The 144179-nt window shown below is 43.8% G+C and overlaps 1 protein-coding gene across 1 annotated transcript; it reads right to left on the bottom strand.

Annotated features, from left to right (window-relative positions):
* Positions 1 to 46788: 46788 nt before the first annotated feature.
* Positions 46789 to 140873, bottom strand: VWA5B1 (von Willebrand factor A domain containing 5B1). The gene is made up of 22 exons (XM_033921149.1): positions 140735 to 140873; positions 138790 to 138951; positions 135485 to 135704; positions 133082 to 133227; positions 129919 to 130050; positions 126669 to 126793; positions 122840 to 123016; positions 113627 to 113737; positions 110403 to 110605; positions 106349 to 106463; positions 101940 to 102125; positions 95254 to 95437; positions 88505 to 88695; positions 77049 to 77280; positions 76970 to 76977; positions 70476 to 70779; positions 65794 to 65931; positions 61369 to 61497; positions 54655 to 54729; positions 52490 to 52559; positions 49621 to 49744; positions 46789 to 47745 (listed from the first exon to the last, which is right to left on the bottom strand). The coding sequence occupies exons 1-22, from the start codon at positions 140871 to 140873 to the stop codon at positions 46993 to 46995; spliced, it is 3924 nt and encodes a 1307-aa protein (XP_033777040.1). The 3' UTR covers positions 46789 to 46992.
* Between the last annotated feature and the right edge of the window lie 3306 nt (positions 140874 to 144179).

The following is a 144179-nucleotide window of genomic DNA, read 5'->3' as shown; positions in this document are numbered from 1 at the left end:
CTTTCAAATCATAAGTGCTCAAGGCTTGTGTGGTTAAGACAGAGCTTATAGGAATGGGGCAAGGACAGGGACAAAACTCACAGGGACAGGATGGGGAAATTGAGTTCCTGCGGGGACGGGGACAAATTTCTCCTTGTGTCATTCTCTAGTATAAATTTAATAGAGGTTTATTGATGTTTATAAAATGGATTTCCAGAATAAGCATTGTTGGAGCGCAAATGGTCTCAAGCACAATGATACCGGCTCCAAGGTAGGTGCACAATAAAAGTGATTGCTGTTAGCGATCCCACAAAAGCTACTGGTCTAACCATAGTTTAGCTTTTTTTTTTAATGGGCCCAGATGCTGCGCGTGTTACACATATACACACAATATCTGCCCCATTAAAAGAAAAATGCCTACTCCCTCCTGCCATGCTGACCCCCCCTTTGCTTGAGAAAAAATGGCAGGAGGGATGCCTTCTCCCTCCTGCCATGCCGACCCCCCGATGAGAAAAATGGCAGAGGGATGCCTACTCCCTCCTGCCATGCCGACACCCCCCCCTGATGAGAAAAATGGCAGAGGGATGCCTACTCCCTCCTGCCATGCCGACACCCCCCCTGATGAGAAAAATGGCAGAGGGATGCCTACTCCCTCCTGCCATGCCGACACCCCCCCCCCCGATGAGAAAAATGGCAGAGGGATGCCTACTCCCTCCTGCCTTCGTGCTCCCCCCCCTCGACTGCCAATATAGAGCACAGGAGAGAGACCTAGCTGAGCAATCAGTCTGCTGGGAAGGTAGATAGATGCCTCTTTCATTACACCACAGCTGAAATCTGCGTCTCTGAGCTGGAGCTAGAAGATTATTTTAAAAAAGATGAGCAATATTACAAGATTCCGGGGGTGGAAGGGAGAGGGGGGGGGGTGTCCACATCGCATTGTGTTTTCATAATATTTCGTGATGTTACCTAGTTTGCATTCTGTATTCTTATTTGTACCAATTCAATGTAATAAATTATAGAAGACAGCCCCTCGCCCCACAGACCTCCTTGTTAACGGGCTCAGATAGACACGGCAAGATCTTGGTTGTTATTCAGCCAGATGCTGCAGCTCAGGTACGAAGCAAATATTGAGCGATACTCACTTGGGTTGTCATGGCAACAAGATAGGACTGCACGGTCCATTAAATGCCAGGCGGTTGTATGATACCAGCAGTGCTGACAGCTATAGGATTCTGCCCTTCATGGTTTGGAATGTTGAGAACAATGGCCATTGTTAACGTTTGACGCAGAGAGACCTTGCCGACCTGCAGGAGGTGAGAAGAAGTGCCGAGGCAAGGGTGAGAGGTGCCTCTTCTCTGCTTCCCACTGCTGTGCGCGCACCCCTTCCCTACCCTGTACCTTTCTATCTCTTCGCTGGCGCGAGCAGCAACTCCGACCTGCTGCTCGCGCCAGTGAGCACGGGACCCGGATGTGATGACAGAGGGAGAGCTGATGCTGGCGTGAGCGAAGAGATAGAGGTTCAGGGAGATCAGCGAGGAGATGGAGGTACGGGGGGAGTAGGGAGTGGGCAGGAGGAGGGATGCCGGTGCCCTCACAAAGATGGTGCTCGATGCGGACCGCCTTCCTGCCCCCTCATACTAGACCACTGGTGAGAAGAACCCTGAAAAGCAGAGAAGAGATCCTTCACCATTCATGGTCTAAGGCAGTGGTCTTCACTGACTTCCCGCTTTAGTTTCTAATGAGCTGAAAGAGGCCCAAATTCTAAAAACTGTGCCATTAAGGAAGAGGCCGGTAGGCGCTCTTCCGGCACCTAAGTTAATTGTTTTGATTGACTATTAACGGCATGGTAATTGACTGCACTGTTAAAAACCAATTATAAATCAATTAAAAGAAAAAAAAAAAGTAGACGCCACAGAATCACATCTACGCAGATGCCTAGCGGTGCTGCACATCAAAAGAGGTGTGGCTATGGGCGGGATTGACGTTCGGTGTAATTCTACGCCGAAGGTATATGCTGGCGCTGTGTAGGCCTTAAAAACCCTGGCTCTACATTTCCAGCACTTACCTTCGACGCAGGCCGCCATTCTGAAAACAGCGCCGTGATCTGGGTGGCACGCGACTCACGCTGTTTTTTCAGGTGCCTGCTGAATAAGGTGCCGCTTTTAGAATTCGAGCCTCAATATCTTTCCATGTAGGGCCGTGACCTTCAAACGTCATTGGGGGAGAGGGGTGTATCCTCAAGGTTGTGAGGATTTCCAAATGCGTTCTTTTATGTCTATTGAGCAATATCTTGTCCTGCAAGCAGGCAGCTCTTCCTCCACCCACTTTCCCTTTTCTGTCTAGAGAGGAAATCAGCAGAAAAGAAAATGGGGGCCATCCCAGAAGTCTCTGGAAGGGGGGAGGGGGTCACTATTGCCCCCAGGCCTCCATTGAAGAACACTGATCTATGGGATCCCGTGTCATGAATGATTAAAGCACAACGAACCGATTTTCTCTAGCTTCATATAGACAGAGTAGAAAAACTCATCCCTTGTTCAACTTTCCTTCTGTTCAGGGCTGCAAAAGCAAAAAATTTCTAAATCACACAGCATCTCAAGCAGCTCTTCATGATAAAGAATTTTGAACCTTCCTGCTTACAGCTTATTCTTATAAACATTTCTGAACACAAATGAAGACCTATCTTTTTAAAAAAAATATTTGACTATTTAATTCATCTTATTCCATGCATTGTAACTATTAGTAATCTTTTGTAAACCGCTTTGAACTCCCAGTTAGGCGGTCAATATGTACAATGTAATGTAATGGTGTATGACAAGATGCATCTCTTTACTGCTGAGTGGTAACGTGGTTTAAGGATCATTGACTTGATAAAATACTCATAACCAGCATGCAAATATGCATAATTAAATATTCTGAATGAAGATTAGGAGGGTGGACAAATATTTTTTCATACATTTTAATGTTGGTTACAAGGTTTTAGTGGGCATGCCGATCAGTGGCGTGGCGAGGGTGGAAGGTGCCTGGAGCGGTGCCCGCTTCTTCTACGCCAATCCCCCCCACTTCTTCCGTGCCCCCATGCCACACTCGCACCTTCCCTTCCCTCCCTTGTACCTCTTTAAATCTTTGTCAGCACAAGCAGCTTCTCCGGCCTGCTTTCCCGCTGACATCACTTCCTGGCCCCGTGACCCGGAAGTGCTTTCAGAGGGTGCCAGGCCGTCGCGGGCGGCAGCCTAGAGTATTGCTTGGGCTGGCAACAATTTTAAAGAGATACAGGGGGCGGGGAAGGGAGGGTGCGAGCATGGCGGGGGGGGGGGGGCAGAGAGGTGCCAGTGCCACCACCAAGATGGCACCCGACTCGCCTTACTACACCACCGATGTTGATCATATGGAATGTTGATCATATGGAATGCGGAGGAGGATCTTTAAATCTGAGGCAATTCACTGAAACTTTCTAGACAGAGAGGAGGCAGTTATTATATAGGTTTTCCAAGGAATTTGCCCAGGTAACTGAATACATTCGTTGGGCAGAAATCTTCATTGAGTATTATTCAACAATATTATCCCCCTAATTCTATATAAGGAGCTACAAATTGTGCACGCTTGATGGCTAAAATACTAGCTCCCAGATCATCATAAACTGTTGTTATACCGTCCACCTTCTCGCTCTGCTGTGGCCTCGAAGCAAGAGTTTGATTAACCCCGCTGTGAAAGAAACAGCTGGATGTCTGGAGAGAGACTGCGCTGCTCCTCCCAACTCAGCGGATATTAAGTGACAGATGCTGTGCACGAAGGCTGCCGCCATTCATGCTGCAGAATCTGTGGCCAGAACAGTTTTTATTGCATAAAGGTGAAAAAATAGATCAGGCTAATACTGAGCTGGCAGCAGTCAGCGTGTAGACCTGGATATTCAGCGCTGGGCAATATTCGGGCGATGACACTGAGGATCTGAGTTGACGACAGGACCTGATGCAGATATGGCCGATATTTGACGTAAGAAGTCCTACTTGCCTGGTTAGCTCTGACCAGCGCTTGTATAATTCCCAGCTCTGCCCAGATTCTCCTCACGGATCTCTCAACGCTGTCCTGACAGCGACGAAACAGCAAAAAAGAACATTTCACTTAATCCTCCCTTGCCCCAGGTACAAAATAAGTACCTGCATATAGCCCTCCTCCCCTTTTATGAAGCCGCGATAGGCTGTTTTATTGCCGGCCGTGGCGCTAATAGCGCCAACGCTCATAGAATTCCTGTGAGTGTTGAATCTAATACCGCCGCGGCTTCGCCAAAGGGGGCCACAATGCATAAACCACTTTGATAGTAAGCGTTGAGATCGGGGCCGCGTCTGGAGGGCATCTGTGCATGCGAGGATGCCCTCCAGACGAGGCCCCATAGAGACGAGGTTTGTGTGGGGCTGGGGTTGGGGGGGGGGGGCAGAACGAGGCCGGGCCAGGAGCGGAATGGGGCGGGAGCCACACGCCCTCTTTATTTTTTTGAGGCGAAATTTGGGAACCCTATTGAGGCACATCGATTTAGTGAGTGTTACACTAGTTTGGCACATGTTCTCATGATGACAAAAGTAAACAGAAATTGAGAGTGGATAGACCGTACGGCCTCTCCAGTCTTCCCATCCGTCTCTATCAATAAGCTCTCCAATCCCTTACTCTCTCTTAGGGATCCTCTGTGCTTGTCCCAGGTGTTCTTGAATTTAGATACAGTCCTCATCTCCATCACCTCTCTGAAAACATAAAAAGATTTTTCTATGTATACCCCTAAATGTGTGTATTTGGAGGGTGGGGTGGGGAGGAAGAGAAAAAGGAAAATTTTAACAAGGAGATTCTAGAACATTCTGCCTCTTTCTCCACTTGTCTTCCTCCCCCTCCATCTGCTGTGCTCCACTCCTCTCTTCCCCACTTCAGAAAGAAAGGACAGTAATGCCCGGTTTCCATTTCAATCCATTCTACACGCTTTACCAGACGCTAACCCCTCGGACGGTGCGTTAGTCATGACATCTGTTCCACAGGGCTATGAGATCCTGTTCTGTGGGGGATGTTTATTAAATCACTTACAGGGTGAACCGAGATAATGACATGAGTATAATATTTTCAATTAAAGACAAAAAAAACAAAAAAAAAACTCAAAGCCCTTCGTGATCTCAGTTTATAATTTTAACTCACTGAGAAACAAAACAGCTTGTTATATAACTGGTAGGCGTATTATCTAACAATGCAACAGATGTGGTCCGTAGCTACATAAGTATTTAAGAAACTCCCTGCTGGAGAACGGTTGTAAAATTAGTGAGGGATATTTTGGGATACATTGTGGGCAAAACTCTGCATCCTGCAATACGCAGCACCCTGATTTGATGGGCAAGGTTGTGCTTGCATGTCCATGGGGAACATAAGAATTACCGCTGCTGGGTCAGACCACTGGTCCATCGTGCCCAGCAGTCCGCTCACACGACGGCCCTTAGGTCAAAGACCAGTGCCTTAACCGGGACTAGCCTTACCTGCGTACATTCTGGTTCAGCAGGAGCTTGTCTAACTTTGTCTTGAATCCCTGGAGGGTGTTTCCCCCTACAACAGCCTCTGAAAGAGCGTTCCAGTTTTCCACCACTCTCTGGGTGAAGAAGAACTTCCTTATGTTCGTACAGAATCTATCCCCTTTTAACTTTAGAGAGTGCCCTCTTGTTTCCCCTACCTTGGAGAAGGTGAACAACCTGTCTTTATCTACTTTGTCTTGAATCCCTGGAGGGTGTTTCCTCCTACAACAGCCTCTGGAAGAGCGTTCCAGTTTTCCACCACTCTCTGGGTGAAGAAGAACTTCCTTACGTTTGTACAGAATCTATCCCCTTTCAACTTTAGAGAGTGTCCTCTCGTTCTCTCTACCTTGGAGAGGGTGAACAACCTGTCTTTATCTACTAAGTCTATTCCCTTCATTATCTTGAATGTTTCGATCATGTCCCCTCTCAGTCTCCTCTTTTCAAGAAAGTAGAGGCCCAGTTTCTCTAATCTCTCACTGTACGGCAACTCCTCCAGCCCCTTAACCATTTTAGTCGCTCTTCTCTGGACCCTTTCGAGTAGTACCGTGTCCTTCTCCATGTATGGCAACCAGTGCTGGATGCAGTATTCCAGGTGGGGGCATACCATGGCCCGGAACAGCGGCATGATGACCTCCGATCTGTTTGTGATCCCCTTTCTTAATCATTCCTATCATTCTGTTCGCTCTTTTCGCTGCCACCACCTTTGAAAGCCAATCAAACAATGCACTAATCCTCACCCCCCCTCCACTTTTGTAAGGGATGGGGGTGCCATCTTGGAGAGGGCGCAAGCACACGTCCTCCTATCCACCCCCCACCCCCCACTGCCATAGCTTTTCTGCTCCCCCACCTCTGTAATGTTCCTGGCACGAGCAGCAACTCCCAACCTGCTGTTGCACCAGTGTTGGCTTTTCCTCTGACATCACTTCCTGGATCTGCACCTAGGAAGTGACATCAGAGGAAGAGCCGATGCTGGTGCGACAGCAAGTTGGGGGTTGCTGCTCGCTCCAGGAATGTTACAGAGGTACAGGGGAAGGGAAGTAGCGTGTGGGGCAGGAGGGGCAGAGAAGGAGCGTGTAGAGGTGGGGGAAGGGCAGAGACGAAGAAGGAGAGGGCCTCACTATCCCGCGCACCTCTCACCCTCGCTACACTGCTGCGAAGCTGTGTGAGGATTTTGTATCGTCCGCTATGGCGATAAAAGCTCCGACGCTAATACTGCTGCAGCCGGCGATAAAAAAAGCCCAACATGGTTTCATAAAAGGGGACCTAAGTTACTCCAATCAAAAAAGGTATTATCTATATTCTCTTTGTTTTGCTGTATTTCTTTTAATTCTCAAACGGTGAACTAACATGGCTACCACACCATTTCCCTGAAGAAAGAAGGCTCTAGAACTCAAGGTCACTGTATGAAGTAAACAATGACAAGGGACAAATTTGTCCCCGTTCCTGCAGGAACCCAATTTCCCCATCCTGTCCCCTCGAGCTTTGCCATTGTCCCTGCCCTATCCTATAGGCTCTGCCTTAACCGCACAAGCCTCGAACACTTATGATTTTAAAGCGTTTGAGGCTTGTGCAGATGAGGACGGAGCTTAGACATTGGTGGAATGAGGCATTATGACATCATAATCTGAGCTCTAGAATGTTGCTACTTAGGATTTTAAAGCGTTTGAGGCTTGTGCAGATGAGGACGGAGCTTAGACATTGGTGGAATGAGGCATTATGACATCATAATCTGAGCTCTAGAATGTTGCTACTTAGGATTTTAAAGCGTTTGAGGCTTGTGCAGATGAGGACGGAGCTTAGGCATTGGTGGAATAAGGCATTATGACATCATAACCTGAGCTCTAGAATGTTGCTGCTTAGGATTTTAAAGCGTTTGAGGCTTGTGCAGATGAGGACGGAGCTTAGGCATTGGTGGAATGAGGTATTATGACATCACAATCTCAGCTCTAGAATGTTGCTGCTTAGGATTTTAAAGCGTTTGAGGCTTGTGCAGATGAGGACGGAGCTTAGACATTGGTGGAATGAGGCATTATGACATCATAATCTGAGCTCTAGAATGTTGCTGCTTAGGATTTTAAAGCGTTTGAGGCTTGTGCAGATGAGGACGGAGCTTAGGCATTGGTGGAATGAGGTATTATGACATCACAATCTCAGCTCTAGAATGTTGCTGCTTAGGATTTTAAAGCGTTTGAGGCTTGTGCAGATGAGGACGGAGCTTAGACATTGGTGGAATGAGGCATTATGACATCATAATCTGAGCTCTAGAATGTTGCTGCTTAGGATTTTAAAGCGTTTGAGGCTTGTGCAGATGAGGACGGAGCTTAGGCATTGGTGGAATAAGGCATTATGACATCATAACCTGAGCTCTAGAATGTTGCTGCTTAGGATTTTAAAGCGTTTGAGGCTTGTGCAGATGAGGACGGAGCTTAGGCATTGGTGGAATGAGGTATTATGACATCACAATCTCAGCTCTAGAATGTTGCTGCTTAGGATTTTAAAGCGTTTGAGGCTTGTGCAGATGAGGACGGAGCTTAGACATTGGTGGAATGAGGCATTATGACATCATAATCTGAGCTCTAGAATGTTGCTGCTTAGGATTTTAAAGCGTTTGAGGCTTGTGCAGATGAGGACGGAGCTTAGACATTGGTGGAATGAGGCATTATGACATCATAATCTGAGCTCTAGAATGTTGCTGCTTAGGATTTTAAAGCGTTTGAGGCTTGTGCAGATGAGGACGGAGCTTAGGCATTGGTGGAATGAGGCATTATGACATCACAACCTGAGCTCTAGAATGTTGCTGTTTAGGATTTTAAAGTGTTTGAGGCTTGTGCAAATGAGGACGGAGCTTGCAGGAATGGGGCAGGAACAGAAAAAGAACTCTCTAGGAAAATGAGTTCCCACGGGGATAGGGAAAATTTTGTCCCCGGGCCATTCTCTAGTATGAAGTTCCAAGAAAGCAGAATTAGGAGTGGCATCAAACTAATAGTTCTTCGCAGATAGGAGAGGGTGGATGCATAGAACATCCTCCCGGTGGATGTGGTAGAGAGAGAAGCGGTGACAGAAGTCATGAAGGTGCTGCTTAAGCAGGGATGGGAAGAAGTGGGAGATAAAAACCAGACGTCAACTTTGGTTTATGCGTGCAGAATGGCACTGGATACACGAGAGGGTCCTTTGAGTCTTTGGGGCAGATTTATCAAAGGGTACAACTGAGTTGATGCACAGAAATGCTGTTAATGTGCTTGACTGTTGCTTATTTAGATTCTGTCTGTCCCAAGGTGGAGTACAAATCAGTTGTATAAGAAGAATTTCTATAAAAATAAAGCACAATTTAATATCACAAGCTCCGCATTGATCCACAGAAATACTGTTAACATATGCTCTCAATAAATCCCATTGCATGAAAATAATGGACCTGATTCTGTAAATGGCACCTTCCGCATATCATTCAAAATTAGGCAGCGAGGGTGGGAGGTGGGCTAAGGCTATGGCGGGATTGGGGGCAGGACTGGAGCGTAACGGGGTGGGGATGGGTGAAATTGGGAAGACCTGGGGCGGACCTAGAGGTCCGGATTTTCCGTTTGGAAAATCTGGTAACCCCTAATTAGGAATATATCCTTGAACTTTGACCTCCTGCGTCTCCATCTTATGGTTTAATTCTTCTGTGCCAATAATGGTTACATCATCATGCCCGGCAATATTGTACTGGTTAAAAGAAGGAACAATTCCTAGCTCATAATTCAAATTCTTATCTATTCTCTATATTGTTCTCTTTACATGAATTTACTCAAGCATTTTTTCCTGTCTGGCCTGGTGGGCTCACAATCTATCTAATGTACCTGGGAGCAATGGGGGGATTAAGTGACTGTCCCAGGGTCACAAGGAGCAGCGTGGGTTTGAACCCACAACCTCAGGGTGCTAAAGCTGTAGATTTAACCACTGCACCACTCTAGAAATCAAAATATATTAAAAGTGAGCTGAGTATAGGACAATGAAGCCATTGTGACATCACTGATAAAGTTGGCTCTTATTGATGGAATGAGGCATTATGATGTCACAATACCAGAGGCTGAAACTTTTCACACTATTTATTTATTCAGTCTTCTATATCGTTTTCCCAAGGGAGCTCAGAACGGTTTACATGAATTTATTCAGGTACTCAAGCATTTTTTTTCTGTCTGGCCTGGTGGTCTCACAATCTATCTAATGTACCTGGGGGCAATGGGGGGGATTAAGTGACATGCCCAGGGTCACAAGGAGTAGTGGGGGTTTGAACCCACAATCCCACACTGCCCCCCCCCCCCCAAAAAAAAAAATATCACTTGCAGGCTTTCTTAAGCTTGACTAAAGAGGAAGTTTTGTTTTCTCCATTTAGTTGTCCGTGGCTAAGACATATATAAAGGTGGCATCTGCTCCCTTTGGGCCACTAGTGGGCTAAGACCTGACGCAGCCTGAGCAATTTAAAATCTCTGCACATTCAACCCTTGCTGAAACCCCGCAACAGCTGGAACAGAAGCACATTAAGAATTCTTTCTGTTGGATGGAGGAAGAGAGGGAAGAAAAGCTTAAAATTTCATCTCTTTAATCCTCGTCAGTATTGCAATTTCATGATGCGCCTCTGCGTTGGCACTTTCCTCCAGGTCCAGGTGTCCTGTTGTCAATTTGGCACAGGGCCTGTCGCCATGGCAACCCTTGAGGTTCCTGAAGCCGCCAGAGAGCTGATAGACATGTTCTAAGGGTGTAAATCACGCCCCCATCCTAACCTGCTTTAGGGGGACTAAAGCTTCATTTCCACACACGTCCCTAAATAGAGACAGATTTGCTCTTTATTCTTTGTTGCAATTGCTTTCATTTCTGTTTCCCTACATCAAAGCTGAGGCCATGCACCCCTTTTAGAAGGGACCAGCTTCGTCTCATTTTGACAATTGGTTCCCTAACATTTTTTCACCTGTTGTGAATCTCTCAGGGAAGACAGGAAAAGTGTAGTTACTTACCTGTAACGTAGGTTCTCCGTGGACAGCAGGATAGTCAGCCAGAAACCTATCAGATGCCACTATCTAGGATAAGGGTTCTCAGAGAGTCGTAATGCACGTTTCAGCCTCATTAGATTCTTGATACTGTATATTGCCTTTCTATGGTACGATCAAAATAGCTTACATTTATTATCATATACAGTAAAACCTTGGTTTGCGAGCATCATTCGTTCCGAAACCATGCTTGCAATCCAAAACACTCATATATCAAAGTGAATTTACCCATAAGAAATAATGGAAACTCAGACGATTCGTTCCACAACCCAAAAAATACTGTATGTACTCGTATTGCAAGACCTCGCTCGTTTAAAGCAGTCACTACCCTCCTGCAGCGTCAGAGAAGAACCATCGGCTCAATTGTGATGATGTGATGTGTGTATACTATATGTACTTGTATTGCAAGACATTGCTTGTATATCAAGTTAAAATTGAATCAAATGTTTTGCTTGTCTTATAATCAGTGCTGCTATAGTTCCAATAAAGGGAGTTTCAGATAACTGGAGGAAAAAGCCTCAGATTGGAACCCTTCCACCACCACAATAGTGGTCCAAGGTGGTCGGCGAGCACCTCACTGGCAAAATACCTCCAGACCAGCTCCCAATGATAGTAAACTTAAAGCAGGACTGTGGTGCAAAGATAGAGGATAAATTTCCACTTATCTATTTGGTTGATCGGTACACCGACGATGGCCAGCGTTTCACATCTCTGCTGCCTCAGGGTGTATAGCAATCCGATCACACTTTAAACTGGACGCAAATCTTTTGATTCTGAGATGCGGTTTGCGTCCAGTTTAAAGTGCTTATGTTCTTATGTTCTTATGTTCTTTCTCCTAATTCTCTCTTCTGCTCTCTCCCTCTGCCTCTATCACTTTGTCTTGATAAGCTCCATTTCCAGTCATTATTCTTTCTTATTCTCTCTTTCCTTCCCTCCATTTCCTCTTCCTCTTTGGAGCTGGAGTTAGAGATATCAGGAAAGCGATCTAATAAGATCGCGCAGAGATAAAAATTGAACGAGGCCACTTCCTAAAATGGATGAATGGAGTCTAACCATTATCTCCATTAGATAGACGTCAGGATACTGTAGTGAAATGAGAAGCAGTTCTGAAAAGGTAGAAAGCCGCTTATCCCCGGATTCCTCATGGAGCACAAAACATCTTTGTTTGGCATATAAGAAATTTCTTCACCGCTCCAGCTGAGCTGATTTGCAGCAATGTACTCTTCTGACCCTGCCTTTCATCTCTGTTCCACCAAGATTGCAGACACAGAACAACTCACACAGCAAGGCTGTTGATCAGCAAAATGCATAAAGTCAATGGTGAAGGTAGCAATGTTGAACTGGATCCTCAGCCCAATAGACCCACCTAGGAACGATCCTGTTTTGTTCATGGTTAAATTGGGAGGGTACATTAGATAGATTGTGAGTCCACCAGGACAGACAGAGGAAAATGCTTGAGTATCTGAATAAATGAATATAAACCATTCTGAGCTTCTCTGGGAGAACAGTATAGAAAATTGAATAAATAAATAGTGTGAGAAGTTTCAGCCTCTGATAACCAGAGCTAATATTGTGACATAAGAAGTTGCCTTCACTGAGGCAGACCAGAGGTCCATCTCGCCCAGCGGTCCGCTCCCGCGGTGGCCCATCAGGCCCATTGCCTGAGCAGTGGTCCCTGACTATCCCTATGACCTACGTCTACTCCTATCTGTACCCCTCAATTCCTTTATCCTCTAGGAACCTATCCAAACCTTCTTTGAAGCCTTGTAACGTGCTCCGGCCTATCACAGCCTCCAGAAGCGCGTTCCATGTGTCCACCACCCTCTGGGTGAAAAAGAACTTTCTGGCATTTGTTTTAAACCTGTCCCCTTTTAATTTCTCCGAGTGCCCCCTTGTACTTGTGGTTCCCCATAATCTGAAAAATCTGTCCCTGTCTACCTTTTCTATACCCTTCAGGATCTTGAAGGTTTCTATCATGTCTCCTCTAAGTCTCCGCTTTTCCAGGGAGAACAGCCCCAGCTTTTTCAGTCTGTCAGTATATGAGAGGTTTTCCATACCCCTTATCAGTTTAGTTGCTCTTCTCTGGACTCCCTCAAGTACCGCTGTGTCCAGAAAGGGTGGTGGATCACTGGAACAAACTACCGGTGCAGGTGATCAAGGCCACTAGCGTGCTCGACTTTAAGAATAAATGGGACATCCACGTGGGATCTCTACGTGGGTCGAGCAGCACTCTGACTTAATGGGGTGGGACAGTAGAGTGGGCAGACTTGATGGGCTATAGCCCTTTTCTGCCGTCATCTTTCTATGTTTCTAACTTAATGCAAAGTGCCCGAGGTGAACCTTAGGGAAGGAAAATTCCATAAAGATCTTAAAAACACCCCCACTAGGAATCCTGAGGAAACTGCTGGTTGCTGCCACTCAGGCCTCGGCTGTCCCTTCAATGTTTACGGCCGCTTTTTCTGCCCTGTAAAGGATGAATACTGATATGGAAGTGCACATTCTTTTCAAAAATAATGACTTTTTGGCCACACATTTGAAGGCAATTAACGCCTTGAAACTCACCAAGACGTTAATGAAGAGAACGTACCCGACCTAGAGGCTATCATTAGACCTGCCAAACTGTTAAAAAGATAAAAAGAAAGGGAAAAAAAATGGAGGGAAAAATTCAGGTTGCTAGGAGCAACAGGAATTTCCAGCCAATTAATAGTTGCTGTTCTGAGTTCCTCTAGTCAATTAGATTCATGGAACTTCTGTCTGCGCGAAGTAGACAAGGCCTCTAGAGTTATCATCAGCAGATTACTGTAGTCGGAATGTTATTAAAAAATATTTGAAACTGAAAGAATAAAAGACTGACGGCTAAGGGGAGTGTGTGGCGCAGTGGTTAAAGCTACAGCCTGGGCACCCTGAGGTTGTGGGTTCAAATCCCACGCTGCTCTTCGTGACCCTGGGCAATCACCCCAGGTATATTAGACAAGATTGTGAGTTCACCAGGACAGACAGACAGGGAAAAATGCTTGAGTACCTCAATAAATTCATGTAAACGGTTTTGAGCTCCCCTAGGAGAACAGTATAGAAAATTAAATAAATAGTGTGAAAAGTTTCAGCCTCTGATAAGCAGAGCTGGGATTGTGACATCATAATGCCTCATTCCACCAATAAGAGCCAACCTCCTCAGTGATGTCACAATGGCTTCATTGTCTTATACTCAGCTCACTGTAACTACATTTTGTTTTCTAGAGTGGTGCAGTGGTTAAAGTTATAGCCTCAGCACCCTGAGGTTGTGGGTTCAAATCCCACGCTGCTCCTCGTGACCCCTGGGCAAGTCACTTAATCCCCCCCTTGCCCCAGGTATATTAGATAGATTGCATTCATGTAAAATGTAAGGAAAATGAGAGATTGGATAGTGAAGAGAGTTGAAGAAAAGGGAGAGAAAAAAAAGAAAAGAGGAAAATGCGGGAGAGCAGGAAGAGACTTAAAAAACAAGCACTGAAGAAATGAAATTAAAAAAAAAGAAGTGGGTATAAGATATGAATTAAAGAGGAGAGAGGTGTGTAGGGAAGGAAGGGAAAATAAAGAGAGAACAAATCAAAGGAAAAGAAATACCTCAAAAGGTCAAAGCATGAAAAAGATTTACTACACCAAACACTAATCCTAATCTATCTTAAACATCAACCCTGTCCCCTACTAACTCCAACTGCCACTAACCCTCATCATAACTCCACTCTGTCCCCTATAGAACCTATTCCTAATCCTCAATAATCATAAACAAATTCAATCCTAGTGCTTACTAATCTTGACCTAACCATAAATCTAGCCTTCACTTGCTAACCTTATTCCCAGCACAAATCTTCCCTGTCCTCACTAAACCTAGCCCTAACCATAAACATGGGTAACACTTACTCTGGAATTCATTGCCAGAGAATGTGGTTAAATCAGTTAGCTCAGCAGGGTTTAAAAAGGGTTTTGATAATTTCCCATAAGAGAAGTCTTGGAAAAATCCACAGCATATTCCTAGGATAAGCAACCTAAAATCTATTTTACTACTTGGTCACTATTGGATACAAGATACTAGGCTTGATGGACCTTCGGTCTCCATTCTTATTTTCAGATAATAGCCAGACACAGTCACAGTTTGGCTTCTCTTCAGTCTGCCTTCCCACAGCCCGCAAAGGTCATCCTGTTCCTTGTTGTCAGCCGAATACTTTCATGGAAGGCCGCATGGCTTTGATTTAGCAGAGAGATGATGTGGGTTTAATTAGCAGAACAGACTTTTGTACCTGCGCAGTATTTCCAGATGAAAGCCAGGCAGAGCCTGCTGCTGGGTAATTAGAATCGCAGGCCACATCTCCACCTAAACCCATAGAAACATAGAAACATAGAAATTGACGGCAGAAAAGGGCTATAGCCCATCGAGTCTGCCCATACCAATGACCCACTCCCTGATTCCCAGAGAGAAACCGCTCTAGAAGACTTCCTTGTTATTAATTCTGCTGAGAATAACGAGTGCTGTAAACAGGACAGTGAGTCACCTGCCATAACTCACAAGTAAAGTCTCACGGAACAGTTCCTTCATACTAAGGACTGAATTCATGATGCAGCTGTTCACAGCTGCCTAATGGCTGATCTTCTTCTGCACTGCTAACAGTGCACACACTTCATAATACACAAATTGCCAGTCTCTATTAGCACACGATACTCGGGCAATTCTCTGAAACTTGACCCCATACACTGGGGTAGGGTGGCCAGATTTTACCTCAGTAAAATCCGGACCCCCTAGAACCGCCCCAGGTTTGCACAGTTCCACCCATCCCTGCCCGGTTATGCCCCCCAGCTCTGCCCTAGTCCCCTCCCCCGCTGCCTGTTCGTCGGGCAGGAAGGCATCCATGCATCCCGTGACATCACCGCGTTGGATCCACACATGCGCGGATGCGATTTCTGTTCAAAAGCTGGACAAAGTGTCAGGTTTTGAAAAGCCGTCCGGACCGCCGGACATGTCCTGAAAAGGAGGACCCGTTCGGGGAAATCCGGACAACTGGCAACACTACGCTGAGGCCCTGTTTCTATGCTGCTAATGCACGTCTAATGCGGCTTAAAATGGTGTGCTGTGGGACTTGCTCAGACCATAGGCTGAACACCCTCCAGATGCAGACCTGAGGTTGGACAAACTGCTGGGTTTTGGAAATCTCGCCAGGCACTCGGATAGTCCTCTAAAATGAGGACATGTCTGATAACCCTGGGGAAAGGTAGACTTAAAGTTAAATAAGTAAGCTCAGGGGCTCTATTTTATACCCCCCCTCCTTTTTGCAAAACCGCTACGCTAAATGCTCTGCACTACTCCCGACGCTCTGTGTTAGGAGTCACTGTCCAGGGAAAAGAGGAGCGTGTGGCGCATTGGTTGAAGCTACAGCCTCACCACCCTGGGGTTGTGGGTTCAAAACCCCGCGCTGCTCCTTGTGACCCTGGGCAAGTCACTTAATCCTCCATAGCCCCAGGTACGTTAGATAGATTGTGAGGCCACCGGGACAGATAGGGAAAATGCTTGAGTACCTGATTGTAAAAACCGCTTAGATAACCTTGATAGGCGGTATATAAAATCCGAATAAAACTTGAAACTTGATCTAGGAGTCATCGCTGAGGATATGTTGAAACGCTCAGCTCAGTGTGTGGTTGGCAGTTAAGAAAGCAAATTGAAGGTTAGGAATTATCAGGAAAGGGATGGAAATAAACATGAGAACTTTATAATACCTTTGAATCACTCCTCGCTGCGACCTCACCATGAATACTGTGTACAGTTCTGGTTGCAGCATCTGAAATAAGATATAGCGGAATTAGAAAAAGGTACAGAGAAAGGCGACGAAAATGATAAAAGGGATGGGATGACTTCCCTATATGGAAAGGGTAAAGTTGCTGGGGCTCTACAGTCTGGTGAAGAGGGCTCACGGGAGATATGATAGCGGTCTATAAAATACTGAGTGAAGTGGAACAGGTAGATGCAAATTTCTTATTTATTCTTTCCAAAAATACAAAGATAGGGGGCATGTCATGAAGCAGCTAAGTAAATTAGTAGATTTAAAACAAACTGGAGAAAATATTTCTTCACTCAGTGTGTAATTAAGTTCTGGAATTTGTTGCCAGAGGATGTGGTAAAAGCAGTTAGCTTAGCAGGATTTAAAAAAAGGTTTGGCTAATTTCTTAAAAGTCCTGCTTTTCCTAGAATAAGCAGCATAAAATCTGTTTTACTCCTTGGGATCTTACCAGGTACTTGTGACCAGGGTTGGCCACTGTTGAAAACAGGATACTGGGCTTGATGGACCTTCAATCTGTCCCAATATGGCAGCTCTTATGTTATGTGCCATGCTTATCTATTTCCTAATGCTAATCCTATGTTCTCATTGGGGTTACACTTAACCCTTCTACCTGGTCATACTTTTACCCATATGAATAAATAAATCGGGGTAATCAGGGTAATTTGGGTTACCTAGGGGTTAAGTATATCTTACCTTTGTTAAATGTTAGCTGTATGAATATTATTTAATGGCCGGTGATGGATGGACATTTGCTTACAGCTCTTCTTTGTGGGCTAAGACTGACCAACTTTTTAGATATGTTATTTTAATGCTGTATTTTATAATTTTAATATACTGCCTTGTCAGGCAGTTTGCAATGTTGGGTTTTTTTAGTTTTTTTTTTAAAATAAATAAACCTGCTCCCACGCTAGGGTAATTTCTGTGCGTTTCACAACCCTCATTATATTAAAGCAGCTTTGCCTGCAAAATTTTAATTAGGTTATTTAGCTGTTAAACAAAATCAGTACATTCCTCTTTTCCCTCGTTTATGTTCTTCGTTTAAAGGGGTTGAAAGCTGCCTAGATCTTCTGGGATGGGGGAGGGCTACCCATGCAGAGATCACACTGCTATCCAGGAGATTGTCTCCTGGTTGGCGAGAAGTTATACGTGTGTGCTCGCTGCAAAGAGCTCCTAGCTCTCAGAGAACAAGTACGTTCCCTTGAGGCTAGAGTGGCAGATTTGGAGGAGCTGAGGGAGACAGAGAAGTGCATAGAGGAGACCTACAGGGATGTTGTAGAGAAGTCCCACCTCCAGTCTGGTAGCCCCTGTGTTGCCTTGGAGGAGGGAGGTCTCCTAGAAGGAGAGCATTACCCTCGTGAAGTAGGAAATAATCCTGTAGCCAGGACCTTCCCACCAGGGGATGCAATATCCTCTTGCCCCGAGGATGTGTCTCCAGGGGCTTCTGCCCAGGAGGGAAAAATTAGGACAGCAGTTGTAGTTGGTGATTCGATTATTAGGCATGTAGATAGCTGGGTGGCTGGTGGGCATGAGGATCGCCTGCCTGGTGCGATGGTGGCGAACTTAGATAGGATTTTAGACAGTTCTGGGGAGGAGTCAGCTGTCTTGGTACCTATAGGTACCAATTAGAGAATGACACGGTGACAAAATTCATCACCGTCCCTGTCCCCGCGGATAACCATGGGAAATCATCTTCATGTCATTCTTTAAGGAGAGAGGGAAGAATCAGAGTATGAATGGCCACAATCACTGACCCGGAAGCATTGCTTTGAAGAATGCTGGTGTAGAAGGACTGAGATTGAAATAGACACTGAAGAATGACAGTCTCTGGTATCCAGAGCAGATATTGTGATGTCATAATGCCTCATTCCACCAGTGCCTAAGAGCCAATCACATCAGTGATGTCACAATGGCTTCATTATCCTTGGCTCCCATAAGAATCCGAGTATGAATGGCCACAACCACTGACCCGCAAGCTTTGCTTTGAAGAATGCTGGTGTAGAAGGACTGAGGTTGAAACAGACACTACAGAATGACAGTCTCTGGTATCCAGAGCAGATATTGTGATGTCATAATGCCTCATTCCACCAGTGCCTAAGAGCCAATCACATCAGTGATGTCACAATGGCTTCATTATCCTTGGCTCCCATAAGAATCAGAGTATGAATGGCCACAACCACTGACCCGCAAGCTTTGCTTTGAAGAATGCTGGTGTAGAAGGACTGAGGTTGAAATAGATAATAGAAAATGACATGGGATTATTTCCCGCGGTTATCTGCGGGGACGGGGACGGTGATGAATTTTGTCACCGTGTCATTCTCTAATACCAATGACATAGGAAAATGTGGAAGGGAGGTTCTGGAAGTCAAATTTAGGCTCTTAAGCAGAAAGCTGAAATCCAGATCCTTCACGGTAGCATTTTCAGAAATGCACCCAGTTCCACGCGCAGGACCCAAGAGGCAGGCAGAGCTCCGAAGTCTCAATGCATGGTTGAGAGGATGGTCCAGGGATGAGGGAACTGGGCAACCTTCTGTGAAAGGGGGAGCTTGTTCCGAAAGGACAGACTCCACCTTAACCGGGATGGAACCAGGCTGCGTTTAAGAAGGAGATAGAGCAGCTTTTAAACCGAGATGTGGGGGAAAGCCCACAGTCGCCCGGGAGCAGATGGTTCGATGTGAGGTATCCTTGAAGGATACTATTGAAAGAGGATATTTAGGGAGACCCAGTAGAGAGGTTTCAATAATGGTGAAAGAAAGCCAAGAGGCTTTAAGAGGAACGCAGAGTAAAAGACTCGCATTTTCTCTGTCTTCTCAGCAGCCTGTAGTTAGACGGAAAAAAAACACAATTTGAAATGTCTGTATACAAATGCTAGAAGCCTAAAAGATAAAATAGGAGAGTTAGAGTATATAGCACTGAATGATAAGGAAAATATAATAGGCACCACAGAGACCTGGTGGAAGGAGGACAATCAATTGGACACTATATTACCTGGGTACAAATTCTATCGTAAGGACAGAGTAAAGGGTCATTCCACACCAACTTTTCAGAATGATCCCCACCTGACTGTTTCCAATTTCAATGAAACTTGGCTTAAATCTAGATCAAATTGGGGAGGGGGGAGAAATCCTATGAGCGTCAGGGCAGTTACCGCTGCTGCCGGCGCTAAAACCCATGCTATGCGTTCGTAAAAGAGGGGGGTAAATAATACACATAGATCTTGCAATTAACAATTACACGTGGTCCACACACTTCCTACAAGCGTCTGGAGGGCCTCCGAGCATGTGCGGGTGTGACGCAATGATGTCACACGCATCATCCTACCGTATAGATCCTTAATCAGGCATATTATTTTCATTCAAAGCACAGTTTGTTCTTATAGATTTATTAACAGGAATTGTGAAAAATGTGAGTCCCTTTGAAGACAGGCGACGGAACACGCATTGCCATTGGTTGTGGTAGGAGCGGATAGCGTAGCTGGTTTTAAGAAAGGTTTGGACAAGTTCCTGGAGGAAAGGTCCACAGTCTGTTATTGAGAAAGACGTGGGGGGAAGCCACTGCTTGCCCTGGATCGGAAGCATGGAATGTTGCTACTGTGGGAATTCCGCATAGAATGTTGCTACTCTTTGGGGATTCCGAATGGAATGTTGCTACTCTTTGGGGTTCTAGAATCTTTTCTTACTCTTTGGGGTTCTAGAATCTTTTGTTACTCTTTGGGATTCTGAAATGTTGCTACTCTTTGGGGTTCTAGAATCTTTTCTTACTCTTTGGGGGTTCTAGAATCTTTTGTTACTCTTTGGGATTCTGAAATGTTGCTACTCTTTGGGGTTCCGGAATCTGGCTATTCTAAGATTCTGGAATGTTGCTACTCCTTGGGTTTTGGCTAGGTACTAGGGACCTCGATTGCTATTGGACTTGATGGACCATTGGTCTGCCCCAGTAAGACTATTCTTATGTTCTTAACATTCTTCAGCCTTCCACATCCTGGGGTTCCATAAATACCTTCCTGGGCAAACTGGCGCCTGAGTTCAACTGTTGGATTTGGCGAAAAAGACTCCAGGGAGCATCGTACAAATCATTCAAACTCATGTAAGTCTACGAAGAAAAGAACATCTTTGAGTTGGATTAATTTAGATGCTAAAGAATATTACCCAGAATCCCCAGGTTTGATGGTCTCCAGTGCTCGCTTGCTTACTCTTCGGGCTCCTTTTACGAACCCACGTTAGCGGTTTAACATGTGTAATTGGGCGTGCTAATTTGCCGGCCTTGCTAGCCGCTACTTGAGGAAGCTGTAGTTTTTCGGCTAGCGCGGGGATTAGCGCGCTCTAAAAAGGTGTGTGTGATAAAGCCGTTAACGCAGCTACGTAAAAGGAGCCTTTTGTATTGTATTGCAGTGGTTCCCAAATCTGGTCCTGGCGGCACCCCGGCCTGTCAGGTTTTGAGAATACCGATGCAAAATCCTTCTCTTCTAGGTCAATAAAACCCAAATATACACTGCGGTGAATGGAAATCCCAGTGGTTGTATCATCTTACTGATCACTTTATCAATATTATTGAATTTAGGCAGCCAATTAGCAAGAAGACTTCAAGTGCTCACCCGGTGCCGGATAATAGATTACTTCTGTCCGGTCACCTCTTTCGTGAGCTATCATTAGTCGGATTTTTATTTTTTTTTGCTGCATGTGACCTTTGTCATCTACGGTTGCGAATTAAGTCTCCATGCTAGCTATCGGTACTCCTCATAAAGCGTTAAAGTTTAACGGTTACTTAGGGCTCCTTTTCCGAAGGTGCGTTAGGGTCTTAACGCGCGGAATAGCGCACGCTATAATGCCCCGCACACTAGCCGCTACCGCCTCCTCTTGAGCGGTAGTTTTTCGGGCTAATCCAGTGCGTCCGCTAAAAACGCTAGCGCCCCTTCGTAAAAGGAGCCCTTAGCTTTTTGCTAGACGCTGGTGGATGAACGGTTGGGACCTTTGTTTTACCAATATTTTCTTTTCTCATTGGAGAATCCCCGTTTCACTTCACTTGGAGCTTTGTCAGGTTTTGAGAATATCCACCATGAATATTCGTGAGAGAACTTTACATGTAGTGAAGGCTTCCGGTGCCTCCTGTGCAAAATGTCCCCGATTGCTCCTGGCACGTTCCTGTCCCACCGACTTGCATAGGGTCAACAGGGGAAGCCAGTTTGGTTTCTCAGCTTTTCTTGCCTCCTCTGTGGCTACACTGGCTGTACAAGGCTAGCTGTGGGCCTGTTGGCTGCATCCAAATCAATTATTATTCCTAGCATGCCTGCAGTTGCTGCAGAAACCATTTTGGCTGTCATGGGCCCTTCCCTCCCCCCACCCACACTCATCACCACCGTTTCTCTGTATAGAAAGGAAGAGGGACAGAGGTGGAGCAATGTGTGCTCTGGCCTTTGGTGGGTGTCCATGGCAGCCCCCCCTTCACAAATGAAGGTCGATGAGGAGGAGAGGACCTTCATCTTCCAGTGGGGGGAGGGAGGTGACTATCTCTTCGATGATGATGCCAGGATGGGGGCCCCAAGAGACTCAGCCTAGAGCCTGTGTTGTTCCTATACTATATGGGAGCTGTGCTGGCGTTAGCGTGCGCGAAATTGGCTAGCGCTCCTAAGTAATGCAAAGAGATAAATCTTCAGTCATTTTCTAAAGTGTAACAAACTTCCACAGAATCTCAGAATTAAACGACAAACAGTACTCCCCCGATATTCGCAGGGGTTCCGTTCCAATTTATCTGTTGCCCGAAGTACCGATTTATCAATCATTGGATCTGCCACCCTATTAAAATCTCCCCCTATCACAATAGGACAAGAATCTTGTTGCAAAAAGTAATTTAAAATTGTAGTAAAAAACTTTTTATCATAAGAATTAGGAGCGTATAAATTACAAAGCAAAACATTAATCCCACTAATCTTAACATTTGCTATAACGACCTTCTAGATCCACATTAATATGTATCTTTTCAACATTTAATTTTTTATGGAAAAGAAATATTACCCCTGCCTTTCTATGAAGGGCCGGTGCTTCAATATAATCACCCACCCACCAAGTAAGAAGTTTAGAATGTTCTTATGATGTCAAATGAGTCTCTTGTAAAAACACAATAGATGCATTATGTCTATTTAAGCTTTGCAAAATCTTTTTTCTTTTTAATGGAGAGGAAATACCCCCCACATTCCAAGTAATGATTTTTAAAACCATAGGAATCCTTGTACAAAAAAGATATTATAAAAATTGAAAATTAAAATCACAACAATAGATAGGAACTGTCCCAGCCACCAGTCCCCATCCATATCAAATAAAATAATATTCCAAGGTAATCCACATCCCATGTCAAATAGAAAAAGAAAATGTTTAATCAACTTCCATCCAAAACCTCTTTCCCAACCCCCCATTACCCCACATACTTTTATTATCCAAACCTTGTGAGCAGTGGTGTAATAAGGGGGACTGTGGGGGTGGGTGGTCCACCCTGGGCGCCCCTCCTCCTCTCCGCCCTCCTGCTCCTCTCCATGCCATTCTGAGCTTCCCTGGGAGAATGATATACATTTCTCCCTCCGTATTCGCTGTGATAGGGGATTAACAGATCCATGAGTACGGAGAAACTGTGAATAACATTTTCATATGTTATTCGCTGTTTTCTATTAAAAACCATCGTGAATAAGGTGAAACCGCGAATAACATGGTGGGAGACCTGGCCTGTTCCTGAAAGACGGTGAAGAAAGTGCTGGGAATTGGTGATTTTCTCTGTAAATGCATGGAATCAGCGATTTCTCTATGCAAGCTGATGTAATTGGGGGGGGGGGAGGAGGAGCCAGCGAGCTAAAAACAACAAATAATCGAAACCGCAAATGCTGAAACCGCGAATACGGAGGGAGAAGTGTAGAAAAATGAATAAAGAAATAAAACAGAGGGGGGAGCCTGATGATCAATAGTTCTTGGCCCTCCAGAGGGAGTGCGGAGATGAGCCACCAAAGCGGGACTTTACCCCTGAAAGCGGGACTGAAACAAGGCCGCTCCTTCTAGAATTACTTCTTAACTGCCTTTGCACTTCAAGAAACGCTAGGTTAAGCTCTCAAGAGTTTATGAGCGGCAGAATGCTCTATATTCCAGAAGCGTCTAATTTCCTTCTGGGCCTCACTTCCCTCCGTCTCAGAGGTAATGGAGATTTGCTAATTGGTTTTGTTTCTAATCTAACGCATTTACCCTCTTAAATGTTTTTCCGCTTTGATCATTATCAAAAACGCTGTCTAGTAACCAGAAGAAGGTGTGAGAGAAGGAGTGAGTAATCTGTTTCAGAAGGGGGGGGGGCAATCAGAGAAGAGTACAGGCATTATATTTATTTATTTATTTCATTTCATTTTGCTTTCTATCCCGTCCACCGCAAAGAGCTCTGAATGGGTTACAGTTGCCATAGTTACAGTACAACCTTTTATCCTAACTCGACACAGACTAGGGATCTAATCCAATCGGAAAATCTGGACCCCTAGACCTGCCCCCAGGCTCAACCAGTTCCACCCCATCCCTTTCCTGTAATACCCTAGCCCCGCCCCCTCTGCCTGGGCTTGTCAGGCAGGAGGAAATCCGCACATGCGTGGATTTCCTCCTGCCCGATGCGATTTGAGGAGGCTTTTCAAAACCTGGACAAAATACTGGGTTTTGAAAAGCCGTCCACACATGTCCAGGGAAATCCCGACATCTGGTAACCCTACTAATCCCAATATACATGATATACAGTTTACAGGTTAAATCTGCCAGGAAGTTTTTTTTCACCCAAAGGGTCGTGGACACTTGGAATGCGCTACCGGAGGAAGTGATCAGGCAGAGTACGGTACAAGGATTCAAACAGAGACTGGACGGATTCCTGAGGGATAAAGGGATCGTGGGATACTGAGAAAGCTAACCAGAAAATAAGTATAGAAACCCAACCAGGTCGTGCATGTGCAAGACTGGAGGGTTAGGACTTCGATGGGAAGATAGGACTCAATAGGAAACCAAGGTGGCAAGGGGGCCCCTTCTGGTGATTCAGACAGGTCGTGACCTGTTTGGGCCGCCGCGGGAGCGGACTGCTGGGCAGGATGGACCTATGGTCTGACCCGGCGGAGGCACTGCTTATGTTCTTATGTTCTTATGCCATAGATGCAGTGCAAGATTTTTTTTTCCCCTCCAATAAAATAACTTATTTATCCTGGTGTCCGTATGGCTGGAGGAGAAGGCCAAAATACCAACTTCACCCAGCCCTGCTAGAACAGAAATCTTTACTAAACTTAAACAGTTTTTTAAATTTTATTTGAGGTCTGGGAGGTTCGTAAATTTCCTAGAAGAGCTCGTAGTATGATCCGTGGAGGGGCATAATCAAAAAAAGCGTCTAAGTCCCCTTTTGGCCTAAGTCCTTAAACGTTCAACGCAGAAGCAAGGAAAGTGTCCATAACCAAACCAAACGTCCTTGTTTTGATTATGGCCTTCCTCTGCCTAAACGTCCAATCACCACTACGTCTAAAAGTACACCCACACCACGTCTACACTTTTCACCCATAATGAAACAAAAACACGCCTAGGCCACAAACGTCCAACAGAAGGGCTTTTAGGCGAAGGAGGAGCCAGTCCTTCGCCTAAAAACTGGATTCTGTAACCGGTGTCTGTCAAAAACAACACCGGTTACAGACCCCCCCCACACACACACACACACACACAACGATCCAGGCAGGAGGGTGCCCAAGCCCTTCTGCCATGTCGAACCATGACCCCCTCCCCCCCCCCGACTACATCGGGGCAAGAGGGAGCCCAAGCCCTCTTGCCCCGCCGATTAACACCAGGCCAGGAGAGAGCCCAAGCTCTCCTGACCCCGGCAACCTCCCCCCCGCCGCTACTCGAATGGGCCAGGAGGGAGCCCAAACCCTCCTGGCCCCCGCGGCCCCCCCCGCCGCTACTCGTTCGGGGCCAGGAGGGAGCCCAAACCCTCCTGGCCCCGGCGACTCCCTACCCCCACCTGCACTACATTATGGGCAGGAGGGATCCCAGGCCCTCCTGCCCTCGACGCAACCCCCCTCCCCCCAACGACCGCCCCCCCAGACCCCCCGATTGCCCCCCCCCAGCCGACCTGCGACCCCCCGGCCGATTCCATGACCCCCCCACCCCCACCCACCTTCCCCGTACCTTGTTTCAAATTGGCCGGACAGACGGGTGCCAAACCCGCCTGTCCGGCAGGCAGCCAACGACAGAATGGGGTCAGATTGGCCCAGCTGTCCCAAAGCCCCGCCCACAGGTGGGGCCTAAGGCGCCTGGGCCAATCAGAATAGGCCTGGGGGCCTGAGGCACATGGGCATAACCCGGCCCACCTCCCGCCCACTGCCCACCCTTTCCCCTCCTCTAAAAATACCTCTTTTCTCTCTGTGTGTTTAGTGGCAGGGGAAAGGCCTAAGCTGTGTTTAGATACGTCTAAAAACCAGCTTTGGTTATGAATACTTGGACGATCAGGCTTTTTGATCGTCCAAGTAGCCATTTCGGACACTTTTTAGACGTTTTTTTTTTATTATTACCCCATTAATGTTTTATATTGAGGAATAAGAAACTTTCATTACTTCTTAACACTTTGTAATATGTGTCATCTTTCATTATGGGGGTAGGGAGGGAATTTGTTTGATGATAATAATAGTTGGAATTTCTTGAATTGTATATTTATATAATTATTTTATTACATTGTTATATTTTAAAAATTTAGGGGGGATTTGAAGGGGAGGGAAAGGGGTGGGTGGGAAAGTAAAGGGGATATATATGGTATTATGAATAGGTAATATAGAAAATATATTTTGGAGAAATGATAAAATTATTTATGTAATATTTGAGCTTTGAATTTAATTGTAATGAGCATATATTGTATATTTGATTGATTTCTTCAATAAAATGTTTCAACATAAACAATTTTTGGACATTTCTGTCTTTGCTTTTCTATCATCTGTTTGTGCTTATTCTTGGTCTTCTCTTACGTTTCCTTTCTGCCTTCATGTGCCTTCTTTTTTAATGAATTCTTTACTCTCCATTTTAAATGTTGCATTTTAATAAAACCAAAGCTTGTCTTGCAGGTACATCTTGACATTAACCTTGCATCTTGTTCAGCTAGCAGAAGAGCGCCCCCTGGTGTCTGCACAATGAATGCAAGCTGCATTCTTTCCATATGTGACCTCATTAAAAGAATTGACCTGCATAAGGTGACATCAAACTCCCTAATGGCCCTGACTCGAAACTCCTGGTAATAGAGACAGTCCAATCCAGCCAGCAACATTGGCTGGCTGGACTGAACGAAGGGCAGGGTCCTTTGGGTCTAACCCTTTTCTGATCCGTTTACTCTGCTGATCTGTCCTGGAACCATACAGAGAAAAGCAAGAATTTTCTCCTTCATTGTTTTCAGCTGTGCAGAGCCTTAACAGGAGCAGACCACAAACACATCATTTTCCCTATAGAAAAATCAGACTTAAAAAAATTATAGTGCTATGAACCTCAAAGCAGTCCGTTTATTAGGATAATCACAGTAAATTTATATATTACATTACATTAATGACTTCTATTCCACTCGTACCTTGCAGTTCTAGGCAGATTACAAAGAAGCTAACTGGACATTTCCAGGGGGAGCTGAAAAGTTCTGAGCCCAACCACGAAGGGAATAACATGGAGCCATGAAACTTATAAGTTATTCCACACTTTTTGTTTCAATGAGGCAAATGCATCTAACAAATGGGCCCAAGTATAGGGAAACCAAGCCACTGTGACATCACCGATGAGGCTGGCTCTTAGGCATTGGTGGAATGAGGCATTATGACATCACAATACGAGGGGCCGCTGAAAAGTTCTCAGCCCAACCATGAAGGGCATGACGTGGAGCCATGAAACCTCCAAGTTATTCCACATATTCATCCCTAAATTCAACACACTTGGCACATCGGGTCTGAAATTTCTGTAACCCTTCCAAAAAATACTCGGATGTCTGGTCACTTGTTCTGCTCTTGAAAAGGGCAAGAGGGTACATCAAGAGCTCTAGGGGCATCGTCCATAGAAACACAAAGATAAAGACCAGTCTGCCTATCCATGCCATCCACTATCTCTTCCTCTCCCTTAGAGATCCAACGTACTTGTCCCAAGCTTTCTTGAATCCAGATACATTTTTCATCTCCATCACCCCCACCCCATAGAAAAAACTTGATTCAAGGCTTTTACCCTTGGATAGGGTTACTAGATGTCCGGATTTCCCCAGATGGCTTTTCAAAACCTGCCACTTTGTTCGGGTTTTGAAAAGCTGTGTCGGGCAGGCAGGAAGTGTGCGCATGTGTGGCCGTCACTTGATGATGTCATATGCACGCGTGTGTGTGCGTGATGTCATCAGGTAGCGTCCTTGCATGCATGGACTTCCTTCCTGCTTGACAAGAGCAGGTACGGGGGGCGGGTCTAGGGCGGGGTGGGTGGAACTAGGCAGGCCTGGAGGCGGAGCTAGGGGGGCCGGATTTTCCAAAAGGAAAATCTAGCAACTGTACTCCTGGATATCTGCAGTGTCTCAGCAACTGTTTTACCTGATATTTGCCAATCTGCCAAAATCAGATCATGGACATGGTCCACAATTTCAGGAGTTGACATTGTTTGAGGCCTCCCAGACCTTGCTGCATCTTCAGTCTCGAAATTTCCATGCTGAAACAATGTCAAAACATAGCAAAATGATGGGGGGGTGGGGGGGTGTTAATCTGCAAACTTAGGTTTACCACAGGGGTCTCAAAGTCCCTCCTTGAGGGCTGAATCCAGCCGGGTTTTCAGGATTTCCCCAATGAATATGCATGAGATCTATGTGCATGCACTGCTTTCAATGCATATTCATTGGGGAAATCCTGAAAACCCGACTGGATTGCGGCCCTCAAGGAGGGACTTTGAGATCCCTGGTTTACCATATAGCTCCAGAAAAAGCCAGTCTGAGTTTTGTTCTCCTGAAGCAGCGTGAAACAAGGCTGCCCTTGTCGAGTCTCTGGGATGGCACACTGCTGAAAGTTGGAGCGATTTTGGTCTTTGTTTCTCCGAAGTGTTGCCGCAGTGGAAAAAATTGTGTCCCGCTTTCTCATGGACTTAGCTCAAAGATCCCTGCCGGGAGAGTGACAGCTATGAGCTAAGTGACTGGGGTTTTTTTTTCCAGCAGTGTGTTTGATATATTTTCGACTATCTGAGGCCAGAAAAATTGTTTTCATATACAATGGAACGCCAAATATACGGACTAATCTCAGCAGAGGGTAGGCCGGATAATTAAAACTCTGTATGACTGGAATAATATTTTTTCTTTTGTTTTTAATAATTGTTAAAAAAAATATATATATATACTGGAAGCCTCAGCAGATATTTTCGTTGCTGAAAGAGCATGGGCAGGAGCGAGTAGGATCGCTCCTGCCCCAGCGCACCGCTAGACCACCAGGGGAACAAGGAAGTAAGGAGGATGGATAGCGACATCTGGGTTTTACTTTCATTGAAAGCAATGGAGGATATATCAATCCATCCTCTTTTTTTCTGGAACTATATGGTAACCCTATGCAAACTGATCTAAGAAATCAGACATGAAAATCAAAAGAACTTAAGAATTGACATACTAGGACAGACCGTAGGTCTTCTTCAGCCATTAAACGACCATCGCCTAGTCTGTCCACATCCTAGGACTCCCCAACTTGAATCCACTAGAAATAGTGCATTTTATTTTCTTGCTCCAGCAGCCTGGAATTACTTACCTCTCCCCCTTCACAGTGATTTATCTTTTAAAAGTTTCAAGGTAGAGCTCAAATCCTGGCTTTTTAATCAGGCTCATACCTAATACATCTCTGTCACCACCCACCAGCTCCGACAATTGTAATCTGCTCTAAATCTTCAGCTTATTCCTTCTCTCCTTCTTTCTAAGCAGCAACAAAAAAAATCTGCTCTTTTCCTTCCCTCCTCAAACCCTCCTTTTCCGTTACCCCCAGTAATTTCTTTACTGCCTTATGTTCCCATTCTCTTCCCAACTTCCTTGGCATGATTGACTTGGGTCCTATCTCTATGGGCGTTCTTTTCCTCCTTTGTTTTTAAATACGCTAATTATACACCACTGTGTTCTGCATGTCAGTGGTTAGGAATATAGAAATCTTAATTAAACTGTAAATCACGGCAAGAGGAGGGATTCAGTAAAAGGTAGGGTTACCAGATTTTCCCGAAGGAAAATCCAGACCCATGGCCACACCCCCTAGGCCCACCTAGTTCCGCCCACATCCCGCCACATCCTGCCCCAGCCCCACCCCCTTAAGCCATGCAGAGTCAGAACAAGGTCCGTTGAGCCCAGCATCCAACCAGTTCAAGACACAAGTTTCTGGAAGATCCCAAAAAGCAAATCAGATTCTTTTAGCTCATTTTCAGGGATATGTAATGGCTCTCCCAACTGTAACCGATTAATAATTTGTAAGAGACTTGTCTTCCAGGAACTTGTCCAAACTTCTTCAACCCCTCTATGCTGGTCGCTTTGATCACATCCTCCAGCAACAGATTCCATAGTGTAATTATATACAGTAATTTGAAGTGAAAAATAATAAAATAGATAACGTATCACTGGTGCTGCAAAGGATCTGCATGTTTGAAGAGAAAAAGTATTCAAAAGATGGATTCTGTTGCCTGAAAATGAAGCCTCCACCAATTAGAATACTAGGGGTTATCTGAAAAGGGTTTTGATGTAAGAGGAATCCATCATGTTTCATTGGATCCATTTTGATGTGACTATTTGAAATTCTGTTATAGTCTTAGTTGGTGTCATTTGTCATCTAGTTATATTGCATCAACTAGTTCAGTAAAACATTTTTTTAATAGAAGAGCAGTTAGAGCAAGTCTTTATTGTTGGATTCTACAAGAATGTCACAAGTCAACAAGCCTTGAATTGAATTTTTTTCTATGGGGGTGGAGGAGGTAGAGATGAAAAATCTATCTGGGACAGGTACGTTGGATCTCTAAGGAGAAGGAAGGGATAGTGGCCAGCACGGATAGGCAGACTAGATAGGCCATATGGTCTTTATCCACCTACAGAAAATAATAGTAAATATTGAACTAAGGCCTGTACTGGGCAGACTTGCACGGTCTGGGTCCGTATATGGCCGTTTGGTTGAGGATGGGATGAGGAGGGCTTCAGTGACTGGGATGGTTTAGATGAGCTGGAGTGAGCTTTGACGGAGACTTCGGTAGATGGAGCCTAAGCACAGTACCGGGCAGAACTTTGGGTTCGGACCCAGAAATAGCTAAGAAGAAGGAAAATTTAAATTAAATCAGTAATTTAAAGAGTGAGTAAGGTTGGGCAGACTGGATGGGCCATTTGTGTCTTTATCTGCCATCATCTATGTTAGTATGTTTCATGTTTCTATGTATGATGACCCTACATCTCTTTGATGTGCTCCCTTGCCCTTCCAAAAGCAGAACGAGGTCACATCATTGTCAGATGATACATCTTCTTTGGCACACCTCTTGGTATAGACACCACCATTTCAACATGATTAGGAGTGCCAGACACAATACAAACCTCTCCTCCTTAGACAGAAGGAAGGAAAGAGTCTGCTAAATATTGGGAGCGCCCAGTCCTCAGTACACTCACAGAGCTGGCTCCTATGCCCATCAGTTAACATAATTGATCATTTGTTTAAGGAGTTATTATAGCATCCAAGTCAATATTCTCAGATTACTTACTTATGTGATAACTATGTCTTGTCTTTCTTGACCCGATAACTTCCTCCTGTTCTTTTTGGTCCTCCAGCTCAAGCCTCTGCTAAGGGTACAGTGCCATGAGCTTTCGTTCGCTACTACCCAGGGTTTCCCTCCTTTCTTCCCCTCCACCCCAGGTTTTTATAATTGCCTCCTTCCCTACTTCATGTAGTGTAGCCCTTGCAGCAGTATGAGTTGATCCTGGTCTATGCTGTAGCCATCAGATGAATATATTAAACTTCAGATACTCATTTCTGCAGCCTTTTAAAGAGACGTCCTTTTTTTTTTTTAGTCCAGCTGTATAAACTTGCAAAATTTCCATAGAAATGCGATGTTGGAGAAAGGTGACAATCTTTACATTCAATGTCATTTGAAAGTAATTATGAGAACACTCCATGAAGTGTTATGTCCATATAAAATATTGTAATTTGTAATCTTAAAACGTGTCCTCGAGGTTTAAACAGCCCGTGAATTGAAATACAGGACTCTGTAGAAGTCTTCACACGTCTGCCTATTTTTCACATTATGCTGTTTAATAAAATACAAAATCAAAACACATTAAAGTAGGAATTTTTCACTGATCTACACATTATATTTTCAATCAGAAACATTTAAAAAGTAATTATGAAGAAGAAACCAAAAAGTGTTGATGGCCTGAGCCTTCATATCCTTTGCTATATCAAACCCAAATTAGTTCTCTTTTCGAAAATTGCTTTAGCAAAGCCCAGAACAAGCTGAATATACAGTAGATGATCTGTGTCCAATCACAGTTAGCAGAACTGAATAATGAAGTTATTTCTGTCATATGAAGTGAATTTGAAGCAAAGGTATAGACGTGCTGAATACAGAGGTGCCAGAAGAACTCAGGGATAAGGTTGTTCAAATGTCTAGATCGGGGGAAGACAGACAGAGGCTATAAGTAAATTTGAATGTAGAAAAATAAAGGCAGATAAAAGACCGTATAAGCTCTCTATTCTGTGCATCAATGCCATTTACGATCCCTTATTCCAAGCTTTACACCCCTACACGATCACTCAGGTCAAATGATCAACATTTATTACCCATTCTATCTTTGAAAGTTATCTGATATAGGTCTAAATCAAGTCGTTTTGAATTGGTTTATTAAATCCTTGTCACTATGATTTTATGAGGTACACTTGGATGGTGAGACATCTTCTGCAGGGAAGCCTGGATGTGGAGTTCCTCAGGGCTCCCCTATGTCACCGATACTCTTTGACATCTATAAGACCTCATTGAAAAGCTCCTGTCTCACATCAGTGGAGACCATGTTTCATATGCAGACGATATCTTTGTCCTGCTGGAGGTTGACCCTGATCTTAATAACCTGGTTTCAAATATAGATTGCTGTGTTTTCTAAGCTTCAATCGTGGGCAATGTCCATTCAAATGAAATTGAATGCCGCTAAAACGAAACTGTTATGGTTCGGTCCAAAGTCGGACACTCTTCCTGCTTCTGTCACATTGAAATCAGGTACCTTAGTACAAATCGAGTTTTCTTCTAGAGTTTTGGGCATTATCCTGGACAGATAAACTCGTGAATGAAAAAGTGCTTTTTCAAGTTTCAAGTTTAATAATAATTTGATTAATCGCTTAATCTAAATTCTAAGCGATGTACATAATAATAAAATTACAAAATAAGGGGAATAATACAATAAATAAAAAGACTAAGACTAACAAGACTATTGACAAATTTAACAAAACTAGGAACATAAGGGAGGAGATGGATGAGAGTTACAATTTGTTTAAAAGTTAAAGAAACAATTAAGGGGGATACATAAGGAGAGGGAAGATAAAAAAATTACTTCAATAAAATTGTAGAAAAAAAATAAAATTAGTTCAAAGACTAAATGACTAGTTTACAAAGGCATCTTTAAAGAGAAAGCTCTTCAGTTTACCTTTGAATTTTTCTATATTGGCTTCTTCCCTTAAATGGCTAGGGAGAGAATTCCAAGTTTGGGGGGCCGTAACTGAAAAGATCAACTGTCGTCTAGTATTAATAATTTTAAGGGAAGGAATCGTTAGCAAATGCGCATGTTGAAAAAAGTTAGATCACTACTCCATTAGGAACATTTTTCATTGTTGGTACAGTCCACTGTGCTTGCTCAGTTGGACTATTGCAATTCTGTGTATCTGGGTATCAAGCAAGGCAAATTGCAACGTCGTCAGTTGTTACAAAACACGACGGCAAAACCTATCTTTGGGAAACAAAAGTTTGATCTTGTGTCTTCTTTGCTTAGAAAGCTTCATTGGCTTCCTGTTCACTTCGGGATCCAATTTAAATGCTAAATATTATTTTCAAACTTCTTTATGGAATATTTGATCCTCTGATTCCCTTACATTGGAATGCCTATAGAACCTGCTATTTGAGGAACACACAGTACAAATTATCATTTCCCTCTTTCAAGGGAATTAAATCAGCTGGGAAACTTTGTCAGTCCTATGTTTTCAAGTTGGTAGAGATTTGGAATGGACTTCCTGGTGTTATTAGAATGATAGACCAATTGCAATTATTTCGAAAAACCTTAAAAACCCTGGTATTCTCACAATATCTAATTAGCTTACCTGAAGAACCTACTAATTGTTAACATTGCAAGATTTCCTTCTATGATAGACTAAACTAATTTTTATTATCTTTTCTTTCTCCTTATATTATGTATATTCTAGTCTCTTGACTTCTTGTAAACCGAATCGAGCTCCGACGAGAGATGACCCGGGGACATGATCGAAACGTTCAAGGTACTGAAGGGAATAGACTTAATAGATAAGAACCGCTTGTTCACCCTCTCCAAGGTAGGGAGAACGAGAGGGCACTTTCTAAAATTGAAAGGGGATAGATTCCGTACAAACGTAAGGAAGTTCTTCTTCACCCAGAGAGTGGTAGAAAACTGTCTTGAATCCCTGGAGGGTGTTTTCCCCTATGACAGACTCTGGAAGAGCGTTCCAAAGTTAGCCAAGTTCCTGCTGAACCAGAACGTTCGCAGGTAGGGCTAGTCTCAGTTAGGGCGCTGGTCTTTGACCTGGGGGCCGCCGCGTGAGCAGACTGCTGGGCACGATGGACCACTGGTCTGATCCAGCAGCGGCAATTCTTATGTTCTTATTTCTTCCCGCAAGTGTAGGGGCAGTAACCGCAAATGTGGCAGAACGGATCGTGTTGATGTGATGCATCGATGGAATGGATAGATGTTGGGTGTTAGATCTTGATCTAATGGTTGGAATGCTAGTTTAGAATCCAGTCCCATTTGTTGGGCAAGTCACATAACCCTCCAAACTTAGACTGTACAGTCCCTGGGGACAGGGAAATCTCACCATAACTCACCCTGAGCTATCACTGGAAAAGTGTGAATGACGTCAAGTCATTGCTTACATAGTTTGAGATCAGCAACTTATCCAAGTAGATGCTATCTTCAGACCAAACTAGAAAGCTTCAGAGTGATCATTTTACATTTGTTTCTGAAACATTTCTGAGATGGCTGCATTGGTTGCCTATACAGCAAAGAGTGCATTTTAAGATTCTTGCGGTTATTCACCAGGGTATTACAAGAGAGGTTTGAAATTTATCTTATCTTACTTTAATTATTGTAATATTATCTACCTCAGTATTAGAAAAATCTGTCTTCTTAGACTACAATTGGTCCAGAATACTGCTGATAAATTGATTTTCGGGAAATGTAAGTTTGATCACGTGACACCGTTGCTTCCTAATCTTCACTGGCTCCCTGTGTATTTTAGAGTTCAGTTTAAAGGTGCTTGCATCATTTTTAAAATTCTTTATGCTATTTTCACTCCCTTAGTTGCTTTATCCTGGAATCTTTATAGATTCTCTTTTTGCAAGGGGTGACCAACAACTTAAACTATCCTTTCCTTTCAGAAAAGAAATCAAAGGAGCTAAGATCTTTGGCCAATCTCTGATCTTGAAGTGTTCTCAACTTTGGAATAATCTTCCACTACTTTTAAGAAGCTGCGGCTCCCTGTCATTCTTTCGCAAGTCTTTGAAAACCATTTTGTTCACTAAGCACTTTGGAAATTAAGTTTCTTTGATATCTTCTCCCTTATAGCCCTCATTTGCTTAAGCCAGGGGTGTCCAATGTCGGTCCTCGAGGGCCGCAGTCCAGTCGGGTTTTCAGGATTTCCCCAATGAATATACATGAGGTCTATTTGCATGCACTGCTTTCATTGTATGCTAATAGATCTCATGCATATTCACTGGGGAAATCCTGAAAACCCGACTGGACTGCGGCCCTCGAGGACCGACATTGGACACCCCTGGCTTAAGCTAACCATTGTAAACCGAGTCGAGCTTTCCTGGATTGAAGTCTCGGTATATGAAGATTAGATTTACCAACCTAGAAGAAATTTGAGATCTGAAAAATACAATGAAATTGAGTCCAGAGGGCCAGATGTCAACGGTGTATGTCAGGCTTGGAGCATCAATGATGTCGGTGGCCAGGGTGAAACGTTGGCGTTCTGCGATTTTGTGCGGGGAAGATCAATTTTAAGAAAATGTAAAAAATGCAGCCTTCCCGTGTTGATGCTTCAGTAGCCTCTTCAGTTTGAAGATGTGTTAAAGAACATTTTTACTTTGAATTTAATATTCAGTGTTTTTCTGCATTTTAATCGTTGAAATGACGACTTGATAATGTTTATATAGATATTATGATTCGATAATCCTTGCTTTGATAGTGCATCATTTTTTTCCTTGGGGGGGTTGGGAAGTCTATGTTTGTCTATTGTTTGTGTAATATGTATGGAAGTAATGTGTAAACCGCATAGTCTTATGTGGTGTATAAATAAAATAAGCATTTAGGACAGGGATAGGCAGCTCCAGTCCTCGAGGGCCGGAATCCAGTCGGGTTTTCAGGATTTCCCCAATGAATAAATATTTATTAAATAACAACGGGATTTATAATTCCTATTCAATTGCTCTCATACATTAAAACATCATTTGATACACCATAGAGAGCACATTAACAATTGCAATACATATAATCATTTAAAATTTATTTCTCATATATAATTTCACCCACAACTATCACAAATTTATATAAACCACACTAGCACCATTAATAAATCACATAAATATATCTAATAACCCTTCCCCTCCAATATAATGCTACTCATTGTGAAACCGTGTAATACACAGACCCTGTAACTCTCCTGTTACTATCACTAGATGTTCAATGCTATATTCTGTAATTCGCTGTCTGTACAGTTTCTCTTCATTGTAAACCACCTAGAAGTCGCAAGATTGTGGCGGTATATAAGAATAAAGTTATTATTATTATTAAAAGTCCATATCAAACTTACACCATTGTCCATTTCAATGTCTTCAAATGCTTTTCAAACTTTTCTTTGTGCACAGTAGTTCAATTGTGAAGAGAAATGATAAATGGAGTATGAAGTAAAAACCGAGGGAAAAGAAAAGTTTGTAAAGTATTTGAAGACATTGAAATTCAGTATATGGACAATGATGCAAGTTTGATATGGACTTTTATTGGAGGGGAAGGGTTCACATATAGATATATTTATGTTATTTATCTATTTTTTTTTCCAGTTCCAGCCAGTTTTTAATTTATAACATTTTATTGAAGGAATATACATATATACAAAAATATAATACAAATTAAACTCATAACAATTATATTCATAAAAATATTTGTCAAACATATATCTATTATTCCTCCAAAATATATTTCCATAATATCTACAATAAACCTTAATACATTCTCAAGTTCAAACCCCCTTTTTCAATTCCTCAATTCCCTCCTCCGCCCATCCCTACCCCTTTTAATTATATGTAAATCTTTAATTAAAGAAATAAAATAACCCCAAAACTAAACCTCCCAAACCAAATGTGATTGATTGATTTATGTGATTTATTAATGGTGCTAGTGTGGTTTATATAAATTTGTGAGAGTTGGGGTGAAATTATATATGAGAAATCAATTTTAAATGATTATAAGTGTTGCAATTGTTCATATGCTCTCTATGGTGTATCAAACAATGAATATGCATGAGTTTTATTTGCATGCACTGCTTTCAATGCATATTCATTGGGGAAATCCAGAAAACCCGATTGGATTCCGGCCCTCAAGGACCGGAGATGACCACCCCTGATTTAGGACCTCAGGTCTTTTTTCTGTACAGCTCCCTGACATACTGTAAGCCAGTGATCTAGATGAGATGCGTAAGAGGCAATTGCCCATAATGACGGCCAATAAACGCGTCTTGGATGTCTGCGGACGCTTCTGTCCACTTGGGCTTTGGCCTCTTTGTTTATGGTGTTTCCAGAGCTATTGATGCTTTCAAACAAATCGAATCCAGTAGACCAGTGATTCCCAACCCTGTCCTGGAGGAACACCAGGCCAATTGGGTTTTCAGGCTAGCCCTAATGAATATGCATGAAGCAAATTTGCATGCCTATCACTTCCATCATATGCAAATAGAACTCATGCATATTCATTAGGGCTAGCCTGAAAAACCGATTGGCCTGGTGTTCCTCCAGGACAGGGTTGGGAACCACTGCAGTAGACAGTGCTTCACACTCGAGCTCTAAATGGCCACTTTATGGATTCATCTGCAGGTCCAGATGAATCTCATAATAACCAATTTTCCTGCATTTTCAAGTGCTCCCTTTGCACAGAGCAGCCAAATAAAATGAAAGGCAAATGGAATTACTTTCCATTAGTTATTACTTTAGGGACTTGTCAATTTCCTCCCAATCCTTTGGGCTTTCAGTTCAATCAGAATTAGCGTCTACCGGAGCGACGGCACTGCCTCGGCTGTCTTTTCTGCCCCCCAATTTTAACCAGTCAGCTCAGCCTCTGGAAACCGATGTACTCGCAACTTTGACTCGTCCGGAGAAGTTGCTCTGTCTTTCTCTCCGTTTTCCTTCAGCCTGAGTAAAACTGCACTTGGGAATGGGAAGGGGTAAAACGCGGACCTCACGGACCTGAAGGACCTGGCGGATCTAAACCCGCACGTCCTTAAAAATCTGCGGTCTGTGCTACTTGTAGTTAGTTTCTGGCTCTGACAGACCTCGGTGACAATTTAGCGCTGACGGATCCGTCTCAGCATAGGGAGGGAAAAGTATTAGGATCCGTCAGCGCTAAAATGTCACCGAGGTCTGTCAGAGCCAGAGACTAGTGCTGGAGCGGCTCTAAAACGAATCCTTTAAACTGGTTTTTGGCCCACTAAAATGTCTTTTATTTCAGAAAGCCTGTATGATTGGGCATAAAAGTATTATGCGATTTTGGTTGCAGAAAGAATCTCCAAGTTTTTGGCATTGGAGGAATCAATTACATCGCTTATTTTTATTTGAGAGTTGGGAGGTTCGAGGTTCGCCTAAAAAAAAAACTCGTCTTTTTATGGAGGTTTGGGATCCTTATATTCAGAATCTCTCACCAAAAATACGAAGTTTGGTTATCAATGATTTATTATGAAAATTAGGTTTACTAATTACATTCCAGTTATTTATTTTAATTCTTTATTTTTGTCAACTTTCATCCAGGGTGAGGGATTTCATTTAGGGCAGGGGTAGGGAACTCCGGTCCTCGAGAGCCGTATTCCAGTCGGGTTTTCAGGATTTCCCCAATGAATATGCATTGAAAGCAGTGCATGCAAAGAGATCTCATGCATATTCATTGGGGGAATCCTGAAAACCCGACTGGAATACGGCTCTCGAGGACTGGAGTTCCCTACCCCTGATTTAGGGGAAGATGGTGGGTAGGGGATGGAATTAAGGGGGGTGTAGATAAGATTGAATTAATTCATATGGAAATTAAATTTGAAAGAATGATTTAAATTTGTATGAAATATTATTGTAATTCTTATTGTATTGAATGTATTTTTGTATTATCCTATTGTACTGATTATTTGATTCTTTCAATAAAAATTGTTATACATAAACTGGTTTCCTGCAGCCCCAGTAAATCGGCTCTGACAGATCTCGATGACATTGTAGCACTGACGGATCCTAATACTTTCCCCTCCCTATGCCGAGACGGATCCGTCAGCACTAAATTGTCACCGAGGTCTGTCAGAGCCAGAAACTAACTACAGGTGGCACGGACCTCAGATTTTTAAGGACCTGCGGGTTTAGAGCCGCAAGGTCCGTCAGGTCCGTGAGGTTTTACCCCTTCCCCTTGTGGAATAACGAGTGGGCAGTCGTAGGAGCACCTTTATAGATCAGGGCAAGAAAATACATTGCCTATACGTACTCGTATTGCACGTCAAATATAGAACACCTTGGGGTCACTTTAAAAGCTTTTTTTTATTTTGTAGAGCATTTCTGACCCACAGAAAGGTGGTTATGGCAAAATTGCATTGGAGGGTGCGCATAGGGTTATCAGATTTTATTATTGTAGAATCTGGACCCATGGCCCTGCCACCCAGGCAGGCCCAGTCCCACCCAGCCCCGCCCTGTTCAGCCCAAGTCACGCCCCATTCTGACCCCACCCCCCAAACTGTTCTCGTGCTGGGAGCCACATCGGGAGGGCATCTGTGCATGTGCGTGAAATCACCGCTTTGCATCTGCCCATGCGCAGATGCCCTCCTGACGTGGTCTCAAGATGGAAGCTTTTCAAAATCGGATGCCCGGACATGTCCTCTAAAAAGAGGACATATCTGGGTAAATTTGGACATAGGTATGCAGAAACAGTGCAAATGCTTTGGTGCTATACAAGCAGTCCCTGAGTTACAGACGTCTGACCTTAGTACGACTCGTATTTAAGAACGCAGTCATGGCTTCATTTGATTTCACTGAGCAGTCTTTCCAGTGGCCTAGACTCCTACATTTCTCCTGGAACAGATTCAGGAATGACGCATGGCCACATTAAGAACAGTGTGTGGTTGTGCATGCTATACCTTAGAAGGAGCACTGGTAGGGGCAGTTGGCCCTTTTGACAGCAGGGAGCAGGATCTGAAAATCTACAGGTTCTGAGTTACGTACAAATCCGACTTAAGAATAGCTTTAAAAACACAACTCGTTCTTAACCCGGGGACTGCCTGTATAGGAATAATCAAGCCATTGTGACATCACTGATGAGGTTGGCTCTTAGGCATTGGTGGAATGTGGCCATTATGACATCACAATATCAGCTCTAGAACGTTGCTACTCCTTGGGATCTTGCAGTCTTCTTTCCAGTGGCCTAGACTCCTCCACTTCTCCTGCAGCAGATTCAGGAATGACGCATGGCCACATTAAGAACAGTGTGTGGTTGTGCATGCTATACCTTAGAGGGAACATTGGTAGGGGCAGTTGGCCCTTTTGTCAGCTGGGAGCAGAATCTTAAAATCTACAGGTTCTGAGTTACAGACAAATCCGACTTAAGAACAGCTTTAACACGTAACTCATACTTAGCCCGAGAATTGCCTGTATATGTGTAAGTACTGTTGGGATGTGTTGTGGGAGAAGGGACAGAGATGCAATGTCCATGCCTTCTTTATGAAATCTATGAGTACCCCCTAGCTATGTACCTTTTTCAAACGGATAACTATGGCCGTTTAATGAGACAAAAGGCCAAAGTTATTTTTAGCATTTATATACCACTTATAATCTAAGGGGCTCATAATCAAATCTTAAACACACCTAAAATCCCCCCCCCAAGTTGGCGCTTAGATGACCTAAAAGACAGGTCGTCCAAGTGCTGATAATCAAACTGAATTTCTGGACGTATCCAGGGACTTTTTAGGCTTCTGAATGCCGCTGTGTGCCCAGAGCTGAAAGGGGCGTATCTGGAGGAGTGTTTCGCGCGGGACGAGGGCCAACCTAGACTTAGTCATCCTGCAGGGATAATCGAATGTTTCACGAAACTTCCAGGGTGAAACTTATACGTTGTGACTTAAGACGATGTAAAAGCAGGTATAAGTGGCAAAAAGGTATCCAAAGTGACCAGATAACCACTGCAGAGACAACGTAAAGACCCCAAGACACTCCCCCCCAGTGATCACTGATCCCCTTCACACTGCTACAAATATCAGAATAAAAAAGTACATACCTGTCTTCGGAACATCAGCACCTGCTATAGGAAAGCCTAGTAGAGATGCATAAAGGTGTCTTAGGTAGCCTGGGGGGTGGGCTAGTGAACCATAGGGAGGAGGACCCAGGCTCATAAGCCACTCTAACCATTACATTCATGGTGGAAAATGTGAGCCCCCCTCCAACCATTCTCTGCTGCCATATAGGTGCCACCTGTATCCATAAGGGCTATTGGGGTTGTAGACAGGTAGGTATAGTGTGTTTTGGGGGGGCTCAGCTTAACCCATAAGGGAGTTCTGGTGAGATGTTTATGTGGCACCCTTTATGCGAAATTCACAGCTCTGTTGCCATATGTGGGTGGCCAGTCCCATCACAATGCTGGCCCCTCCCGTGTCCAAATGATCTTGTTCTGGGCATTTGGGACTTGGGACTTTCTCTTCCCCCTCCCTCCTTCCTTTTATTTAAAGTCGTCTCTTAATTGCATGTTTAATGTTGTGTTTGGAATTGTTCAGAGGCAGGAACCATGTAAGGGGAGCATCAGATATTCTCTAACCTCACTGGAATGGGATGGTTCCCAAGGCCATTGTCAAACTAACACTGCACCCAACCCAACCCAACCCAAAAAGTTAGAGAGCTTGGGGGTGAGTCAGGAATTGGTTTGTTTTTCCTCCAGTCGAAATGGTGTTGAACCAATAGAGAGGGTGAGGGCAACTCTGCATTTTGCATTATTGACCATTGTTCAGTAGAAGAGACCCATTGCCATCTTGACAGCCATGCTCTCAAACATATCAACTGATGAAGCAGGAAGAAATGAACAGCAAGCGAGAACACATGAGCTGATAACGAAGTTTATACAGTTCTCAATTTTACTTGGTGATGCATTAAGAACAACTCAACTCAAAAAGTGCATCCAGAAACACTTCACCTCAGCCTCGGAATCACAGAGTATACAACCAATCAGATCACAGCAAACGTTGAGAGGGTGGGAGGGGGGGTCTGGGCTCAGGCCAAGCACCCCGAGTCAACGTCGAGCCCCCCCCCCCCACCTCTGTCACACACAGATCAAAGCCCACCACACAAGGCAACAGGATGTCTGTCCCAGGTAAGACAACAAGGCAAGAGGGTCTCCACTGGACAGCCATAAGAGGAATCCGGGCAGGCTGTCCTTTTTGGGACTTCACATGGTAACACTGAATGCAGGCACTTCAAACGCTAGAGTATAAACACCTGTAAAAATCACAGAACCACGGCAAATAAGCTCTAGTCACTAAAGGGAGAGGGGATGAGGGAAGAGTGCCGACAAAAATTACAGTGGACATGTCACCTATCAATAAAATACCTACAAAGATGTCTGGACTCAACACAGAAGAAACTTCAAAGATCCCAGTGCATAAGACACCAGGTGACGGCATCACAGAGCACTCGCTCTCTTTTCGTGAATGTAATAAAATCAACGGATTCCTAGCACAGGATGAACCAATCAAAACAGTAATTTGGGGCTCATAATAATAATTTTTTAAAAACGTACAGAAAGTGGCCTAAGACGGTACTTGGAGGGACAGTCAAAAAGACAGATTGTCCAAATACCAATAGTCAAAGCTGGTTTAAAACCAGCTTAGGCCTTTACCCTGCCTCTAAACGCCTACAGCGAAAAGGGGCGTTTTTGGAGGAGGGGAAAGGGCGGGAGGTGGGCCGACCTAGACTTACTCGTCTGGCAGCCACAACTAAAAAGGTTTGACAGGTTGCCAGACGGAACTTATACGTTTTGACTTAGACTTAGACCAAGTCAAAACACGTATAAGTTCCTAATCGGGCCGCAGAGCTGAACGACTTTGATTTTCACTGTAGAGAAAGGGATTCTTCAGCTTGGGAGGGGGGGCCTTTCTTGCATAATGGGGTGACTATCATGAAAGTGAGGTGATCGTTAGCCCAAAGAGGCCATTTGTTGAGTCGGGGGGGGGGGGGGGGGGGGAAGGGAATTTTCAGCCCCAAAGAGGACTTTCTGATCATCAGAGAGACCTGAAGGGAGACTGTAGCGCTCCTCAGGGAATCACAGTTTCAGGAATGGTTAACAGTCCTTCTTAATTACACTTTCCGAGATACAGCCAATTTGATTGTTAGCCAGAGGATTAACACAAACCACGTGGTTTTAACACAATTTCTCCTAGGACAAGCAGGATGAGTCAGCCACATATGGGTGTTGTCCCAACAGCTCCCAATTTGCGGATAAGCTCTCCGATAGCTCAGAGAGATTTTTTTTTTTTTTTTTTTCTCTGAGCACGTGCAGTGCCCGGGCCCCACTGGGCATGCCCGAGCCCTATCCATTTCCCCCTGCTTCCCCCTAATCCCCAGTCTTTAGTTTCCGCCCATTCCCATCGGTCGGATTTTTCCACAGCTCTCCATCACCATTTTGTCTACAATCAAGGCTTGTGGCTGACTATCCTGCTGTCCACGGAGAACCTACGTTACAGGTAAGTAACTACACTTTTCAGTAACTCTTTTGCATAGTAATGAGTTGTTTTACAAGAATCGTATTTGATGCAGCTGAATGCCATTTTTTGTGCAATGTGCCAGGATTTTTTACATTAATGGTAAAGCAAGTGGATGCTTTATCAGAAATATGCATTAATACATTAACACTGTATTTGAATGCATGCTAACACACCTTGGTAAAGAGGTACCATAACTGTAGCGTTGGACATTGGCGCGCCGACAAACCCGCAGGACTAATGCGCGCTGCTGCTTCTGCCGGTTTCAGACGTTCAGGATTGCGCTCTGACACTTAGAAGTCCTGACGCTGCCATTGAGGGGGTGGTTTGGGGGAGGGAACCCCTCACTACACTGAAAACTCCTGAAAGAAAGGAGAATGGGAGTTTTCAATGTAGTGGGGGGTTCCCCCCACACCCCCAGTGGGAGTGCCAGGATTTCTACGTGTAGTAGGGGGGGGTTCTCCCCACATACCCCCTTACAGCGCAAAACTGAAGGCCTGAAACCAGCAGAAGCAACAGCACACATTAATCCTGCGTGCAAATGTCGCTGCGGGTTTATTGGCACACCAATGTCCGGCGCGCTTTTGACGGGTCACCAGTAAAGAGGCCTAGGTATGAGGTAATAAAATGATGGTGATGAACAATCATCGAACTATACATGACTATCGAATACAAAACTTCACTGAATTAATCAGAGCTTGCAAAACTGTCCCTGTTAGACGTCACAGTAGAGAATGACCACGGTGACAAAATTCATCACCGTTCCCGTCCCCGCGGATAACCGCGGGAAATAATCCCATGTCATTTTCTAGTGTTTTTCATCCTCTGTCCTTCTTCAAAGCAAAGCTTGTGGCCATTCATACTCTGATTCTTATGGGAGCCAAGGATAATGAAGCCATTGTGACATCACTGGCTCTTAGGCACTGGTGGAATGAGGCATTATGACATCACAATATCTGCTCTGGAATGTTGCTGCTCAATTTCAGCAGTCTTCAAAGCAAAGCTTGCGGGTCAGTGGTTGTGGCCATTCATACTCCGATTCTTATGTGAGCCAAGGATAATGAAGCCATTGTGACATCACTGATGTGATTGGCTCTTAGGCACTGGTGGAATGAGGCATTATGACATCACAATCTCAGCTCTGGAATGTTGCTACTCAACCTCAGTCCTTCTACACCAGCATTGTTCAAAGCAAAGCTTGCGGGTCAGTGGTTCTGGTCATTCATACTCTGATTCTTCCCTCTCTCCTTAAAGAATGACATGAAGATGGTTTCCCGCAGTTATCCGTGGGGACGGGAACGGTGATGAATTTTGTCACCTTGTCATTCTCTACTTCACAGCCAGTTTGGCTTTCAGGATATCCACAAAGGATATGCATGAGATAAAGCTGCTTAATTGGGGCTTCCGTTGCGCTTATCGTATGCATCACCGAGGTGGAGTTCTTGAAAATGCAAATGGCTCTGTAGTCACCAAGACAGGTTTGGGAGCCATTGGGGGGGGTCACCATTTGGCTTCAGAAAAAGGAAGGCGGATTGAGACATCCGGGTTTTACTTCCATTGTTTTCAATGGAAGTAAAACCCAGATGTCTAAATCCGTCCTCCTTTTTCTGGAGCCATATGGTAACCCTACCATTGAAGGAGATCAGATGACACCAGTGGAAGCCATTTTAAGAACATAAGAACTGCCGCTGCTGGGTCAGACCAGTGGTCCATCATGCCCAGCAGTCCGCTCACGCGGCGGCCCTCTGGTCTAAGACCAGCGCCCTAACTGAGACTAGCCCTACCTGGTTCAGTCAATGATCTGAAACAATGTCCAAACATTCAGAGCCCTTCTGGGAGAACAGTATTGAAATGTAGGTCAGAGGAGCAGAAAGATAGTAAGCTTTTTAAAATTTTTACTTTCTTCAAGAAACACTGGTCTTTATTGTCCTGTCTCCCTTCCATATTCTCACGAGTTTTCAAAATGGCAGCAACAATCCTTTGAAAAAAGGATTGAGGATGTATTTTTGTGAGATGGCCTTTTCAGCGGTCATGAAAGGCTTGACGCAGCGCAGGTCTGGGAATGAAACGACTTGACATTCTACTGGATTCTTGGCCTGTAGGATTACTGTACTAGGATCTTTGACTGCGTGCTTTGTTCAATTGTTACTTGGACTGAATTCACCCCATTTTACAGCTGAATCATTCATATCAACCACATTGATTTGGTAATGATTTAGAGGGGGGTATATCAAATATACCCCCCTTTTACAAAACCACAGAAGTGTTTTTTAACGCAGGCCGGTGGGCTGAACGTTCTGCGCTGCTCCCAACGCTCATAGGAACTCTATGAGTGTCTGGAGCAGCGCAGAGCATTTGACGTGCCAGCCTGCGCTAAAAACTGCTTCTGCGGTTTTGTAAAGGGGGGGGTAATTAATTATTTTCTTTCAAGACTGCAGGCATCTCTGCCATTCCACTGCTGGGCATATGTACAGCTCTACCAAGCCTTATGTCTCATAATAACGCAGCACTGAACCTCCTCTGAGCACAGAATACCAACCATTGCACATTTAATACTGAGCTTTGAAATACTGATATGTGGGAAACCATCGGTGGCGTGTGGTCAGGGCCTTCAGGAGATTTGCCCCACTCCCTAAAGGACCTGCTCTGAATTCGATTGGTTGAGCAGGCAACAGGCAGATGCTGTTCAGCCAATCAAATTCAGATTCGTTCGGTCAGGGCCTTCAGGGGGTTCAGAGAATCCCCAGCCCAAGAGCCCTTTTTTTTTTTTTTTTTTGCTTTGTTTGATGCAGTTTGACTGGTTGAGCGGGCTGCCTACTCAACAAATCATAGTGCATCATGCAAAAAGTTAAAAAAAAAAAAAAAAAGCAAGGCTGTAGAGCTGGGGATTCTCGGAACTCCCTGAAGGCCCTGACAGTACTGCTCTGAATTTGATTGGCTGAATCCCCTGAAAGCCCTCACCGCACACCATTGGAAACCACGGAGTTGATGCTGAATTTTAGCCCGGATTATGTCAACTACCCTCTACCATCAGTGCACCTTCTGCCACCTTATGGTGGTACCATGCGATCATGAAACCATCAAGTCTTGGGAAATCCTATTATATGTCTCTCTTCTCATTCTTCCCCCTCACCCCTTTCTCATTATAGAATCTTTACTGAAACAGATTCTCAACTTTTCAGGGACTAATATTATGTTTGGAAGACTGAAAAAGGTGGGGGGGGGGGAGAGCAACCGCCCTCTGATTCCTATCAGCACTAAAGTTTGGACATTTTCAGGCAGCAGCCATGACACATTCTCTTTTTCTCTCTCTGCCCTAATGGTGCCATCTGGTGTCATCATCCCCCCCCCCCCAAGGTTCAATCACTGATCTCGTGCTACAACTGACACAACAAGTGTCGCCCAACATCAGCCACCCATCACACACTACTCGGATTGTAACATAGCACGTTGAACTCCAGGTTTTCATCCCAGTGCCTGAGCAGAACAAAGAGCTGCTGGGCTGTCGCTTTCACCACTGCCAAGTTCCTGCCCTCGGGAATCTCTTGCTCTCCCAGCCACATGCTGGCTTTGGCTGCCACCAGCTCCCATTCAATAAAGTACGCAGCTGAGCTGTGCTCTAGCCAGGCCAGGGCGACCGCAGTTGCCCAAAGCATTCCCTCAGGCTCCATCCGTTGCTGCAGCTCGATACCGTCTAGCAAGGACTGAAGCTCGGAGCCATCTGTCTCAGAGCCACGGCCGCTGTCAGGCTGCAGCGGGGAAGGGGCTCGGGTGCTTTCTGGCGAGGAGAAGCGGCGGATAGTGATGGCCGGTGGAGAGAGTTCATTTTCTGATTTGAGGGACTTGGCCAGGCTCTCTGCCGTGCTCCCAGAGAAATGGCGTTGACGGATTTGGTCATCAGATCCTTCAGTGTAGCCATTTATAGTACTGGATGGAAAGTCCCCTTCGGGCGCCAGAAGCTGTCCGGACTGCCCTGGGCTATGTAGCTCCCCTGCTGGGCCAGCTTTTTTGGTGCTGAATGAAGTAGAGGAAGTACTATGAGAAATGGGACTGAGTGCCGTCCGGTGGCAGATGAAAGGTGAGGTCCACTTTAACTTCTCCAGTGGAATATTGATGGCATCTGAGAATGCCTGGTTCAGCAAGAAAGCACCGCAGGCCAATTGCAGAGAAACCTAAGTGTGACCCCCCCCCCCAAAAAAAAAGAAAGCTTTAGAAAACCTGGCTAGTTGATCAATTGCATTATTTGAATTTTGCAAGAGGATTATGTAGGAACCTCCTAACCTCACCTCGGAGAGGGCTTCCTGTCTCAGTTGCCAAATGCTATCTCCTTACCTTTACATCTGTAGATGCAGTCATTCCCAAACTTGTTGCAACGAACCACCATACAGTCAGGTTTTCAGGAGATCCACAATGAATGTCGATGAGATTTGCATTCACAACCTCCATTGCATCCAAATTTCTCTCAAGCATATCTATTGTGGATAGCCTGACACATAGGCATTGGAACGGGGGGAGGCCACAGGGCTCATGGCCTCCACAAATATTGGCAGTTGCTGGTTGGTGTCTTCCCGATGTCGTACTTTATATCTTTGGGGCAGCCATTGCGCAGAGTCAATAAGCAGGTCTGCCCTGGAATCCTTCATTCTACTTCCGGGGCCAGGTCTGCTCATTGACGCTGTGTGGCAGCTACCCCGAAGATTTAAAGTACAACGCCGGGAGGAGATAGGAGGTGGAGTCGGGAGTTGGTGATGGGCCATGCCGCAGGATTCCGCTGGGGCTAGGGCGGAGCTCCTGGGCCCCTCGAAACCAAACAACATTCCGCTGCCTGTGTCCGGACAACCTGGTTCCCAGGACAGTTTTAGGCATCACTGCTATAGAGAAAGACAAATTCTCTCAGAGTTCCCTACATAGGGTTACCAGACCCATGGCCAAGCCCCCAGGCCCACCCAGTTCCGCAACGTTCCGCTTGTGTCACGCTACATTCCGCCCCCAGATAGCAATCGTGCCTGCACAGCCGTGATGCAATGACATCGCGCACGCCTTTGCGTGATGTCACCTCATTGCGTCCGCACATGGGGCGGATGTCCGTTCCTGACGCGATTTTGAGGGAAGCTTTTCAAAACCCGGACAAAGATCCGGGTTTTGAAAAGCTGTCCGGATCCCCGGACATGTCCTTGAAAAGGACGACATGTCCATAGAAATTCAGACATCTGGTAATCCTACCCATACAAGAAACATATCTAAGTCCAATTACACAGAATACATCAATAAGTATGTGCTGGAAAAAGAAATGTCTGTCTAGATCAGTGATTCCCAACCCTGTCCTGGAGGAACACCAGGCCAATCGGGATTTCAGGCTAGCCCTAATGAATATGCATGAGAGAGATTTGCATATGATGGAAGTGATAGGCATGCAAATTTGCTTCATGCATATTCATTAGGGCTAGCCTGAAAACCCAATTGGCCTGGTGTTCCTCCAGGACAGGGTTGGGAACCACTGGTCTAGATCTTTGATAACTTACCTTCCTATAAATATGCAACTATAGAGTTCCAACAATGTACCTGCATGTCAGGGAATGAATGGGTGTATTCCACATACTTACAGGGCCTTCTGTAGTCAATTTAAAGTTACTCAAGAATAAGTCCACTCCGTTGGTAAACAGGAATGACTTGGAAGAAGAGAAGGCCAAGGAAACCAAGAAGCCACGGAATCACGCAGAAATAAGATGTATTTAGTTCTTCAAAGACCTGACACAGCCGTGTTTCGGCATGTGCCTACATCAGGGATCATGTAATACGAAGCAGCTTGGACCTAGACATCATTTAATCATATCAAGGAAGATGCCTTCCATTAGGAATTCTTCGTGCCAATTGCTGTTGCCTTTATTTTTGTGTGATTCCCGTGGCTTTCTGGTCTTTTCTATGCTCCTGTCAACTTAAAGTCGCATCCAGAAAAAAAATAAAGCACAGTTTGCCTTTTGGGTCTGGAACATTAATGGAAGAGGTTTGGATATTTGAAGCTGAAGAATCTGTCTATCGCAACTCACCAATGGTAAATAATCGATATTTTCGTTCTCTGTCTCACCGCCCGGTTCGTTTGTTTTGCCTGGTGATTTATTCATGAATCCTTTGGCCGCTCGAGTTAACAGCCGTGTTTTATTTAGGGTCAATCTGAAGAAGCATGAAAAATGACAAGGAGATGAGGGAGGGGGGAACATTAACAAACTGTTATTATTCTTTGAAAATGCTCTTTCTTTCCCCCACTACACACATTCCGGGGCAGTGCTACATTGCAACTTTGACTCCGTGCTTCAGGAGCTGAGCCAGACTAGTTTCCCCAGACACCAAAGCCACCCTACGCCTCTACTGTTGTATCAGCTGCTTATTAAAATAACACCTCCGGAGCATATCTCAGCACTGGCAGAACTGAGGCTCCTGTCCAATAACCATTCCAAGAATGTGCAGGTTATTCTTATTTTTGGATTAACTTAATATAAGTGGAGCACAATTTTAGAATGTACATAAAGATGGAGATGAGAAATCCAGGCAAGGACATGGTCAGTTCCTATAGCTTTTTACAGAGGCTCTGGTACATATCAGGATGTGCAAGACTAGGGTTACCAGACGTGGACAAGTCCTCCTTTCGTCCGGGTTTTGAAAAGCTTCCCCCAAAATTGTGTCATGCATGAGGGCATCCGCGCATGTGCGGACACCCTCCTGTCCAACCAGAGCAAGCAGCGGGGGGCGGGGCTATGGTGGGATTAGAGGGAGGACTGGGGCGTAACGGGACGGGGATTGGCGAGCCTGGGGGGGGCGGGTCTATGCGAGACTGAATGCCCGAGTTTCTCTGTGCCCAGCATGGAGGTGGTAATTCTAAAAAGCTACACGTGGGGAAGAAAAGCATGCAGCTTTTCCAAAATAACCACTTCTGACAGCATCCAGTTGCCCCAGTATCATTCCCCCTGGGGGGCCCATCCAGCATCAAGCAACATTCCCTGCCCTCCTGACATCATGGCTGCTACCTAACCATCCCCATCCCCCCTCCCCAACATCTAGCACCTTCTTGCCCCCCTCCCAGGTATCATGTCCCACTAGTGGCCTCCCGGTAGCTCTCCCAGCCCCCATCCAGTCACATCCCTGGTTCTTATTGGGTTCTGGGTACTCTAGAGGGAACAGCAGCAATTCCTTAGTCACTTCTGCTATTGCGGTCTCCGGAACAAAATGGTACCCTGACCCCTAGCGGCAGTGGTATAGTAAGAGGAGGCTGTTGTGTGTGGGGCATCAACACCTCTCCTCCTCCCCATCCCCTCCCCATGCCTTCCCCTGCCGCGAGGGCGCCCTTTCCCTTCCACCCCGCACCTTTTAAATTTTGGCATGAGCAGCCACCGACTCGCTGCCTGCGTCTGCTTCGGCGCTCTCTCTGACATCACTTCCGGGACCCGCGCATGGAAAGTGACGTCCGAAAAAGCGCCGAAGCCAACGCGGGCAGCAAGTCGGTGACTGCTCGCGCCAAAGTTTAAAAGGTACGGGGAAAGGGGCTCCACCTCCCTGGGCGCCATTCACCCTCGCTACGCCACTGCCTAACGCAGAGGTGCACAACTCTGGCCCTCGAGGGCCGAATCCAGTCGGGTTTTCGGGGTTTCCCCAGTGAATTTGCATGAGATCTATTTGCCTGCACTGCTTCCATTGTATGCGTATTGATCTCATGCATATTCATTTGGGAAAACCTGGCCTGGCGAGGGCCGAAGTTGGGCACCTCTGGGCTAACAGTAATCTCTTGGTACTTCCACCGGGGATCAGGCTGCTAAGTAAGGCCAAACTGAGGAGTCGGCATGGGAAAACTTCTAGGGAGGCATCGAGGAAGTTTGATCTTGAGCAACGAGGGATCTCATAGGGAGAGAGTCTGATGTCAGCAGCTGCCTTGATGTCACGGGGGAGGGGGAGCTCAGAAGGCAACGGCTACCAAAACAAAGAAATTGACCCTGGTAGATCCACAAAGAAGAAAATGCAAGAGAAACCCAAAAAACACTGTGGAGTGACGATGTTCCTGGAATGGACTTTATTAAAAACTTTTAAAGTTCCAATAAGAACTTTTGGCTTATGTAGCGCGTTCTCCACGCAATTGTTCTTGTGGATTGATTAATTATTCCACGTATCTACTACCATAGGACTATCAGGGGCCCCTGAAGAAGACTATCTTGTCGAAACATGAACCGTGTTGGGACTAGGTCCTTAAGGTTTTTATGTGGATTGTTCAAGTAGACTTTTGGAACTTTTAAATTTTTAATAAAGTCCATTTCAGGAACATCGTCACTCCACAGTGTTTTTGGGTTTCTCTAATATCAATGGCTGCTTTAATAGCTGGGGGTTGGGTAGCTGCCATGCAGTTGGGAACAGTCAGGCTTGATATCGGGGGGTGAAGGAAGGGGCTTTCCTTGGCCTTTATATCTGCTCCTTCAAGAAGTCACTTATGGGGTTAAATGCTAATGTCTATAATATTTAGTATTGTTGTGTCCTAATCATGCCTCTTTGCTATCTAGATGTGGTGAGGATCAACATATCTAAAAAGACAGTTCTCTAAATTCACCACTGTCCACATTTACCTGAGAGAATCCTTCTAAAATAAGAGCCATAGAAAACAGACACACAGATAATGATGGCCAATAAAGACCAAATGGCCTATTCAGTCAGTCTATCCATACCAACTAAACTCTATGGTCCCTATATATGTGACGAGCTTTTGAGAACTAGAATGAAAAGATGTTCTCTCAGGGTTTCTGCAGCTGGCATTGTGCTTGTTGCAGGTTTCCGGGTCTTGCAGCGAGACCCGGAACCTGCAACAAGTCTAAGGAAAAGGTTTAATCATTGCCTCAATTTAATCTAAATACGAATGCCTGGTCAGCATAAAGACCCCACCTGGCAGCAAAGAGACTCTCGATGGACCTTTGTGAGTGGACGGAGGAGACCGAAGGACTGCGCTGGGGAACTGAAACAAGAAGCAAGAGTATGAGCTTAGATGTTTTGTTTATTGTTTGAATGACTACTAAATAAAGTGGCGTAATGAGGAGGGGGTGGGGAGGCCAGCCTCCCTGGGCACCATATTTGGGGGGGGGGGGGGGCGCTGATGTTTCTCCTTTTCTCCACCCCTTGTGTACCTCTTTAAATGTTGCCGGGACCGGCATGTGATGTCAGAAGGGATTCGATGCTGGCGCAGCGGGTGCCAGATGCAGCTCACCGCCAACGAACATTTCAAGAGGTACGTGTGGGGAACTGTGGAGGGGGGGTGGGCGCGGAAGCAGCGGGGAAGTGGACCCCAGCCCTGGGTGCCGCCCTTCGTCATAACGCCACTGACTAACAACCCCCCCTTTTTTTTTTTTTTTTTTTACAAAACCGTAACACAGTTTTTAGCACTGGCTGCGGGCAGTAACAACTCCGATGCTCATAGAATTCCAGTGAGCGTCAGAACTGTTACCACTGTGGACAGCGCTAAAAACTGCGCCACGTTTTTGTAAAAAGGGAGGGGGGGGGTAAATTAGAAACCAAAATCAAAGCAATTTAAAATAAAGTGCAAGTATAAAATATACAATATACAACTCTGTCTGGGAAACCATGACTAAAGCCTCTCCAAAAACACTTTGAGTCACTTTTTAATGCATGAGATAATAAACAGCATTTTAAAATTCTCTCTTTCTTTTGCTCTCACGGGCCATTCCTATAGAGCAGTGTATCTCAAACAGTGCCTGCCGAGATTCCAAGTGTGATGCGGCACACTGAAGAGGAAGAGAGGCGCCTGCCAGCTGACTTCCATAACGCAGTACGGCACCAGCGCTGCCCGATTTACCGAAGGCCTGCATGTTTCCCCCCTTCTCTCTAGCGTCCTCCAGTTTCCCTCCAGCCATTTTCTGATCTGAAGGTATGAGGGAGGGGAAGGTCCTGGGATGTGGGAGGGGGTCCCAGGAATGTTGTGGGGATGTTGAGGTGTGTGTGTGTGTGTGTGGAGATGTCAGGGGATGTTGGGGGAGGTCCGGTGTGTGTCAGGGGGATGTCGGGGATGTAAAGGGGGGTGTCAGGAGGATGTCGGAGATGTAAGGGGGATGTCAGGGGATGTCCAGGATGTTGGGGATGTCAGGGGGAGGGGTATAGGGCTCTGTGGATCAGCTGATCATGGTAGGGGGAATCCCCATCAGCTGAGTCACCAGGAATCCCTGAAACCAGCTCAGCTGATGGAGATTGCTTCTGCCGCGATCAGCTGATGCCAAGCCTACAGGTTTTGGGGTTTATTTTCACTCTTTGGGTGGTGGGAGGGGGGTCATGACCACTGGGGGAGTAAGGGGGGGTCATGCCTTAAATCCTCCAGTGGTCTTCTTGTCAGTTTAGGCACCTTTGTGAAACTTAGATGCAACTCAAACAAGTCTTTCTGCTGGCATCTAGGTTCCCTCTGCTGGCATCTAGCTTTGATTATGGCTGGGCTACGTCCAAGTTGAAGCCTGTCTGATTCCCGCCCATAACACACCTCCCAACACGCCCCTTTGATCTCTGAACGCACAGCAGCTTAGACGTGGTGCACGTCCAGAAAGTTGGTTTCGAGTATCAGCACTTGGACCTCCCTGCTATTTGGATGTCCAAGTGCCGACTTAGGTTGGTTTTTGGACGTTTTAAAGTTTTGATTACGAGCCCCTAACAGCAAAAGCTGTGACAATGAAAAACAAATATTTTATAAGCCTAGCTGAACTCAAAGGTTGACGAACCATTGATCAAACCTACACCGCAGAAACGTCTCTGGTTACGTTGGCTGCTGACTGCGCTTCAGAAGAGCACAGCTTACCTTGGATCACAGAAGGTCTTTGGGACAGTGAGGAGAAAAGCCACAGTGGCCCAGGCTCCAGTACCTTTCTGTAGTGCTGGACCTCATCCCCGAGACACACTCATGGAAGCATTGTTCGACTTTCCCACTAGGGGAGCCTCAAGTCTTAGATGGAACTGATAGCACAAATCTATTCTCAGCTCAAAAAGGCACAAACCCAAAACGGCTCCAGAAATGCTTCCGAGTGCAACTGTCACACAGCAAATTAGTCACTTACCATCTGGAAAACTGCATCTTTCCCAACCTGAGGAAGAGAGGGTGCTGCAGGGAGACAGAAGGATTTCTTCCGGATCTGGAACAAAAGAATCCAAATTTATATCAACCGTTCGTCTAATTATCTTCTGTCATGTCGATCATGGCCATTACTTGTGTTACAAGTAGCGCAGAAGGCGGCAGCGTGAGCGTTTGGGGGTATTTCTCGTTACGAACATAGAACTCCTTTATTGGTTAAGCTACATCGGCTTGCAATCTCTTGAAGAATTCAGTTTAAGATCTTGGTGCTGGCACTTATGATCACCCCCCCCCCACTTCACCCTAAACCACAACTATAAGAACTCCCGCAAAATTCAACTCTTCGCCTTCCCCTCCCTAAAACTATGCCACTCAACAAAATTCCTTGACAAAACCTATGCCTTCCAAGCCGCCAAACTAAACCCTTGGCTGGCCCACATGGTCCTCAAAGTTGGCCAGTGTTGGAAACAGGATATTGGGCTTCATGGACCTTCGATCTGTCCCAGTATGACATCTCTTATGTGAGCCGGATATAGGCCAATCAAGCCATTGTGACATCACTGCTGAGGTTGGCTCTTAGGCACTGGTGGAATGAGGCATTATGACATCACAATCTCAGCTCTGGAATGTTGCTACTCTTTGGCTTTCTGCTAGGTATTTGGGACCTGGGTTGGCCACTGTTGGAAAGAGGATAGTGGGTTTGATGGACCTTCGATCTGTCCCAGTATGACAGCTCTTATGTTCTTAATTTAGGGGATTCATGATCAGAATCCTGGTACTTAACTTTAGACATTCTATATACCAGCACTCTGTATATTTTTCTGCTTGTTTATAGAATGACTTCTATATTCTCCTTCTTCTCATGTCCCTTTTGTTTCTTGCTGAATGTCTCTGTATAAGGTCTGCTTGTTGTTTGTCTTTGGATCTGATTTTAACCTGCTTTCATTTTTCTTTTATACCCATTGAATTACAGATTAGGGTCAATACTAATATTTTACACTTAACGATTCTCGGCAAGGCTTCCAGCCTTTGTCACAGCTTCTTTATTAATTAACATTTGAAAACATACCCTAATCAATCGCATTTGATAGCGTTCAAGCATTTATCCTGCTCTTCCCTCTTTAAGCTCTCTAATCACATCTGGCACTCGGTGTGCCCTCATGTGCAGAGTCCTCTGCCTGCATTTCAAACATGGGGGGGGGGGGGGGGGGTGTGATGCAGCGATATCACCATTTCATTTGCGAGGGGCCGGCAAGTTTTGCATGACTTTCACATTCGAAACTGTGATACGGTAGGAGCAATGGCAAAGGGTTCCTGGACACCCTAAACCAGTGGTCTCAAACTCCAACCCTTTGCAGGGCCACATTTGGGATTTGTAGGTACTTGGAGGGCCTCAGAAATAAATAGTTAATGTCTTATTAAAGGAATGACCATTTTGCATGAGGTAAAACTCTTTATTGTTTATCAATCTTTCCTTTTGGCTAAGTCTTAATGATAATATTGTCATTTATAGCTAAAGAGACATATGACCAAGAAACTGTTTTATTTTACTTTTGTGATTATTATAAACATACCAAGGGCCTCAAAATAGGACCAGGTGGGCCGCATGTGGCCCCTGGGCCACGAGTTTGAGACCACTGAATTAAGAGGAACAGTTAATCTGTTGACTGGGTTGGAGGGCAGAGGGGAGAACAGGACAATCAAGCCATTGTGACATCACTGATGAGGTTGGCTCTTATTGGTGGAATGAGGCATTATGACATCACAATCTCGGCTCTGCTTCCCAAAGACAAACAGGATGTCATGGATACAGTTAAGGCAGTGGTCTCCAACTCCAACCCTTTGCAGGGCCACATTTGGGATTTGTTGGTATTTGGAGGGCCTCAAAAAAAATAGCTAATGTTTTATTTAAGAAATGACAAATTTGCATGAGGGAACGTGCTACCGAGATGGAGAGCGGCCTGCGAGGTTCGCTACAGCCGGCCGGCGAACCTCAACAGGTTGCTTTGAAGAGGAGCAGCAGCGGCGGTTGGTGAGTGAGGGCAGGAGGGGGGAGTCGCTGGCGTGTTCCCTGCCTCCGTGTTCCAAAATGGAATTCGGCATGGAGAGACACAGCATAGCACAGCGCGTAGGGTTTTATTATAGAGGATAATTGGGGTGTAGTATAGAATAGGCAGATGGTATTTGATGCCAGATAAAGATCAAGTGGGCAATTCAGTCTGTTCAGTTATTCCAAGCCATTCCATTAAGGATATAGGCCACTCGTAAGCTTGGCCTATATCCTTAATGTAAGGGTAAGATCCGTTGCTTCTCTAAGCCACTTTTGTTGGCCCATTTTGGGGAGAAAATGTAAGGGAAAGAGACGAGGGTCTTTCATTATCTCTGTTTCCAAGAGAAAAGACTGGAGAGCTTAGTGCGTAGTTGCAATGCGTGGGCATTCTTGCTAGGCCATATGGTGTTTATCTGTTGTCATTCTCATTTTCGGGGGGAGGGGGGTTTGCAACTATATTTATATTACAATTTGCACAAACAAACATGTAACATCTTTTTCAGCTTAAAAATAACAGGGATACAAACAGCAACATTGCAGGATTGTTGCGCAGATCTATTTAACAGACTAACAAAAATAAATCATTAATGAACACAATGGCGATATGTTTTCTCCCATCCACATCATACCAGGCACAAATCTAAGGTTACTGCACATGGGCAGACTAGATGGGCCATTTGGCCTTTATCTGCCATCATTTTACAATGTTTCAATAACCATAAAGCTCTATGACATCACAATGCAGGTGTAAAGAGCCTTAGCCAATAAGAAGAGGAGATTCAAATGTTAAGAGCCTTAGCCAATAGGGAGAGGAGGAGATAGTGAATGCTGCAGATGGGCCATTTGGCCTTTATCTGCCATCATGTTTCTATAACCATAAAGCTCTATGACCTCACAATGCAGGTGTAAAGAGCCTTAGCCTATAGGAAGAGGAGATGCAAATGTTAAGAGCCTTAGCCAATAGGGAGAGGAGGAGATAGTGGATGCTGCGGATGGGCCATTTGGCCTTTATCTGCCATCATGTTACAATGTTTCTATATTATTATCTTAGGGGAGATAATAAATAAAAGGCTGCGATAGACTATAATAATTGTATAACTTCAAAATCACAGCTCTAGTTCTTAAATTAATAAAATTATTTAATTAGTAAAGTGCTCTGACCTCATAAGCCAAAGTGAGATGATAACATCAAACTGCAGTTATAATAGGGACCATCATAGCCTTTACTGTCCCTTGCCAACCATCACCAAAATAATATATTTTAAAACTTATCTGAGAACTTGGTCTGGTTGGAATCTTCTCAATAACCACAGAATCTCTGCGTGTGAATCAGTGCAAAATCGTGTTCAAAGTGCTTCAGTACATGTGAATAAATCACCATTTAAAATACATGGCCCCCCGCCCGACTTGCGTTTCGGCTCTTCATCAGGAGGGGGTCACTTTTCATCGGCAACAAGTGCCTGGGGTGGGACTACGAGACAGGGTTTAGCCAGTAGAGAGAGGAGGAGAGAGTGGATGCTGCGGATGGGCCATTTGGCCTTTATCTGCCATCATGTTACAATGTTTCTATAACCATAAAGCTCTATGACATCACAATGCAGGTGTAAAGAGCCTTAGCCAATAAGGAGAGGAGGAGATAGTGGATGCTGTGGATAGGCAGACTGGTATGTTATTAACTCCAGTGTCAAACTTAACATTTGCAGTCATCAAAAGGTTTTGCAAGAGAAAGCCGTGCGACAGTCCTTTCCAATCATTTTCCAATAGCCTTTTTGCGATGCCTTTTCTCTGCGGTGGCAGTTGATAAGCTTGTGCTCATTAATTAGGAATCAAAATTGTAACTTTGCAAAAATCCTTAATGTGGAAACCTTACACTTTATTTGGAAGCACGGGAAATGAACTCAGCTTTCATTTAGCGAACCCATCACCCAACCCAACTTCACAGCCTTTCAACTTCCTGTCAATCAAGACCATCTGCTAGTCTATACTTGGGTCCCTGGAGACAAAGAGTCTTTCCATTTTATTAATCTCACTCATATTAATGGCACGCTGCAGAATAGCCAATCTGCTTTGCCTACTTGCTCGGTATAAACTATAACAAATTAATATATGCTTTTCAAGAGATTCTCTCCGACACTGGTGATTCGATCTGACTCCATGCTGTCGCCCTGTAGTTTGCCATTACAAAGGCATTGGGGTAATCATTCTTCAACTTAATCCCCAAGTAATATGTTGTTTGATAACCTCACCGATTATTTTACTGTAACTATCCGCGAGGGGCTTGGCTTGCCAACAATCACCGCTTCCCTTAGGATGACTTTCATCAGTAAGAGATTTGTTAATTTGCAAGGTAATCACCATCAGGGATGAGCGAGGGAAGCAAAAATCTCAATTTTTCCGCTCTTAGGAGATAGCATGGCCTTGCAGCAGGCAAAAGGGGGGAATGGGTATTTGAATTTAGGAAACACCTTTTAGCTTAAGGTGATTTAAATTCAGGTAAAGTTGCAATAGAGGGTCGCTTTCCTTCTACCATCTAGCTTGAGTGGGAAGGAAGAGGGAAAGGGGATAAAGAATTCGAGAGGGGGGCGAGAAGAGAAGGAGTTGAGGGGTATAATGCTTATCTGCCCCAGGTGCTAAAAACAGTTCTGGTCACCACAAGACATACAGTATTTGATGTGTTCAGTAGAAGGACTAGGGATGGAGGAAAGGGCGTCATGGGATTTCTTACAAGTGGTAGAAGCTTGTGTGATGGGGATGAATTTTCTCTTCACCCACTGATATAGTAAGGGAGGGGGCGAGGGGGCTGCCCCGGGTGCCGCCTTGGTAGGAGCACCAGCAACGCTCCTCTTCCTCCCCCCATACCTCTTTAAATCTTTGCCCTGGGCACCGTCTTGACGGAGGCACCTGCACTTCTCCACCTCCACCCCCCACCCACACACACCATGCTCATACCCTCCCTTCCCGCCAGAATCTCTTTAAATCTTTGCCAACACGAGCAGCTTCTCCAGTCTGCTGTTCGCGCCAACCTGGCTCCCCTCTGAAATCACTTTCTGGTTGCGGGGCCAAGAAGTGATGTTAGGATCTTGGAGATGAAGGGTAGGTCAGAGACAGACCTAAAGTCACCAGGCACATTAGGGTCAAGTGTGGATTTCTTCTGGATTGGTTTGATGACCGCCGACTTCCAGTTTATGGACACTATGCCTATTTCTAGAGAGGTGTTGACGAGAGGATGGATGGAGTCTACAAAGGCGTCTTTCACCGTCACCAGGAAGTGAGGTGGACAGGGACATAGGTTGGAGCCGGAGGGCTGAAGAGCATCTAGTCTCTTGGCTATGTCATTGTGGAAGATAGTTTTGAAGCGAGTTAGGTTCTTAGTTGTAGTTTTAATTATTTTGTTTGAGTTGTGGAGGGATGATGTCTGTAGCATGGTCAAGGTAAGACCATATTTTTTTCTACTTTGTCAGTGAAGTAGGCTGAGAGCATTTCACTGTCGAGTTCGATGTTGTCTCCTTGTGATGTTGTATCTTTTTGGTTAGTTTGAAAAGGTTTTTTGATCTATTGGGGGTCCTTAACAGTTGTTCAGAGTAGTACTTCTTTTTAGCCTCTAGGGTGGCTTTTTTATATTCTACATGCAGTTCCTTCCATTTGGACCTGTCACTGTTAAGCCTGGGTTTGTACCATCCCCTTTCCGCTCACCTAAGTACTCTTTTCTTAATTTTCAAGTTGTTGGTAAACCAGAGAGAGGAGTATTTGTGGGAATAGTATTTGATCTCGTTGACTAGGGCTAGCCCTTCGCATAGGGTTTTTTACCTCAGTGTGCCACTCCATGGCTGCCTCTTCAACAGACTGGGAATTTGGTTTTGATGTTCCTATTAGGTTTGAGATGCCTGTGGAGAGATCCTCTAAGAAAGTTAATAGCCTTGTTATTGTATATTATCTTACGTTGGGGTTGCTTCCTGATTGATGGTTGACTTGTTTTGTAGGTGCGGTTGAATGTGATCAGATGGTGATCAGACCAGGGTACTGGTTTGGTAGTACAGGATGGGGTTTGGGGGTGTCTTTTTGAATAAAGATTAGATCTAGGATGTGGCCTGCAGAGTGAGTTGGCGAAGGGACCATTTGCTTGAAGCCTAGGTCTGAGATTGAAGTGATGAAGTCTGCAGGATCTCCAGTCTCATTTGGGTAGCCGTCCCAATGTCGTTCGCTGCTGGAGACTTTTCAAAACCTGAACAAAATACCAGGTTTTGAAAAGTCATCCGGACCCCCAGACATGTCTGGTATCCCTATCTCTGTCCCAGTGCAGACAGTCTGAAAATTGCCTCTTGAAATGATGAATATTGGATGTGGGGAGTCTTAAAAACAGGAGCTGTGATCACAGCAAAAGGTAAACTCTTTTCTATTAATTATATTAAAAAAAAAAAAACCTGCATAAGCCTCAGGACAAAAACGTGAGATCAAAAAGGTATAAAGAAGGAATCGCAGACAGGAGGAACAACCTCATAAGCTGAAAAAATTGTTTTGCGAGCATAAGATTTTCTTGGTTCCATGCTCTCCCTTTGATTAACTAAGATTAGGACCAAAAAGGAAGGTGACGACAAGCTTTTTCTTAGCTCTGATGCATTACTTGGTTCAGGGAAGAAACACGGTTCTTACTCATGACGTAAAAACCATCATCGGTCGCCTCTGGCCCACAGGTTGACTGGGAGCGTCCAAGTCCGATGGAGAAACCTCGATGGCGCCTGCTGGCCGAGCTCCAGTGGCCCCTCTGCTTCAGACTGGCGCCTTGCATGGGAAACAGAAACACAGAGTCAGGCACTGCCACCACCACCTGGATCCCAAACAACCTCTCCGAGAACTGCACTGCTTGTGTTGATTTATTTAAAGATTCATTAATAATAATAATCTGCCTGACATTCAAAGTGATTCAAACGGTCAGGTTATGCTCCTGGCTATTTACGTTGCTTGTCCATGGCTAACCGTGAATATTCAGCGGCAGTTAACTGGTTAATACCACTAAACATTTGAGGTTAGCACCTGAGCAGAAACCATCTAACTTGTGGGAGGTCCAGGGGTGGAGTTGGTACTTATATGGTTAAGTGCTGATATTCAGCCCTTAACCACATAACATAACCACTTAAATTGAACTGCATAAGAACATAAGGTCAGATCAATAGTACATCTTTCCACAGTGACCAATCCAGGTCACAAGTACCTGGCAGAAACCCAAATCGTAACGACATTCTGAAACCCCAAAGAGTAAGCAAGGTTCTGGAACTCCAAAGAGTAAGCAAGGTTCTGAAACCCCAAAGAGTAAGCAAGGTTCTGGAACTCCAAAGAGTAGCAACGTTCCACACAGAGTAACAACATTCCATGCTATCGATCCCAGGGCAAACAGTGGCTTCCCCCATGTCTGTCTCAATTGCAGACTACGGACTTTCCCTCCAGGAACTCGGCCTAAATCTTTTTAAAACCCATCTACATTTACCGCTTTTACCAAATCTTCTGGCCACAAGTTCCAGAGATTAATTTGCCAACCAGTTCAGCTTATGTGGTTAAAAGCTGAATATTACACGTAATGGCATAAGTTTTAGTGGTCGACATTTAACTGGATATTCAATGCCTGAGTGCAATATAGCCCGGCAATACAGTCGGCAGTGGACATAAAAACAACCGCTGTCAGCTGACTATCAGCCAGAATACTAAACAATAATAATTGTGGGCCAATTTGGTTTCGGTAAGCGATTAGGATGTATTTTAATGCTGAATATAAGCATGTTACCAGGCACATTGTGTTCAATATTTCTATAAAGATCTCCAGGCCTCTACTGAGTTATTAAGAACTTGGGTTTCCTTGTAAATGTCTGGTTAAGATACAAGATACTGAATTTGTCTTTTGGGACCCCATTTAATTGCAACAATTTTTGGTAGCTCGTGAACAGAAGTGAGATCTCTTTTCTTTTTTTTTTTATTTATTGATGAGGAATTAGGGTAGGAATGTCAAAATGTCCTAAATTTAGTTGGGAATGATTTGAGTTAATTGGAACTCAACCATTTCTTTGTTTTCCTTTAAAATTTATTTGAAAATAAGCAATATGTCTCCCCTTTTTAGTGGGCTTGTAAAGGATTGTTTTTTGTATTATTTCTTGAAACGAAAATTTGTATGGAAACCCTTTTTTTCCTTGATATCTTTATGATATTGTAAAAGTATTAAACTCAATAAAAAAAAAAAAAAAAAAAAAGAACTTGGAAAATTCCAGAAACCTGGGGGTTTCTGTTCTATGAGGTAACAACTAAACTAAACTAAACCTTAAGTTTATATACCTCATCATCTCCACGGATGTTGTGGAGCTCGGCACGGTTTACAAGAACTTAAAATATAGGAAGAAAAGGAAAAAAAAAAAAGGTTTACATGAACTTGTATATAGAAGAGAAAAATAAGGGGGTATAGAATTACATTTTAGTGAAAAGCCGGGTTTTCAGTTGCTTGCGGAATAATTAGAGGGAGCCCAGGTTCCGCAGCGGGGTAGTAAGGTCGTTCCAAAGAGGTTTTATTAATCTTTGTTTGGCATTTTTCTGGGGGCAGAAGTATTAAGTGGGCTCAGTTGGACTATGGCAACTCGCTTTATGCTTTATCCAGAATACGGCAGCTAAACTGATATACGGCAAACCTAAATACGATCATGTCACACCTTTACTGAGATCCCTTCACCGGCTTCCTGTTTGCTGGAGGATCTAATTTAAATGCGCAACCGAAATTTTCAAAATCCTATATGGTATTTTTTCTCCTTTGGTTTCTGCCTCATTTAATTCACAAGAAATCTCTAATTCTAGGAGCTCTCAGAAATACAAACTTGGCTTTCCCGCTAATAAAGGAATAAAAACTATGGCCAATTTTTGTCGATCATTTTCTTTTTTATTCGTAAAAGTTTGGAATGAGCTTCCTTCTATAATTAGAGTTCTCTCTCATCTACCCACTTTTCGTAAAGTACTGAAGACGTGATTTATTTCAGAAATTTACTAATGATCCTTCTTTTTCAAATAATCAATCATAAAAAATAAAATTCTGGCCTAGAAGATATAGTTTCTGTTCTAATCTCCGGTATAATTTTATTAATATTTCGTTAACCGAGTCAAGCCCTCCTGTTGGGATGAATCGGTATAAAAAAAAATCAAAGACTAGATTAGATTAGATTGTCATCGACCAGGGAGCCAGCAAGGGGTTACTCTCTAAGGTCCTCTTGGTGTCTCAGGAGGTGAAGAGCAACAAATCTCCCTTGCGGTCCTCACATGAGCTGGAAGAGTCCTGAGGAGAAAATTCATCTGAGCAATGCCTAAGAGGGAGAATAGTCAGCTCATGGGAGTAAGTACGTTATACTGGACCATATACTAGCATACCAAGATCACGTAAGTCAAATAGTAAAAAATTGCTTCTACAAATTGCGCATGATCAGGTCATTAGCAAAAGTGTTGGATCCGCGGGATAGAGCCAGATCGGGAGGGTGTTCCTTAAAGGACGCTTTTGCCGCTCCTGCCAGCTTCTCAGCCTTTTTCTTGTTTACTCTTTCCAAAAATACTAGGACTAGGGGCCATGTAAAGAAGCCACTAAGTAGTAGATTTAAAACAAAACAGAGAAAAAATTATTCACACAATGTGTAATTAAACTCTGGAATTTGTTGCCAGAGAGTGTGGTGAAATCAGTTAGCTTAGCAGGGTTTTAAAAAGGTTTGGATAATTTCCTATAAGAGCAGCCCATAGGCCATTATTGAGTTGGTTTGGGGAAATCCACTGCTTATTCCTAGGATAAGCAGCATAAAATCTGTTCTACTTTTTTGGAGCTAGATACTTGGGACCTGGGTTGGCCAGTGTTGGAAACAGGATATTGGGCTTGATGGACCTTCGATCTGTCCCAGTATAGCAGCTTTTATGTTCTTATGTGAGACAAGTATAGGACAATCAAGCCATTGTGACATCACTGATGAGGCTGGCTTTGAGGCACTGGTGGAATGAGGCATTATGACATCACAGTCTCAGCTCTGGAATGTTGCTACTCTTTGGGTTTCTACCCAATACTTGGGACCTGGGTTGGCCAGTGTTGGAAACAGGATACTGGGTTTGATGGACCTTCAGTCTGTCCCAGTATGGCAGCTCTTATGTTCTTATGTGAGCCAAGTATAGGACAATCAAGCCATTGTGACATCACTGATGAGGCTGGCTTTGAGACACTGGTGGAATGAGGCATTATGACATCACAGTCTCAGCTCTGGAATGTTGCTACTCTTTGGGTTTCTACCCAATACTTGGGACCTGGGTTGGCCATTGTTGGAAACAGGATATTGGGCTGGATGGACCTTCGGTCTGTCTCAGTATGGCGATTCTTATGCTGTTATGTTACACAAAAATAGAAATAACACAAACATCCCTCTCTTGGTACCAGATTCTAACCCTGGTCTGTTTTCTTAGTTCCTCATTTGCTTTATGAGTGGTCATAGTCTTTAAGGCTTTTTCCCTGCATTGCCAAAGAACTTAGAGTGGTGTCACGCTGGTAACAGACTTTCCCTACCATGCTCTAAGTCAGTGATTCCCAACCCTGTCCTGGAGGAACACCAGGCCAATCGGGTTTTCAGGCTAGCCCTAATGAATATGCATGAGAGAGATTTGCATATGATGGAAGTGATAGGCATGCAAATTTGCTTCATGCATATTCATTAGGGCTAGCCTGAAAACCCAATTGGCCTGGTGTTCCTCCAGGACAGGGTTGGGAACCACTGCTCTAAGTAAAAGAGCAGCTAAAGGATACCATGTGGACCACATAACATTACGTACGTACCCTGCACTCACGTATGTAGGAGATGACCCCAAACCACCTAGCAGCGCTATGATTCATGACACCTTCTCGGTCGCCCACCTGACCTGCAGTAGGTAGCAAGCGCTTTGAGTCTTTTCAGTGGCACATTGTAAACCTCCCGTATCGTCGTCCAACGCTGTGAGATGTTACATCTACTGAGCAACGTTTGGAGAAGGGAAAGAAGGTGTGGCCTCTGCAGTTGGACTGGTAGTCATGTCGAGGTTCCTACTTACCTGTGTTGGCATACTCTACGACGGTAGGCAGGTAGGCATTGCAGGTCAGATCCACAGGGACGAAGGCCGTGTATTTGCTGATCACATTGCACGCTTTGCTGGCATGGATGGCGTTCAACTGATATCGCCTCCCAGAGCCTGTCGGAGATGGAAACAGGGTTTGGTATTGAGACAGGAGATTGCGAAGTTCAGCATTTGCCATTTTGCTGGGCAGAAGCAGAAAGAGGGTTAAATAGGGTGGGAAGTTACATGCACAATATTTTTCAATTTTGCAAAATTCTGGCCTTCTTTATTTAAAGCTTTCTTGTGCTGAGTTCTCCCACTGGAACACTTGGCTGCTAAGTCGGACACCCTCCAATTTTCTCTTCTTAGGCTCAGCCCTCCCCAGCTCTACCGCTGCTAAGCTTCCTAGGCTGATCTCCTATTTGTCTTGGCAGGTTAAACCCCCAGCTTCCTCTCTCAGACCCAGTTCACCGTGCACCACTGGGCAGAGCTAACTAAAAGACCTGCAAACTCTTTATCCCAAGAAGCCACCTGAAATGATAAGAGCCGCTGAAAATAACTTTTGTGTGAATGGCCCTTTATTGACATAAAAGTAAACAAAATACAATTTACACCTTGGGTGTTCTAAATCTCTCTCTATAAAATTGGGTGTACAGTGGTACCTTGGTTTACGAGCATAATTCATTCCAGAAGCATGCTCGTAATCCAAAGTACTCGTATATCAAAGCAACTTTCCCCATAGGCCATAATGGCAACGCTGACAATTCGTTCCGTAACCCAAAAGGTGCCGAGGAAGTGGTGAGAGGTGGCCCAGGGGTGTGTACTTGTCGGATGCCGGGTCTCTAGGAAACGCCTCCTCCGTCTGCCAGCCTCTGCAGTACCCCGCAGTGCCACTTCGGGGGGATACCTCTGTCTGCCAGCCGCTAAAGAACCCCTGAGCCCATACAGCGCCGCTTCAGGGGGATTCCTCTTCCGTCCGCCGGCCAGCCTTCCACGTATGTTGGAGAGCCTCTATCTGAGCCTAAGCAGCCGAGTGCCGCCCCACCTGCACATTGAATATGATCACGCACGTCGATGATTGACGTTGTGCGTGATCATACGCAACGTGCAGGTAGGATGGCACCCGGCTGCGTAGGCTCAGATAGAGGCTCTAACATGTGGAAGGCACCCGGCATGGAAGGCTGGCCGGCGGACGGAATAGGAATCCCCCCCGAAGTGGCGCTTCCTGCAGCTGTAAGTGCTCGTTTATCAGGGCAGTGCTCGGTTTGCGAGACAAAAGTTTGCTGACTGTTTTGCTCGTCATGCAAAACACTCGCAAACCGTGTTACTCGCAATCCGAGGTTCCACTGTATCTGTGTACGTATGTATGTTCCACAGAACCAAAGTGGAATTGTCCCAATCGGAATGGTGCACACCGAAAAAGTGTCTTTCAACTCATCTGATAAATCCAAATGCCTTTATTCATCCAAAATTCATCCAATGACCCGACATGCACATGTTTCAGCCTACTCGGCCTGCATCAGGAGTCTTATGAGTCTTCGGGTGTCTGTAAAGAAACGTACAGGGTATAAAGATGCACAATCTCTCTAAACGCAGCTTTGGAAAGACGTGAAGCAATTCAAATCGTCAAGTAGGCCGAAACATGAGCATGTCGGCTCATTGAGTCATTGGATGAATTTTGGATGAATAAATGCATTTGAATTTATCAGATGAGTTGAAAGACACTTTTTCGGTGTGCACCATTCCGATTGGGACAATTCCACTTTGGTTCTGTGCTTTTGAGTTTGTGGTTTTGGTTCCCCTGTTTTATTTTTGTATGTATGTTCCAGCATAGCTCTGAAACGCATGGACAGATTTCAACCAAACTTAGTATACATATCACTTGCTATCTGGAAAAAAAAATACCGTGGGGGTGGGAAGGGAGGTGACATGTAAAAATTATCGAAAAAGCCAGATATTTTCGGGCTCGCTGAGATGAATGCCGAGACTCCCAATGACGTTTAAGTCCAAGTTCAGCCTCGTGCAGAGGGCCATTCTTGCTGCTAAAAATGAAGATGTCCTCGAAATAAACAATCAAATACCTCCCGTTTTACTAGGCGTAATCACTGAATACAAGTCTATCGATCCCGGAAGATTGGGATAAATACATATCCGGGCAACACCAGGTAATCAGTTAGTTAATGAATAAAAAATGGTCTCAAGACCATTGTAAGATCTTACAACTTGTGTATCCAAACTCTGGCCTCCACTGGAAGCAAATATAATTTTCGGTAATAAGGTATGACATGATCTGAGTTTTTTTTTTAAATTAAAAATCAATCGTACTGCTGTATTAATGGTATTGCGGTATATAAACTGTTATTATTATTATTATTATTTTGAAAGATGTGAAGTCTATAAAGATTCTTCTGATAACCTGCTAAGGGCTCCTTTTACTAAGATGCGCTAGCGGTTTTTAGCACTCGCTAGACGCTAACACCACCATTGAGCTAGTGTTTGTTTTTGGCGCATAGCGTGCGCTAAAAACGCTAGTGCACCTTAATAAAAGGAGCCTAAGTAAATAATATTACAATGGTCCAAAATACATAAGATTAATGAGTGCACCAGTGATCTAAAAGTATTTCTGTAGCGAATTTTGAAACAAATTCATTGCTAATGAGTGATGCCAAAATATGCAAAATGTGCAAGGCAGCTTATTAACCTTACATACTTCTTAAAGCTGCGCTTCCCAAATGCCGCATCTCAAAAATTGTAAGTAGACCTCAGGGAAGTATAGCTAAAGATTTGATGCCAAAGCTCTTGAGAGACTTCAGGCATCTTTCAACTAATGGGCTCATTTGCATTTCTTTTATAAAGCTTTTTTCTGCAGGCAAAGCAGGTTTTGCACGGTGACAGGTCAATTCCGCGCAAGACATTCGCACGCCGATAAAAACGCGCGGACAACTCAGCGCAAAGACAGTAGCGCGCAAACACAATTGCCCGCAACACAATTGAGCGCAATGATATCTCCGCGCAAGGCAATTGAGCGCTACGACAACTGAGCGCGAGACAATTAGGCGCAAAGATAACTGAGCGCAATGACAATTCAGCGCGCCCCTAGATGGCGCCTGGAGAACGAGGGACACGCGGACGTCCAGCACGTTAACACGTGGTCACGTCAACGCGTTTTCAGTGTGGTTCCCTTGACTCTTTGCGTTTTCAATATGTCACGTGAATGCATTTTCGTTACTAGGGTTACGTTTGTCCGCGCGCGACTGTCTTGCGCGCAATTGTCTATGAACCGTTTTGCACGGGGCAAAATGCCCCTTGTGCATGTGTAAAAAAAAGGAGACCCACCGAAAGATAGATTGTTACTTCCCTATTCTATTTCTAGACCACGTCGCTCCTCTCAACAAAATCTCCTTATAATCCCTTCAATCCGACACCACGGGTAAAACCGTCTCCTCGGTCGCCGCACCGACTTTATGGAACGCCCTACCCAACTAGCTCAGGCACACCCGTGTTCCACCCACACGTATGCCCCCCCTTGAATTTACACGCTAAGTCGGTTGTGCATATGTGCTATTGAACACCGTTGTACACACAGCTCACACTTCCATTGGTATGTTTACAGTCTCTGGACGTATGTGTCAGTGTTTTATAACATAAAATCGTACAAAAAGCCAGCGATATAGACCAAAATGACACTGAAGGTCTCTTTTTTAAAGGAACAAGCCTCAGATCATGGAGTTTTACCCATTCCGGGTTTTTCTCAAAGAGACAAGCAAATCTGTTCTTTTACTCCTGTTGGCATCACTGGCTTGAACCCATCCTCCCTGCCTTTAACTCAATTAATTAATTTATTTCATTAATTCATTAATCTTCTATTAAAATTCATCTCAATAAAAATCTCTCAATTTATATTAAACTAAATCACTTAAATACTTGATACTAAAGAACCTCGTAGTTCATTTCAGAACACAGAACCGAAAGCTAAAATTTTTTTTATAACAGACATTCTTATATGGTGCCTATTTTTAAGCCCACTGTTATAGAATGGGGGGGGGGGAGGGGTGGTGGCTAATGTTTAAGTTTATTAAAGGTTTTAACGGCACTTCGGTTTGCCAAAAGCACAAAATATATAAAAACAAGAAAGTAAAAGTACGCCATAAAAAAGAGGAAAGTGAAGAAAGAAAGAACCCCCCCCGCAAAAAAAAAAAAACCAAAACAATAGAGATAGAACAGAAATGAAATAAAATTTACAAATTAATGAAGTCTAAGTAATCAAAATCTAAAAAGAAAATCATTTTGTTTAAGGGCTCCTTTTTCCTAAGGTGCGCTAGCGTTTTTAACCATGCGGCACGCTTCTAGAATAACGCCAACTCAATGCTGGCGTTAAGGCCTAGCGTGCGCGGGGGGGCAATTTAGCACACACTATTCTGGGCGTTAAGGCCCTAACGCACCTTAGTAAAAGGAGCCCTAAATCTTGTGTAAATAGTTCCCTTCCCACATCTCTCTTTTTTCCTGTCTTTTCATCCCTGAGTGGCAGTCCTTGAAAATGTTGGAATGCTTCAGAACAAATACAATTAGGGAACTCCTTCGGCTAGAAAAGATTTGTTGCTTCATTGGCTCTCTTCTTGTACATGCTTGAATTACTTTTTATTGCTCTACACAAGAATTCATGCGTTGTGTGTCATTACCGTGTTCAATTTCGCATTCCTTCTCTGCCAGCTGCTCAAAATCTCGAATGATTGACTTGGCTGCCAAATGATGGAAAGTCTCATTCCACAGGTCGCCGTCTACTTCTTCCCTGCTTTCCCGCTCTCGGAAAAGCGAGCGGATGTCAAAGGTCACCTCCCATAGGACGGGTTTGTTGCCCTGTAGGCCCTTCACCACAGCCTTGCACAGAGAGCGTGTCTGGGACGTTTCTCCCTTGACATCAAGGTCTTGGTTCTGGAAGGTTAAGTCCAATGCGGTCTCAGTTTCGAAAGTGAAAGAAGGGTGCTGGGCAGAATCTGTAAGAAGGGAACAAATATCTCATATGTAACACTCTGTGATTCTGAATTTGTAGACAGATAACATAAGAACATAAGCAATACCTCTGCTGGGTCAGACCTGAGGTCCATCGTGCCCAGCAGTCCACTCACGCGGCGGCCCAACAGGTCAAGGACCTGTGCAGTAATCCTTTATCTATACCCCTCTATCCCCTTTTCCAACAGGAAATTGTCCAATCCTTTCTTGAACCCCAGTACCGTACTCTGCCCTATCACGCCCACTGGAAGGGCATTCCAGGTGTCCACCACACGTTGGGTAAAGAAGAACTTCCTAGCATTCGTTTTGAATCTGTCCCCTTTCAACTTTTCTGAATACCCTCTTGTTCTTTTATTATTCGAAAGTTTGAAGAATCTGTCCCTCTCCACTTTCTCTATGCCCTTCATGATCTTGTAAGTCTCTATCATATCCCCTCTAAGTCTCCTCTTCTTCAGGGAAAAGAGACCCAGTTTCTCCAATCTCTCAGCGTATGAAAGGTTTTCCATCCCTTTTATCAGACGTGTCGCTCTCCTCTGAACCCTCTCGAGTAACAAGATTCATCCAGTCTTCTGTTCCACCCACTTCATACAAAACGTAGAGGAAATCAGGATACAAACCACAAAGGAACACAAAAAAAGCACAAAGGCCCTTCAAGTTCCGGGCAATTCTGCTTTAATGATGGATCCAACACAGGCCGTGTTTCTGCATCTCCGCCTGTGTCAGGGCTCAGAGAGCCTTGTAGTGCAGTATAAAAAATTAAAATACTACAATGAAAAAATGTTGCCCAAACTGGTAGAAAATCAACAGGAAAGTTAGGGGGAGGGGTCTCGTTTGTGGGGAAAGAGGAGGGGCTTTAGGCATCATCATGGAGTAAGGGTAATGGGTAGGAGACCCTCCCCCAGGCCCGCTCAGTTCCACCCATTCCTGTCCTGTAATGCCCTGACACTGATTTCTTCAAAGCTTTTCAAAACGCAGACAATGTGCCAGATTTTGAAAATCCACCCAGATCCCCAGACATATCCTCAAAAGGAGAACGTGTCCGACGAAATCCGGATGTTTGATAACCCTAGGGAGGAGGGCTCTTTGGAAGACCAGGAAGAGGACTTCGGATGGGGGGGCCAACAATAGTTATGCAGGTCCCGACTGATATTCAGCCAGGACCGCATAACTATCTTATGGGGGCCCCGGCTGAATTCTGGCCAAAACCCACATAGGCTCTGGCAGTCATTCCCGTGACATTTAGACTCCAGAGAAAGGAAAATGGTAAAACCAGAGGACATAATTTGAGGTTGAGGGGTGGTAGATTCAGGGGCAATGTTAGGAAATTTTACTTTACGGAGAGGGTAGTGGATGCCTGGAATGCGCTCCCGAGAGAGGTGGTGGAGAGGAAAACGGTGACGGAGTTCAAAGAAGCGTGGGATGAACACAGAAGATCTAGAATCAGAAAATAAAATTAAATATTGAACTAAGGCCAGTACTGGGCAGAGTTGCATGGTCTGTGTCTGTATATGGCCGTTTGGTGAAGGATGGGCAGGGGAGGGCTTCAATGGCTGGGAGGGTGTAGATGGGCTGGAGTAAGTCTTAACAGAGATTTTGGCAGTTGGAACCCAAGCACAGTACAGGGTAAAGCTTTGGATTCTTGCCCAGAAATAGCTAAGAAGAAAAAATTTTAAAAAAAAAATTTAAGTTGAATCAGGTTGGGCAGACTGGATGGACCATTCGGGTCTTTATCTGCCGTCATCTACTATGTTACTATGTTATGTTACAGTATTCCGTGCCGGTGCCTGGACATGGCCTGGCTTGGAATATTGGGGGCTAATCTAGCCAGCGACAGTCAGGGTTTAAAAAGACATTGACCTTCACCAGCTAAATATTGGCTAGTAAGAGTCTGAGTCGTCTCTTGTGGATGTTGGAGTGATTTAACTCGCTGACAAATGCTGAGAGCGGTGCAGTGAGCGGCCAAGATAAAAACGACTACAGGCGATGACATGATGTTATGTATTGCTAAATCCCTTCAAGACAGTTAATAAAAATGATTTAAAAAAAAAAAAGAACATTAGCTTTTTAGCTGCTATTAAAATCTGGCCTTTTTAACTAGGTCTATAATCATAGCAGTTAATTTTTACTGTTGTTCTACATTTCAATGTTATTTTAGTTATTTAATTTAGGGCTTTTTTTTGGGGGGGGGGGTCTATTTCCAGACTTTTCTATTGTCTTACTTGAGCTTAATGGAGAAAAGGTGGAAGTTTTGATTGATATTTCTCATGACAGCTTTTGATTTGTTTCTTTTTTTGAAGGTTAATTCCTGGCTATCTTTGGCTTTTGCTATTTTTAGTTTGTTTTTCTCTACTATTCTGAATGTTTCATATGGTGTTTTTAAACTTGTTTTGATGTTTGATTTGCATTTTAACGGTTGTAGCTTGCCCTGAGCACTTGCCTGTCAAATAAAATAGTTTATATTATAAAAAACACCTTTCCTTACTTTCTATTTATACCATCACAGCCATCAATCCCTTTTCCCCCCCAAAAAAAAAATGTTATTGATTATGTTGTGAAGTTATTCAGGACTGTATCCATGACTGATACAATTAGCAACGTAAACTTCACCACTTCTCAATGGCTTGGAGTGGCAATTTCGATATGATGTCTAAATCGACGTTTAGACGTTTTCGGAAATGTGCCCAAAAATATCAGGTAGTGAAAATGGTCATTTTCAAAACTATAAAATATATATATATTTTTAAACTGACTATTTCTAGGTGTGTTTACCCTTAGTGCAACTATCTTTTTTGACCGTTTTCGAAAATAAACACATCCAAATGAAAAACGCACAGAACAAGACATTGAGACGTAGGAGGGTCCGGCATTCTTGGTAGACATCCAAGGGGCGATGTAGTGAACTTCACATAAAAAGGCCCAGGTGAACCTCAAAATAACCCCCTAATATGAGGGGTTGCCGAAAAGTTCTGAGCCCATCCAAGAAGAGAATGATGTGGAGAAACTTACAAGTTGTTCGCCCCTAAGTTCAACACACTTGGCATATCGCGTCTGAAGTTTCTGTAACCCTTCCAAAAAAATAATCGGATGTTTGATCATTGAAATAATGCTCCAATGTTGCAATCACCTCTGAATCACTCAAAAATATTTACCCTTTGAAACTCTTTTTAACGTTTGGGAACAGTAAATAGTCAGATGGAGCAAGATCTGGAGAGTAGGTTGGATGGTGGAAACCCCAACTGTGTCAAAACATTCATTGTTCTGCCTGCCTTCTGAGTAGGTACATTGTCTTGCAAAAAGAGGACTCCTTTCTGCAGCTTCCCTCTCCTTTTTTCTTTCAATACCTCCTCTAATCGGCACAGCAAGTTACAGTAGTATTCTGCATTATCTTGGAAGATAGTCAGTCATTACAGCACCTTCCTGATCCCAAAACACTGTGGCCATCACCTTTCTGGCTGACTTTTGGGTCTTGAATGTCCTTGGTCTCGGAGAACCTGAGTGCCGCCATTGCATGGACTGTTGTTTTATCTCAGGATCATAGTGGTGCAACCATGTTTCATCAACAGTAACTAATCATTGCAAAAAGTTGGCACCAGCTCACTGAAAATGTTGCGAAATCATAGAAACATAGAAATAGACGGTAGATAAGGGCCACGGCCCATCTAGTCTGCCCACCCCAATGACCCTCCCTACCTATCTCTGTGAATAGATCCCACATGTCTATCCCATTTGGCCTTAAAATCAGGCACGCTGCTGGCCTCAATGACCTGAAGTGGAAGACCATTCCATCGATCAACCACCCTTTCAGTGAAGAATAACTTCCTAGTGTCACCGTGCAGTTTCCCGCCCCTGATTTTCCACGGATGCCCCCTTGTTGCCGCGGGACCCTTGAAAAAGAAGATATCCTCTTCCACCTCGATGCGGCCCGTGAGATACTTGAATGTCTCAATCATATCTCCCCTCTCTCTGCGTTTCTCGAGTGAGTAGAGCTGTAACTTCCCTAGCCGCTCCTCGTATGGGAGATCCTTGAGTCCCGAGACCATCCGGGTGGCCATTCTCTGGACCGATTCTAGTTTCAGCACATCCTTACAGTAATGCGGCCTCCAGAACTGCACACAGTACTCCAGGTGTGGTCTCACCATGGATCTATACAATGGCATAATGACTTCAGGTTTACGACTGACGAAACTCCTGCAAATGCAACCTATGATTTGCCTTGCTTTGGAGGAAGCTTGCTCCACTTGATTTGCAGTCTTCATGTCCTCACTGACGATCACCCCTAAGTCTCGTTCCGCTTCAGTTCTTGTTAGGATCTCGCCATTAAGGGTGTAAGTCTTGCATGGATTTTGGCTGCCCAGGTGCATGACTTTGCATTTTTTGGCATTGAAACTGAGTTGCCAGGACCTAGACCAGCGCTCCAGTAGAAGTAGGTCGCCATTGTTTCTCATCAGCATTCAAACATTTGGGCACCTACTTGGCTAACATGTTCCTTGGATATCTGTAGTGTCTCAGCAATTGTTTTAGCTGATATTTGCCAATCTGCCAAAATAAGGTCATGGACATGGTCAACAATTTCAGGAGATGACACTGTTTGAGGTCTCCCAGACTTTGCTGCATCTTCGGTCTCAAAACCTCCACACTGAAAGTTTGCACACCACTTCTTCACTGTGGAGTATGATGGGCATTTGCCACTCAATGTTTGCATCATACATTCATAGATTTCCTTTGGAGTTTTCTTCTGCAGGAATAGGAACTTCATCATGGCTCGAAGTTCCACACTTGAAAATTCCACACTTTTCGTTGACATGGTTCAATGTCAAAACATAGCATTACGATTCTGCAAATTGGCACTTTGCAAAATAAAATAATACCCTTTTCAGCAAAATAACACTCAGAATTTAGGAAGCTGGTTGGGCTGAGAACTTTTCAGCAGCACCTCTTAGTCTATGGTGAGCCTTTCAAACCTACTAAACTCAACTGTACACCACATCAAAGGCCCTTATGCCTGCAGATGGAAGGCGCACATTCACCACCAGAAGTGTAGTGGTTAGAGTGTGATATGAGTTTGAGTTCCCATCTCTATGGTTGACTACACACCCGCTAGACTACTCCAGGAACCAGTTTGCTGCTCTACTAGGACTGGCCATAGCAAGCAAAGCTATCGTGGAGGCAGGTATGTATTGTTTCATTCACATCTTTGGGGGATGGGAAGGGGTCAGTAACCACTGGGGGAGTTTGTGAAGGTCATGCTTACACCTCTGCAGTAGTCACTGGTGAGTTTGGGCACCTTTTTGGCACTTATTTGTTATTAAAAAGGGTCTAGCCCCAAATATCCAAATTGTGCCCTAGCCATAACCTCACAAAAGTATTAGAAAATACTCTCATGACTACCCAAACACCACCACCAGCAACACCCGAATCCGGACAGTATTATCTCTACTCGTCTAAACAACAGAATCCGGACAATATTATCTCTATTCGCCTAAACAACCTATCACTATCTACTATCTACTACCAATTTATCCTGGAAAAGTCCAGAACAACAATTGTAACTTAACGCATTCTTGATTATATGTACTGCAATGCTACTGGAAATGTCCAGTCTTCTAACTTGTAATCCGCTTAGAACCGCAAGGCACAAGCGGAATAGAAATCACTAATGTAATGTAATGTAATGTAATATTCAAAAATGTTTGATTATGGCAGCAAAAAATGTCCAAGTCGTAAGCCCACTCTAGTCCCGCTTGAGATGTAGACTAATTGGTGATCAAAGGGATAGATATCCGTCTAGAAAATAGGTTTTGAAAATAGCGAATTGGAAGGGTTAGTGAGTAAAACTTTCTGTCACTTTTTGAACATTTTTCTCTTTTGAAAATGAGCCCACTAATCTATGTAAAAAGATCTATGGTGCTATGATTCATCAAATTTGGAAGGGTATGACATCAAGAGAATAATGCAGATTCTACGAGTGGTGATAAAAGGGTCTTTGTGGGAAAGGTTGAACAATTGAGCCAACAGCCTGAATAAGATGTCTGGAACCCTACAATTACGTCAATATTTACTCCTACTTCTATTGATTATTTCTAGAGCGCTACCAGACGTGTGCAGTGCTTTATTCGTCAATACGGGAGCAAGGCCGTTCAGCAGGCCAGTCTTCACATCGAACCCTACAATCTCTCATGGAACATTCCGTGGAACAAGACATTCTTCAGCCTTCTCTTGAGAAAATTCTAGTGATCACTTACCAAGGTCCCCAGGGCTGCTGAAGGACTGGCTGTCGGAGGACGTGTTCGGAGCAGACGGGATCTCGAGATGACCAGGAAACCTCCCTGCCATAGCCAGCTGCAGACCATCCTGTGACTGAGGAGAATCCACATCATGACAAAAGGAAAGACAGCTTTGGTGAAGTAGAGAGGGGCGCCTGGCACCGACACCTCGGATTTTGGTTGTAGAGATGTAAGGGCTGGTTGTAAATGGCTGCAAAAAATAAGAAGTTGGAGTTGAGAAGATCAGACTTTACATAAGAGCTGTAGGTTTGGATAACTTTTTTTTTTGTAAGGGAAGCAGTGGCGTAGTGAGGGTGAGAGGCATCCAAGGTAGTGGTGCCCCTCCCCTGCGCTTTTTTTTTGCCAATTCCCCCCTCCCCACCTCCACACACTCCTTTCCCGCCCCCTCATGCCACGCATGCACCACTTCCCTTCCTCCTTACCTCTGTAACATTCTTGGCACGAGCAATAACCTCCAAGCTGCTGTCACACAAGCATCAGCTCTTCCTTTGATGTCACTTCCTATGCACGGATCCAGGAAGTGATGTCAGAGGAAGAGTCGATGCTGATGCTACAGCAGGTTGGGGGTTACTGTTCGCACCAGGAACCTTACAGAGGTATGGGGGAAGGGAAGCAGTGCGTACGTGCGGCAGTGGCAGGGAATGAGCAGAGAGGGGGGCGGAGAGAAGGATGGGGGTCTGCACCCTCGCCAAGATGGCACCAGGTGCGGAATTCTCCCCCCCTACTATGCCACTGAAGGTAAATGTGTCTGACTAGAGTAATCCATGTATTTTCAAATTTGATTCTAAAATCCCTGAAACTGTCCAGTCTCTAAGAACATAAAACCTAAGAATAGCCTTACTGGGTCAGACCAATGGTCCTCAAGCCCAGTAGCCTGTTCTCAAGGTGGCCAATCCAGGTCACTAGTACCTGGCCAAAACTCAAGGAGTAGCAATATTCTATGCTACCGATCCAGGGCAAGTAGTGGCTTCCCCCATGTCATTCTCAATAACAGACTATGGACTTTTCCTCCAGGAACTTGTCCAAACCTTTCTTAAAACCAGCTATGCTATCCGTTCTTACCACAACCTCTGGTGTGGCATAGTAGTTAGAGCTACAGCCTCAGCACCCTTAGGTTGTAGGTTCAAATCGTGTGCTGTTCCTTGTGACCCTGTGCAAGTCATGTAATCCTCCACTGCCCCAGGTACATTAGACAGAATGTGAGCTCACCAGGACAGACAGGGAAAATGCTTGAGTACCTGATTTGTAACCCATTCTGAGCTCCTTTGGGAAGATGGGCTAAAAAAATCAAATAATAAAATAAATACTATTCCCAGGAAAAAAGGATCTAAAATTGCACAACTCATCTAAGTTATCAACCAATTCCTCCTCAAGTAAACATCCAAACATATATCCAGTCCTAGTCAAGGAAACATCCCAATGAAAGAACTCACCCTTGGAGACATCAAATCCAGTCCTGAAGTATTTAAGTAAACCTAGAAACACTGCATTGTGAAAAAGAAAAGGAGGGCCTACCATTGTTGTCTACTGGCTCTCTCAAATGGACCCCTGAGGAAGGCAATCTTTTGCTGAAACACGGCCCAAGTAGGGCCAAGGTTCCAGTGTGCACTTTGTTACAAAGTCTAGTTACTACCATGACCTTCTGCAAGCTTAAATTCTGTCAAAGTCTGGGTTTCCCTCTTCTCTGCTGGTAGAAGCATTTCCTCAAGTTCTCTCTGAGTTTCCCCCTACCATCACGAAAGAACCCTCTTGTTCTGTTTTCCATACAAAATTCCATGTTTCGCATCTTTACCGCTGAGTGATGAGAAGTCCTTTTCCCCCCCGATATCATATCTCCAAAACATGTTGAACTTGTTGCTATCCCAAGAATTTTATTTCACTAAATTGCAAAACTGATTGTTTGGATTGGATTCAATTGCTAGCACTGAATTTTATTGAATAGACACACTCCAAAAGCGACATTTTCCCAGAAGACCAATTCAACCTTATTGTTGATTGACTGCTATGTGTTTGTAATTATAAATGATGTCTAAGTATTAAGGTTAAGTGAGTGAACGAATTTTGCCACATGGAATTTCTCCTCACTGTTTTGCTAGGATCCACAATTTAACAAGCAGTAATTTAATTATCTTATAAAATATGAGTGTTTGAATTTTCATGACAGCAGGCTCTTTCTCCTGAGCAGCCCCCCCATACTCCGGATTGCACTCACAGAAAGGCTTCGCCTAACAAAAGACTATCTCTACCTCAGGAAGAAAGTAAAATCTTGGCAGTAGCCGTGGAGGAGCTCCCGGGTCGTCAAAGGCAGCGTGTTTACTTCAGTTATGCTGCCGACAGCCTGAAGACTTATAGCAGCGTTGGGTGAGCAAGCACTGGATCCTGAGGGGTGGTGGTGGTGGGGAACTCTGGATAGGTGCTGGGGAGGAGGGGGAGGAAGACTCTGGATAGGTGCTCGAGCTGCTGTAGGGTTACTAGATATCTGGTTTCCCTGGACAAAAGTTGTACGATTAAAAAGCCGCCTGTACTCCCTATAGAGTCTTCAATACTGCACCTTGGCCCCACATGCAGAAATCCAACAAACCCTCAGCAAATATGAAACAACAGTTACAGAGAGAGAGGAAGTCAAAAAACTGTAAACCTCAGGTAGTCAGATTTGCATATACAGCAATACTAAAAAAAAATGCAAGATATCAGAGATGCACATTTCCCAATTAATAAATTTGAGGTCTGAGTATTTTATTTTCCATTCAATTTAATCCAAGCGTCTCTTCCGGTTTTCCTGGTTTTGCAGGATCTCCTTTTACGTTTGACATTTCTTCTCTTTGCATTCTTCTGTCCTGTCCAGTATCTCTCCTCTGCATCCCTGTTCTTATCCTTCCTCAATGTTCAGCATCCATCCTCTTAATGTTCTTATCCTCCTCTTTATTAAGAATTGCCCCTTCGAACCTTTTGCAATCATCGCCCCTGTCCTTATGCTTACTCCATGTCCAGCATCTCTTCCATTCTTCTCATACCCCACCCTGGGTCCAATATCTCTCTCCTTCTTTCACCTGCCCCCTCTTGAGTCTAATTTAGCAGGCTGCAGTTATCACTTTAAAAAGCCTCCACTGACCACTGTCGGTTCAATATTTTACCCTATAAACTTCCTATTGTTAAACCGTCACTTTTAGAATGTCTTCTCTCTTTTATTCTGAACATCTATGAATATGACTGGCAAATGACATCATATAATCGGTATAAGCCAATCAAAATCAATCTGTGCAAAGAAACATTTTTCTAACCTAAACATGTCCAGTGCTAGGAAGACCAAAGAAAAATTCTGGAACAAAGAACAGAATATAATTAATAATAAACCCCCAAACTGATGTATTTACAAGTTAGACTCCTGTGTTCTTTTCAATTATTGTATGGTTCAAAATGATCACAGTTTTATTTTAAAATGATTCTCCTGCTCACGCTCAGCCAATCAGACCCTTCTATCTGGTTTTCAAACGCAGGCTGAAATTGTCCACAAAGGTCAAAACCTTTTGGCATTCTTTTTCAGCCCCTTGTAACCATGGACTTGCTCAACTTCTGAAAGTAGGAAAAAAAAAAGGTTCAGATTTACTAATGAAGCCGTTTCTTATTTTGCTCAAGCACTCAAGAGGCAGATGAGCAGAGAATGAGAAAGCCAGTTACTTAGCAACGAGGCAACTATGAAGCGCCATGGCGCCTACCGTCTGCTTTTGGGGGAAGAAGGAACCCTGAGAGAAATTTGTCAATCACAGGGGAAAGTGAGATTCTCACTCGTAGAATCTCTGACCGAGAATGCACATCTGAATAACTTCCCTCTGAAGTCAAGGTGGAGTAGGACCTTGTTTTGGGGGATTTTCTCAGAAGGGTCAGGGTCTCTCAGAGCAGGGAAATAAAATGATTTCAGTATATATATATCAAAGTGCCCATCATCCAAGGCCAACATCTCAAAAAGTCACTTCTCAGTACTCTTTTTTTAAAAGCTTTTATCATCATATCCGTATCTTTATTGTAAACCGTTTCTATCCCATGTACTGTCAAATGTATCTTTATTGTAAACCGCTTCGAACTTCACGGTATAGCGGTATATAAGAAATAAATTATTATTATTATTATTATCTTCTCACAACTTCTCCTGAAGATTGAGCCTCTGATGACTGATCATTTAAAGATCTCCTTTTGGCGGGGGGCTAATAGGGAAGCTTTCTTTAAGACTTCATCTTTTAGTGCTTTGTTCTATCAGGGCACAAACATCACTATAGAGAAGCAAGGAATGGTAAGTAAACCCCCCTAAAATATGACCATTTTCAAAGCAAGGAAACATCTACCTTTTTGTTTCAAAAATGGCAACTTCTCAGATGTGTTTGTCCTCAATGCACCAATCCTTTTGACCCATTTGTAGATTTTTTTTTAAATTCCACAAAACAAACCATTGGGGTGTAGAAGGAGCCAGCATAGACTGGCCATACACACATCCCAGCAGAGCAGTGGAGCACCCTAGGGGGCACAGCAATGAACATCACATTAAAAGTCTCAGGTACACATCTCACCTTAACCCCCTTATATTGAATGGAGAGCCCTCCAAAACCCACTCAAAACCTACTGGACCCAACTGTACACCCAATAGCCCTTATGCCTGCAGGTGTCACCTATATGTAGGTACAGTGGGATTAGGGTGGGGTTTGGAAGGCTCACAGATTCTATATTAGTAGTTAGAGTGGGATAAGGGCCTGGGTCTCCATTTCTATAGTTCACTATACCACCCATAAGGCTACTCCAGGAACCTGCTTGCTCTTCTTATATGACTGGCCATAACATCTAATCTAATCCTTAGGTTTGTATACCGCATCATCTCCACGTTCGTAGAGCTCGGCGCGGTTTACAGTAGAAGAAATAGGAAGGAACTACAACAGAGGGTTAGAGGTAGAAGTGTGAAGAATATTTAGAGGACTTGGGATGCCAAGATATAAGAGTTTCCTTGATTCCTAAATTGGAGGGAGGCTTACATTTTTGAGAAAAGCCAGGTTTTCAGATGTTTGCGGAAAACTTGGAGAGAGCTCAAGTTCCGAAGAGGGGAGGTAAAGTTGTTCCAGAGCTCAGTGATTTTGAAGTGGAGGGAGGTCCCTAGCTTTCCTGTATGTACTGCTTCATTCATATCTTTTGGAGGATGGGAGTGGTGGAAGAGGGTCAGTGCCCATTGGGGGAGTAAGATGGGGCCATGCTTTCATTCTTCCAGTGGTCATCTCGTCAGTTTGGGCACCTTGCTATTTATTTGTTATTAAAACAGGTCTAGTCTCATGTCCAATTTGTGCTGAAACACAGTCCTGTGTTGGGGTTTTATTCAACTTGAGCATTAATAAACTGCTTTATAGCATCCTGTTGGCTTTGTTTGATTGGTGGAAAGTCCATTGTCCCGTCCCATGGTTTTTCCTTTCCTTTTTGGCCTGCGTGGGTTTGCATCCTACTGGACTTTTTTGTGACCAATTTGAGTCCTGGATATAGTCTACAATGTTCCCTCTAGCTTGCCGCTCTTCTTTTCCCCTCCTTCCTTCTATCTCCCATTCCTATTCGCCCCTCTCGCTATCCCTGACTCCCCGCTTCCTGCATTACTAGTGTGCCTAAGCTTTGGTGAGCAGGGAGGCATTAAAGTCTTGTCAGAAGCTTTTCTGAGTTGCCATGGAGACTCCATTGGACACTAGCTGCTCACTACCCTTTCCCTTATTGCCAGCTGTGTCAGAAATCAGTGAATATCAAGCAGAGGATAACACATTGACAACTCAAACATCCAAAAAATGCAAATAGGTCTATCAGGCTCCCCAGTGAAATTCCCAGGAATTATTCTAATTCTCTGTTCCAAAGGTTATTGACTCAGCAAAGATTTCTCTAGTCTCCCTACAAGTCCTCTTTCTAGCATGGAAACTAAAGGCAAGAAGAAATACCATTTCCCAAATTTTGTCTTTTGTAGGTCAAACACCCACATCTCAGAGTGCCTTCCAGCGCCTCAAAACATTGCTGAAAACATCATTCACAAAATCTAACATTAGAATAACATGGAAACATGATTACTATCATTTGACGTTTAGTCCATGTTTCCAACTTTATCTCAAAGAATATAAACAGTAGATAAGGACCATAAACCTCGTCTAATCTGTCCAATTTCATTCCTGTAGCATTGTGTTTCTCTGCGGTTGACAGTGTTATGATTACAAGGCAGACACACTGAGGCCATAAAGCATTGAGTTACAGCCCCCACAGCCATCATAATTCAGGCATCCCTGTGTATGTCATGACATCACCAATGACGTCACAAGACAGAATCAATAGCACCTGCAGTAGACGAAGCAATCAACAGACAAAGCTGCCTTCAACGGGAGCTGGATCGATGTCTAAAGCCGGCAGCCAGGGCATCTGTCAGATTTTAGGAGCAATTAATGTGATAACGTCTACCACAAAATGAACTATCACGTTTTGGAAAAAATACAAATTGAAATATAACACAGAGCACTTGCCCTCTGGACAGGGTCTTTGACTAAACTGGTAGAAATGGTTTCTTTTCTAACGGCACTGGTTTCCTTTATACAATCTTTGCTGCCTCTCACTCAGCTTGAGTATAAGCGTATAATCTCTTATTTCAGCTTCCAGCTGCTGCAGGGAAGAAGCCTGAAAGGATAAATGTGTCCATGCTGGACTGTTTTCCAGACTTCCTTATGCATTCTCTCTTCTTTTCAGGGGAAGTGACTCGGGGATGGCCTCAGGCAGCTTAGAGGACCTTCATCCTTTCTAGGCTTTAAATCCTTTTTCAATCCAGCCATTAAAGCGTTCTAGAGAGTGAATTCCTCCAATATCAAATCAAGATCTAGGCGCAATCAGGGTATCAAACTCCTTTAGGAAGATTTATGCCTGACCCCTCTTCCTCTTCTGGTTTTTCCTTTCATATTCTCTGTGCACAATCAAATCTCTGGCATTCCAAGAAGACCAGGTCCAACCAGAGAGGCTACATTGTTGAGGTCTTAGACTTTGGGCTCCTTTTACTAAGGTGGGCTAGCGTTTTTAACTCGCGCGCTGCCCCCCCCCCCACGCTATGCGTAAAAATTAACGCCAGCTAAACACGCACTAAAACCGCTAGCGCAGCTTAGTTAAAGGAGCCCTATATGTTCCATTAAAGATGGAACCATGCCATATTGTGTTACCTAAAACTACCTTATTACCTTCCTATGACCCAGAAGTTCAGTTCTTCCAGGTGTACATAGCATACTACATATTAGACAGTCTCTGTTTGGTGCATTCATTCACACTGTAGGGCCGGAATCCAGTCGGATTTTCAGGATTTCCCCAATGAATATGCATGAGATCTATTTGCATGCACTGCTTTCATTGTATGCAAATAGATCTCCTGCATATTCATTGGGGAAATCCTGAAAACCCGACTGGATTCCGGCCCTCGAGGAGGAACTTTGACACCCCTTCTGTAGGGTTACCATATGACTCCAGAGAAAAGAGGACGGATTGAGACGTCCGGGTTTTACTTCCAGTGAAAGTGATGGAAGTAAAACCCGGATACCTCAATCCGTCCTCCTTTTTATGGAGCGCAGACAAGCAGTCCACTGAGTCCTCTGAAATCAGATTTGAAGTCAGATGTGACAAGTGACCAGGAATCTAGCGCTCCCTGCTTAGAAGACCCGTAACCTCTAGATTTTGATCAAAAACACTCTGTTTTCACTGTACCCCTCATAAAAATGTGAGATTATAAGATCTTTCCCCTTTACTTACAAAATCTCTCTTTATAAGGGTTTTCAAATGTTTGTATCTACTTGGAATAAACACATCTGGCATTTACCTGCTAATTCCCAGCACCATAAAAAAATAATTAAACACAACAGATCATCAGCAGGTTGAACTTGGGCTCTGCTAATGCCTCTTCCTCCTCCTCCTTCTCCGCCTCACTTCCAGGTACATGTTCATTTTGTTACTCCTGACAGGTCAGTATATCCCCAGGGACTCTGCCACGGGATTCATTTTATGGTCCACCCTGTGACTTCAAACAGTGAGCTATGAACTGGATGGGTTTTGATCCGTAAGAAAAATTGATGTGAGATATCAAAGCACAGAAAATCAATACGGCAGGAGAGGAACAAAAGCAGGTTACTCCCCAACCTAGAAACTAAGACTTCCATTGTAGGCTCAAAGCAATAAATACCAATAAAATTCCCCAATGCAAAATAAAATGAGTCTTCTATTGAATAAATTCCGAGAGACATCACTTTTTGGGCTCCTTTTCCGATGGTGCGCTATTGTTTTTAGCGCACGCACCAGATTAACACGCGCTAAAACCGCTAGTGCACCTCTGTAAAAAGGAGCCCTTTGTGAATGACTCTCAATTTTTGTGCTAAACACACAAAAAAAAACCTTTGCCGAATCTCTTCATAAAGACAATAAATCGATCCCAACAAAACAAAGAAATGCTCAGTTCCACCGGCACTTTGTCCAGGTTTTGAAAAGCTTCTAGCTCGGGACCGCGTCGGAAGGGCATCTGCGCAAGCAATGTGGTGATGTCATGTGCACATGCCTGTGAAATCATTGCATCACACCTGCGCAGATGCCCTCCTGACGCGGCTCCGAGTATGAGAACAGGTTGAGGGAGCAGGGCTGGGGGGGAGGAGGGGATGCTGGGACAGAATGGGGCGTGACTTGGCCAGAACAGGGCAGGGCTGGGTAGAAGTGGGCGGGCCTAAGGGGTGGGGCCATGGATCCGTATTTTACAGTAGTAAAATCTGGTGACCCACGCAGAGGTAACATAGTTTTATCCTCCTTAAAAAAAAACATGGAATTGATAGAATGGTGCTTGAATCAGCCAAATATCTTGGGCCTGCATATTCAAAGCGTGATACCTTTGGAGTAAGAGTTGTATTCTGAAATAATACCGGCTCCTATTGAGAGGGAGACAGGCACTATCTAATCCAGTGGTCTCAAACACGCGGCCCGGGGACCACATGCGGCCCGCCAGGTACTATTTTGAGGCCCTCGGTATTTTTATCATAATCAAAAAAGTAAAATAAAACAGTTTCTTGATCATATGTCTCTTTAGCTATAAATAACAATATTATTATTAAGACTTAGCCAAAAGGAAAGATTTATAAACTATAAAGAGTTTTACCTCATGCAAAATTGTCATTTCTTTAATAAGACATTAACTATTTATTTCTGAGGCCCTCCAAGTACCTACAACTCCTAAATGTGGCCCTGCAAAGGGTTTGAGTTTGAGACCACTGATCTAATCTCAATTCTGGTTATGCCAAAGTCAATTCAAGTCTATTTGCCATCATCCATGACAGTATAATCTCCAACTTTACTGATCCTATAGAAAAAGAGTCATCTACTGGGAAGAAAAATTGAATATTGTCTGCATAGATCCTATATTCACAACAACAACAATACACTCCAAATTTGCCAAAATTCCTACTGTAGAAAAAACACAAAAAGGCAACCTAGTCACATCAAGGTTTGTGTGGGGGACGCTCAAGACGCCAAAATTGGCTCGCAACTAACAAACCAAAATGGGGTGAATATAATACAGGGTGCTCTCAGGTTCACCCCATTTTGGTTTGTTAGTTGCGAGCCAATTTTGGCGTCTTGAGCGTCCCCCACACAAACCTTGATGTGACTAGGTTGCCTTTTTGTGTTTTTTCTACAGTAGATCCTATATTCAACATACAACATACCAATTATGTAACTCCTTACAAAAGAGCCTAAATTATAAGTTAAATTGCATTACAGATAAAGCCGAATCGTGGAATACACCCATACCAATGTGGTGAACATCATTTGAGTATCCCTCTCATCAGCGCCTACTAAGCAAATAAGTGCTTTTGAATATGGATCCCTAAATTTACAAATTACAAGCCTCTAGGAATTGAATCAGATGGCTGGACTTGTTGAAGACAACCATGGGGATGATGCTGGAGGACTAGAGAATGACACGGGGACAAATTTTTCCCTGTCCCCGCGGGAACTTATTTGCCCGTCCCGTCCCCGCGAGTTCTTTTCCTGTCCCATTCCTGCATGCTCCGTCCTCATCTGCATAAGCCTCAAATGCTTTAAAATCATAAATGTCTGAGGCTTGTGCGGTTAAGGCAGAGCTTACAAGAATGGAACAGGGACAGCGACACAATTCGCGGGGATTGGACAGGGAAATTAAGTTCCTGCAAGGACGGGGACAAATTTGTCATTCTCTACACTGCACCACTCTAGAAATCAAAATGTAATAAAAGTGAGCTGAGTATAGGACAATCAAGCCATTGTGACATCACTGAAGAGGTTGGCTCTTATTGGTGGAATGAGGCATTATGATGTCACAATAGCAGCTCTGGTTTTCAGAGGCTGTAACTTTTCACACTATTTATTGATTCAATTTTCTATACTGTTCTCCCAAGTAGAGAATGACATGGGGATAAATTTTACCCTGTCCCTGCGAATTCTTTTCCTGTGCCTGCCCCATTCCTACAAGCTCCGCCCTCATCTGCACAAGCCTGAAACACTTTAAAATCATAAGTGTCCGAGGCTTGTGCGGTTAAGGCAGAGCTTGCAGAAATGGGGTAGGGACTCGTGGGGACGGGACTGAGAAATTGAGTTCCTGCGGGGATGGGAACATATTTGTCCCCGTGATCTCTTTTTAGATCTGCAATTCATCAATTTGCTAGGACTCGAACGTGAGTCAATGGCACCTAGCTAGCTAGCAATAGGAGTCCAACTCCTTATTACAGCCAATAAGAGAGGCAGTAGTGGTTGTGAGAGCGCAGGGGTCCCCAACCACTTTCTAGCAAAGAAATTGCTGGTGGTGATTTTGCATTGGACTAACAGATTATATTTGTGAAGGACTTTCCAAAGTTCTATGGCCTCACCAGGCCAACATGATATAAGCTAAGGATGGACACGCAGGAATTTCTCTTCTCCTCCCTTTTTAAAATTGCGCCGTTCCATACAATTCTGAAAACAATCAATCTACCTCACCTGCCTTTCTTAACTCTGTTAAAGCGCTCCCACGCTCCCTTCTTTGTTGCTGTAACTTTGTCAAAATTTTGTAAATCCGTGTGTCAGCACGGATCTTAATTAATGGATGTGAACCGCCTAGAACTTCTTGGGTGTGGCGGTATACAAGAATAAATTATTATTATTATCGCATTTTGCAGGTTTCTGATGGAAAGTGTAAAGCTCTCCCAAGCTAATCACAAATGCCTTTCACTAGCCCAATAAAAGATGAACCACCAGCAAAAAGCTGATTGACTTGCAGAAAGCAGCTGTCACCAGACCCCCCACACCTTCCGTGCAATCTAAGGCCCGTGAAAATAAAGGTCTGGACATTTCCTGTGCCCAGATGTCTAGGAAAGAAACCCTCTGCCAGTTACCTGCTGCTCTGCCTGCCACGGTTCAGGGCTAGTCTGGCCCACCAGCTCCTGGATTTGAGCTCGGCGGAGTGGATTTTTTCCAGCTGCTGCAATCGGGTCACTGGACGTATGGACCTTCTTTGTGGGGTCGTGATCAGCAATCTGATTCGAACTGTACGCCCTCCGTCGAGATGGGGATTTAGGGTCCATTGCTGGAAACACCAAGAGACATGATGAGGACTAGAAGTGGCGAGTAGAGCTGGTATCATTTCTGGCCAGCGGCTAGCGAATGAATATCAGGCGTGACGCGTTATCATCGTATAAGCCAGAAACAATACCAAGAAGCGGCATGTGAATATAGTCATGGCATATTTTCTGGTTTCTTTGTCATGCCTGCACCCCCCCAGGTGAAATACACATATGATAAAGACTCTCTCTAGCAGCGTGTCCAGTTTCTCAAGGTGTTGAAAACCTGAATTTTCGAGAATACTTTTATGAGTACTTTTCTGTTTCCATGTCTTATTTGATATTTTTTTTTAATGATCTGATATTTTTGTTCTTGTTTATAATCTGATATTTGAATAAATATTGCTTTTGCTTGAGGTTTAGGCTCCTTTTCACTAAGCGGCATTAGCGAGTGCCACGCGGCAACCGCATTGAAGCCGTAGGGATTTACAGGGCTTCGGAATGGTTACCACGCTGGTCCGCGCGAATCGCCTTAGTGAAAAGGGAGCCCTATTACGTCACATTTGTTAATGTTTGCAATTTTTTAAAAACTTATTTTTTTACTGCAAAGCACTTTCAAACTATTGCATTAAACGGTATATCAAATGATTACATCAAATCAAATCAATTTCCCTCATAAGTCACTGATGCACCGCCATCCGGAACAGAACACACTTTTGCAAAGTCACAAATGAATGTTTCATTTCGATTTCCACGTTCGTTGTACCGTTGTTCATTTTGTTTTGTTTTGGGACCATGTCATTAACCCCCCTGCTTTACAAAGCCGCGGTAGCATTTTTAGCGTCAGCTGCCGTGGCAACAGCTCCGATGCTCTTAGAATTCCTGTAAGCGCGGCTGGCGCTAGAAACGCTAGTGCAGCTTTGTAAAGGAGGAGGTAAGGTTTATGCACTCTTTCCAAACAGTGCACACTCTTTTCTGATAGGGCGCATATCCACACATTAATTTGTGCATGCGTGATGGCTTACATCTGAGTCTACAATTTGCAAAGAGAGTATTTATTTATTTCGATTTCTAGCCTGTCCTCGAAGCTCGGAACGGCTTACATAAGGACATTCACAGTGCAGACATTTTACAGAAGCAAATAATTGCAAATAAGAACATAAGAATTACCATAACTGGGACAGAGTGAAGGTCCAACAAAGCCCAGTATCCTGTTTCAAATGGTGGCCAACCCAAGTCCCAAGGACTTGGTAGAAACCCAAAGAGTAGCAACATTCCTGAGCTGTCACTGTGATGTCATAATGCCTCATTCCACCAATGCCTAAGAACCAAAGTGATGTCGCAATGGCTTGATTGTCCTATGCTTGGCTTACCTAAAAACATAAGAATTGCCTTACTGGGACAGACCGAAGGTCCGTCAAGTCCAGTATCCTGTTTCCAACAGTGGCAAAAAAAAAAAATCAGGTCCCAAGTACCAACCTAGATCCCAAGTAGTAAAACTGATTTTATGCTGCTTATCCTAGGAATAAGTAGTGGGTTTCACCATGCCATCTCAATAATGGCCTATGGACTTCTCTTTTAGGAAATTATCCTAACCTTTTTTAAAATCCTGCTACGCTAACTGATTTCACCCATTCTCCGGCAACGAAGTCCAGAGTTTAAGTACATGTGGTGTGAAGAAATATTTTCTCTGGTTTGTTTTAAATATGCAACTTAGTAGCTTGATCACATGCCCCCTAGTCCTAGTATTTTTGGAAATTGTGAACAAGTGATTCGCATCTACCCTTTCCACTCTACTCAGTATTTTATAGACCTCTATCATATCACTCCTGAGCTCTCTTCTCCAAGCTGAAGAAACCCAGCTGCTTTAGCATCTCCTCATAGGGAAGTTATCCCATTCCTTTTATCATTTTCATCACCCTTCTCTGTATCTTTGCTAGAAACATGACGGCAGATAAAGGCCAAATGGTTGATCCAGTCTGCTCATCTGCGGTAACCATTAACTCTTCCTCTCTCTAAGAGATCCCACGCGCCTATCCCACGCTTTCTTGAATTCAGAGGCAGTCTCCGTCTCCACCACCTCTTCCAGGAGACTGTCCCATATCACCCTTTCTGTAAAAAAGTATTTCCTTAGATTACTTCTGAGCCTCTTAACTTCATCCTATGCCCTCTCATTCCAGAGTTTCCTTTCAAATAAAAGAGATTTGACTCATGCACATTTATGCCACATAGGTATTTAAACATCTTTATCATATCTCCCCTTTCCCGCTTTTCCTCCACAGTATACGGATTGAGATCTTTAAATCTGTCCCCATACGCCTTATGATGAAGACCACATACCATTTTAGTAGCCTCCCTCTGGACCGACTCAATTCTTTTTACATCTTTTTAAAGATGCAGCCTCCAGAACTGTATACATTATTCTAAATAAGGTCTCACCAGAGTCTTAAATAGAGGCATCAATACCTCCATTTTCCTACTGGCCATGCATCCTAGCATCCATCTAGCTTTTGCTGTCACCTTTTCAACCAGTTTGGCCACCTTAAGATCATCACATACAATCACACCGAAGTCCCGGTCTTCTGTTCTTCACCCCCCCTAAACTGTACCGTTCCTTTTGGTTTTTGCAGCCCAAATGCATAACTTTGCATTTCTTAGCATTAAATTTTAGCTGCCAAATTTCAGACCATATTTTCAAGCTTCGCTAGGTCTTTCTTCAAGTTATTCACACCATCTGAGATGTCTACTCAATTGCAGATTTTGGTGTCATCCACAAAGAGGCAAATCTTACCCGACAACCCTTCAGCAATATCGTTTATAAAAATATTAAAAAGAACAAGCCCAAGAACAGAACCTTGAGGTACACCACTGGCAACATCCTCAGAGCGATCTCCATTGATCACTACCCTCTGTTGCCTTCTACTCAACCAGTTCTTGACCCAGCCCGAGGGTGGAACACTGTCAAAGACTTTGCTAAAATCTAAATAATACCACATCTAGCGCACATCTTCTATCCAATTCTCTGGTCACCCCTACAATACTTCCCGGTCTCTTCGATCGACGGCCCAAAAACTCCTAATAGTCCCATTGAAAATCATAGGCACTAGAAGACATAATATGTTCTCAGTAATGGACCCCCCAATTGTGGAACGCTCTTCCCCAGCATATTACAGAAGAAAAAGATTTTTGTTTGATGCAGTTTGGCTGGTTGAGCAGGCTGCCTACTCAGCAAATCATACTGCATCAAGCAAAAAGTAACCTCCCCCCAAAAAATAAAAAATAAAAAAGCAGGGCTCTTGGGCTGGGGATTCACTGAACCCCCCTGAAAGCCCTCACCGCAAGCCACTAGGTATGGATGTTCTTTTTCTTTGATTTAAGTTATTTTCCTTCTAATTTTTTTTTTTTATTGTAAAATTCAAAATTCTTTATATATAAAAAAAAAATATACAACTACTAAAAAAAGAAATCCCTAAAAGCTGGGGAATAGTCTTAATAAAAGTCATTATTAATATGCAAAAAAATAAGCACGACATAAACAGTTTAAAAATGAAGGTCGAGTTTGTTTTTATTAGCTGTGTTAGAAGGTAGAGCTTCAGAGAATATTCATCAAAGAAGGAACTACCTTTGTCCTCTGTGGCATTAATAATTTCCTCTTTAATAAGAAAAATCAAAAGGTTTCTAATAGACCCAAGAGATGTTATTTACGCTGAATACATTCCTAGAATTAATGCTGCTACTGGGAGCTCAGGTTTGCTGAGATTTTAAGAGACTCATTTTCAAAGCACATGGACTTCTCAAAGTGTCAAAAAAAAAAAAAATCCATCTGCCACAAGCCACCAACCATGATTTTGGAACAGTAGAATTTGGACGCTCTGCACTGCAGTTCATCCAAATAGCCAGGGGGCATGTTATGGGTGTGTTTTGCATGGGACTAGGGAGGGGCCTAAAATTAGGACGTCCCACAGCGATAATCGAACAGGAAGAAATATCCAAGTCTTAAAAGAAGGCTATTTTTATTTAGACCTAGAACATAAGAACATAAGAATTGCCAGTGGTCCATTGTGCCCAGCAGTCTGCTCATGTGGCAGCCCTCTGGTCAAAGACCAGCGCCCTAACTGAGACTAGCCCTACCAGCGTTCGTCCTTGTTCAGCAGGAACTTGTCTAACATTGTCTTGAATCCCTGGAGGGTGTTTTCCCCTATAACAGCCTCCGGAAGAGCGTTCCAGTTTTCCACCACTCTCTGGGTGAAGAAGAACCTCCTTACGTTTGTATGGAATCTATCCCCTTTTAACTTTAGAGAGTGCCCTCTCTTTCTCTCTACCTTGGAGAGGATGAACAGTCTGTCTTTATCTACTAAGTCTATTCCTTTCATTATCTTGAATGTTTCGATCATGTCCCCTCTCGGTCTCCTCTTTTCAAGGGAGAAGAGGCCCAATTTCTCTAATCTCTCACTGTACGGCAACTCCTCCAGCCCCTTAACCATTTTAGTCGCTCTTCTCTGGACCCTTTCAAATAGTACTGTGTCCTTCTTCATCTACGGCGACCCTATTTTAGTCTAGCCTTACCTGCATACGTTCTGGTTCAGCGGGAACTTGTCTAACTTTGTCTTGAATCCCTGGAGGGTGTTTTCCCCTACGACAGACTCCGAAAGAGCGTTCCAGTTTTCCACCACTCTCTGGGTGAAGAAGAACCTCTTACGTTTGTACGGAATCTATCCCCTTTCAACTTTAGAGAGTGTCCTCTCGTTCTCCCTACCTTGGAGAGGGTGAACAACCTGTCTTTATCTACTAAGTCTATTCCCTTCATTATCTTGAATGTTTCTATCATGTCCCCTCTCAATCTCCTCTGTTTCAGAAATATCCAGGGTACAAAAAAAGGTGCTCTGATTGAACCGAAGCCTATACGGATCCCGGCTTTAAATATGTGCAAATAACTTTATCGGTGGGGACAAAACATTCACTGCTGCTGGTTGAATATCGGACCCTTGATTTCTGGAACAGGGGACACCCATAGCCAGGGGGGGGAAGGGAAATCCCCCGCCCCATACACACACACACAATTTCACTTTTATTGGTGGAACCAGGGGGTCAAACAAACAGGTTGTAAGTGAAAACCCCTTTTATCGGACTAACTTGGTACATTAGTGACTAGGTTACAAGTTATCCCATCTTCATTAGATCAGAGAAGAAACTGCAGATACTCTGGCTTTAGATAGAAATAGTTCCTGCTTCAGAAAAAGAGAAGATGAACCTACTTTTAATTGGCTCAATTTAGACAAGTAACAGTTAGGAAACAAACATTAATTTTTAGGCAGGCATCTAAATTACACATTGTAGGACATACATATGAGCCAGTATTTTTAGCAGCAAGTTTGTAATCTTTTTTTTTTTTTTTATGAAGCTGCCAGCCACGTCGACACACTCTCTGCTGCACTTCCCCAGCAAATGATGTTAGGGTGGCATTTACAGCTCATTATAGCTGGGATAATTTGCAATCAGCCATAAAAACCTCAGCCTCTATCCGCACTCTTAATGAGTAAATAGAACAGTTTAAATACAGAATAACACTAGTGCCTCATTTAAAATGTTTTTTCCCCTCTTGAGCTATGATTCTTCCCCCCCCCTCAGAACATACGTCATTTCAAGTTCTTTATTTTTTTTTTTCTGACCTGAACATTGTTCTTGCTCATGCTTTATCCTCCCCCTCACAGTCTCCTTATTTCTTCTCATCTATCAGAAGGTTATTAAGCATGGTTTTCATCTTCCTGCCTCCTGCATACATGTCAGGAGCATAGCCATGGGTTGGCCTTGCCCGCCCATCAGCTACAGGCCACTGGCCACAGCCTACACGCTCTTCCCCCCTCTTAAATTCAATCAATTTGTACCTCGCTTAATCTATTGTAAACTGCATAGAACTTAACGGTATTGCGGTATATAAATTGTTATTATTATTATTATTATTATTATTATTATTAAAGAGTCTTAGCCAATAGGAAGAGGAGGAGATAGTGGATCCTGCAGATGGGCAGACTGGATGGGCCATTTGACCTTTATTTGCCATCATGTTTCTCTGTTTCTATAACCATAAAGCTCTATGACATCACAATGCAGGTGTAAAGAGCCTTAGCCTATAGGAAGAGGAGATGCAAATGTTAAGAGCCTTAGCCAATAGGGAGAGGAGGAGATAGTGGATGCTGCGGATGAGCCGTTTGGCCTTTATCTGCCATCATGTTTCTATAATCATAAAGCTCTATGACCTCACAATGCAGGTGTAAAGAGCCTTAGCCTATAGGGAGAGGAGGAGATAGTGGATGCTGCAGATGGGCCATTTGGTCTTTATTTGCTGTCATGTTTCTATGTTTGTGTGAACTGTTATGTATGCAAAAAGCATCGCACATGCAGAAACTGTCAGTTAAGAGTGCAGGCTGTTAATGACGCTCCCAAAATGAAAAAGAAAACCAACCAAAAGAAAACACAATCAACAGATCTGCAAACGACAAGAGAAATGAAGGAAATCAAACATTTTTGGCTGCTCATCCCTAATAAAAAGCCCATAATGCCATATTGTGTTCAGAGAAACTGACCAAGTTCCTGTTCGGAGTCTCTAAGTTGGTCATCATTGACTGCTAGGAACTCCAGGGTCCGGTCCGCTAAGTCCTCCTTTGGCCCTCTCCAGTCATCATTTCCCGTGGAATCCTCTTGCGAATGGAAAAAGACGGAGCTTCCCGACTCCTGGGAATGCATCATGACATACCGTCGCCTTTTATCCTATGGGAAAATAGAAAAATAAATGGGGATTGAGGGGTGGACAAGACAGAAAGAGAGGCAAAAAGACAGAGAGAGGGAGACAGGCGAAGCTCATGAGAAATCATCTCCACCTCTAGGAAAGAAGAAAACAAAAGGGTATTCAGATAGAGACTAGATCAGTGGTTCCCAAACCCTGTCCTGGGGGGACCCACAGCCAGTCGGGTTTTCAAGATATCCCTAATGAATATGCATGAGAGAGATTTGCATATAATGGAAGCGACAGGTATGAAAATCTCTCTCATGCATATTCATTAGGGATATCTTGAAAAGCCGACTGGCTGGGGGTCCCCCAGGACAGGGTTTGGGAACCACTGGACTAGATGTTGGAGCTTGAGCTCTTCAGTAGATGTACACAGTTTTGTTTAGGGCAGGGGTGTCAAAGTCCCTCCTCGAGGGCCGCAATCCAGTCGGGTTTTCAGGATTTCCCCAATGAAAATGCATGAGATCTATTAGCATACAATGAAAGCAGTGCATGCAAATAGATCTCATGCATATTCATTGGGGAAATCCTGAAAACCCGACTGGATTGCAGCCCTCGAGGACTGGAGTTGTCCATCCCTGACATAGATGTCAGCCTAGAGGCCTATGGGAAATTATATCAATCTGACCCTGGCATGGGAAGGCAGATAGACCCTTTGTGCAGGGAGACTGTGTTAAGTATCCCTGATATGTTTTAAGTTTCCCTGATTGAATCATGACTAGCTAAAAGGTGTTAATGTCTGATTAAGAGGGTGCTTAGGACAATGGTGCACAGATCAAGCCAGAGACTTAATCCCATCACCATGCTTGCAGATGTCACACTCTCCTTTGTCAATTAAATTGACCATTGTCTCAAACAGTTTGCAAGTTCTAAACAGAAAGATACTGGGAGATACAATATTTTCTCTAGTCAGAATAAGATTCCAAGGTATAAAAGCCTGCTCTCTGCTCTATCAATATGTCTCTTTTTCTATCAAGCTATCAGGAGAGGGGTCTTGGCCCTCTCTCTCTCTTTCTTTCTATCTAGCTATCTCTTGGCTCTTGGCTTGGCACTCTGGTTCTCTCTTGAGCTCTCTCTATCTCTCTGTCTATCCTTCTCTTTATCTATGGAACACGAAACATCACCCCATCCCCCTTTCTCTCTCTCTCTGCCTTTCCCTGAAACTTCACACTTCCTTCTGGACTCTGTAAGGCAGCAAGACTGCTTTGCTCTCTGCTTAAGTGTAATGCTCTCAGCTTAATTGTAATGCTTATAAATATTACTTTTCTGTAAGACTATTTCTATAATATATATTCTTTATGCAAACACCTCTGGCTATGCCTTCTTTATTCTACTTTCTGGTGAGTCATCGGTGAGGGAACTGAACCTGGGACCAGCGTTTGTCAGGATGCCTTTCACTTAACCCCTCCAACCTAACATTGTGGGGGTGCGACCATCCTTACATTTTACGAAACTGACAATAGACACTCTAATCAAGGGGTCTCAAAGTCCCTCCTTGAGGGCCACAATCCAGTCGGGTTTTCAGGATTTCCCCAATGAATATGCATGAGATCTATTTGCATGCACTGCTTTCATTGTATGTTAATAGATCTCATGCATATTCATTGGGGAAATCCTGAAAACCCAACTGGATTGCGGCCCTCGAGAAGAGACTTTGACACCCCTGGTCTATATATTCCACCTCTGTCTACAGCCTAAGCCAGGGGTGTCAATGTCCCTCCTCGAGGGCCGCAATCCAGTCGGGTTTTCAGGATTTCCCCATTGAATATGCATGAGATCTATTAGCATACAATGAAAGCAATGCATGCAAATAGATCTCATGCATATTCATTGGGGAAATCCTGAAAACCCGACTGGATTGCGGCCCTCGAGGAGAGACTTTGACACCCCAGGTTTAGGGTGTACCAAAAGCTCCTCCCTAGCAGCAGAATTCTGCGGCACAGCCTCTCTGCAGCGTCAACGAGTAGGCCTGTCCCCAAAGTATTCATTTATTTTATTTATGTTCAATAATTTTTTTATTGAGTTTTAAGAATATAATATACATAACAAAAATCTTACAAAGAATATTATCTCAACTCAGTTAATACAATGTGGATATATACATTCCAAGAAATCAACAATCAATTGTCACCACAATACAAATTGGATGCTGGGAAGCAGCGTTTTTCACTGTACATGCTGTGAACCAGCGATTTTCAGGGCATGATAAAGAAGGGAATCACGAGTAGATCGAAAGAGGTCATAATGCTGCTTTATAGAGCAATGGTCAGACCACACTTGGAATACTGTGTCCAACACTGGTCTCCGTACCTGAAGAAGGATATAACACTGCTGGAGAGGGTTCAGAGGTGAGCGACAAAGCTAGCAAAAGGTATGGAGAACTTGAGCTACAAAGAACGCCTCAGAAATCTGGGATTTTTCACCCTTGAGATGAGAAGACTGAGAAGGGATCTAATAGAGACTTTTAAAATATTAAAAGGAATCGACAAAATGGAGCAAGCTCACTCACCGACAAGGGGAAAGGATGGAGAGCAAGAAACAGCATTATTCACTTTGTCAAATGTGACTCGGACAAGAGGTCATGGACTGAAGCTGAGAGGGGTCACGGCCATGACAAATGTCAGAAAGTTCTGCTTCGCACAGCGGGTGGTGAACGCCTGGAACTCTCTCCCAGAAGATGTGGTGGAGGAAACCACCATTTTAGGATTTAAGGTAAAATTGGACGCACATCTTCTTGCGGGACACATTGAGGGATACAAATGATTAAGGTATTCGCCCAGGTACGCCTGGCTGAGCCTCCGCGTGTGCGGACCACTGAACTGGATGGACCCTAGGTCTGATCCGGGGCAGGCATTTCTTATGTTCTTATCAGTTGTATGCGCTGGTTGGCACAGCGAGGCGAGCCCCTTTACATCAGCCACTGACCTGGCGTTAGTGATCGTGCCTAACCTCTGGCATGCCAAAGCAGGTTTGAGTTAGTATCCTATATCCGCTTAAGCGTGCCTAAATGTGGTTACGGAATTAGCACTCAGCGTGCCCCATTGTGGCACCCGCTTCTTGGCATCAATATTGGTCTCCGTACCTTAGGAAGGATATGGCGTTACTCGAGAGGGTTCAGAGGAGAGCGACACGCTTGATAAAAGGGATGGAAAACCTCTCATACGCTGAGAGATTGGAGAAACTGGGTCTCTTTTCCCTGGAGAAGAGGAGACTTAGAGGGGATATGATAGAGACTTACAAGATCATGAAGGGCATAGAGAGAGTAGAGAAGGACAGATTCTTCAAACTTTCGAAAAATAAAAGAACAAGAGGACACTTGGAAAAGTTGAAAGGGGACAGATTTAAAACGAATGCTAGGAAGTTCTTCTTTACCCAACGAGTGGTGGACACCTGGAATGCGCTTCCAGAGGGCGTAATAGGGCAGAGTACAGTACAGGGGTTTAAGAAAGGATTGGACATTTTCCTGCTGGAAAAGGGGATAGAAGGGTATAGATAGAGGATTACTGCACAGGTCCTGGACCTGTTGGGCCACCGCGTGTGCGGACTGCTGGGCACGATGGACCTCTGGTCTGACCCAGCAGAGGCATTGCTTATGTTCTTATGTTCTTATGTAGGATTTTCGCCCATATACAGGTTGCAAAGTCCACGATCTAAACATTACATAAAGAAACTGGACGTTTTGTACCAAAGCACCATATGGAAATACTTCTGTTTCATGTACTTTAATCTGAATTTGTCTAATATTTTTAATATTTGATAAAATATTGCTTTTATTTACCTATTTTAATTGTTTCTCACCATTTTTTTAATATTGTACACCGTCTAGACATTTGTTTTGATAGACGGTATATCAAAACTAAAGAAACTTGAAACTTCTGCATTTACCCACGGTGGGTCAATTACTGCTGGGCAGACTGCTTGGGCCATTTTGGTCTTTATCTGCCCCGCAGGATTCCATCTTATTAAAAGCCTCCTTCCCTGGGCTCTGCTTCTGCCAAGCACATTTTGTTCACAGTTTGCATGTATCAGGGGGACACTTGCGCGTCGATAAGGATCACTAGAGCAGCACTTCAATTAACTTAGATTCATAGTGCTGGGAGTAGATAAGCAGGAAAAGCTATATGAATCTTCAAACATATGAATATCACCTCAGCCTGAAATGTAAATCAAATTAAATCAGAATAAAAAGGAGAGCATGAAACAGATTTTTTTTCTTTTGTTTTAACTGTTAATTGGATTAGCTTCAAATTTAAGTTTAATTAATTTTAATATACCGACCATCGAAGTGCACCTGGCCGGTTTACAATGCTAAAAATGAAAGGTTAAAATAAATTTTTGTAGGGGGGGGGGGGGAAATGTGAATATTAAATAGACAAATTACAAATACGAACATGAGCTTGAGGGGAAAGGGGGAGGGGAAGTTGATAATTACATCATTAAAAACAAATTAATTAAAGGGAAGAGGGGGAGGATAAAATACCAGGAATTGGGATCACTTCGGTATTTGAACCGCTATTACTGCTGAAATAACTTTTTATTTTAACTTAAAATTGTAGCATTGTAAACCGACCAGACACTTGTCGATGGTCGTTACATCAAATTGTAAATAAACTTGGAGTCATCCATCACCACAACCAGACCTGTGCCTATGGTGGCAAAATTCTTCCCCATCACATGCTTCCTGCGTCCCTGTAGGGCTCTTCAATGTCTCCATTCTGGAACTTCATTTTGCTCACAGACAACCTACCAACTTCAACGAGACCTTCAATCTCTCACACTTTCTGTATTGATATCAGATCACTCCCACCACTGCTATAGGAACACACGAACATACAAATTGCCTTACTGGGACAGACCGAAGGTCCATCAAGCCCAGAATCCAGTTTCCAACAGTGGCCAACCCAGGTCCCAAGTACCTGGCAGAAACCCAAAGAGTGGCAACATTCCAGAGCTGAGATTGTGATGTCATAATGCCTCATTCCACCAATGCCTAAGAGTCAACCTCAGCAGTGATGTCACAATGGCGGAAGCCCAAAGAGTAGCAACATTCCAGAGCTGAGATTGTGACGTCATAATGCCTCATTCCACCAATGCCCAAGAGCCAACCTCAGCAGTGATGTCACAATGGCGGAAGCCCAAAGAGTAGCAACATTCCAGAGCTGAGATTGTGACGTCATAATGCCTCATTCCACCAATGCCTAAGAGTCAACCTCAGCAGTGATGTCACAATGGCGGAAGCCCAAAGAGTAGCAACATTCCAGAGTTGAGATTGTGATGTCATAATGCCTCATTCCACCAATGCCTAAGAGTCAACCTCAGCAGTGATGTCACAATGGCTTGATTGGCCTATACTTGGCTCACATAAGAACAGAAGAGTTGCCATACTGGGATAGACTGAAGGTCCATCAAGCCCAGTATCCTGTTTCCAACAGTGACTAACCCAAGTCCCAGGTACCTAGCTAGATCCCAAGTAGTATTACAGATTTTATGCTGCTCATCCTAGGTATAAGCAGTGGATTTCTCCAAGCCATCTCAACAACAGCCTATGAATTTCTCTTTTAGGAAATTAACTAAACCTTTTGTAAACCCCACTAAGCTAACTGATGACTTTGTCTTCCTGGCTTCAGTGGCGGCAGCAATGCCGACAGCAGATTGAATGAGTGTGGAAGACTGAGCCAACTAGTGTGCTCAGTGCCAGCAGTCCGTCCCTTTTCTGGTATCCATGCAGGAGGCAATGTCTGAGAGCAAAGGCTGGTTGGGTCTCCATGCATACTCAACCTGCTGTCGACATGATACGACTATCGATGTAGTCAGGAGGTTGAGGTTGATGTGGTAGAAACTGGCGATCTCTCCGAGTTGTGCGTTTGAGAGAGAAGAACTGGAGTGATCTGAGAGGGAAGGGGAGTGATTCAAGGTTCATGTCAGGAGAGGGGATGAGATACATCGGTAATGCCTAGCAAGGGAACACTGGAAGATTAAATCCATTATGAAAAGAATTCAGTTAGGATTGCATTCTATATATAAGTAGCGCCTACATTGAAGGCCGCTTAGCATGGTTATCAATCAACTGATAGGTGCTACTTATAGAATCCCACCTGTAGGCACTGTTATATTAGGCCATGTTTGACTTTGAGTAATTTACCAGCATCTAACTTGGACACAACAACGCTTAAGTCAACCATGCCTATTATCCGCCCCTAACCATGCCTACTTTTCAGATAGGTGTCATTAGGCATCGCTAGGCATCTTAAGAGTTTGCCACCAAACTCTTGTTAATTTAATTTTTTTTTTTTAAATTGGCTGAAAACTGATGCAACCAATTACCACGCCAATTAAAAAAAAAGAAAGAAAGTTGCACACGGATTCCGAAGTTAGGCACGGCTAGGTGTCCTGTACAGAGACTGGCTCTTAATGAAGTGCTTCTGCCGCTTGATTCGAATGACGTGCAATGTCAACCTTTGGCTGCTTCATGCCGTTACCCACCGATCTAGGATTTGTGAGGTATTGAGAGGTGTCACACACCACGGCATAGCCCACCAGTCTGTCGCCAGGGTAGAGGTAGCTGGCGCTCACGGGCGAGATCAGAACCTCAGTGGTTTCGGGAAAGACCCATTCGATGCTGACGTCGCTGAGAACCGGTGCCATGGCCTTCTTCAACGACTTTATCATCTGCCAGGAAAGGGAAACACAAAACAGGCTAAGGCTAGACATCACCAACTTCAGGATAATTGGTTACGCAGAAACGTGGAATCTGCAGTGGATAAGGCTGACAGAGCCGTCTGTCTAGTGGGCCTAAATTATGGTTCTTATGATCCTCACCTTGAAATGCAAGAGAAGCTGTTCAATTACACAGAAAACCCCCCCATCCATCATTTTCTTTCCAGAAAAAATCTTGGAACTTTATCATTATACTTCTCCTTCCGTATTCGCTGTGATAGGGGATTAACAGAACTGTGAATAACTTTTTCATATGTTATTCACTGTTTTCTATTAAAAACCATTGTGAATACGGCGAAACCGCGAATAACATGGTGGGAGACCTGGCCTGTTACTGAAGGAGAGGCAAAACATGGTGAAGAAAGTGCCAGGAATCAAGCTGATGTAATTTGGGGGGGAGGTGCCAGCAAGCTAAAAACCGTGAATAATCAAAAACTTGATTGCTGAAACCGCGAATATGGAGGGAGAAGTGTATACGCGGTGGTGTAGTAAGAGGGGAGGAGGAGCGGTCTGCCCCAGGCGCCATCTTGGTGGGGGTAGCAGCACCTGTCCTCCTCTCTCCCCCCCACTACCATGCATGCACACCCCTTTCCCACCCCCCGTACCTCTTTAACGTTCCCGGCGCGAGCAGCAACCCCACGCTGCTGATGCCAGCGTCAGCTCTTCCTCTGATGTCACTTCTTGGACCCGCGCCTAGAAGTGACAGTCAGAGGAAGAGCAGACACTGGCGAAGGCGACAGCTTAGGGTTGCTGCTCACGCCGGGAGTGTTATAGAGGTACGGGGGAAGGGGTGCATGTGGCAGGAGGGGGTGGGGAAGGATTGGATGGGGGTGGCCCTAGGCGGGCCTGGGGGCATGGCTATGGGTCCAGATTTTCCTTCGGGGAAATTTGGTAATCCTATTTTTTAACATCTTTTTGAACTGTACTCCATAATCCACGCCAGAGGTTCCTCCCTCCATTTCCTATCTTTCTCCCCCATTCCCCATAGGAAAAGACATTTGCTTTGGGTCCCTAGATCTGGCCAGGTGTGCACAATCTTCTCTCCCTTGGCACACAAGGGGTGAATATAAATCTGCTTTGGTGGAAAAGCTCAGAGCCCAACACATCCTCCCTCCACCCACGCAATAAGTGGGAGTGAGAAAATCAGAGAGAGAGAGAGGGATTGAGAGCAGGGCCTCCACCCACACAGCCCCTGGGAACCAGAAAATGAGCAGGAGATTGCAGACAGGCGGCTTCTGACCTTCTCCCCCAGGAACAGACAAGACAGCCATTAAAACTTTGATGAGTCTCCCTGGCTGAGACCTTTCTATGCTGATCTCATTAGGATTCAGGACATGGGCTGCAAATAGCGACAGATGATAAACAGCCTAGAACCTGGAGTTAACCCAAGAACTTTTTAAACAGGAAAAAGGCTTCTAGATATCCAAAGAGAATAAACACATAGAATTAAGCAGTCTATAATACCTATTGTAAGAAACAAGACCTGTGAGGATATCTCTGAGGAATATCCTCACAAGTCTTGGGATGCAGAGCTGAGATTGTGATGTCATAATGCCTCATTCCACCAATAAGAGCCAACCTCATCAGTGATGTCACAAGGGCTCAATTGTCCTGTCCTGCCCTCCAACCCAGCCAGCTGATTAACCTTTCCCCTTAACTGTAGCCATGACATCCTGTTTGTCTGTCTTGGCTGTTTAGATTGTAAGCTCTTTCCAGCAGGGACTGTCTTCTTTGTGACTCTGTACAGCGCTGCGTGCGTCTGGTAGCGCTATAGAAATAATTCAGAGTAGTAGTGTGAAGAGTTTCAGTCTTTGGGAAGCAGAGCTGAGATTGTGATGTCATAATGCCTCATTCCACCAATAAGAGCCAACCTCATCAGTGATGTCACAAGGGCTCAATTGTCCTGTCCTGCCCTCCAACCCAGCCAGCTGATTAACCCTTCCCCTTAACTGTAGCCATGACATCCTGTTTGTCTGTCTTGGCTGTTTAGATTCTATGCTCTTTCGAGCAGGGACCGTACAGCACAGTAATTAGTAGTAGATTACCTTATCCCAATGCCCTGATAGCAGAATGAAGACCAGGAATTAATCCCTCAGGTTTCCATAAAGAATGTGCTGCAGCTTTTGTAGTGAAGATTAAAAAAAAAAAAAAAAAAAGACCTAGAAACTTATTTCACATGAGCCACTCCCACTGGCTCTCAATTAGCCACCGTATTACTTTCAAAAGATTACTTTTAGCTTACAAAACCTTAATTTTTAAAGAACCACAGTTTATCAACCGATCGCTCATACCTCATAACACTTCTCGGTCTCTTCGATCGACGGCTCAAAAACTCCTAACAGTCCCTTCGTTAAAAATCATTGGCACTAGAAGACACGATATGTTCTCAGTAATGGCCCCCCCAACTGTGGAACGCTCTTCCTCAATATATCAGAGAAGAAAAAGACCTTAGTCAATTTATCGGAAATTGGTTAGAGAACAGAACGCAGAGGGTAACCATAAATGGGAAATTTTCGGAATGGGAAAAGGTGACCAGCGGCGTGCCCCAGGGCTCGGTTCTTGGTCCCATTTTGTTCAATATTTTTATAAATGACCTGGAAGAGGAAACAACTTGTAATATAATCAAGTTTGCGGATGATACAAAACTATGTCGGGCGGTCGGCTCTCAAAGGGACTGTGAGGATCTACAGAAAGATCTAAATCAGCTGGAAACGTGGGCGATAAAGTGGCAGATGAGTTTTAACATAGACAAATGCAAGGTGATGCATCTGGGAAAGAAAAACAAAGAACATGAATACAAGATGTCGGGGGTGACATTAGCCAAATGCAAACAAGAAAGGGATTTGGGGGTGCTGATAGACAGAACCCTAAAACCATCGGCTCAATGTGCGGCGGCGGCGAAGAAAGCAAATAGGATGTTAGGCAAGATTAAGAAGGGGATCACGAGTAGGTCGGAAGATGTTATAATGCCACTTTACAGAACAATGGTCAGACCTCACTTGGAATACTGTGTCCAACACTGGTCTCCATACCTTAAGAAGGATAAAATTCTGTTGGAGAGGGTGCAGAGGCGAGCCACGAAACTAGTCAAAGGCATGGAGAATTTAAGCTACATGGAATGCCTCGGAAAACTGGGACTCTTCACCCTCGAAAAGAGAAGACTGCGTGGGGATCTAATAGAGACTTTTAAAATATTAAAATTGACCAGGAAGCAGCATTACTGACATTTTCTGATGTGACGCGGACAAGAGGCCATAGCCTGAAACTGAATGGCAGCAGGTTCAGGACAAATGTCAGGAAGTTCTGTTTCACACAGCGAGTGGTGGGTGCTTGGAATGCTCTCCCGGAGGAGGTTGTGGCGGAGACTACTGTACTGGGATTCAAGCGCAGGTTGGATGCACACCTTCTTGCAGATCATATTGAGGGATACGGGAAATCCGGATCTCCAAAAAGGAGCACAGGTTTGTCGCACATAAAATTTGCATGCAGTTTGCTTCCTGCATGCCACATGGGAGGTGTATCAGCCGAGGAGGAATTGAAGGTCTGAAGGTACTATGAGACTAGGGTTACCAGATTTTCTGTCTGGAAAATCTGGCCCCGTAGACCCGCCCCCCAGGCCCGCCCAGTCTCACCCATCCCAGCCCCGTCACACTCCGGTTCTACCCTGCCACGCCCCCAAGCCCTGCTTCCAATCCCGCCCCCCACTGCCTTCTCTCGTCGGGCAGGACATCCACGCATGCAATGCGATGATGTCATCGCGTTATATCCACGCATGCGCGGATGCCCTCCTACGCAAAGGAAAGATTTTCAAAACCCGGATAAAGTGCCAGGCTTTGAAAAGCCATCCGGACCCTCGGACATGTCCTCAAAAGGGTTACCAGGTTTTCCGGGCACATGCCGATAGGACTAGCCAGACTTTAGGGTAGATATCATGCAAACAGGATGGTTGGATAGGCTGGAGTGAGCTTGGATGGCAGCTTCAGCACTTGGAACCCAGGACAATATCAGGCGGACTTTAAAGTCTATGACCCAGAAATATCAAAGAAGTGACAAGTTCATTAAATCATGTATTTTTAATGACAATAACTAATGGGCAGACTGGATGGACCGTTCAGGTCTTTATCTGCCGTCATTTACTATGTCACTATGACAAAGAATTTATTGACTGAGATTACCTTTGGCTGAAGCCTCTCTCCTTCCACAAGGAATTCAGCGCTCCCTTTGGAAACAGATGCCAGTCCCTGCACCAGCCTCCGGCAGGCATTCTGACCGATTCCAAAGCTGTAGCATCTGGGAAAAGGAACAAAACACAGCTCACCTCAGCAGTACCAGGCCTGGGCTCAGTACGTACAATGCTAAGGCACATTGAGATACGTAGGACCCAGCTCTGTGAGTGCCAGCAGTGGTGTAGTAAGGGGGATTTGTGGCCCGCCCCGGGTGCCGTCATGGTGTGGGCGGTGTCACCCTTGCACTCCACCCCATCTCTTCTCACTCCTCCCCCCACCACGTGTTCGCCCCCTTCCATTTCCTCATACATAAAAACATAAGAATAGACTTACTGGGTCAGACCAATGGTCCATCAATCCTGTTCTCACGGTGGCCAATCCCAGGTCCCTAGTAGCTGGTCAAAACCCAAGGAATACAAACATTCCATATAGAATCCCAAAGAAATAGCAAGATTCTAGAATCCCAAAGAGTAGCAACATTCTATGCGGAATTCCCAGAGTACCAACATTCCATGCTACCGATCCGGGGCAAGCAGTAACTTCCCCCATGTCTTTCTCAATAATAGACTATGGAATTTTCCTCCAGGAAATTGTCCAAACCAGGGGTGTCAAAGTCTCTCCTCGAGGCCACAATCCAGTTGAGTTTTCAGGATTTCCCCACTGAATATGCATGAGATCTATTACCATACAATGAAAGCAGTGCATGCAAATAGATCTCATGCATATTCATTGGGGAAATCCTGAAAACCCGACTGGATTGCGGCCCTCGAGGAGGGACTTTGACACCCCTGGTCCAAACCTTTCTTAAAACCAGCTACGGCTACGCTATCCGCTCTTACCACAACCTCTGGCAATGCGCTCCAGAATTTAACTATTCTCTGAGTGAAAAAATATTTCCTCCAATTGGTTTTAAAAGTATTTCCCTGTAACTTCATCTAGTCATTCTAGTGTAATGATTTTGAAATGCTGGTGTCTCTGCTGTGATCTTCAATACCACAGCGTACACGAAAAAATGAACTGTGAGCCTGTATCATCTTGTCCACAAGAGGGAAAGCTCTCCTTGTAAAATTAGGCTTCTCATTTGTAGACGAGGAAGGCTTCTCTTAAAGACAAAAATCACCTTCTGGAAATTATAATTTTTTGTTTTCTGTGTGTGTGTGGTGGTTTTATAAACTTCCAGCTCTAATTTTGCTTAATTTATTAGATGAAATAACTTTTGGACATATCTGGATCTTGCACAGTGCAAATGGATGCTGAAGTTCAGGATGTGTCTTTTTTGTTTTTGTTTTTACATTGTCCATCCTATCAGGACAATGCTATAACTTTCCCTTAGAACTACATTCCATTTTTTTGCGTCAAAGGTGCCTCATCATTGATGTCACAATGGCTCGATTGTCCTGTACTCCCCTCTGCCCTCCAACCCAGCCAGCAGATTAATCATTCCCCTTAATTGTATCCATGGCATCCGGTCTGTCTATCTTAGTTGTTTAGATTGTAAGCTCTTTCGAGCAGGGACTGTCTCCTTTGGTAATAATAAAAACCTTATTACCAACCAAGGGACCCAACACGGTCCGTGTTTCGGACAAACACCTTCATCAGGGGTCCATGGTAAATAAGGTATAAAGAATACCGCAAAAAATGAAGATAACAACAATTGCCTGTATATTAAATCTGCCGAAAGTGCTGCCAAAAATGAAGTGATGTAGGTGTTTGTCCAAAACACGGACCGTGTTGGGTCCCTTGGTTGGTAATAAGGTTTTTATATTACTGCAATTTATTTTGGGATAATAAATTTTTGCCTGCATCGTGTACATTGTCTGCAGTTTTAGTTTGTTTTCCTGCTTCGCTGTTTATTCTGCAGATCTGGTTGGATTTCTTTTTGTTGTTCTCCTTTGAGACTCTGTACAGCACTATGTGCATCTGGTAGCACTATAGAAATAATTCATAATAGTATTGTGAAGAGTTTCAGTCTTTGGGAAGCAGAGCTGAGACTGTGATGTCATAATGCCTCATTCCACCAATAAGAGCCAACCTCCTCAGTGATGTCACAATGGCTTGATTGTCCTGTTCTCCCCTCTGCCCTCCCACCCAGCCAGCAGATTAACCATTCCCCTTAACTGTCTCCATGGCATCCTGTCTGTCTGTCTTGGCTGTTTAGATTGTAAGCTCTTTCGAGCAGGGACCATCTTCCTTGTGACTCTGGAATGAGAGGGCATAGGACAGGGATGTCGTCCCTCCTTGAGGGCTGCAATCCAGTCAGGTTTTCAGGATTTCCCCAATGAATATGCATGAGATCTATTTGCATGCACTGCTTTCATTGTATGCTAATAAGATCTCATATTTTAAACTTAGCTGCATGTAAACGTGTGAAGGAGTACAAAAAGGTCTCAGATCCTGACATGTTTCGCAATCAGCTGCTTTAGAAGACCCTGATTGATGCAGCTGATTGCGAAACGCGTCAGGACCTGAGACCTTTTTGTACTCCTTCACACGTTTATACGCAGCCAAGTTTAAATTTTTTTTACTTTTTGATGTGGTGAATTGACTCTTTGTCTTTCCATTTAAATACTGTATATTAAGTAACTTGATAAAAAGCACTTTCACGATTGAGAACTTGAGCCGTTTTCAAAGGCGGGCTTTCTAGTTCACCGACAGGGTGTTTTTTACCTTGTAACGGTTCTCTGAGCACAATACAAGTGTGACTTAGTTAATGCTGTGAAGATCAACTGCTTTAACACCTAAGTAGCAGCAAGACCAGCTGCCTATAATAGGAGCCCTTGCCCCGATCCAGCCAGGCTTGTGAGCTCCTCCCCCTATATCCCGTTTAAGAGATCAATCTACCTGCTTTAAATATCAGCAGCAGTAGAAAAACAACTGCTTTTACATACAAGCAGCAGCGAGACCTACCGCAACCACCAAGAACCCACAGACCCGATCCTGCCAGGAGTGTGAACTCCTCCCCCTGCAGTCCATTGGAGAGATCAATCTGCCTGCTTTTAAATATCAGCAGCAGTGGAGATCAACTGCTTTTACACCTAAGCAGCAACGAGACCAGCCACAACCACCGAGAGCACACAGACCCGATCCTACCAAGAGTGTGAACTCTTCCCCCCATGCAATCCGCTAAGAAGATCGACTGTCGGCTCCGGGCGGCTTTCCCGCAGAGGAGAGAATCCTGCATTCACCGTGGGCCTCATCTGGGGCAGCCTCCTTGGAACGGCTGGGGCACGGGCAGTGTGTCTGGGAGGGAATGCATGGATGGGAGAACATCTCAGGGGAGGAGACATAGGCATCCTGGGACTGTCGGCCAAGTCTCTTCCCTGAAGAAGCCCTTTCTGGAAACGTCAATCGCTCCTCCTAAACTTACTTGCTCCACTTCATCACTTCATCATGCTTCTATTCTTTTCTCTCCTCTCTTCTACCTTCCAAAGTATTTAGATCAATGCTGTCTTGTTAAAATGTTTATTTTATTTTTATTTTTCCTCTAACTCTACTTTTCACTTCTCTATTACCCTCCAGGTACTTTAGTTAGATTGTGAGCCTTCGGGACAGTAAGGGAATTTTTCAAGTACCTTTCTTATTTCTAATCTTAATGTATATTTTCTGTAAACCGCTTAGAACCTAACGGATGTAGCGGTATATAAGAAATAAATTACATTACATTACATTACATTTTGAGATATGTCCCGAGTGTATTCATTTGATCTATTTATAGCATTATACACTTGGGTTTACAGTGTTTGATTTATCCCCGTTTTGTCTTGGGAAATATACATGTGAGGTACCTCTACTTACAGCTAAAGATAACAGAGATACTTTACCTTCTCAAGAAAGGATATTTTGGGGTTTGTATACCGCGCCATCTCCACAAGCGTAGAGCTTGGCACGGTTTACAGGGTTAGGTTGTTATAGCCTGTTGTAATCATGCCAACATGGGCGGTATATATCACGGGTCCTGATTACGTGTGGCTTTGAATGAAATCAATGGTGGCTTTGGACCTACCTGGTGGAGGAGGAGTGGTGTCGCATTAATTCAATGACTTTGCCCGTGTTGCTCACGGCCCCGTCTGTCAACAGGAACAGCAGGCGCGGGTGACCCCTATGCACAGGCTGACGGATGATCCAGTTCAGGGGAGACAGAATGTTGGTTCCGCCCATGTCAGCTCGAATCTTCTTGATACTCTCACACGCCGACAGCAAACTTTCCTACGGAGGAATTCGCTTGTTACTGTGGCAGGAAACCTTGAGACAAAGAACGCAGACGCATGGAGAGACTAAAGGGGAAGGGTTTGGGACTTGGATACCCCCTTATTCTACTTTTTACAACCACACCCAAAATAGTTTATATACAGATACTTCAAGCATTTTCCCTGTCTGTCCCAGCGGGCTCACTATCTATTTAATGTATCTGGGGCCTTGGAGGATTAAGGCCTCAATTCACTAAACAAGCGCAGGCACCACCAACTGGGCTGGCCGATCTAGAAACAAGCTTGTGCAAAAACCCTGCTCTCTGCCCCCAACTCTCCTGCTCTTGCCACCCTGACTCCGTGGTTTTAACCCACGGCTTTAAAGCTGCACTTCTTCGAGGGAGTAAACAGGCAGATAGACCAGGGCGATTACACTAATATTCTGTGACAGAAACTGAGCATCCAGATCTGTTATTTACTTAAGCGTTTACCACACAGCCTTAGGGCACCTGGAGGCACCCAATTAAAGAACCCCCCCCCCCCCATGTTTTTGTTCCTGCCATAATTACACCCCCAAAGCAGCCCACAGTTTACGAGGGTGGTTTAAAACATTTGGTAAAAAAAATGCAAATTAGAAAATTTTTCCCATCATGGGAAAAAATAAGTTTTGTCAAACTCTGTAAAATACTCGTTGATGGCATTGATAGATTAATGGACTGTGGCGCCATCTCATGGAAATTTACCAAACTTTTCAAACCACCCTCGTAGGACCCTAATTCTATATACCCTTCCCCCTCCCTATTCACGGTTTCGACGTTCGCAGTTTCGATTATTCACATTTCCCCCCCCACACACTCAGAATCGCTTGTTGGCAGCCCACATCGAAAAAAAAACGGCCCCCGGGACTTGGATCGGGGCGAGGAGGGAGGCGATCGGAAGAGGAAGAGGGGGGCCATCGGAAGCGGAGGGGGGTGATCAGAGACAGAGGAGGCGAGCCGCCGCCCAAGGAGCATGGACCTTACCTGGTGGTCTAGCGGTGACATGGGGCAGGAGCAATCTTCCTAAGCTCCTGCCCTGTGCAGAGCGTGCTGTGAGTTCCTGTTGTATTCTCACAATGGGAGTTCCTGTTGTATTCTCGTGAAACCACGGGAACCCACAGCACGGCTCTGCATGGGGCAGGAGTGTAGAAAGATCGCTCTTGCCCCGCGCCACCGCTAGATCACCAGGTAAGGTCCAAGGGTGGGTCAGAGTCGGCCCAAAAGTTATTCGCGAATTTTCCCTATTCGCGGGCCAGCTCTGCCCCTAACCCCTGCGAATAGGGAGGGAGACGTGTAATGCGCTTAAAGTTGCATGTGTGCATTGGTGCATGTAGCCAAGGCACAAGTGCAACTTTATTGGCCTAATTGGCACCAATAATTAGCAATTAACACCTTGTAATTGATGCTAATTGGGACTAATTGAACATGACGTGCATAACTCGCTGTGATTCTAGAAAAAGTATGCACCTTGTCCAAAGCACGTACCTAAAAGTGAGCATGGTTAGGGGTGGACTGTGGGTGTGTTTTCGAGTTAATAATAATAATAATAATAATAATAATAGCTTATATACCGCAATACCGTGAAGTTCTATGCGGTTTACAAAAGATTAAGCAAAGGTACAAATTGACTGACTTCAAGAGGGGAAGAAGAAAGAGAAGTAATTAGACAGGAAATTCATTGTTGAGGAGAAAAGTGATCAAAAGGACAGTAGGTCGCCATTGAGAGGAAAGAGATAAGTGGATCGGTTGTCCAGATGTTTTAGGAACAGGTGTGTTTTTAGACGTTTCCTAAATACCTCATAAGTAGAGGGCGAAAGTAATTGTTCTAGGTCTTTACCCCATGATGCTGCTTGGTGTGAGAGAAGGAATTCATGGTGTTTTTTCAGTTTGCAACCTCTCACTGGGGGGGAAACGAAGTTGGAATGTGAACTTCTCTTGTGTCTGTTGGTTGAGAAGGAGAAAAGGTCAGTAATGTATTTGGGGGCAAGTCCGTGTAATGCTTTAAAGCAGAAACAGGCAAATTTGAACTTTACGCGTGCCTTCATCGGCAGCCAATGTAGCTGCCGGTAGTAGGGTGTCACGTGGTCAAATTTTTTTAGTCCAAAGATTAGTCTGACTGCCGCATTCTGCAACAGTTGTAGGCGTCGCATATTTTTTGGGGAAATTGCCAAATAGGCGATGTTACAGTAGTCAAGCAGGCTTAGTACGAGGGATTGGACTAGGATTCTAAAAACCGATGTAACAAAATAAGCTTTAAGAGATCTGAGTTTCCAGAGAGTGAAAAATCCCTTTCTGATTAAGGAGTCTACTTGGTCTTTCATGGTTAGGCATTGATCCAGAGTTACACCTAGTATCTTTATGGAGGGCTGGATAGGGTAACTAAGGTTATTGATACAGAGGGGTGATTTAATGTCAAGTGGATGTGGTGAAGCAATGAAAAAAGTCGTTTTTTCTGAATTAAGTTTGAGCCTAAAGTTTGTCATCCATTGTTCCATCACTGTGTCCACAAATTAGGTGTAGGCATTTAGGCCAAGAAATAAATAGGGCACATCTAAATGTTAGGTTGCCTAAAATGCATAGCAGCACTTAGGCAGCCCTCAACGTGATTCTATACACTACTCATAACATTTAGTGCCACAGTAGCTGGTGGCAATTTTGCAGGCAGCATACGAAGAATTTCAGCCTTAGTGAATCTGACTTCTATGTTTAGTGGTTCAGCCCTATTCGGTTTTCAAAGGGTCCGATTTAGGCAGCTAACACCTCAAATTAGATGCCTAAACCTTTCAAAATGCGACCCAATTAGCAACAAGCAGAGCAAAATCGCTTTCAGGATGTAGGAGCTCCACACATTCTATTTTTTCTTTGGATGAAGGTTCATGCATAAGATAATAATATATCACAGGGTCAAATAACTTAATTAGTTCTCAGATGGCTCAGAATAGGAAAGAGGAGAAAGCGAGAGCCACACTAGTCACATGCATAAAAAAATTGCCACTGCCCACCTCGCTATAACTTTGACTGGAAGGGAAGAGCGTCTTGAAAGTTGAACCAAAGCCAATGATATTGAATAAAGAAGCTGGCATTAGGCTCTTTAGAATGACCATCATTGCATCCTAAAAGAAAAGAAAGAGCACATTTTAAATGGATTATGCAATGCAGGGAAGAAAAGAGATTGCAATGTGAGAAGGAGAAAGAAAAACTTGGACTATTTCTTCAGAAAATGACCTTTTGGTCCACTCAGGTTGCTCGTTTGTAGCTGCCCACTATCCCCCATAGTCTATAAATAGTATTCAAGTTAGGCGTCCAACTGGAAATGCAGTTATGAAGAGTCAGTTATGTGCGTAACTTAATTTGCTAATTGGCAGTTAATTGGCAATAAGTACATTGGCTGGATACCCTCAAGAATGACACAGGAACGAACATCAAGCAATTGAAAGAAGCCGTGGAAAACAGGGAAGCCTGGCGAGGATCGGCCTACAGAGTATCCAAGGGTCGGGCACGACTGAATGGATAGGAGGAGGAGTTGCACCAATAATTGGCCTTAACAATCACTAATAGACAACAATTTCTAGTGATGTGCATAACTGACTTATACCCTAGTTCTGTAAACTGAGAGCCTTTGATGTCTATGGTGCACAACTCCAAAGGGGGCCTGGACCTGAGCAAGTCAGGGGCAGGTTAGGGGCAGGCCAGACAATAGGTACCCTCAAACTTTGGGTAATGAAGTCTCATGTACCATCAAAAATCGTCTTATGACCATTAAGTAGTACTTCCAACGGAATTTCAGGAGGAAGTACTACTTAATGGTCATAAGGCGATTTTTGATGGTACATGAGACTTCATTACCCAAAGTTTGAGGGGTGTAGCAGAGTAACTTCGGTTCCCTGAAGCAGTACCAAAACGTGGCATGTCGGAACCAGTGAATTGGAACCAGTGAATTCTGAAACTAAGTGTTATTACTTTAAGCGATTTACACAAGATGATAAGCTTACAGCCTGTTTGGCTATTATAAATTCAATAGTGACTAATGCTATCATTCTGACATTGTATTGAACAATGCGATGATTGGGTGGTGAGGCGGCATATTCGCCATCATGTCTCTGAGCATAAGTTTCAATAACAGTAAAATAAGATTTGTCAACAATTTCTGCTGTTAAGGTATATAGAGTGACTATTCACCGATAGTTGGCATATTGCTTTTAGTCACTCAACATTTTACTCAGGTTGAGGTTTTTTGCCCTTTTCTTTATTTTTGTCTGTGATGAATGAGCTTCATCCACTAGCGTTGGCTCTCCCAGCTACCCATGAACTGAACATGCACGAGAGAGCGGGCATTTGCAGCCAAAGCGCACTTACATTACATTACATTAGTGATTTCTATTCCGCCTGTGCCTTGCGGTTCTAGGCGGATTACAAATTATAAGAGATCTGGACATTACCGAGAGAATTGCGTAACAACGATTATCTAGAGAAATTACATAACAGTGATTCGTGTACTTTACATGGTGTGGTAGAGGATTCAATTATAAGAATTACATATCAGAGAATCAAGTGATAACAGGATACAGTGGAGAATATCAGTATATACGGGTTACAGACGAGAAGTTACCTAACAATGACGTAAGAAGTTTGTTGGATAGTGAGTTAAATGCTTATTTAGGAATCTGAATATTTTTGGAAGGAAAGGTTCTAGGAGATGACTAATGTGATATTCAAGAGAGGGAGAGCTTGTGCGAAAGGGGAGGAGATTAGTTGGTAAGGAAGCGTTTTTTGAATAGAAATGTTTTGATTTATTTTCGAAACACTTTGATGTCTGTTGTGTTGATCATTAGTTTGGTGATGGTAGGGTCAATTTTTGCTGCCTGGATTAAGTGCTGCTGCAGGCACAACTCAGGTAAGAGAAGTCTTTGGCTGGTGGGGCTTGGCATCCTTGCCAACCATAAAAGCAGTGAGAGCCCAAGCAGAAGGCTACATCAACTGTTCGCCTTATCTCCAGCCTAAGGAAAACTGATGACGTCACACGTTACTCCCTACTACAGACAGCTCCATTGGTTACCATTTGAGGCCAGGGTATTGTTTAAATTTGGGACTCTTTGGCCAGGCACCCGGATATATACTGGATCAATTTACGCTTTTCAAGGTAGATTGTCCGCTACGGCTAACTTTTTTTGTTGTTGGTGTTTCCTTCTGTGCGAGGTTGTCATTATAAGAAATTCTTGCATCGAACAATTGCTTACCAGGCTGCTAGTTGGGACACAGAGCTGCGTACTTTGTTTGTTTCCTCGGTCTCATATATGCACTTTTGAAAACTATTGAAGACCTCTCTCTTTGTAAGATTTCTGGGAAATTAAGGAATGTGCATTATTTTTGTAATTCGCTGTTTCGTACAGTTTCTTGACTATATAAACCACATTGATCTGGAAGGTTTTGCAGTCTATAAATATATTTTAATGTAATGTAACTGCACCTGTCTTTGTCTATTTTGACAGTAAGAGGGTTATTGTCAGATCCTCAGAAAAACCATCTAGGACTCAATTGTATTCATTGTCCCAGGATTTAAGTACCACTTCCTCACTGGGTCAATTGTTTATATAATAATTTTTAATAAATATTTTTAAACCGCCCTTAGCATTCTCCATATATTAGAAGTACTTAGCTTTATGTAGGGCGGCCAACATGTTTCACCCGTCTATGTACCACTATATCCAATAGACGTAGTGGTCTGTTATCAGTGGCACAAAACTAACACAGGGATGATTGGCCTTGAAAAAAACATCGGGTGAAACATGTTGGCCCCACTATCCCTGAAAGGAAGACCACGTAAAGCTAAGTACTTCTAACATATGAAGAGTGCTAAGGGTGGTTAAAAATATTTATTTAAAATAATTATATAAACAATTGATCCAGTGAGGAAGTGGTACTTAAATCCTGGGACAATGAATGCAATTGAGTCTGAGGATCTGGCGATAACCCTCTTACTGAGAGGAATATAAAGGAAGTATACCAAATAATACACTTTTGATAAACTTGGTACTGACGATCCTCAAAATTGGATATACATCATAAAAATATGAATTGTTTGTCTATTTTGAAGCATGAAAGTCATTTATTTTGCTTTGATCCTCAATTTGTATCCAACTCCTTTTTGAATTCCAACACTATTTTTGTCTCTAGCACTTCCACTGGGAGGGCATTGCAGACACCCACCTCCCTTTCTGTGAAAAAGTATTACCTGATGATGCTCTTCATTATACCTTTCAAATATTTTAACATCTCTTTCATATCTCCCCTTCTCCTCCTTTTCCTTATGTTCAAGTCTTCACGTATCATCTCACATGTCTTCTGGCACAGATTCTGCACCATGCTATTGCTTGCCTGTAACAAGTACTCCAAGTGGGGCCTCGCCAATGACTTGTACAAGAGCATTATCTAAAATCTTGAGAAGTCGGAAGAATCCCCTCTGCACTACACCAAAGATCCTGCATGAATAAAAAGTGCTTTGTAATTCCAAATGATTATTCTTTGTAATAATTCTAGCTAGTGCAGATGGACTCTTCAATAAGCCACATACTCTAAATTGCATTACAGAGCTTTTTATATTCTGCAATAGCCCTTATGAGTTCCAGGCAGATTACAATAAAGCAGATGACCGGAAACCAACCCAGTTAAACAGGCAATATTGAAAAAAAAAAATATCATAAAAACAATCAGTTAAAAAATTTATTGAATAAAATGTTTTTAAAAGCTTTCCAAAAACTAAATAATTAGGTTCTGACCTAACAGTGAAGGGAAATTTATTCCAAATAGTCGGAGCTTGGTAACTGAAAAAGCACTAAGGGCTCCTTTTATCAAGGTGCGCTACGGGGGTTAGCGTGTCGGACATTTCATCACGCACTAACCCCCGTGGCACACCAAAAAACTAACCCCTCGTCAATGGAGGCATTAGCGACTAGCGCGGCAGGTGGTTGAACGCACGGTATTCCGTGCGTTAACCGCCTACCGCAGCTTGATAAAAGGAGCCCTGAGTTGATGGAATAGTTGAATTGATTTAGGCGTTGGAAATCGTAAACAGAATTGATTTTGTTATATATGACCCTAAATGCTGTATATGTTTCTAAATGGTTCTGAACTCTGAAAACAAACTTTTTTGTTACCTAAGAAAAACAACTGGTTCTTTATTGTACCTGGAAATTGAATAGATGCCGATCAGCTACTTCAGCACCACAGACAGCTCCATCAGACACAGCTTGGACTAAGGTAGGGGTGTCCAACCTGCGGCCCCGTGAAGTATTTTGTGCGGCCCCGGTCGAGGGCGACGCAGTGTTTTCCTCTGCTGCCCACGGGTGTTTACCGTTTTGCCAGCTCCCTCCTCTGTCTTGCTGCAGCATTTGCGCATTTGTGCGGCCCCCTGAAACATTTTTTTTATGCCAATGCGGCCCAGGGAAGTCATAAGGTTGGACACCCCTGGACTAAGGGTTAGTATTTTTAGTTTAGCACGTGGTTAGCGCGCGCTAATCTTTAGCGTGCACTAAAAACGCTAGCGCACCTTAGTAAAAAGGAGCCCTAAGAGAAAGTGGAGCTTTTGGTATAGCAGAGCTGCCCAAACTGTGGATCAGGACCCCATATGGGGGGGGGTTCACAAAACCTGCATTTGGTGTCATGACGTAGGTGGATTTTCCATAGGTACATCATTATTCTTCACCTCAGGGGGATCACACAATGTTATTTTGCCAAAATCATGGGGCCACGGCCGCAATAAGATTGACCAGCACTGCCGTAGAGCTTTCTGTCTTTGCCTCTCTCTCCTCTAAATGATTTACTCGTAAAAATGCCTAACCCTTCAAACACCCAGTGCATGTCTGATCTAGGGTAGAGAATGTTAGAATGTGATAAATACCTTGAGCTGCTCACTTATCTCTGCTATCGTTTCCCCTTCTCTCCTTTCTCTGACGATTGACCTCTTCCTTTTGGGAATACTGGAGCCACTTGTGAGCCATGGGGAATGTAGCAGGACAATTTTAGCTCCTAAATCATAGAGACATTCACCAAACCTAGTAGACAGCAGGGAGAATTTATTTTTCTCTGCCCAACAAAGCAACCTGTTTCCCCATCCTTCCTTCCTTCCTTTTCCTCTCATTTAACTGTAACCAGCTCTCTTTCGTTTAACATTTCTCTGTCATCTGGCTCTCTTCCCTATTTATCTCTCCTGTTTTTCTCATCCTCTTTCTCTATCCCTTCCTCACTAGTTTTGGACAAAATTATCTCTCTTCTGTATGTTAGCATAAGTGGAGGGGCATTGTCAATATGACGTCTAAATCTGAGTTTAGATGTTTTGGGGAAAATGTCCAAATATCCAGTAGAGAAACTTGCCTTTTTCAAACCAGAAAAACATCTATCTTTCTTTTTAATCCAAAAATGACCATTTTCTAGATCTGTTTACCTCAGTGCGACTAACTTTTTAAACCATTAAAAAAAAAAAAAAAAAAAAAAAGCTACTTCAAATGAAAAATGCCCAAAAACCAGCCATTGGGATGTAGGACAGGCCAGCATTCTTAGCCAACTGGTCACATGGACATCCCAGCAGAGCAGTGGAGCACCCTAGGGGACACTGCAGTGAACTTCACATAATAGGTCCCAGGTACACATCTCACCATAATTCCCTTACACTGGATTGTGAATCCTCCAAACCTCACCTAAAGCCTACGGTACCCAACTGTATAATCCAAAGAAGGTATATAGCCTACTCTACCACAGAGGGGTCAAAAATAGTGTACTGGTAAAAAAAAGACCTGCTCTCAATTCTCAATGAGGATTCAGAACTGATAAAAACAATGATCCAATCTTTTTGGCACCAGGCTGTTCAATCAGTTCATGGGAACTTCTCAAGATTCAATAAGGAGTTCACCAGGGTATATCCAAGCATAATAGCACAAACACCATGCTGTCTAACCCTGAAACGACTGTAATCAATTTTATATATATATATTGTTAAATAAATTTTAAAACATATCAGATAATTACCCAAAGTGCTGAGTTCAAAAATTAATTAATGAGAATTCAAAAACATTCAACAATGTAAAGTCACTTCGAAAAAATCCCCATTATGAATGGGAAAAAAGTAAACAATCAATCTTTTAAATACGATCCACTGTATAATACCACCCCAACAGCTCTTATGCCTGCAGGTATCATCTATAAGTTGATATAGTGGGATTTGGGTGGGTTTTGGAAGGCTCACATAGTCCACCTTAAGTGTAGTAGTTACAGTGGGATATGAACCTAGACACCATCTCTGTAGTCCATTAAGCGACTCCAGGGACCTGCTCTAATAAGTCTGAAGCTGTCATACAGGCTGGTATGGACCGTTTCACTCACATCTTTGGGGGCCGGGAGAGGGTAGGTGACCACTGGAGGGGTAAGGATGGCTAAGGACAGAGAAATCTGGTCCAAATCCTACAGTGGCTCCTTGTGATCTTAGACGAGACAATTTTCCACTGTCTCCCCTAAAATCCTAGGGCCCCTTTTTACGAAGCCATGATAGTGATGCTGCCACAGAAATGCACCGAAGTCGGACCTGAATGGGCCTCAGTGCATTTACCGCAACTTTGTAAAAGGGGCCTTTAGAGACCCTTTTACTAAGATGTGCTATGAAATGGATTTAGCTCTCGATCAGGCAATAATATTAGGAGCTCTTTAATTTCCATTATATCAATTGATCATATAGTTAAGAGCTCATACAGGTAAACTCCCCAGGACCTCAGCGATACCACTCGGGACTCAAATACTCTCACGGCCCTTGAACTTAACGTATCTAATTGTCACTGGTCCAATTATCGTAATATTCTTATAAGCGTTCACTTTACTTTCAGAGGTAACTTCTCCCCATAATAACTTTAGACTTTAAACATTTCACATGCGTTTTTATTTAAAGAAGAATAAAGCCCTTAGCTTTATCAGTTTAGAGCGGTTTATTCTTCTTTAACGTGAAATGTTTAAAGTCTAAAGTTAAGACTATTATGGGTAGAAGTTACCTCTGAAAGTAAAGTGAACGCTTATAAGAATATTACGATAATTGGACCAGTGACGATTAGATACGTTAAGTTCAAGGGCCGTGAGAGTATTCGAGCCCTGAGTGGTACCGCTGAGGTCCTGGGGAGTTTACCTGTGTGAGCTCTTAACTAGTGATAAAAAATGGATTTAATGCATTCTAATTTGGGACTTTCCTGCATGCTACAGTAAGTCCATTTCTAATAAGTCCATATAATAGGGCATTTTTTAATTTAAATGTCATGCACTAATGATGTCGGCACACCATAACTGCAATAAGGATCCCATGTTAACTTAGAATTATTTGGTTAGCACACACTAATGAGAGTATGTTACTTGAACAGCATATCCATACCCTTCTCTGCCCCTGGCATGCCTTCTATAAGTTTTGTGTGTGTGCCCCACCCACGTTTCACCCAGACCCTACCCTTGTGAATGTGCAAAGAACCTGCAAAGAACACATGATCAAAGATATGCATCTATTTTCAAAATACCAGCATTTCCTTGGGTACTAGTTGCCTAAATCTGCCTGGTATCTCAGTGGTGTAGCAATGGAGGTTGGCATTTGGTGCGGTGGTGCCCGGCATCACTCTTCCTCACGGCTTCAGCAGCCCCTGCCTCCCGCGCACCTCTTGAAATGTTTGGCATCACGAGCTGGTCTTGGCACACTTCTGATGCCACATCCTGGTCCACTCCTCTTTCATGCACAAAAGTTCTTCACCCCCCCCCCCCTAAACTGCACTCTTTCCTTGAGTTTTTGCAGCCCAGATGCATGACCTTGCATTTCTTAGCTGCTAAATTTCAGATCATTCCTCAAACTTCACCAGATCCTTCTTCATGTTATCCACACCATCATAGGTGTCTACTCTTTTGCAGATTTTGGTATCATCTACAAAGAGGCAAGTCTTACCAGACAATCCTTCAGCAATATCACTTACAAGAATGTTAAAAAGAACAGGTCCAAGAACCGAACCTTGCAACACAACACTGGTAACATCCCTTTCCTCAAAGCAATCTCCATTGGCCACTACCCCTTGTCGTCTTCCACTCAACCAATTTCTGACCCAGTCCATCACTTTGGAGCCTATACTGAGGGCACTCACTGTACTTAATAGATTCCTGTATGGAACACTGTCAAAAGCTTTGCTCAAATCTAAATACACCATAAGAACATAAGAACATAAGCATTGCCTCCGCCGGGTCAGACCAGGGGTCCATCGCGCCCGGCAGTCCGCTCCCGCGGCGGCCCTCCAGGTCCATGACCTGAAAATGTTCCCTACCTAACCTAAAAAGTCCATATCCTATTTGCTCAGTGTCCTGTGAGGTAAACCTCTATCTGTACCCCGTTATTCCCTTCGCTTCCAGGAAGTCATCCAGTCCCTTTTTGAACCTCAGAATTGTACTCTGGCTTATCACCTCTCCGGGAAGCGCGTTCCAGGTGTCTACCACCCGTTGAGTGAAGAAGAACTTTCTTGCATTTGTTTTGAATCTGTCTCCTCTCAGTTTCTCTGAGTGACCTCTTGTTTTAGTTGCCCCTGCTAGTTTAAAGAATCTGTCCCTCTCCACCTTCTCTATGCCTTTCATGATTTTATAAGTCTGTATCATGTCCCCTCTCAGTCTCCGCTTTTCCAGGGTAAAGAGCCCCAGCCTGTCTAACCGTTCGGCATATGAGAGGTTCTCCATACCCTTTATCATCCTCGTTGCTCTCCTCTGGACCCTCTCGAGTATTGCCATGTCCTTCTTGAGGTATGGCGACCAGTATTGGACGCAGTATTCCAGATGTGGGCGCACCATTGCTCGATACAGTGGCAGGATAACTTCCTTCGTTCTGGTAGTGATACCCTTTTTGATAATGCCCAGCATTCTGCTCGCTTTTTTTGAGGCCGCTGCACATTGCGCCTCCGGCTTCATTGTGTTATCCACCAATACCCCCACATTTAGTGCTCTCCTTCTGTCTAGTTGTTTGGTCACCCAATCAAAGAAATTGATCAGATTTGCCTGACAAAACCTGCCTCTAGTGAATCCATATTGGCTTGGGTTCTCTAATCCATTGGATTCCATACTCGGTATTGAGATCATTTCCTAGAGATGGGTGTTGGCCCTTTAGACCATTTGTTAGAGATGATAAATCTCCTGTGGGGCACCTCTGTTTCTCAGTGCTACTGTACCTTGACTCGACTGATGTTGACACCGCTCATACTACCACTTCTGTCCAGGAGAAAGATAAACTCGCCCCGAGACTTGGTCAAATCAGGTTGGATGGTGTGTAGGTCATGGCAGAAGTTCAGCATTATAACAGGATTGTGAGAGATATCTTTGCTGAGACGCTTCCTGATGATTTCAGTCTAAATGGAGATTAAAATGATTGATTTGTATTAGACATACCACACAATGTAGATATGGTAAATATTTAATTTTCTAAGAAAGAGAGACATTCTTTATAATAAATTCCAGTACAATAAAGAGAAGAGAAAGGTGTTAAAGTCAAATGAGTGCACTAATGATCTGAGAGAGATGTTGCAATGAAATTTAATATTTGAAGAGTCAACAGAGATACTGAAATGAAATCTACCACACAAGGGGACAGAGAGATACATTATAATAAGTTCTACATGTGGAGGAAACTGGATGCATTATAATGAAGTCCAATGGAAAGGAGAGGAAAGAAATGTGTGTTAATGAATTCCAGAGCACTACAGGAAGAAAGATATTAGAAGGAAGTCACTTAAAATGAGAAAATGCAACCTGCAAATGGAGCACACAACAGAGAATTGCAAAAAAAAAAAAAAATGACCACAAAATCATTAAACATTTATAGCATCAAATAATAAAGGCTAACAGAAAAATTCCAACATATATCAATCTATGCCAGTGGTTCCCAACCCTGTCCTGGAGGAACACCAGGCCAATTGGGTTTTCAGGCTAGCCCTAATGAATATGCATGAAGCAAATTTGCATGCCTATCACTTCCATCGTATGCAAATCTCTCTCATGCATATTCATTAGGGCTAGCCTGAAAACCCGATTGGCCTGGTGTTCCTCCAGGACAGGGTTGGGAATCACTGATCTATGCCATCATTATAATGAGGTCTATTATTTCAGTCAGAAGTATTATAGTTAAATAAAAATCTTTGATGATTAGGAATAGAGAGTCATAATAAAATTAATTCATTCAACTTTCTATACTGTTCTCCCGAGGGAGCTTAGAACAGTTTACATGGACTTATTCAGGTACTCAAGCATTTTTCACTGTCTGTCCCGGTGGACTCACAATCTATCTAATGTACCTGGGGCAATGGGGGGATTAAGTGACTTGCCCAGGGTCACAAGGAGCTGTATGGGTTTGAACCCACAACCTCAGGGTACTGAGGCTGTAGCTTTAACCACTGCACCACACTCATTCCTGTAGCCAGTGCACTGTTGGATAAGAGATATTCAGTACCTCAGGCATGCAAAGGACAAGGAATGTTATTGTAAAGGCTGGTTTCCAAGATACAGTACAAGGTTAAGATCTCTAGTTGAATACTTGAGGAGCTTCTGCATGAAATGTTGATCAGTAAGATGAGAAGAACCTTCTTGGTCTCCAAAGATAGAATTCCAAGGTCCTAAAGAATGTTCTGCTCAGCAGATCCATCAAGGAAGAAACAGGCTTCACAAATGTGATCAGTCCTGGGCTGAATGTCTCAGCACTGTGAGAAAACCAAGGTAATCCCTCGCAACAAGAATGTCCTTTATTTATCAGTGGTGCACAGTACAGACATGCTCAGGATGACAAATTGTTAGTGAGATAACTGGGATCAACACCGACCATGTTTCGGGTTTCACGTTCTTGGTAAGCTGCAGCTAATGATTGCTCAGACTGTTTGTTTGGCAATAACTTATTTGGTATACCTTCTTGAGTGAAATGGTGTGGTAAAGCCCACAAAGAAGAGAATGGCACACATCCTTGGAGTGTGGCAAGCTGCAAACTGTGCAAGCACCTCTCAAAGGATCCCACGGTCACTTATATGGGAAAAACATTCAACATAAGGGGATCCTTTGCACGCTTATCTTCTAATGTGGTGTATATCATTCAGTGGAAAAATTGCAAAGAAGGATGTTTAATTGATGATGATGATGATGCTAAAGACTAGGATCAATTTACATAGATAAGTATCATATTAAAAATTGCAATACCAACCAGGATGTCACCTCTGGAAAAACTGACCACTGCACCAATGATTTTGTGATGAGATTTTAAGACGATCCAAGAACATAAGACCTTTGAAATTAAAATGATGAAATATTTTGATGCCTACCAAAGACATTGGCTTCCTTTCACACTACAAAGAAATTTAAATTGATTTGTTATCTCTCTGTCATCTACTTACTTACCCATCCCTTTTCCTGAATTGCTTTCATGTTTCCCTTATATAAGCATTTGCTTATTTCTGATCTGAAGAAGGGGTTACCTTTGAAAGCTAATCATAAAATGCATTGAGTTAGTCCAATAAAAAAATGTATTACCTTAGTTCCTTTATATTTTCATTTTATTTCTATACTCTGTTCTCCTGCAAATTCGCGGTTCGCGAATCGCGGATTCAGTATTTCGCAGTATGCTCCGACCGCCTCTTCCTGTACTAAAGTCAGGCTGCACCAATCAGGAACTGTGTGTCAAAGTAGCTCCTGATTGGTGTAGCCTGATTTTAGTAACAGGAACAGGCGGTCAGAGCAGACCGCGAATGATTTTCTGCACCTGCCAGCGTCCCAGTTGCCCTCTACTGCCTTGTGACAGAAGCAAAACCGCATTTGTTGTTTTTCAAAATTCACGGGTGTTCCTGGAATGGAACCCCCGTGAATTTTGGAGAATTACTGTATAATGATAATCATAACTTTATTTTTGTATACTGCCACACCACAACAGTTCTAAGTACAAACAATGGAGAAATACAGAGCATTATCAATTAACAAATTTATCAAAGAGATAAGTCTTTACTAATTTTCTGAAGGAGCAATAGGACAAAGCTTTTGAAATTGTTTCACTTAACCAGGCATTCATTTTTTCCTGCTTGGAATGAAAGAGTTCTATCCAAGAATCTCTTATAACAAGATTTTAACGTAGGATAGGCATAGACCTTCTTAAAATCTTGCCAATATATAAACATCCCAACTAGGACTCCTGAAGAAGGCGTTGATGCCAAAAATGGCCTGAGTTAAGTCTGGTTGTCTCACTACAATTTGTCATCCTGAGTATGTGTGCTCCACAGCTGAATACAACTGAGTCTTGATGAATTCCTGGCTCACCCATTTGGTCCATCCACTGTGCTTTTTCTGTGTCACAACACTATGAGACCCAATTACATAAGAACATAAGAAAAACCTTACTGGATCAGACCAAAGGTCCATCAAGTCCAGTAGCCAATGGACCATCAAGCCCAGTGGCCAATCCAGGTCACTAGTACCTGGCCAAAACCCAAGGAGGAGCAACATTCCAGAATCCCAAAGAGTAACAAAAGATTCTAGAACCCCAAAGTGGATCAAGATTCCGGAACCCCAAACAGTAGCAAAATTTCATGCTACCGATCCAGGGCAAGCAGTGACTTCCCCCATGTCTTTCTCAATAACAGACTATGGACTTTTCCTCCAGGAAATTGTCCAACCTCTTCTTAAAACCAGCTACGCTATCTGCTCTTACCACAACCTCTGGCAACATGTTCTAGAGTTTAACTATTCTCTGAGTGAAATTTTTTTTCCTCCTATTGGTTTTAAAAGCATTTCCCTGTAACTTCATCGAGTGTCCCCTAGTCTTTGTAATTTTTGACAGAGTGAAAAATCGATCCACTTGTACCCATTCTACTCCTCTCAGGATTTTGTAGACTTCAATCATATCTCCCCTCATCCGTCTCTTTTCCAAGCTGAAGAGCTCTGACCTTTTTAGTGCACTTAACTCATTAGAAGAACCCTAGAAGGTATGGGCAAAAGTGCACAAGACTGGAAGAGACTCACACTCATTCTTACCTTTTTTTCTGCACTTGGGTCTTTTTTAGTCCCCTTAATGAAGTCACTTTTGCCTTTCAGGTACTGTTCATATTCGGCTGCAGTCATGTCACCTTCTTCCGTTAAGATGTGCGGTAGATGTGGTTCTGAAAGGTCAGAAACAGACTGTACTAGAATCAAGGCATTCTAGGTATACCGTAGAACTACCTTTGCTGGTCCTATAGTGACTGGATGACTCAGGGATACACACAGGTATCATAAGACTAACTCATTCCACAAGTCATGAAATCAGACCCCAGAGGAGATCCAATGTTTTTAAGCTTTCCATAAGGTGCTGGAGAAATAGAACACCTTCAACCATAAGGGCCATTGGGGCGGTAGACAGGTGGGCAAAGTAGGTTTTAGGGAGTTTTGGAGGACTCACCCTACATGAGAAGGGGTATATGATGAGATGTACATCTGGCATCCTTTATGTAACGTTTACAGCAGTGCCCTCTAAGATGCCCCACTGCTCTGTTGGGATGTCTATATGGTCAGTCTTTAACAATGCTGGTCCCTCTCGTGCCCAAATGGTCTGGATTTGGACATTTTTGTGGTCGAAAATGCTTTATAAAGTTGCATGTCCTAGCACTGAATATCCTGGCAGCCAAGACGTCTTAAGTAGGCAATTTAAAAAAAAAAAATTGGGACATCTAGCAGTTTTACCAGTTTTGAAAATGGCCGTTTTTCCTCTTCCAACTTTGGACAGCCTATCGAAAATGCCCCTCAACATGTATAGCTTCATGAAAACAAAGCATATACTTGGCACCAGGACTGTCACAAATTAGAAATACACTCCATGCAACATGCCCCCTAGAACTCCTATCTAAAGAATGACATGCAGGAACTCAGGTGCCCATTATATGAATTGCTACACCCCTGCTTGGCCCAGCGAACATCAGAAGTGACCATTTTACCCCTGGGCAAAAGAGCAGCATCACTCAGGGATTCTGCGTTGCCTGCTAGGGCTGTGCGTTCATGTGAAATGATATGAGGAATACCAGCAACATTCCCCTAATCATTTCATGTGGGTTTCAATTTAAAATACTGTATATACTCGAATATAAGCCAGTCCGAATATAAGTCAAGACACCCATTTCCCCCCCCCCCCAAAAGGAGGAAAATGGTTGACTCGAATATGTCGGGCAGATTAATATTCAAGTGCCCTGCCCTGCCAGAATCTGCACCCAGCGCCCCCTCTCTCTTGTCAGGCTCTGCACTCAGCCGCCTCCGTGCCCAGCACTGCACCCAGCCCCCTTTCCTCCCTCCCCTGTCAGGCTGTGCACCCAACCTCCTCCCTTCCAGGCATTGCACACAGCCCCCTTCCCCCTCCCTCCCAGGCTCTCCACCCTGTCCCCCCCTCCCAGGAAGCCGCTTAGCACCGAGCAGCAGCACCAAAGCGCGCTCCTGCTCCATACCGCTCAGCGGCTGAAGCCGGAACTCATGGCAGCGACCAACCAGGTTAGCAGCGGGGTAGGAACACGGAAAGCTCGCTCCTGCTCACTACATCTCTGGACCACCAGGGATTCCAGCGGCAGATGAGGTACGATGGACAGGGCAGGGAGGGGGGACAGGGTGCAGAGCCTGGCGGCCCAGCGGAGGCCTACAAAAGTCTGGGAGGGGAGGCGGCGGGGCATTGGCCTGCACATAAACCGGGACCCTGCGTTTTGGACCAAAAATCCCGGTTTATGTTCGAGTATATATGGTAACATATTTTGTTATTTTTCCTATTAACATTATCCATAAACTGAACCCCCCCTTCCACCCCCGTTAAAACATAAAATGAAAATTCCCATCAACAACATGGCAAAGTAAAGAAAATGAAAAGTTTAGTCTGCACCCTCCCCCACTACTGACACGTAGAATCTGCAATTATGCCATTTGCATGAATTTTGGAACCCTGCACATCTATGAACAAGCTGCTCTCCGAAGCTGTAATTTCTGGAAATTGAAGGTGATTTTAAACCCCTGAGAGCTGAGCACAATTCTTTCTCAAGCTGTGTTTGCAAACTCATGCCCAGATGAGAAATTCACTAATAATTCTACTTACTTAAAGTAAGTGCAAATGCTGACAGGAAAAATGTCTTGGATAAACATGTCTTGAGACTGGGAATACATTGTACCAGGGGGTGCTGAAAAGTTCTCAGCCCAAACAACTGACTTTTTGCAGAAAGGAAATTCTATGCTTTGATATTGTTTCATATTGTTGATTGAACCATATATTTATTTATTCAGTTTTCTAAACTGCTCTCCCCAGGACGCTCAGAGCGGTTTACATGAATTTATTCCCTGGGGCAATGGGGGGATTAAGTGACTTACCCAGGGTCACAAGGAGTGGTGTGGGTTTGAACCCTGAACCTCAGGGCGCTGAGGCTGTAGCGCTAACCACTGCGCCGCACTCTTCCCCAATACAATGAGTCATTGTGACATCACTGATGAAGTTGGCTCGTAGGCATTGGTGGAATGAGGCATTATGACATCACAATCTCAGCTCTGGAATGCTGCTGCTCTTTGGGTTTCTGCCAGGCATTATGACATCAGGGAAAGGGATTGGGACCTGTATACTTCCATTTTGTAGTTTTATAACCACACGTCATTCTCTTCTTGATTGGGCTGAGAACTTTTCAGCTCTCCCTCAAAGTGTGATGACTTTCAGTCTCTGGTAACCAGAGCTGAGACTGTGATGTCATAAAAGCCTCATTCCACCAATCAGAGCCAATCTCATCAGTGATGTCACAATGGCTTGCTTGTCCTAAACTTGGCTCACTTTTATTACATACGAGGGAATAGTGAAACATTTTCAGCCCAAAAACCAGCTTCTTAAATTCTGAGCATTATTTTGCCACTGTAGCCGAAAAGAGTGTTATTTCGTTAAGGGCCAATTTGCAGAAACAAAAAGTCTATATTTTGACAATGTTTCAAGATCATTGAACCATATCCACGTCATTATCTTCTTGGTTTGGCTGAGAATATTTCAGCATCCCATAGTATATCCTGAAGGTTTGCCCATCTCATAGCAGAATATGCTTCCTTCAAATCTCTCCACTTTGCTGCATAAATGAGCGGAACCTTTTCTAAAATCTCTTATGCATTTTTTTTTTTTTTTTTTACATGTGTAAATGGCACTTATCTCTTCCAAAAATGACCTCCTGTTTTCCTTTGACAACCCATGTTAGGCCAGCAATGTGTCCTGAATCGGAAAAAGAAAGCATGCATAACACTGCAGACATACCACTCGGATGAATGACAATCTCTACAGGTCGGTCATACGTGTGCTTGTTTGCCAGCGTGATGGTGATACTTTTTGCCGAGGGAGCAGAGGGATCTGCATCAGCTCGAATCTCATGAGTTGGACTTTCCACACCTGGCAGGGAAATAAGAGGGGAAATCCTGCAGAGCTGGAGGAGGTGAGAGCACAGAAATACTTCCACCCACTGTTGTCACCCCTGTATAGTTTTTCAAGTTTCAAGTTTTTATTGGTATTTAATGGATCGCTTATTTAATTTACTAAGCGATGTACAACTTAATAAATCAAAACAGACAAACAGGGAGTGCTGACGAACAAAATAACTTCAAAGTTATTGAGTAAAACTTACATAAGTCGTGAGGAAAAGGGGGGAAAAGTTACAATTCTGTGATAGAGAAGAAAAAAAAGAGTGATGGGAAGGACAAAAGGAAGGGTGAATTTGATTTAAAACTTGAGACGTCATATTATTGGATGGAAGGTAAAAGATTGAATGCGTCTTTAAAAAGGTGAGTTTTTAGAATTTTTTTAAACGATGATAAGTCTTTTTCTTCTCTGATATACTGTGGTAAAAAATTCTCATTTAGAATATTGTGTACAATTCTGGAGGCCGCACCTTCAAAAAGATATAAAAAGGATGGGAGTCGATCCAGAGGAAGGCTACTAAAATGGTGCGTGGTCTTCGTCATAAGGCGTATGGGGACAGACGTAAAGATCTCAATCTGTAGACTTTGGAGGAAAGGCAGGAGAGGGGAGATAGGATAGAGATGTGTTTAAATCAAAAATCTACAAAAAAAGTTACTCACCAGCAGTGGGTCATACTCTAAAGATCCACATTCTTAGAAAATGGGTGGAGAAAAAGCCTCAAGATATATAAATCACGCAGCAATCATTGATGATTTTTTTAGCTGGCGCTCTTTTTGTCATTGGCAAAAATACTCACACCCACAAAATGTAAGGATCTAATAGGGAAAACCCCACTACTGTGCACTTTTAAAAGATAGAAAAATAAAGAAGACTATTAGTACAGTAAACCCTTGGTTTGGAAGTGTTCTACAAGACAAGCAAAACATTTGATTAAATTTTAACTTGATATACACACATCACAACTGAGCCGATGGTTCTTCTCCCTCTGACGCTCCGAGAGTGTAGTGACTGTTCTAAATCAGCAAAGTCTTGCGATATGAGTACATACAGTATATACGCATCACATCATCACAACTGAGCCGATGGTTCTTCTCCCTCTGACGCTCCGAGAGTGTAGTGACTGTTCTAAATCAGCAAAGTCTTGCGATATGAGTACATACAGTATACACGCGTCACATCATCACGACTGAGCCGATGGTTCTTCTCTCTTTGACGCTGCAAGAGTGAAGTGACTGTTCTAAACGAGCAAAGTCTTCAGTACGAGTACACTGACCCTGCCTGATAGGACCAGCTGGAAATTCAACGCTGGTCACTGGATATGGCCCAGCACTGAATTTCTGGATTCGCCGCCAACCGCGAGAATCAGCCCAGCTAACTCTTGAGGTGCAAATACCGGCCCCTACTGTCGTTAGCCAGAGTCAGAGTCTCGTTTTCAGTCAATCAGTTTCAATCTCAGTTACCGCTGCTTTCACCACCACAACATCTCTGTAGCGTACCTAGGCGAACACAGTTCTGTGCAGAGACACATTGGAGACAGACCCTGCTCCAGGGAGTTTACTGTTTCGTCAAGATTCACAGATAAGCCAACAAAGAGGTTTCAGAAAACCCAGTACATGTAGATTCAACGATATCATCCCGGCACGGAAGTCTCCACTGGCTACCGATGGGTTTTACAATCTCCCCGATATTCACTGAGGTTAGCCGGCCAAGAACAGCTTCCAGTGGCTAAGTCCCATTTGACTGGCTATCTGCCGACAGTCAACGGTTGATAGCCGTCTACCTCCCACCGAACATCAGGCTCACTGGCCAGCCCAGCGACCGGCTATGTCTGACTCAGCAGCTGTAACTCCGCCTACCCTAAGGTGGTTCACCCTCAGTCTCGGTGAGGGAGTGATGCTATGGGAGCCAGGTCACGCACCACCCGTTCCTTCATACTCTGTTACGTACCCTTCTCTTCTAAAAGTATTCAAGAATTAAAGTCCTGTACCATGGGTACAGAAACGTTGATGCACACTTTCCATGCGCAAACCTTGCAGAATTTTAGAAAAGCCCTTTTCGGTGTATAAAGCGGGTTTCCCAAAGTTTTATACAGCCAATCCCCTCTATGGTAGGAGCCACTGCCCAGGAAAAGGATCTAGGTGTTATTCTTGAGGATACATTGAAACCCTCAGCTCAATGTGCGGCGGCGGCTAAGAAAGTAAATAGAATGTTAGGAATTGTCTAGAAAGGAATGGAAAACAAAGATGAAAATGTTATAATGCTCTTGTATTGCTCTATGGCACCTCAAATACGGTGTGCGGTTCTGCTCACCGTATCACAAAATATAGCGGAATTAGAAAAGGTACAGAGAAGGGTGATGAAAATGATGATGGGACAACTTCCCTATGAGGAAAGGCTAAAGCAGCTAGGGCACTTCAACTTGGAGGAGAGACGGCTCAGGGGGGTTTTGATAGAGGTCTATAAAATACTGAGTGGAGTGGAAAGGGTAGATGTGAATCGCTAGTTCACTCTTTCCAAAAATACTAGGACTAGGGGACATGCCATGAAGCTACTAAGTAGTAGATTTAAAACAAACCAGGGAAAATATTTCTTCACACAACATGTAATTAAACTCCGGAATGCGTTGCCGGAGAATGTGGTGAAATCAGCTTAGCGGGGTTTAAAAAAGGTTTGGACAATTTCCTAAAAGAGAAATCCTTAGGCCATAATTGAGATGGCTTGGGAAATACACTGCTTATTCTTAGAATAAGCAGCATAAAATCAGTTTTACTGGGATGGCCACTGTTGGAAACAGGATTCTGGGCTTGGTGGACTTTGGGAAATTCTTAAGTTCTTTTAGGTAATGGAATCTAAGCCCGTTAACTTGAAAAGTGATGTTGTCACTGGAGAGTTTTTTGGTTAGCATCCTGTATGCCTGTCTTGATGCACAAGGGGTGTAGCATTTTGATGCTGTGCACATCTAGAAAGATGCCTAAACTCCATTATGCTTCTGTTGTTGACTCACCTGCAAGTAGGTATGGCCCTCGAATCTCCAAGTGGAAGCTGAACTCATATTCCATGGCATTCACAGCCTCTGTCTCAAGGAGAGTTGCCAAGCACAGTCTGTTAGTTCGATCGGAAACGCCAGTGCCACACTGATGCCTTTCTCTCCTGTGCAGACAATTAAAATATAATTCAGCCCAGTAACATATTTAATTTGGGTGCCTAGGCTCGATAGAAATCAATCATTCTTCGAAATGGCCCCTAAAACTCTCTCCCTGACTCCTCTCTCATTCCATTGCAGCTGAAGAATGGGAGAAACCATCATATTTTGAGGGACAGGTATCAGTTAAAGCAGTGTCTCTCAAAACTTTTTCAGTTCTGGCACATTAAATAGAGCAAATATTTCTCCCGGCACATTATAATTGATAATTATAAAATTGCAAAACCAACAAAAAATTAAATTTGAGAGTTATTTATTTAAAGTTCTTTAAGCTATGTAGGGGTAATTGTTACAGCGGTGAAACTAAAGAGATAGAATAAAATTGCTAATCAATGCGATGGATGTGCTTGTTTTTGAGTGCAAATTAACTTAAAACACAGCTCGATGGTTGACAAGCAAACATCCACCATCTGCAGTTCTCTTTTTTTTCCAATTTAAGTTCTGTCAGAGATGAAAATCCAAGTTGGCTAAGATAAGAAGATCCAAACGGTAACAAAGCCTTGACTGCTTTGTTGCTCAAGTTGTGATAACTACTGCATAAAAAAATTAAAACTAAAATTACTTGCCGTTAGTTTTCAAGGACCAATCACGTCAAAGAATGATGCTTGTCTGGTCGGTTGCATCCTTACGCACAGAGACGCTCATAACATTGACAGACTTGCGTGCGTGACGTACATGTCGTCTATTCTAGTGTATACTTATGAAGGGAATTTTTTTAATTAAAGCAAAATTCTGGAATCTCTCGCGGCACACCCAGATTCTCTTTGGGGCATACCACTGTGCCTTGGCTGGGCTGGTCATTGTTGGAAACAGGATACTGGGCTTGATGTTCCTTTGGTTTGTCCCAGTATGGGAATTCTTATGTTCTTATTCACATATATTTTAGGTGTGAGCATTAACCCTTTAACCATTAATCAGATAACTGCAGAAACTCTCCCTAATTCTGCTTATTATGTACATATTACAATATTACAGTTTTCTTTAGATTGCTCAAATGCAAGGGCACCGTTATTAACATTAACTAGTACAATTGCAATAACATTTTAAAATATCAGGGGACATGAGCTGCTTAGCAAATGCATTATTCACATAATCCATTCTGTAACCAGATTGTTTAGATCAGCAACCAAACACAAAATCAACCCCTACCTCCTCCAGATCCTCCCAAACTCTCCTTCCCTTCCACAAAAGGTACTACTCATGCAGGCAAACTTGGGTCATCCCTCCCCTTTAGAATCACTGAGATCTGGAATAATTTTGCCTCCCCGCTCTGAACCTCAAGCTCCCTCCAACTTTTCCGTAAACACCTAAAAACCTGGCTATTCTCAAAACTGTAACACTTCCCCCCCCTCTTAGGCCTCTCCCTCCATCCTCACCCTTTTACACCTAATCTTTAAATCCTCCACTGGAGTTCCTCTCTCATCCTACTTCCTGTAAACCGTGCCGAGCTCTGCATCTGCGGAGATGGTGCGGTATATAAACCCAAAGTTTAGTTTAGTTTAGTTTAAATGCAGTAATACTCATTCATCCAGGCTTTTGAGGGGTGAGTTGGCTGTCAACCAGCCAATCTAAAAATAATTGAATCAGTCAATCAAGATAGCAGTAACTCAACAACAACAAAAAGAAATTCCACCAATCAACCTTTCAATCAGTGAACTGGCTAGTCAAGCAAAGAGTCATCCAGGAGACTCAAAAAAATCAATCCAGTTAGAACACTGTCTCCTTCTACTTGCTTTCGTTTCCAGACTCGGAAGCTTCATAACATCGCAATAACTCCGAAAAGGACGATAATGCTTTAGAAGGGGGCTGCATTTTTGAACTATAGGCGAATACATCTTCGGGGAAACAAGAAAAACTGAGTTTGTGGGATGACAAGGTCATATATTTATAAATCTTTTTGGCAGTGCAGAGACGTCTATGGCCACTTCCCTAGAGTATTGTGTCTTTGACAGAATACAATGCACATGTCAGGAGAGCAGTGTTGAATTTAGGAATATTTCTAGGAAATCACTGCCTCTCCCACTTTCCATCTTGGACAAAATTTCTAAACAATATACTGATAGGAAGGTGACGATGAATGCCTCAATGATTAGACTAGAACACTGGTGTGTGTGTGTAGGACATATGAAGACATATGAGGCTGGTGTATCACCAATTAAAAAGAAAATTAAAGCCAAGAGAGACAGTATATAATGTGATTCTTACAATCGGAGCTGGTTTGCTGGAAAGAGCGAGTTCTCCGGTGTGCAATGGTGGACTCTGGGAACACACACTGCAGGGAGAATGACCCTCACCGCTCCGCTGGGCAACGTCTGCAGTTCAGAAGAGGTGCTGATCAAAATGGACACATTTTCCAGAGGAGGGACGGTACCCAGGTTGGCCACAAAAATGATTCTTTCCAAATCTTCGTCCAAAACAATTCTTCCTAGGGTAGGAAAAGACACCACAGATGAGAGGGGGGTAAAGTGGTTTGAAGTCCTAGAAGAGAAACTCCTATATTCCCACAGGCACCCTGAGAAAATCAACCACTTCGGACCATATTTTCATTTCCTGGCAAAATATTCTCCTTTATTAGAAGTGTCTGTTTTATTGGACCCATTGCTGTAACTTTTCTTATTCCTCATATCGCAGAAATCAGAGTATTGCTAAAATGTCTGACAGGGGGCTACAAGTTGGAAGTATGTGCAGTGAGGGTGGAAGGTAGACATACTTCCAGAGGACGTAATAGGACAGAGTACGGTACTGGAGTTCAAGAAAGGATTGGACAATTTCCTGCTGAAGAAAGGGATAGAGGGGTATAGATAGGGGGCTACTGCGCAGGTCCTGGACCTGTTGGGCCGCCGCTTGAGCGGACTGCTGGGCACGATGGACCTCGGGTCTGACTCAGTGGAGGCATTGCTTATATTCTTATGTTCTTATGTACATAAGAACCTAAGAATAGCCTTACTGGGTCAGACAAATGGTCCATCAAGCCCAGTAGCCCGTTCTCACGGTGGCCAATCCAGGTCCCTAGTACCTGACCATAACCCAAAGAGTAGCAACATTCCAGCAAGATTCTGGAACCCCAATGAGAGGAACATTCTAGAGCTGAGATTGTGATGTCATAATGCCTCATTCCACAGTGCCTCAGAGCCAACCTCAGCAGTGATGTCACAATGGCTTCACTGTCCTATACTTAACCATACTGGGTCAGATCAATGGTCCATCTTGCCCTGTACCTGTCCTCACGGTGGCCAATCCAGGTCACTAGTACCTGGCCAAAACCCAAGGAGTAGCAACATTCCATACAGAATCCCAAGGAATAGCAAGATTCCGGAATCCCAAAGAGTAACAAGATTCTAGAACTCACGCAAGCGCTTTCCTGCCTCTGTATGCGATTGTGAGGTGGAGCGGAGAGGACAATCACGTATAGCGCTTGCCTGAGGTTACAACAGTGAGGCGGGCAACGTTCCAGAACGTAAGGTAACCACTGGAGGCAGTGCAGCTTGTGCGTGTGTACGTAATCTCGTGAACCCTCGCGAAATTCGGCACCTCTCCTGGCGGTGACTGCTTGATGTAAGATGGCGGTTGTGTCCGGTGCTGGAGGAGGTGAGAGCTGAAGGCGGTTGCGGACGTGACCACCGGACACTTGAGGTACAAGTTTTCCAGGCACAAGTCGGACATCGATTCTCCCCTCTACAAAAAAGCCTAGAAGATTCCACCAAAATCTTGTCTCTTGCAGTTGATACTTTAGAATCTAAATCACAATTTTGCATGAGGTAAAACTCGTTATAGTTTATAAATCTTTCCGTAATTGCTTCTGATCATTTCGGCTATACACAGATGAAAGCGGTGCAACATGCAGAAAGTGAAAAACTATCTCAACTTCACTTTCTGCATATTGCACTGCTTTCAGCTGTGTATAGCTGATCAGAATTTATTGACACACCCTTCCATCAAAGAATACTACTACTACGCTAGAAAAACTAACTTTTCCATTGTCGCTCCAACCTTATGGAACGCCATGCCACCTCAACTCCGCCTTGAAAATTCTCTCGACAAATTCAAGGCTGAACTAAAAACATTCTTATTTCAAGACGCATACAACAGCCTTTAAATATTTCCGCTTCAACAGCTAGCAAAACTTAACATTAACCGCATTTAAGAAGCGATCCCCTCTCCTGATGTCATATCCTCCCACCTCTTCCCTTTTTTCTTTTTTAATTTTGTTTTTAATGATGTCATTATCAATTCCCCCTCCCCTTTTACCCTCAAGCTCATGTTCGTATTAGTAATTTGTCTTCTTAATATTCACTCTTTTCCCCACCCATAATAATTATTTTAACCTTTCATTTTTTTAGCATCGTAAGCTGGCTAGATGCATATCAATGGTCGGTATATTAGAATTAATAAAACTTGATAATCAGAAGCAATTAAGGAACGATTTATAAACTATAATGAGTTTTACCTCATGCAAAGTTGTCATTTCTTTAATAAGATATTAACTATTTTTTCCCTGCGGCCCTTCAAGTACTGACAAATCCAAAATGTGGCCCTGCAAAGGGTTTGAGTTTAAGCCAGGTCCAACATCATCGCGTAGATCACCAAGTTTCCAAGTTTATTAGTTTTTTAATATCCCGACCATCAAGCAAATGTCTGGCTGGTTAACAGTGTTTTGTAAAGGCTAAAAATGTTATAAAATAATGTGAACATATATGTCGTAGACTAGACAAACTGGAGAGTGAGGGAGATAATGGGAGGAAGGGAGAAGTTACATAATTTAGTAAAGAAGGAGAAAATGGGGAAGGGATAGAACGTGAGGATTAGGGTAACATTGTTGGAGCATATACTTATTCTCTGTAATAGTCAGAAAGAGGGAGAGTGGGAAACAAAAAAGAGAGAGATTAAAGAGAAGAAGGAGAGAGATTTAGCTTCAACCGAAGGCATCTTGAAATAAGAAAGTCTTTAAGCCGGTCTTGAATTTATTTAAATTTTGTTCGTCCCGTAAATGTTGTGGAAGAGAATTCCATAGTGTAGGTGCAGTTACTGCGAAATTGGTTTTTCGGGTGTAATAGAATTCTTTTAAAGAGGGAATAAAGAGGAGTTTTTGGTCAGAGGATCTTAAAGTACGAGGGGAACATTGTGGAATTAGTAGTTTGTCAAGGAATAGTGGTTGATGGAAAAGTTTAATTTTAAAGGAGAGTAAGATAATTTTGTAGGTGATGCGATGCGTGATGGGGAGCCAATGAGCTTCTTTAAGGAGAGGAGTAACATGATCAAATTTACCTTTTTTGTATATTAATTTTATTGCAGAATTTTGTATTAATTGCAGTCGTCGTAATTCTTTTTGGGGGGAGTCCATTAAGGAGGGAATCACAGTTTGTGAAATGTCTTTGGATGTTCCAGACTCAACCAGACAACCTTAAATCCGTCCTCAACACTGCCCACCCTTCCCACCAGTCCCCCCCAGCCAACCCCTTTCCCTTTGCTTCCTTTCTATTGAAAATACGCATCCAGAGCAAAAATGTTACCGTTTCCATCCTGAAATCGACCGTTGGAGAGGCCGCAGCAGTCGTAGTAACAGTCATCTATTTTCGCCTTGTCTTTTATCTGCACGGTTACAATCCGCCTGCAAATCACAGCCTCAAACCCGACCACTGTGGTATACTCATTCAATGGGTAAACGAAGAGACCTGGGAAGAAAGCAGAATCACTTACAGTGGGCAACATACAGGATGACCTATCAAAAATGATGCAATAGGTAAGCTAGTTTTCTAGAATAGATTGAGCCAGAAGAGAGTGACTAAGAGGAGAAGCTATCAAAGTGGGTCAGGGCACTAACTCGTATGGTATATAATAATAACAATAATAATAGTAACTTTATTCTTATATACCGCGGTTTACAGCAAGAGAAACTGAACAGTCAGCGAGATATACACAAATAGGCTACAACAGTAAAATCTTAGATTACAAATCTATCAAACAACTGCGTCTTTACTCATTATCTAAAAGAAAAATAACATGAAACACCTGGAATAATTTTACCGAGCCAATCATTCATTTTGCCTGCCTGAAAGGCAAGGGTTCTATCACGAAATCTCTTAAAACGACAGGCTTTTACTGTCGGATGCGCAAACAAATGAACTCTGCGTGGGGACTTATTGGAACCATCCAAGAGAAAATGGGAAGCCACATAGACCCCCCCCCTAACGCACATTAAAGGGTGCGGTGCCCTAATCCAGAATGAAGTTACCCCACATTATAGAGTCATGAGATGTGAAACTCGCAAAGTACGCACAGCAAGCCATGATATATCCTGTAAAATAACCCTGGTTGGGTCATTTTATCGCCCAGGAGCATTAGGCCACCAAGCCGAGGTCTACTGCTGCTTGTGAGCTGGCTTGCAAGCAACGTCAGTACCTTCGGTAAATCAAGGAGCAGTAAAAGCTTCCCTTATACCAGTAGGGTAGTGAGGGTAGGAGGCACCCAGGGTATTGGGCCTTCCCCCCCTCCCCCCCCCCGGTGCTCTTTCCATGCCCCCCCCACCACCACCACCACCATCACCACACTCAAGCCCTCCCTTCCCATCCCATCCCATTTTAAATCTTCACCAGCGCAAGAAGTTTCTCCGGCCTGTTCCTTGCACCGGCGTTGGCTTTCCCTCTGATGTCACTTCCTGACCCACGACCCAGAAGTGATTTCAGAGGGAGCCGGGCCGGTGCAAACAGCAGGCCAGAGTAGTTGTTCACACTGGCAAAGATTTAAAGAAGTAGAGGGCGGGGAAAGGAGGTTGCAAGCATGCCTTGGGGGGGGGGGCAGAGAGGTGCCTACGCCCCCACCAAGATGGTGGCATAATGGAAAAGAGAGGTAAAGGGGCTACATTTAGATTGTTGTGGGCACCTCCACAAGAGTTTGCAGATAATAGGTGAACTTTAATGAGGGAATGGTGACCTATGTTTGTACGGGTGGACGGATGAATGGGGATTTTTTTTCTTTTCACTCTCTGCAAAGGGGTTGGTTGGATGGGTGGGTTGAGACAGTGTATCTTAAGGATTTTGTCTATTAGTATCCTAGGCTTTAGCTAACAATGTTATGATCAATTTCTTCAATTTGTTTCTCCTGCTTTATTGTATGTCATTATATAAAATTTAATAAAAACTTTGGAACTGAAAAAACAAACCTGTTCCCCTTCATTCCTATAGTTTTTCCCCTTCGTCATTCTCTTTTCTATACCTTATTGTAGTTCACCCCCTCACCTCTCGTTTAACTGTACATCGATTCTATGTGTCTTGAATGTATATGTCCATTGTTTAAGATTTTGTCCTCCCCTTTTTATCATTGTAAAACGCCTAGAATTTTTGAAAGGCGTTTAATCAAATGTTAAATAAAACTTGAAACTTACCCGTCATCACGGGACAAAGCGCCATGCAACTTAACCTCACTGAGGACACTGACACATAGAACAGCGTAGATTACCTTCGATGGGCTGAGAGTCTGGGTTGCTGTAGGTCAGGGACGCGGTGATCCCTAGAGCATAGCCGCTGACACAGGAGCTGATCTCTGCATTGGTGAGAGGCAGAGGGGTGCCACTGCTTCGATTCAGAAGCCCAGGCATCCTATGAGTGATGCCGATGACCTTCAAATCTGTAAGAGAAGAAGGTGAACTTTTTTTAACCAAGCGGCTTTGCCGTTCTTTGTTCTCCCCCCCCCATGATTCTTTTCAAGCCAATGTGGATCTGAATTTACTTCTGCAGCCTCCAGCTCAGATTTGTATAAAAGCCAAGAGAGCAGGGTGAAGAAATTCATTTCTAAAATTCACAATAGCGCCACTTCTGAGCTCGTGCACCTCCTTCCCTGGAGCCTGTAAAGCATGAGTATATCCATAAAACATCTGGAAAGTCTATCTTTAATTAAAGTTTAATTCTCAGTTCTGTTACTGCTTGTGAAGCGTATCTCTTTCCCTGATTATCCTCTCTCAAAATCTCTGGTTCCTACTAGCAACTACACACAGATAAGGAACCAAAGGGTAGCACCATAGTTTCATTCTCCCCCCCCCCCCCACCAAGTCACCTTATTAAGCTCTAAGGGCCAGAGTCTCAAAACTTTGCAGTAAAAACCGACGGGCCACTGTCGCAGCCATTATTGTAGCGATTTCAAAATGGCGAGCCTTTCTAAAAAAAAAAAAAAAAAATCTGTACAAGCAAATGAGGTTAGTATAGCGCAGCGGTCTCAAACATGCGGCCCACGACCTCCAGGGACTATTTTGCGGCCCGCAATCTGTCCTTGCCTAAAGCAGGGGTCCCCAATCTGCTTCCCTTCCCACTACCCTCCCCCAAGCCACCGCAATCAGGGAACAGGCCAGTGCCCGAAGTCTTAGCTCTCCCTGCATATCTTCCCCAGCTCGGAGCCGACCAATTCTTGCCACCCGACGTTCAATTCTAATGTCGGGGAGAAAGTTCCGGGCCAGCCAATCGCTGCCTGGCTGGCCCAGAATTTCCTCCCCGACATTAGAATTGACGTCGGGTGGCGAGAATTGGTTGGCCCCGCGCTGGGGAAGATAAGCAGGGAGAGTTAAGACATCGGCACTGGCCTGTTCCCCGATTGTGGCGGCGGCAGCTTGTTCCCCGATTGCGGTGGTGGCAGCCTGTTCCCCGATTGTGGCGGCGGCAGCTTGTTCCCCGATTGCGGCGGTGGCAGCCTGTTACCTGATTGCAGTGGTGGCGGCCTGTTCCCCAATGGTGGTGGCTTGGGGGAGGGCAGGGAGAAGTAAAGAAAGAAAGGGGGGGGACAGAGAGACAGAAAGAAAGAAGGGAAATGGGACACAGACAGAAAGGGGCATGGAGAGAGAAAGGGCAGGCATGGAGAAAGAAAAAAAGAAAGAAAGGGGGCATGGAGAGAGAGCGAAAGAAAGAATGGGGCAGGGTGAAAGAAATAAAAAGTTGGGGGAGGGAAGGAGACAGATGCCAGACCAGGGGAAAGGAAGGAAGGAGGGATGGAGAGAAAGGAAAGAAAGAGATGTCAGACCATGGAAATAGGGACAGAAGAAGAGAGAGATAGAAGGGAAGGGAAGACATGGAAACGTAGATTTTGAAAAGAAAACAGAAAAATTGAATATTAAGTTAATGCCAAAGATGGATGCAAGGCAGAAAGTGAAGACGGAGAGAAAACCAGTCAAAATAAAGATCCTGGAAACATAGTTAAATGCACAGAAAAATAAAGTCACCAGACAACAAAGGTAGGGAAAATGATTTTATTTTCAATATAGTGATTGAAATGTGTTAGTTTTGAGAAAGGAAAGATATTAAACTTTAAATGTGAGGGCTGCAGAAAAATATAGTTAATGACAATTTTGCATAAGGTAAAACTCTTTATAGTTTATAAATCTTTCCTTTAACTGTTAAAGGAAAGATTTATAAACTATAAAGAGTTTTACCTCATACAGAGTTGTCATTTCTTTAATAAGACATTAACTATTTTTTCTGCGGCCCTCCAAGTACCGACAAATCCAAAATGTGGCCCCACTAAGGGTTTGAGTTTGAGATCACTGGTGTAGCGTATAGATTACTATAATGCCCTCTATAAGGGCATTACCAAAAAGGAAATAAGACGCCTTCAGATAGTGCCAAATACTGCTGTTAAGATCATCTATGGCACAAAGAAACATGATCATGTTTCTCCCCTTTTAATCAATGCTGTTGGACATCGAATTAGTTATAAAATTCTACTATTAACCTTTACAACTCATTTATACAATCAACCAGAGTTTATTGATAGTCTCCTTGTTCCTTATTATCCCGCTAAATCCCTTCTTTCTATATCACAAAATCTCCTAGTTGTACCATCTTTAAAACTGATTAATACATTGTGATCCAATAATTTTGCACTTACGAATGGAATCGTCAATAAAGCAATTTAACGCAAAACTCAAAACATTTTTATTTGAGGATGCTTTTGGATAAAACTGGCCTTTTTAGGACTAAATCAACTATTGACCCTTCCCTTACCTATTGTTTTACCCTTAAGTGTGCTTTCTTCAAATATTGTAGTTCAGTCCTTTTTCCCCAATTGTGTGCAGTTGGTATATGTGTTTTGTTAAAGTCTACTAATCCAACATTGGTTTGTGTATTATTTTAACTCTAATTTGTCTTGTTTCTTTTAACCCTTTCAGGACCATAAGGATCGTAGGCCAATTTTTGTGGTTTTGACGACATTTTTATGGTAAAAAGGGCTTGCAGATGCCAAAAAATTGATTTTTTTTGTGAAATATCATTATTTTTTTTAAAAAAAAATCAAACTTCTGGCTTATGGACAGTGTGGCAAGTGAATCTTCTCGTCAATCTGGCAACGACGCTAATGAATGAATGTCGGAACCAGTTTGTTTACATAAAGGCAGTATCATATGGAATCCGTACATATCAAATTTAGAACTGTAGACTATCCCAATCAAAATTTATAGGATTTTAAAGTTATGGGACAAATATGTCCCTTGGTCCTGAAAGGGTTAAAGATATCTTTTTATTATTGCTGTACACCGCCTAGAAATTGGAATAAGCGGTATAAAAAATGTTTTAATTAACTTGAAACTTGATGGTTCGCTACGTTTACATGAGATGAGTCGCTGGTGATAGTGATCGGCACATGCGCAGAATACTACCACAAAAGAGGCATAAATGTGCACAAGCGCCGGGAATAGCAACACGAGCGGTGTGTCAGTCATAGGCGTGCCAGAGCTACTAGATGAACGGAGGGGAGATACAACGTTGGCTTTCAACAAGCACGAAAAAAGACATGCCTTTTCTCCCCCCCAAACTGCTATAATTCATGTAAATCTTGTAATTTGTTTTTAATGTCAAATTTTATCATGAACCACAGCCAGAAACACATAAGACACAGCTATAAAACACACGCTCAAGAAGCATGT

This window comes from Geotrypetes seraphini, chromosome 15, assembly GCF_902459505.1.
Source record: "Geotrypetes seraphini chromosome 15, aGeoSer1.1, whole genome shotgun sequence".
Taxonomy (NCBI): Eukaryota; Metazoa; Chordata; class Amphibia; order Gymnophiona; family Dermophiidae; genus Geotrypetes; species Geotrypetes seraphini.
This window is presented reverse-complemented; position numbering and strand designations above follow the sequence as displayed.

What these genes read in the sequence shown, in the direction of transcription:
- VWA5B1 (XM_033921149.1), bottom strand. Translation starts at nt 140,873, where the DNA reads ATGCCTGGGCTTCTGAATCGAAGCAGTGGCACCCCTCTGCCTCTCACC. An exon ending in CACCACTCCTCCTCCACCAG is followed by an intron (nt 106,464 to 110,402) that starts GTAGGTCCAAAG and finishes TCCTTTTCCCAG; the next exon opens with ATGCTACAGCTTTGGAATCG. An exon ending in CGTAGAGTATGCCAACACAG is followed by an intron (nt 61,498 to 65,793) that starts GTAAGTAGGAAC and finishes TTCCCATGCAAG; the next exon opens with GCGCCAGTCTGAAGCAGAGG.